At 41.1% G+C, this 143,343-nt stretch overlaps 12 protein-coding genes across 15 annotated transcripts; 10 read left to right on the forward strand and 2 right to left on the reverse strand.

Annotated features, from left to right (window-relative positions):
* The first annotated feature begins 4,350 nt into the window (after positions 1–4,350).
* LOC128728821 (sodium- and chloride-dependent GABA transporter 1-like) lies at positions 4,351–5,522 on the forward strand. Of its 2 annotated transcripts, none has more exons than XM_053822468.1 (3): positions 4,351–4,554; positions 4,624–5,306; positions 5,393–5,522. In XM_053822468.1, the coding sequence occupies exons 2-3, from the start codon at positions 5,088–5,090 to the stop codon at positions 5,480–5,482; spliced, it is 309 nt and encodes a 102-aa protein (XP_053678443.1). In that variant the 5' UTR covers positions 4,351–4,554; positions 4,624–5,087; the 3' UTR covers positions 5,483–5,522. The 2 variants fall into 2 exon arrangements, with proteins under 2 accessions (XP_053678443.1, XP_053678445.1); XM_053822470.1 differs by having other exon boundaries at positions 4,933–5,306.
* Positions 5,523–10,622: 5,100 nt separating this feature from the next.
* LOC128728738 (sodium- and chloride-dependent GABA transporter 1-like) lies at positions 10,623–12,048 on the forward strand. Of its 2 annotated transcripts, XM_053822381.1 has the most exons (3): positions 10,623–10,745; positions 10,815–11,497; positions 11,576–12,048. In XM_053822381.1, the coding sequence occupies exons 2-3, from the start codon at positions 11,279–11,281 to the stop codon at positions 11,663–11,665; spliced, it is 309 nt and encodes a 102-aa protein (XP_053678356.1). In that variant the 5' UTR covers positions 10,623–10,745; positions 10,815–11,278; the 3' UTR covers positions 11,666–12,048. The 2 variants fall into 2 exon arrangements, with proteins under 2 accessions (XP_053678356.1, XP_053678355.1); XM_053822380.1 differs by having other exon boundaries at positions 10,632–11,497.
* An 8,092-nt stretch (positions 12,049–20,140) lies between these two features.
* LOC128728683 (sodium- and chloride-dependent GABA transporter 1-like) lies at positions 20,141–21,753 on the forward strand. Its single transcript, XM_053822318.1, has 3 exons — positions 20,141–20,344; positions 20,734–21,107; positions 21,186–21,753. The coding sequence occupies exons 2-3, from the start codon at positions 20,889–20,891 to the stop codon at positions 21,273–21,275; spliced, it is 309 nt and encodes a 102-aa protein (XP_053678293.1). The 5' UTR covers positions 20,141–20,344; positions 20,734–20,888; the 3' UTR covers positions 21,276–21,753.
* A 4,865-nt stretch (positions 21,754–26,618) lies between these two features.
* Positions 26,619–28,179, forward strand: LOC128728704 (sodium- and chloride-dependent GABA transporter 1-like). 2 transcript variants are annotated; one of them, XM_053822339.1, is made up of 3 exons: positions 26,619–26,979; positions 27,048–27,574; positions 27,653–28,179. In XM_053822339.1, exons 2-3 carry the CDS (start codon positions 27,356–27,358, stop codon positions 27,740–27,742), a joined length of 309 nt encoding a protein of 102 aa, XP_053678314.1. In that variant the 5' UTR covers positions 26,619–26,979; positions 27,048–27,355; the 3' UTR covers positions 27,743–28,179. The 2 variants fall into 2 exon arrangements, with proteins under 2 accessions (XP_053678314.1, XP_053678315.1); XM_053822340.1 differs by having other exon boundaries at positions 26,619–26,822; positions 27,201–27,574.
* A 5,505-nt stretch (positions 28,180–33,684) lies between these two features.
* LOC128728825 (sodium- and chloride-dependent GABA transporter 1-like) lies at positions 33,685–34,632 on the forward strand. The gene is made up of 2 exons (XM_053822474.1): positions 33,685–34,026; positions 34,105–34,632. The coding sequence occupies exons 1-2, from the start codon at positions 33,808–33,810 to the stop codon at positions 34,192–34,194; spliced, it is 309 nt and encodes a 102-aa protein (XP_053678449.1). The 5' UTR covers positions 33,685–33,807; the 3' UTR covers positions 34,195–34,632.
* Positions 34,633–40,122: 5,490 nt separating this feature from the next.
* On the forward strand, positions 40,123–41,068 carry LOC128728729 (sodium- and chloride-dependent GABA transporter 1-like). The gene is made up of 2 exons (XM_053822369.1): positions 40,123–40,464; positions 40,543–41,068. The coding sequence occupies exons 1-2, from the start codon at positions 40,246–40,248 to the stop codon at positions 40,630–40,632; spliced, it is 309 nt and encodes a 102-aa protein (XP_053678344.1). The 5' UTR covers positions 40,123–40,245; the 3' UTR covers positions 40,633–41,068.
* A 4,890-nt stretch (positions 41,069–45,958) lies between these two features.
* Positions 45,959–47,517, forward strand: LOC128728717 (sodium- and chloride-dependent GABA transporter 1-like). The gene is made up of 3 exons (XM_053822355.1): positions 45,959–46,162; positions 46,541–46,914; positions 46,993–47,517. Exons 2-3 carry the CDS (start codon positions 46,696–46,698, stop codon positions 47,080–47,082), a joined length of 309 nt encoding a protein of 102 aa, XP_053678330.1. The 5' UTR covers positions 45,959–46,162; positions 46,541–46,695; the 3' UTR covers positions 47,083–47,517.
* A 5,660-nt stretch (positions 47,518–53,177) lies between these two features.
* Positions 53,178–53,649, forward strand: LOC128729057 (sodium- and chloride-dependent betaine transporter-like). Its single transcript, XM_053822706.1, has 2 exons — positions 53,178–53,384; positions 53,463–53,649. The coding sequence occupies exons 1-2, from the start codon at positions 53,211–53,213 to the stop codon at positions 53,550–53,552; spliced, it is 264 nt and encodes an 87-aa protein (XP_053678681.1). The 5' UTR covers positions 53,178–53,210; the 3' UTR covers positions 53,553–53,649.
* A 3,714-nt stretch (positions 53,650–57,363) lies between these two features.
* On the reverse strand, positions 57,364–62,273 carry LOC128728921 (dual specificity protein phosphatase CDC14B). The gene is made up of 7 exons (XM_053822570.1): positions 62,135–62,273; positions 61,263–62,057; positions 60,561–61,182; positions 60,387–60,461; positions 59,136–59,369; positions 57,698–58,175; positions 57,364–57,465 (listed from the first exon to the last, which is right to left on the reverse strand). Exons 1-7 carry the CDS (start codon positions 62,271–62,273, stop codon positions 57,364–57,366), a joined length of 2,445 nt encoding a protein of 814 aa, XP_053678545.1.
* A 2,376-nt stretch (positions 62,274–64,649) lies between these two features.
* On the forward strand, positions 64,650–65,083 carry LOC128728777 (HIG1 domain family member 2A, mitochondrial). Its single transcript, XM_053822423.1, has one exon. It carries the CDS (start codon positions 64,650–64,652, stop codon positions 64,977–64,979), a length of 330 nt encoding a protein of 109 aa, XP_053678398.1. The 3' UTR covers positions 64,980–65,083.
* LOC128728922 (uncharacterized) lies at positions 65,040–65,821 on the reverse strand. The gene is made up of 2 exons (XM_053822571.1): positions 65,566–65,821; positions 65,040–65,489 (listed from the first exon to the last, which is right to left on the reverse strand). Exons 1-2 carry the CDS (start codon positions 65,819–65,821, stop codon positions 65,095–65,097), a joined length of 651 nt encoding a protein of 216 aa, XP_053678546.1. The 3' UTR covers positions 65,040–65,094.
* Positions 65,822–72,449: 6,628 nt separating this feature from the next.
* LOC128729325 (ephrin type-A receptor 3) lies at positions 72,450–90,803 on the forward strand. Its single transcript, XM_053822998.1, has 11 exons — positions 72,450–72,525; positions 82,199–82,278; positions 84,498–85,822; positions 85,894–86,168; positions 86,244–86,315; positions 86,391–86,495; positions 87,781–87,828; positions 89,168–89,296; positions 89,367–89,833; positions 89,912–90,631; positions 90,699–90,803. Exons 1-11 carry the CDS (start codon positions 72,450–72,452, stop codon positions 90,801–90,803), a joined length of 3,402 nt encoding a protein of 1,133 aa, XP_053678973.1.
* Positions 90,804–143,343: the final 52,540 nt, after the last annotated feature.

Consider the following 143,343-nt stretch of genomic DNA (forward strand, 5'->3'; position numbering starts at 1 on the left):
TGAAAACATCAAACAAATGGAATAATATAAACTCAATAAGAATCAAAGATAATTGTTGATTAATTTAACTACTTTTGTTCGCAGTCAACGAGATAATTGTAATAATAGAACGAAGTTCTAACATGAATATTAATGTTGTCGTGAGCTGTTGTCGTGTAACTAAAAAAAATTGACTTACCTTGTATATTATATCATTAGGACACGAAATACTCATCATCATCACTATCAGTGTTATCCGACTTGTTCCAGAACGCAATCGTTTTCCAAATGTGGCGTCTAGTCGTGAGTAAAGACTGCGAAATGCTTCCTCGTAACCTATTCATAGAGCCGGCGGTAGCATCCGGAACTCTGTACCTTAACGGTCGAATATTCGACATGCGCTGGCGATGTGATGATGGGAAACTCAATGATTCGTTCATAGCCTGACAGGTGGGCACCAATGGTACCGATTCTGAGCGTTGCTGAGCCGTCTTCTTTGATGTAGAATGACGGATGTACGACCCACCCAACGTCCAAGTTCGTCCAGCCAATGTCCACCCAAGTTGTCGATAGCTACGCGATGATAAGGGACGCAATGTTTCATACTGCGCCTGGCTGGTGGACACCAAGGGTAACGGTTCTGAACTTTGCTGTGCGGTCTCCTTTAAGCCAGCTTGCCTAATCTCTAGTGGGGTCAAAATACATTCTCTAATGACGGGATTGTTTTGCATGTCTACGCGAAATTCATCTCGCAACTGGTAATCACACCTGGGACATTTAGTTTGCTTTGATATGGTTCTTAGATTAGGTTTGCTTGACTGTTCATGCCTCATCTGCCGCGGTCTATCGTTGGTTTCCTTGGCTATGGCTCCTGTGCTATATGCAACAGACTGGTCATCATCAGGCTCCCACGGTTTAGTATAGATTTCTCTACACATCTCCGGCTTTAATGTAGAACCTGCCCGAAACGGTTTATCATGTACTACATCATATGATTTGGATAAGGTACCAGACATTGTCGACTTGCAGTTGGCACTAGATATTGTCGACTTGGGAATGGTTCCAGATATAGTCGACTTGGGAATTGCACCAGACATTGTCGATTTGGATATGGCACCTGCCTCACACGGTGCATCATAAATTACATCATACATATTGGGTTTTGATATGGCAATATTGTCAAACACATCATTATATATTAATTCTTGAGGTTTACCATAGATTTTTCTATACATCACCGACTTTGATGAGGGACCTATCTGAAGTGGTGCATCATATACTACATCATTTGACTTGGACATGGCAACAGATATTGTCAACTTAGATTTGGCACGTGATATTGACGACTTGGGAATGGTTCCAGATATAGTCGACTTGGGAATTGCACCAGACATTGTCGATTTGCGTATGGCAACTGCCTCGCACGGTGCATTATAAATCACATCATACATGTTGGGTTTTGATACAGCAGTCCCGTCATCCGCTTTTAAAGCGGATCCAGACAATTTTGTTGTATACTGGCAACCTGAAGCTCTCTTAGCGGAATTTTCATCAGCACCATGTATCTTATCAACAGAGAAATCATTTTCACATCCCGACGACGAAGAAAGTAAAGGTCCTTTTTTTATGTTAATTTTAACACAGCTTTTGTCATTCTCGACATCCTCTGATATTGTTGTCATTGCATATGGTTTGTCTTTTCCAGCGCATAATACAAACGGCCGGACACCGGGGACCTCTTTTTCCTGATGTAATCGGCATGGCAACATCACTGGAATCTTAGAAGATTTTGATGTGCATTCTTGAACGGACGATTCTTCTTCGCGCAGTGTGCTAGGAAACGTTTGGGTTTTGGAAGTTCCTACTGGTGGTAACTTATCATCCACTTTAGATTCGCTGATGTTCGACGATCGTAAATTCAAAAACGTAATTTCGTCGCTGCAATCAAGAGTCGCGTTACTACCCGTCAATTGTTCAGAGTTAGTGGATTTAGACAACTCCTTAGTGGGTTGATAGCCTTTTTTCAGCTTTTGTCTCAAATCCATTTCCTAAAATATACAAATGCGCATTGTGCTTTGGTCATTTCATTGAAAATAGTGATGCGTATGACAATTAAATAATATTTTAAATCCGTTTTTTTTCATTTCGGATTGATATTATTAACATGAAAATCATCATTAACTCATATATCTTTGCTCCGAAGATATCCATATAGTTTGTAAAAAGGATCAAATTTACGAAGATTGAAAATAATGCTCTATATAATGTCTACTCAAAAGTTTCTATGCCCTTATGACACTATCACAGACAATTTACCATTTCGTATGCAGGCGCTTCTGGGTAAAATACACGCACGCAATTCAAAGACCCCTGATTTTTCGATGATCCGGCCACATATAAAACTTTTCTGTTGCCTATCGCGGTAAGGTCTTTTTTGAATAATCTACGCTTGGGCTAGGTAAAGTTTTAATATAGCCACTGTTTGAATGTTTATACAATAATTTGCCCCACTATATAGCTAAATATGGTATAGCGTTACTCAATCCAACGGTCTCAATCCGAACGGTCAAAATCTTTCGCGGAACTAACACAATAACGAGGCATATGGAAACATATGCTCTCTTGAAAAGAAGCTGCTTTAAGTAAAGTATAAGTACACACATCAACAAAAAATAAGTTTTGAGACATTTCTTTCACCGTCTACTCCTTGAAAATCACGAATAAAACCTACTTACCGATAATCATTGCATCGAAATCACTCGTTCAAGCTTGGGAAATCGAACTCCAATGCTTTACAATTACGCATGCTTCTTACTTCTACTTTTAAGGTGCATGGTGTTCGACTTCTTGCAAATAGCGCCAAACAATGGATGGCTCATGCCTAAGCCTATCTGACAATAGCGTATAGAGGATAAAGGGGTTGAATTTTCTTTTTTTGACGTTTGTGCACAACTGCTCGAAATAGGCCGTTACCGGGCTCATTTTGATTAAATAGCAATAGTTGCATGGAAGCCTCCTCAGAATAAGGAAAGAAACAATTGGTGGTTTTCAGAGTCAAGTTTAGATTGTAAACTATTATAATACTGTAAATCATTGTTTAACCATGCTGGCTGAAGAAATAATTCCTGAGTCTTGGCTACTGCAGGATGGTTCATTATCGAGACTGAATTTGGTTTTTGAACCGAACCCGGAAAGGCGGATCTACGAACAAAACCAAACGATACCGATTATGCAGCCACCAAGAATTCGCCGTGGAAGAGCCTCGTACATGATGCCATGGATCATAAGAATGCGAAACATAATTGTCAATGCATGGCGTAAAATACGATGCTGCAGCAATCACCAGTGTGAAAGTGATGGTATGACAGACAGCGTAGGAGTCCTGGCTTATGGCTTTCCAGTTGATGATGCCTTAAGTTCGTTCGTTTGAGCATATTCAATTCTATTCATTTACTGGTTACTTCTGCGTTTTAGGTTTTGTTGAGCTGTTTGAGCAGAATAATGATGTAGGACAAGCTTAAGTATTGCATCGTGTAGTAGATCACGCGTTATTCATGGTTGCAAAGAAAGTGACCAATCGGCTTGAATTCCGGGCACATTTCATGAGTGTGTGCACATGTACTTAGGGACCAGCGATTGACAGAAATATTTTAGGTGACCTGAAAACATTATAATTCTGCATCAAATTGGATCACTTAATTTCATCGAGAGTAGAGTTTTTTCATCGTTCGTAGCAGTTATATTCAACGATTAATATTGAATTTTGTTTATGATAATTCGTGCATTACAGAATAGAACATGTAATTTACATTCGAACCAATTATTGCTGTTGAATAAAAGGAATTAATCTGTTATAATGCAATTTAAAACAAAGTAATGTAAATTTCGTATGACCTTGAATCTGTTTCAAGGCGGGTTTTGGGCAAACGATACTTTCTCATACTGTTTTATGTTCCTCGCTTAAGTCGGCTTCTCCTTCAAATGCGCAAACGATAGTAAACTGCACGGCTTCTATTTGATGTCGAAAAATATTTACTAATAATAACTTTTACAAATCCCTTTGAATTTATTTTTTGCAAACCTTTTGGAATTGCTAGTTCTGGCAGACCATATTTGAATTTGCAATTAACCAGTGAAAGACAATAGTTTTAAATTAACAGTTCATCCGTCCACGTCCCTATAAATACACATACCAATCTAGCTCAATTCGTAACTGAGGAGCAGAAGGGATCGGTGAAAAGCATCGCCACACATGGAAGGGGTTTATATAAAAATTGTCGCAGCGTGCATTACTGATGGTCGGAGTAGAGAGATGGTTTGAAAGTAGAGATGCATATGAACTGCGACCATGCGGCCAGTCGATTGGAGTACGTCCATAATCACGGTTGTGCCGATAACACGAGTAGTACTGGTGCTGGGAATACTAGATAGAACACTACACAAGAAAGACTACTGCAGCAAACAACAGCTGTAAAATGCATCAAACAAGTTTGAATGATCCAATATCAAAAACTTTCCTTTGTTTGATAGCTTCGAGATTATTGTACGATACATTCTAATTCACGATTACGATAAGTACAATTCATTCTAATTCTAATAAAGTGATCCTAAGGAAAATTATTTGTGATATGATAAATTATACAGCATCACCAATCATCTCTATCTAACATCTATAGCGAGCAGGAACGAGAGGAAACCAACCAAATATGCATCACAAATGATTGTTAACAAAGTAGCTCTATTGTGTTAATATATTAATCATAATATAATAGGGCAATGTCGTTTGTTGTTGTTTTACAGTTTTTGCTATTTAACTTGATGAGAGCTAACCCGTCATATAAAAGGGTGTGTAGGGTACACCCCCACGTGTTAGTAGACGAATAGTAATCGATGCATGTTGCATATTTATTGTAGTAGATGATGTGGTTAATATATTTATTTGAGACATTTCAGGATATGGAATAGCGATGAGACCCAAAAGACAATGGAAGCTGTAAAATGAGGTTGTATGAATGGGATAACTGAATGTTGAGTGTTATATCTATTTTACCCCAAGGCCAAGCATCTATTGATGGCGTGTTGCTTCAAATTATCCTGTATATATCACTATGGACTGTCTATGGGCGTGTTCTTCATTTAGTTTGCTTGATTCCATGCAGGGCGTATTTTTCTTCAACATCGTTCAATGGACTCCGATCAAGTACCTGGGCTACTCATATCCATTCTGGGCGCACGCCTTCGGCTGGTTTACTGCACTCTCGTCAATGTTGTGCATTCCCGGCTATATGATCTGGCTGTGGAGAAATACTCCGGGAGATCGCGCCAATGTAAGACGGGATCCTTCTACGTTCCGGTCTTTTGGATCCTTCTTTCTAACATATATGAACCCTTTTCTTCTCTTCTCTTGGTACAGAAAATTCGACTGATCGTTCGAATCGAAGACAGCGTGAGCCAACTCCGGGAGAGAATGCAAGCCGATGCCGCGAAGGGCATGGAACTGTAAAAGTAGACGCTCTGGCATTATCCAGCGGTTCTTTAAATGACTAGTAATCATTCTATCGATTATTCTTTCCTTTCATAGTTCTTTTTATGATAATATATATATATATATATATATATATATATATATATATATATATATATATATATATATATATATATATATATATATATATATATATATATATATATATATATATATTTATATATATATATATATATATATATATACATATATACATATATATATATATATATATATATATATATATATATATATATATATATATATATATATATATATATATATATATATATATATATATATAATGTATGTGGTAAGAAAATTGTCATACCATTTGTTGAATGTAATGTAACTAGCAGATCGATCTTCTTGTGTAAAAGTGTGAATCCTGTTTTTTATATCCGAATGATTTGAATGGTATGCTTTTGGTATGGTATGGTATCATTGATCTTTGTTTAATCTTAACAGTTGTAAAGAAATTATTTGATCTGTGGTTTGAGAAACTATTTTGAGGATTTTCAATCACCGGAATAATTCATGAGGCTGTAAGAAAAGTGAATGAGAGCTGCTGACAACCTTACTAGTCTTTGTTCAGCCTACCAAGATGCTGTGACTTTGATTATGTAGGTGGCCTGGCTTCTGACATCCTTGTTGAACGACCGCCACAAGTTGCTTTACTACATTCTTGTCGATTGTATGTATCCTTGTGCGTTAATACCCCGATTTCTTTGCGGTTATTAGTTGGGCCATTGTTTCACGCGAACAAGAAATGTTATTTTCTATGCCTGTTCGACGAAAAGTGGACATAAAATGCAGAACATAGTAAAGGCACTATAATTAATCACAATGAATTGCAGATCGTGTAGGTGGATGTTATGTTTTATTTTTAATTCCATTTCCATTAAATATATGTTAATTACAATTTTTTCTTTGCTATCGACGTTTACAGGTGTTATTTAAGCCGCTTATTCAAATACGCAACTGGTGTAATTAATGTATTTGAAATCAGATAAGAATTCTAAATTTTTTGCATTCGACGTTCAACTAATGCACGTTCGTGCTGATAATAAGATCACATCAATCAATATGGCAAGTATAATTAAATGCAATGCTCGGTTCTGAAATCGCATCTGGTTTGTTAAAGAAGGAAACATATGTACCTGATGCTTGGCTGTGTTTGAGTTTTAAGTGAAAATATGTATTTAAAGATGTTTGAAAAAAAAACTTTTGTGTCAAATGGTCACCATTTATACACATTCATTCATTTTTTTATTGAAAGAGTACGCAAGAGCCTGGAAGCCCAACAAGTTCGAGTAAAATACCCAAACTGTCAATGATAGGTTAATATTAAAGAACAGGACCACAAGTGATTGTATCACAAAAAATATTTGAAAAAGGCAAAATAGTTGCTTAATACTATCTTAAAATATTGCAAATGAAAAAATAGAACGAATCAAAGCTATTAACGATTAGAAATGAGATTAAGAAATGTTTGAAACACAGGTTGAAACAAAAACAAAGCACAAACCCTGATCGAAACTGATCACACAGATTACGGTAGTGCATAGGTAAAGCATTTGGATCAAATAAACAAATTACGCTAATAAGTCTTGCAAACAAATAAAATTATCTATAAACGTAGCAACCTCTGCGTCGGACATGGAGATCTATATTGAATATATTGTCAAATACTGTCCAGAGCTTAGTCAGAGCGCTCAAAATGCATCACTAATGCTGGTGCAGTAACATCAGCAGGTGGGTTGGATATGGGATATGTTCATTTTGCTGCACTTCAACTGAAAATTATTCTTTTAACTGAACGCGCAATCTTTGACAAACACCAGAAATACAGCATCACCTTCTTACTCACTTGCGTAATATAATCGTGCTAACAGGATATCATCCCTGAGCGTGTAGATTCAAAAAATCATAAGTTTTCATTTGGACACCTGACGAATGAGGAAAAAAGAGGATAGGGATCTCAAATGCCGTGCTATAGCTCGTTCGCAATCCAATACTGAAAGCTAGCTATACGTTGTAAGTAATATTGTGTGCAAGGCGGTTCGTGATTATGGATTATATGAGATAATCCACGCGTTGCAAAATGTTCGGTCTCGAACTCGAGGTTTTCTGTCGATTGCCCACTTTTCGTACGATTTTGATCGGTAAGCAGGAAACTAATTCCTTTGTGGAGAAACTAAATCTTTGTAGAAGAGCTCGGTTTGGGTTTGTTCCGTTGATAGTACTCCGCGATATTTAGTTTTTGAATTACTACTGCCACTGATTTACACATACGAGAGGTCTTGATATCTTTAGCTTTCATTCTAGCGTTCAAACCCAACTTGCGTACTTTTTCCTTACTCTTATAACAATGGATAATATTGCTGCTACGGGTACGTTTGTAGTGTTTGGTGTCATCGTTGTGCTCTAAATTAATAAAATTAAGATTAACATCACCATTGTTATTATTTTCACCATCATTTGCTGCAAGGTTCTGCGGCGGCTGTTGTGGTTGTTGCTGGTAGTGCTGTGACTGCTGACTATGTCCCACACACGAGTTAGCGGCCCCAGAGTAAATGGGAATTTTGCTCGAGAAATTATTCTCGATGGACGGACAGAAACGGTGCATTCGAGCCGGCGTGAGGGCTTTCATGAAAGGCACCGCTTGAGGTTTTTGTTCTTTCGATGATAACGAAGAACAGACGTCATTTTGCTCCTCTTCTGTAATTAATTCCATTGGAAATAGGTCATCTTTTCCCGTAGTAAATGCGGACGGCCGGGACGAAGAACTTGGCGTTAAAAATAACGCGGGCAACTTGATTATTTTTTGCTGCACGTCTGTAGTGCATTTTTGCACGGCTTCTTCATTTTCATCTTCGTAGTTGTCATTATCCGATAGAATTTCGACATTTATTGGCGGAAGGGTAGTAGGAGATGTATTCGCTTTCTCCATTGTATTAATTTGTACTTTCATGTCTTGTGTTAGCTTAACCAAAGCTGCCATATCGTCTTCTACACTATTGTTCTCCAATTGAAGACGCCGACTACTGGCTTCCAACTCCTGTGTGTTATTCATAGCTATAACAGCAATGCTATCAATATACCAATAAAAAAAACAGAAATACGTCTCAAAATTTACTCCAACTACAATTATTCAAACGTAGGGTAGCTTCATACTATAAGATTTTACGTTTTTCTCTGAACTGTCGGCACTTCTTCTATCACTTTCTCCTAAAAAAATCTTGTCTAAGAACTCTTCAATTCGATTATCGTCACACTGAATTCATTCGTTCGAACATTAGAAATGCGCCACCATTTGTAAGCATATCACCATCAAGCATACATACCTGAGCTAGTTTCAAATTGAAGCCCGAAATAAAAGCAACGTAATTTAAGTCACTAAATAGGATCAAAAGCTTTGCGTTTTGGCTTGTGTAAGACAGATTCTACTAAAAGAATGATAACTCTTCTCAAAAGCACGTCGAAACTATTGCACAGGTCGATCTTTTCAGTGCTATTCTTCGAACTCCAATGCTTTACACTTACGCATGCTTCTTACTTCTACTTTTAAGGTGCATGGTGTTCGACTTCTTGCAAATAGCGCCAAACAATGGATGGCTCATGCCTAAGCCTATCTGATAAAGGGGTTGAATTTTCTTTTTTTGACGTTTGTGCACAACTGCTCGAAATAGGCCGTTACCGGGCTCATTTTGATTAAATAGCAATAGTTGCATGGAAGCCTCCTCAGAATAAGGAAAGAAACAATTGGTGGTTTTCAGAGTCAAGTTTAGATTGTAAACTATTATAATACTGTAAATCATTGTTTAACCATGCTGGCTGAAGAAATAATTCCTGAGTCTTGGCTACTGCAGGATGGTTCATTATCGAGACTGAATTTGGTTTTTGAACCGAACCCGGAAAGGCGGATCTACGAACAAAACCAAACGATACCGATTATGCAGCCACCAAGAATTCGCCGTGGAAGAGCCTCGTACATGATGCCATGGATCATAAGAATGCGAAACATAATTGTCAATGCATGGCGTAAAATACGATGCTGCAGCAATCACCAGTGTGAAAGTGATGGTATGACAGACAGCGTAGGAGTCCTGGCTTATGGCTTTCCAGTTGATGATGCCTTAAGTTCGTTCGTTTGAGCATATTCAATTCTATTCATTAACTGGTTACTTCTGCGTTTTAGGTTTTGTTGAGCTGTTTGAGCAGAATAATGATGTAGGACAAGCTTAAGTATTGCATCGTGTAGTAGATCACGCGTTATTCATGGTTGCAAAGAAAGTGACCAATCGGCTTGAATTCCGGGCACATTTCATGAGTGTGTGCACATGTACTTAGGGACCAGCGATTGACAGAAATATTTTAGGTGACCTGAAAACATTATAATTCTGCATCAAATTGGATCACTTAATTTCATCGAGAGTAGAGTTTTTTCATCGTTCGTAGCAGTTATATTCAACGATTAATATTGAATTTTGTTTATGATAATTCGTGCATTACAGAATAGAACTTGTAATTTACATTCGAACCAATTAATGCAGTTGAATAAAAGGAATATAAATAATCTGTTATAATTTAATTTAAAACAAAGTAATGTAAATTTCGTATGACTGCTTTATGTTCCTCGCTTAAGTCGGCTTCTCCTTCAAATGCGCAAACGATAGTAAACTGCACGGTTTCTATTTGATGTCGAAAAATATTTACTAATCCCTTTGAACTTATTTTTTGCAAACCTTTTGGAATTGCTAGTTCTGGCAGACCATATTTGAATTTGCAATTAACCAGTGAAAGACAATAGTTTTAAATTAACAGTTCATCCGTCCACGTCCCTATAAATACACATACCAATCTAGCTCAATTCGTAACTGAGGAGCAGAAGGGATCGGTGAAAAGCATCGCCACACATGGAAGGGGTTTATATAAAAATTGTCGCAGCGTGCATTACTGATGGTCGGAGTAGAGAGATGGTTTGAAAGTAGAGATGCATATGAACTGCGACCATGCGGCCAGTCGATTGGAGTACGTCCATAATCACGGTTGTGCCGATAACACGAGTAGTACTGGTGCTGGGAATACTAGATAGAACACTACACAAGAAGGACTACTGCAGCAAACAACAGCTGTAAAATGCATCAAACAAGTTTGAATGATCCAATATCAAAAACTTTCCTTTGTTTGATAGCTTCGAGATTATTGTACGATACATTCTAATTCACGATTACGATAAGTACGATTCATTCTAATTCTAATAAAGTGATCCTAAGGAAAATTATTTGTGATATGATAAATTATACAGCATCACCAATCATCTCTATCTAACATCTATAGCGAGCAGGAACGAGAGGAAACCAACCAAATATGCATCACAAATGATTTTTAACAAAGTAGCTCTATTGTGTTAATATAATAGTCATAATATAATAGGGCAATGTCGTTTGTTGTTGTTTTACAGTTTTTGTTATTTAACTTGATGAGAGCTAACCCGTCATATAAAAGGGTGTGTAGGGTACACCCCCACGTGTTAGTAGACGAATAGTAATCGATGCATGTTGCATATTTATTGTAGTAGATGATGTGGTTAATATATTTATTTGAGACATTTCAGGATATGGAATAGCGATGAGACCCAAAAGACAATGGAAGCTGTAAAATGAGGTTGTATGAATGGGATAACTGAATGTTGAGTGTTATATCTATTTTACCCCAAGGCCAAGCATCTATTGATGGCGTGTTGCTTCAAATTATCCTGTATATATCACTATGGACTGTCTATGGGCGTGTTCTTCATTTAGTTTGCTTGATTCCATGCAGGGCGTATTTTTCTTCAACATCGTTCAATGGACTCCGATCAAGTACCTGGGCTACTCATATCCATTCTGGGCGCACGCCTTCGGCTGGTTTACTGCACTCTCGTCAATGTTGTGCATTCCCGGCTATATGATCTGGCTGTGGAGAAATACTCCGGGAGATCGCGCCAATGTAAGACGGGATCCTTCTACGTGCCGGTCTTTTGGATCCTTCTTTCTAACATATATGAACCCTTTTCTCTTCGTACAGAAAATTCGACTGATCGTTCGAATCGAAGACAGCGTGAGCCAACTCCGCGAGAGAATGCAAGCCGATGCCGAGAAGGGCATGGAACTGTAGAAAAAGACGCTCTGTCCTCCATTAAACCATTTCCGCTGGCTTTATCCAGCGGATCTTTTGACCACTCGAAATTATTATATATATTATTCTTTCCTTTCACTGTTCTTTTTATGCAATTATCGAATCGACCAACCGATATATATTAAACCAGTTTTTGAATGTAACGTAAGTAGCAGATCCATCTCCCTGGTAAAAATATAGTATGCATTGTATTTCATTCGAACCTAATCAATCATCCGAATCATTAACTTTTGATAGTGAGTGAAACATTCAATAGTTAAGAAGTATACATCGAGATAATAAATTTCTGTCGACATGCCTGATTTATATAGCACTTTCTTTTCTATCAGTAATTATAAACTCATCCTGGGTCTTGCTTTGGATATTTGTTCAGCATCCATAAGTATACAGAATAACGGCCTTTTTTGGGGTATGTTGGTGATCGTTGCTTTTGTACAGATGAATTGATAAATTTTTTCTGGAAATATATTGAGTATTTGACATCGAAATAAAAACTTGAATGAGGTTGTAAGAAAAAAATGAGAACGATATACATTTATTATTGCTTATTATTTATTTTTTTTTCCATGTGTGGCGATTATCATTTATTATTCAGCTGGTCAAGATGCTTTGATTTCGATTTTGTGCATCATCGGATAATTCTCAACTGTTCTTCGAACTAGGCTAGTCCAGAAACGTTACAATTCAATCATGATAGACTACTCACTATTTTTATGAAATATGATTACAAATGTGAATACGTTAGGAAACATGCTAAACTCGACGGGCTGCTGCCATTAATTTCCATGGCCATTTGGAACAATTTTATATTTGCTGATTATTAGGCATTATAGCTCAGTCACTGGAGTCCCTGTGGAAACAAAAGAAATACAAAATTATTAATTAAGTTAATGATATATGGTACATAATTTGAGTTGTATGCATCCACGTTAATCGAAAGTAAAAATATCGGTTAGATGATCAATATAAAAGAATTTATTTTAAATTTTGAGCAGATGAATAACTCATTGATGATATTTCAATGTTGCGAATGTATAAAAGCATTTCGAATCAAACATTACAATCAATTACATGCAACAGGTAAATTATGCAAAACCCAATAAATACAAGTGTATTGATGTAGTATTTAGTCGTTACATCAACACGATAAGCCTAACTTGCGGAATCATTCGCATTTATTGACGTAAACGATTTCGTTGCACAAACGACGAATACTTTTCAATGTCTATTTCAGGGATGAAGGTCACCTCAGTGCCCTTCATCCCGCATATCTAGTTCTTCGAGATCGCAATACCACTTTCTCTGTTGCTCTTCTCTATTCGCATCACTGAACCAGCTCCATTATGTTTTACAATTTTATGATGCATGATGTGATGTGATGCCACGCGCAAGGAGAGAAAAAGAAATATTAATCAATGTAAGATGAACTAGCCATTCAAAATGCCGGATACAATATTAACAGCGGCATATAGCAGCTCCCTCTTTGAATTAGATTATCACACCCATGTTATCTAATAGAACTATCAAACTAATGTTAAGAATACTACGGTTCTATAAAAAAATACTATTTTATTCAAATGTAATAGATGCTTGTGTGTGGATGGCCCAAATGTATTTAATTTACTCAAGTTGTCATGAACTCATTTACTACACGGAACTATGCATTAAAATAGTTTTTGCAACAGTGAGATATTTTCAGAAATCAATTTCAAGCATCTTATAAGTAATCCGCCAAAATTAGTTGATTATCAATTGAATATTTTCTCATTTATATGACATGATCGCCAACTACTAGCACCTTCCTCTAGTTGATTGTAGTATAGTACGAATAGACAAATGAAATATAAAACCTTCTGCAGATCTACCTTGAAATGGAAGAGTCTATAAAATAACAAGAAAATCAACTTTTAACTTTTCACAACCAAACAACGCCGTCTGCTTAATCTTAATCGAGATAATACCCATATATACCCATTTGCTCTTTCTAACTCTGAAGGTTATGTGAAACATTCAAGACGTACATGCACGATTAACGCACGGAAATCAACCAATTGACATTTGTTTGCACGTGCTTAATATGGTATGCTACAACGCTACCAATGCATTTGTTGCTAAAACAACGATCCTCATACATCGCGAGAGCGCCATGATACCTCTACCCGACATAAAATTTACTTGCTGCGTCAATTTATTGGTACGCTGCGTTTAGGACATATACATTATAGATGGACATATCCACACGTAAGTCTTCTGCTCGGTGACTCACCTGTGCAACAGAAAAGTGCAGTATCGACCAGGAGAGTGGGTAATTTTAACAAACCATGCAGTGCACAAGATCTTCTAAGTAACTACTTATACTCGTCGGGTCGGATGGGCGAAATGAAGAAATTTATTACACGAGGCGCTATACGGTTCGATTTTAAGAATCCCGATTGAAACGAAACTACGCTCATCGCTCAAATCATTTTTGATGATTGGGGCCCTACGCAGCTGCTCTGCCTCTTATGGATGTAATTCAGGCATTTATTCCTGTTGGATCACAGACCAAAAAGCACGAATAGAATGCATGCTGGGGAAATATATCATGTTTCATTACCACGCTCAATCTGATCGCTTCCAGTCTCCGCTATGCAAACTACTGGCTACTTTAAACGAAAAAGTGGAACGAAATGCTATACTTTCATGTTTTTGTACAACGCCCAGTTCCTTCTCAACTAAATCACATTGTCGTAACAAGACTTTCAGGAATAATTGTTTTATTTACATACCAAAATTATAGTCATAAGAAAAATAAGTTTTCCTCGGTAATGGAATTAACTTCTTACAATGGTGTGCATTGATTTCATAAACTCCCAAACAAATGTAGCTCCCAAACACCACCGTTATTCCAGCATCCGGAATATTTTTTCGAAAACAAGCTATGCGTCTCTCAAGCACAGCAGTCTTTGTATTAAATATTTCTTTTTCGTTCAATATCTGTGCTGAACCAATTACTTTTAACGCAATCTTTAATGTTTCTAGGACTCCTTTACTTTTAGAGCATCAATGCAGTCACCATTCGATGAGATGTCGTACTACAGGTCATTTTCTGAAAAAGAAGCAAATAATTAATCGAAATTTAATCAAATTTACACATTCCTTCACAATGTCAGCCAAACTATCATAAATAGCAAACAGTTATGCAAGTTATTGAAGTATGCAACATCGAATAAACTCCGCGTTCCAATCAAAGCAATTCGAATGTGTGTTATCTATCATGGTTCTTAACTTATCTATCCGAAAAGACGTAACACACAAAGCGTAATCTCAATCACAAAGTTTAGCCAACGGGTTCATTCACCTCATTTCGGCTAATCAGAAAAATTACGTCTGGCACACGAAGAACACTTTCGCTTGAAGAGCCTAACGTCACGGTCAATGGCAACCTCAATCGTAGCCCTTCACCCAACAAACCTACTGCCTCGAAACCGCAACCTCTCTTTCTCTTTTGCCTTTCTTCTATCTCATCAGAAAAACCGGTCCATTCTGATTTCGTCATAGGCGCGAAACGTTACAGAGTGCAACATGCGCTAATCTATAAAAGTGCTGAATCCTACATTACATAATCTCAACGGTTAATCTCAACAACATACCATGTTATCTGATTTGGCATACTAATTTACATTACTGTGATAAATTACTGGTGATGACGATTGATAATATGATAGTCATCATTACAGAACAAACCGTTTAAAAGAAAACGCAATAGTTAAACTCCATTAGGAAATTGATAATGTGGTTTTTAGCAATAATTAAGCTTCTTGTCATAGCGATTTTGAGCCATTTTTGTGATAAATTATAATAAATTTTTAATGGAGAAAAAAATATAAAAATTAAAGGTTTTGAAAACATCAAACAAATGGAATAATATAAACTCAATAAGAATCAAAGATAATTGTTGATTAATTTAACTACTTTTGTTCGCAGTCAACGAGATAATTGTAATAATAGAACGAAGTTGTAACATGAATATTAATGTTGTCGTGAGATAACTAAAAAAAATTGACTTACCTAGTATATTATATCATTAGGACACATATACTCATCATCATCACTATCAGTGTTATCCGACTTGTTCCAGAACGCAATCGTTTTCCAAATGTGGCGTCTAGTCGTGAGTAAAGACTGCGAAATGCTTCCTCGTAACCTATTCATAGAGACGGCGGTAGCATCCGGAACTCTGCGCCTATACGGTCGAATATTCGACATGCGCTGGCGATGTGATGATGGGAAACTCAATGATTCGTACAAAGCCTTACTGGTGGGCACCAATGGTACCGATTCTGAGCGTTGCTGAGCCGTCTTCTTTGATGTAGAATGACGGATGTACGACCCACCCAACGTCCAAGTTCGTCCAGCCAATGTCCACCCAAGTTGTCCATAGCTACGCGATGATAAGGGACGCAATGTTTCATACTGCGCCTGGCTGGTGGACACCAAGGGTAACGGTTCTGAACTTTGCTGTGCGGTCTCCTTTAAGCCGGCTTGCCAAATCTCTAGTGGGGTCAAAATACGTTCTCTAATGACGGGATTGTTTTGCATGTCTACGCGAAATTCATCTCGAAACTGGTAATCACACCTGGGACATTTAGTTTGCTTTGATATGGTTCTTAGATTAGGTTTGCTTGACTGTTCATGCCTCATCTGCCGCGGTCTATCGTTGGTTTCCTTGGCTATGGCTCCTGTGCTATATGCAACAGACTGGTCATCATCAGGCTCCCACGGTTTAGTATAGATTTCTCTACACATCTCCGGCTTTAATGTAGAACCTGCCCGAAACGGTTTATCATGTACTACATCATATGATTTGGATAAGGTACCAGACATTGTCGACTTGCAGTTGGCACTAGATATTGTCGACTTGGGAATGGTTCCAGATATAGTCGACTTGGGAATTGCACCAGACATTGTCGATTTGGATATGGCACCTGCCTCACACGGTGCATCATAAATTACATCATACATATTGGGTTTTGATATGGCAATATCGTCAAACACATCATTATATATTAATTCTTGAGGTTTACCATAGCTTTTTCTATACATCACCGACTTTGATGAGGGACCTATCTGAAGTGGTGCATCATATACTACATCATTTGACTTGGGCATGGCAACAGATATTGTCAACTTGGATTTGGCACCTGATATTGATGACTTGGGAATGGTTCCAGATATAGTCGACTTGGGAATTGCACCAGACATTGTCGATTTGCGTATGGCAACTGCCTCGCACGGTGCATCATAAATTACATCATACATATTGGGTTTTGATATGGCAATATCGTCAAACACATCATTATATATTAATTCTTGAGGTTTACCATAGCTTTTTCTATACATCACCGACTTTGATGAGGGACCTATCTGAAGTGGTGCATCATATACTACATCATTTGTCTTGGACATGGTAACAGATATTATCAACTTGGATTTGGCACCTGTTATTGTCGACTTGGGAATTGCACCAGACATTGTCGATTTGCGTATGGCAACTGCCTCGCACGGTGCATTATAAATCACATCATACATGTTGGGTTTAAATAGGGCAGTCCCGTCATCCGCTTTTAAAGCAGATCCAGACAATTTTGTTGTATACTGGCAACCTGAGGCTCTCTTAGCGGAATTTTCATCAGCACCATGTATCTTATCAACAGAGAAATCATTTTCATATCCCGACGACGAAGAAAGTAAAGGTCCTTTTTTTATGTTAATTTTAACACAGCTTTTGTCATTCTCGACATCCTCTGATATTGTTGTCATTGCATATGGTTTGTCTTTTCCAGCGCATAATACAAACGGCCGGACACCGGGGACCTCTTTTTCCTGATGTAATCGGCATGGCAACATCACTAGAGTCTTAGAAGACTTAGATGTGCATTCTTGAACGGACGATTCTTCTTCGCGCAGTGTGCTAGGAAGCGTTTGGGTTTTGGAAGTTCCTACTGGTGGTAACTTATCATCCACTTTAGATTCGCTGATGTTCGACGATCGTAAATTCAAAAACGTAATTTCGTCGCTGCAATCAAGAGTCGCGTTACTACCCGTCAATTGTTCAAAGTTAGTTGATTTAGACAGCTTCTTAGTGGCTTGATAGCCTTTTTTCAGCTTTTGTATCAAATCCATTTCCTAAAATATACAAATGCGCATTGTGCTTTGGTCATTTCATTGAAAATAGTGATGCGTATGACAATTAAATAATATTTTAAATCCGTTTTTTTTTTCATTTCGGATTGATATTATTAACATGAAAATCATCATTAACTCATATATCTTTGCTCCGAAGATATCCATTTAGTTTGTAAAAAGGATCAAATTTACGAAGATTGAAAATAATGCTCTATATAATGTCTACTCATAAGTTTCTATGCCCTTATGACACTATCACAGACAATTTACCATTTCGTATGCAGGCGCTTCTGGGTAAAATACACGCACGCAATTCAAAGACCCCTGATTTTTCGATGATCCGGCCACATATAAAACTTTTCTGTTGCCTATCGCGGTAAGGTCTTTTTTGAATAATCTACGCTTGGGCTAGGTAAAGTTTTAATATAGCCACTGTTTGAATGTTTATACAATAATTTGCCCCACTATATAGCTAAATATGGTATAGCGTTACTCAATCCAACGGTCTCAATCCGAACGGTCAAAACCTTTCGCGGAACTAACACAATAACGAGGCATATGGAAACATATGCTCTCTTGAAAAGAAGCTGCTTTAAGTAAAGTATAAGTACACACATCAACAAAAAATAAGTTTTGAGACATTTCTTTCACCGTCTACTCCTTGAAAATCACGAATAAAACCTACTTACCGATAATCATTGCATCGAAATCACTCGTTCAAGCTTGGGAAATCGAACTCCAATGCTTTACAATTACGCATGCTTCTTACTTCTACTTTTAAGGTGCATGGTGTTCAACTTCTTGCAAATAGCGCCAAACAATGGATGGCTCATGCCTAAGCCTATCTGACAATAGCGTATAGAGGATAAAGGGGTTGAATTTTCTTTTTTTGACGTTTGTGCACAACTGCTCGAAATAGGCCGTTACCGGGCTCATTTTGATTAAATAGCAATAGTTGCATGGAAGCCTCCTCAGAATAAGGAAAGAAACAATTGGTGGTTTTCAGAGTCAAGTTTAGATTGTAAACTATTATAATACTGTAAATCATTGTTTAACCATGCTGGCTGAAGAAATAATTCCTGAGTCTTGGCTACTGCAGGATGGTTCATTATCGAGACTGAATTTGGTTTTTGAACCGAACCCGGAAAGGCGGATCTACGAACAAAACCAAACGATACCGATTATACAGCCACCAAGAATTCGCCGTGGAAGAGCCTCGTACATGATGCCATGGATCATAAGAATGCGAAACATAATTGTCAATGCATGGCGTAAAATACGATGCTGCAGCAATCACCAGTGTGAAAGTGATGGTATGACAGACAGCGTAGGAGTCCTGGCTTATGGCTTTCCAGTTGATGATGCCTTAAGTTTGTTCGTTTGAGCATATTCAATTCTATTCATTAACTGGTTACTTCTGCGTTTTAGGTTTTGTTGAGCTGTTTGAGCAGAATAATGATGTAGGCCAAGCTCAAGTATTGCATCGTGTAGTAGATGGCTTTCGTTGCTTGTAATAGCTAACCAGATGACCACATAGGGGGAGCGTGTTATTCATGGTTGGAAAGGAAGTGACCAATTGGCTTGAATTCCGGGCACATTTCATGAGTGTGTGCACATGTACTTAGGAACCAGCGATTGCAGAAATATTTTAGGTGACCTGCATCGTTTTAGGTGGTCCATCGAGAGTAGAGTTTTTTCATCGTTCGTAGCAGTTATATTCAACGATTAATATTGAATTTTGTTTATGATAATTCGTGCATTACAGAATAGAACTTGTAATTAACATTCGAACCAATTAATGCAGTTGAATAAAAGGAATATAAATAATCTGTTATAATTTAATTTAAAACAAAGTAATGTAAATTTCGTATGACTGCTTTATGTTCCTCGCTTAAGTCGGCTTCTCCTTCAAATGCGCAAACGATAGTAAACTGCACGGTTTCTATTTGATGTCGAAAAATATTTACTAATCCCTTTGAACTTATTTTTTGCAAACCTTTTGGAATTGCTAGTTCTGGCAGACCATATTTGAATTTGCAATTAACCAGTGAAAGACAATAGTTTTAAATTAACAGTTCATCCGTCCACGTCCCTATAAATACACATACCAATCTAGCTCAATTCGTAACTGAGGAGCAGAAGGGATCGGTGAAAAGCATCGCCACACATGGAAGGGGTTTATATAAAAATTGTCGCAGCGTGCATTACTGATGGTCGGAGTAGAGAGATGGTTTGAAAGTAGAGATGCATATCAACTGCGACCATGCGGCCAGTCGATTGGAGTACGTCCATAATCACGGTTGTGCCGATAACACGAGTAGTACTGGTGCTGGGAATACTAGATAGAACACTACACAAGAAAGACTACTGCAGCAAACAACAGCTGTAAAATGCATCAAACAAGTTTGAATGATCCAATATCAAAAACTTTCCTTTGTTTGATAGCTTCGAGATTATTGTACGATACATTCTAATTCACGATTACGATAAGTACGATTCATTCTAATTCTAATAAAGTGATCCTAAGGAAAATTATTTGTGATATGATAAATTATACAGCATCACCAATCATCTTTCCATCATCTCTATCTAACATCTATAACGAACAGGAACGAGAGGAAACCAACCAAATATGCATCACAAATGATTTTTAACAAAGTAGCTCTATTGTGTTAATATAATAGTCATAATATAATAGGGCAATGTCGTTTGTTGTTGTTTTACAGTTTTTGTTATTTAACTTGATGAGAGCTAACCCGTCATATAAAAGGGTGTGTAGGGTACACCCCCACGTGTTAGTAGACGAATAGTAATCGATGCATGTTGCATATTTATTGTAGTAGATGATGTGGTTAATATATTTATTTGAGACATTTCAGGATATGGAATAGCGATGAGACCCAAAAGACAATGGAAGCTGTAAAATGAGGTTGTATGAATGGGATAACTGAATGTTGAGTGTTATATCTATTTTACCCCAAGGCCAAGCATCTATTGATGGCGTGTTGCTTCAAATTATCCTGTATATATCACTATGGACTGTCTATGGGCGTGTTCTTCATTTAGTTTGCTTGATTCCATGCAGGGCGTATTTTTCTTCAACATCGTTCAATGGACTCCGATCAAGTACCTGGGCTACTCATATCCATTCTGGGCGCACGCCTTCGGCTGGTTTACTGCACTCTCGTCAATGTTGTGCATTCCCGGCTATATGATCTGGCTGTGGAGAAATACTCCGGGAGATCGCGCCAATGTAAGACGGGATCCTTCTACATTCCGGTCTTTTGGATCTTTCTTTCTAACATATATGAACCCTTTTCTCTTCGTACAGAAAATTCGACTGATCGTTCGAATCGAAGACAGCGTGAGCCAACTCCGCGAGAGAATGCAAGCCGATGCCGAGAAGGGCATGGAACTGTAGAAAAAGACGCTCTGTCCTCCATTAAACCATTTCCGCTGGCTTTATCCAGCGGATCTTTTGACCACTCGAAATCATTATATATATTATTCTTTCCTTTCACTGTTCTTTTTATGCAATTATCGAATCGACCAACCGATATATATTAAACCAGTTTTTAAATGTAACGTAAGTAGCAGATCCATCTCCCTGGTAAAAATATAGTATGCATTGTATTTCATTCGAACCTAATCAATCATCCGAATCATTAACTTTTGATAGTGAGTGAAACATTCAATAGTTAAGAAGTATACATCGAGATAATAAATTTCTGTCGACATGCCTGATTTATATAGCACTTTCTTTTCTATTAGTAATTATAAACTCATCCTGGGACTTACTTCGGATTTTTGCTCAGCATCCATAAGTATACAGAATAACGGACATATTTTGTGGTATGTTGGTGATCGTTGCTCTTGTAGAGATTAATTAATAAATTTTTTCTGGAAATATATTCAGTATTTGACATCGAAATAAAAACTTGAATGAGATTGTAAGAAAAAAATGAGAACGATATACATTTATTATTGCTTATTATTTTTTTTTTCCATGTGTGGCGATTATCATTTATTATTCAGCTGGTCAAGATGCTTTGATTTCGATTTTGTGCATCATCGGATAATTCTCAACTGTTCTTCGAACTAGGCTAGTCCAGAAACGTTACAATTCAATCATGATAGACTACTCACTATTTTTATGAAATATGATTACAAATGTGAATACGTTAGGAAACATGCTAAACTCGACGGGCTGCTGCCATTAATTTCCATGGCCATTTGGAACAATTTTATATTTGCTGATTATTAGGCATTATAGCTCAGTCACTGGAGTCCCTGTGGAAACAAAAGAAATACAAAATTATTAATTAAGTTAATGATATATGGTACATAATTTGAGTTGTATGCATCCACGTTAATCGAAAGTAAAAATATCGGTTAGATGATCAATATAAAAGAATTTATTTTAAATTTTGAGCAGATGAATAACTCATTGATGATATTTCAATGTTGCGAATGTATAAAAGCATTTCGAATCAAACATTACAATCAATTACATGCAACAGGTAAATTATGCAAAACCCAATAAATACAAGTGTATTGATGTAGTATTTAGTCGTTACATCAACACGATAAGCCTAACTTGCGGAATCATTCGCATTTATTGACGTAAACGATTTCGTTGCGCAAACGACGAATACTTTTCAATGTCTATTTCAGGGATGAAGGTCACCTCAGTGCCGTTCATCCCGCATATCTAGTTCTTCGAGATCGCAATACCACTTTCTCTGTTGCTCTTCTCCATTCGCATCACTGAACCAGCTCCATTATGATTTTCAATTTTATGATGCATGATGTGATGTGATGCCACGCGCAAGGAGAGAAAAAGAAATATTAATCAATGTAAGATGAACTAGCCATTCAAAATGCCGGATACAATATTAACAGCGGCATACAGCAGCTCCCTCTTTGAATTAGATTATCACACCCATGTTATCTAATAGAACTATCAAACTAATGTTAAGAATACTACGGTTCTATAAAAAAATACTATTTTATTCAAATGTAATAGAGGCTTGTGTGTGGATGGCCCAAATGTATTTAATTTACTCAAGTTGTCATGAACTCATTTACTACACGGAACTATGCATTAAAATAGTTTTTGCAACAGTGAGATATTTTCAGAAATCAATTTCAAGCACCTTATAAGTAATCCGCCAAAATTAGTTGATTATCAATTGAATATTTTCTCATTTATATGGCATGATCGCCAACTACTAGCACCTTCCTCTAGTTGATTGTAGTATAGTACGAATAGACAAATGAAATATAAAACCTTCTGCAGATCTACCTTGAAATGGAAGAGTCTATAAAATAACAAGAAAATCAACTTTTAACTTTTCACAACCAAACAACGCCGTCTGCTTAATCTTAATCGAGATAATACCCATATATACCCATTTTCTCTTTCTAACTCTGAAGGTTATGTGAAACATTCAAGACGTACATGCACGATTAACGCACGGAATTCAACCAATTGACATTTGTTTGCACGTGCTTAATATGGTATGCTACAACGCTACCAATGCATTTGTTGCTAAAACAACGATCCTCATACATCGCGAGAGCGCCATGATACCTCTACCCGACATAAAATTTACTTACTGCGTCGATGAGTTATGGCAAAATAATAAAATTTTTCATCTTTACTAGCGAAGCTATTCGGGGTTTTCCAAAACGCCATCTTTTCCCAGGTGTGGGAGCATGCCTTGCTTAACGGCTCCCAAATCCTCTTATGCATATATGTTTTATGGGCGGACCCGACATTCGAAACGCTGCGTTTAGGCGTCCGGACGGTTGATCCACCGAAGAGTCGCCTGTAGGAACACGATGGTGTTGAATGGCATGTTTCATGCCATTCTTGCTCGCTTGATAACAGTAGTCGTGTTGCCGATCGTCGGGGTACATATACACTCTTTTCCTTTTCAAACTTCCGCTTATCTGATGGATTGAAAATTAATTCAATGTCAGGAGCTTCACTTCGTATGGCTACAAGAGGGCTATTTTTCAAGTTTTCACGCAACATGTGTTCAGTTTGATCAGGTCCATCATGACTTTCAAACATGAGTGAACATCTATATTCTTTTGAATTGCTTACCAGTGATTCGGTGGATGACTTATCACCCGACGCACTAAGGCTGTCTGCTGCTTTTAATGTAGCATCCGTCTGAAGTGGATGATCATAAATTACATCTTCCGTATTCAGCCGTGATATGGCACCCGCTTGACACAATTCATCATTAGCCAGCTCATGCTCTGTCGTCTTCGGTATGGCTCCAGTCGCATCCAAAGTGGGCTGATCGATATGCACGTCCATTTCACCGGGTCCTTTTGTAGCCTCTAAATCATCCTCATAGAGGTATTCTACCGATGATAATGAAGAACAGACATCATTTTGCTCCTCTTCTGTAATTAATTCCATTGGAAATAGGTCATCTTTTCCCGTAGTAAATGCGGACGGCCGGGACGAAGAACTTGGCGTTAAAAATAACGCGGGCAACTTGATTATTTTTTGCTGCACGTCTGTAGTGCATTTTTGCACGGCTTCTTCATTTTCATCTTCGTAGTTGTCATTATCCGATTGAATTTCGACATTTATTGGCGGAAGGGTAGTAGGAGATGTATTCGCTTTCTCCATTGTATTAATTTGTACTTTCATGTCTTGTGTTAGCTTAACCAAAGCTGGCATATCGTCTCCTACACTATTGTTCTCCAATTGAAGACGCCGACTACTGGCTTCCAACTCCTGTGTGTTATTCATAGCTATAACAGCAATGCTATCAATATACCAATAAAAAAAAACAGAAATACGTCTCAAAATTTACTCCAACTACAATTATTCAAACGTAGGGTAGCTTCATACTATAAGATTTTACGTTTTTCTCTGAACTGTCAGCACTTCTTCTATCACTTTCTCCTAAAAAAATCTTGTCTAAGAACTCTTCAATTCGATTATCGTCACACTGAATTCATTCGTTCGAACATTAGAAATGCGCCACCATTTGTAAGCATATCACCATCAAGCATACATACCTGAGCTAGTTTCAAATTGAAACCCGAAATAAAAGCAACGTAATTTAAGTCACTAAATAGGATCAAAAGCTTTGCGTTTTGGCTTGTGTAAGACAGATTCTACTAAAAGAATGATAACTCTTCTCAAAAGCACGTCGAAACTATTGCACAGGTCGATCTTTTCAGTGCTATTCTTCGAACTCCAATGCTTTACACTTACGCATGCTTCTTACTTCTACTTTTAAGGTGCATGGTGTTCGACTTCTTGCAAATAGCGCCAAACAATGGATGGCTCATGCCTAAGCCTATCTGACAATAGCGTATAGAGGATAAAGGGGTTGAATTTTCTTTTTTTGACGTTTGTGCACAACTGCTCGAAATAGGCCGTTACCGGGCTCATTTTGATTAAATAGCAATAGTTGCATGGAAGCCTCCTCAGAATAAGGAAAGAAACAATTGGTGGTTTTCAGAGTCAAGTTTAGATTGTAAACTATTATAATACTGTAAATCATTGTTTAACCATGCTGGCTGAAGAAATAATTCCTGAGTCTTGGCTACTGCAGGATGGTTCATTATCGAGACTGAATTTGGTTTTTGAACCGAACCCGGAAAGGCGGATCTACGAACAAAACCAAACGATACCGATTATACAGCCACCAAGAATTCGCCGTGGAAGAGCCTCGTACATGATGCCATGGATCATAAGAATGCGAAACATAATTGTCAATGCATGGCGTAAAATACGATGCTGCAGCAATCACCAGTGTGAAAGTGATGGTATGACAGACAGTGTAGGAGTCCTGGCTTATGGCTTTCCAGCTGATGATGCCTTAAGTTCGTTCGTTTGAGCATATTCAATTCTATTCATTAACTGGTTACTTCTGCGTTTTAGGTTTTGTTGAGCTGTTTGAGCAGAATAATGATGTAGGCCAAGCTCAAGTATTGCATCGTGTAGTAGATGGCTTTCGTTGCTTGTAATAGCTAACCAGATGACCACATAGGGGGAGCGTGTTATTCATGGTTGGAAAGGAAGTGACCAATTGGCTTGAATTCCGGGCACATTTCATGAGTGTGTGCACATGTACTTAGGGAGAAATATTTTAGGTGACCTGCATCGTTTTAGGTGGTCCATCGAGAGTAGAGTTTTTTCATCGTTCGTAGCAGTTATATTCAACGATTAATATTGAATTTTGTTTATGATAATTCGTGCATTACAGAATAGAACTTGTAATTTACATTCGAACCAATTAATGCAGTTGAATAAAAGGAATATAAATAATCTGTTATAATTTAATTTAAAACAAAGTAATGTAAATTTCGTATGACTGCTTTATGTTCCTCGCTTAAGTCGGCTTCTCCTTCAAATGCACAAACGATAGTAAACTGCACGGTTTCTATTTGATGTCGAAAAATATTTACTAATCCCTTTGAACTTATTTTTTGCAAACCTTTTGGAATTGCTAGTTCTGGCAGACCATATTTGAATTTGCAATTAACCAGTGAAAGACAATAGTTTTAAATTAACAGTTCATCCGTCCACGTCCCTATAAATACACATACCAATCTAGCTCAATTCGTAACTGAGGAGCAGAAGGGATCGGTGAAAAGCATCGCCACACATGGAAGGGGTTTATATAAAAATTGTCGCAGCGTGCATTACTGATGGTCGGAGTAGAGAGATGGTTTGAAAGTAGAGATGCATATCAACTGCGACCATGCGGCCAGTCGATTGGAGTACGTCCATAATCACGGTTGTGCCGATAACACGAGTAGTACTGGTGCTGGGAATACTAGATAGAACACTACACAAGAAAGACTACTGCAGCAAACAACAGCTGTAAAATGCATCAAACAAGTTTGAATGATCCAATATCAAAAACTTTCCTTTGTTTGATAGCTTCGAGATTATTGTACGATACATTCTAATTCACGATTACGATAAGTACGATTCATTCTAATTCTAATAAAGTGATCCTAAGGAAAATTATTTGTGATATGATAAATTATACAGCATCACCAATCATCTCTATCTAACATCTATAGCGAGCAGGAACGAGAGGAAACCAACCAAATATGCATCACAAATGATTTTTAACAAAGTAGCTCTATTGTGTTAATATAATAGTCATAATATAATAGGGCAATGTCGTTTGTTGTTGTTTTACAGTTTTTGCTATTTAACTTGATGAGAGCTAACCCGTCATATAAAAGGGTGTGTAGGGTACACCCCCACGTGTTAGTAGACGAATAGTAATCGATGCATGTTGCATATTTATTGTAGTAGATGATGTGGTTAATATATTTATTTGAGACATTTCAGGATATGGAATAGCGATGAGACCCAAAAGACAATGGAAGCTGTAAAATGAGGTTGTATGAATGGGATAACTGAATGTTGAGTGTTATATCTATTTTACCCCAAGGCCAAGCATCTATTGATGGCGTGTTGCTTCAAATTATCCTGTATATATCACTATGGACTGTCTATGGGCGTGTTCTTCATTTAGTTTGCTTGATTCCATGCAGGGCGTATTTTTCTTCAACATCGTTCAATGGACTCCGATCAAGTACCTGGGCTACTCATATCCATTCTGGGCGCACGCCTTCGGCTGGTTTACTGCACTCTCGTCAATGTTGTGCATTCCCGGCTATATGATCTGGCTGTGGAGAAATACTCCGGGAGATCGCGCCAATGTAAGACGGGATCCTTCTACGTTCCGGTCTTTTGGATCCTTCTTTCTAACATATATGAACCCTTTTCTCTTCGTACAGAAAATTCGACTGATCGTTCGAATCGAAGACAGCGTGAGCCAACTCCGCGAGAGAATGCAAGCCGATGCCGAGAAGGGCATGGAACTGTAGAAAAAGACGCTCTGTCCTCCATTAAACCACTTCCGCTGGCTTTATCCAGCGGATCTTTTGACCACTCGAAATCATTATATATATTATTCTTTCCTTTCACTGTTCTTTTTATGCAATTATCGAATCGACCAACCGATATATATTAAACCAGTTTTTGAATGTAACGTAAGTAGCAGATCCATCTCCCTGGTAAAAATATAGTATGCATTGTATTTCATTCGAACCAAATCAATCATCCGAACCATTAACTTTTGATAGTGAGTGAAACATTCAATAGTTAAGAAGTATACATCGAGATAATAAATTTCTGTCGACATGCCTGATTTATATAGCACTTTCTTTTCTATTAGTAATTATAAACTCATCCTGGGACTTACTTCGGATTTTTGCTCAGCATCCATAAGTATACAGAATAACGGACATATTTTGTGGTATGTTGGTGATCGTTGCTCTTGTAGAGATTAATTAATAAATTTTTTCTGGAAATATATTCAGTATTTGACATCGAAATAAAAACTTGAATGAGATTGTAAGAAAAAAATGAGAACGATATACATTTATTATTGCTTATTATTTTTTTTTTCCATGTGTGGCGATTATCATTTATTATTCAGCTGGTCAAGATGCTTTGATTTCGATTTTGTGCATCATCGGATAATTCTCAACTGTTCTTCGAACTAGGCTAGTCCAGAAACGTTACAATTCAATCATGATAGACTACTCACTATTTTTATGAAATATGATTACAAATGTGAATACGTTAGGAAACATGCTAAACTCGACGGGCTGCTGCCATTAATTTCCATGGCCATTTGGAACAATTTTATATTTGCTGATTATTAGGCATTATAGCTCAGTCACTGGAGTCCCTGTGGAAACAAAAGAAATACAAAATTATTAATTAAGTTAATGATATATGGTACATAATTTGAGTTGTATGCATCCACGTTAATCGAAAGTAAAAATATCGGTTAGATGATCAATATAAAAGAATTTATTTTAAATTTTGAGCAGATGAATAACTCATTGATGATATTTCAATGTTGCGAATGTATAAAAGCATTTCGAATCAAACATTACAATCAATTACATGCAACAGGTAAATTATGCAAAACCCAATAAATACAAGTGTATTGATGTAGTATTTAGTCGTTACATCAACACGATAAGCCTAACTTGCGGAATCATTCGCATTTATTGACGTAAACGATTTCGTTGCGCAAACGACGAATACTTTTCAATGTCTATTTCAGGGATGAAGGTCACCTCAGTGCCGTTCATCCCGCATATCTAGTTCTTCGAGATCGCAATACCACTTTCTCTGTTGCTCTTCTTCATTCGCATCACTGAACCAGCTCCATTATGTTTTACAATTTTATGATGCATGATGTGATGTGATGCCACGCGCAAGGAGAGAAAAAGAAATATTAATCAATGTAAGATGAACTAGCCATTCAAAATGCCGGATACAATATTAACAGCGACATACAGCAGCTCCCTCTTTGAATTAGATTATCACACCCATGTTATCTAATAGAACTATCAAACTAATGTTAAGAATACTACGGTTCTATAAAAAAATATTATTTTATTCAAATGTAATAGAGGCTTGTGTGTGGATGGCCCAAATGTATTTAATTTACTCAAGTTGTCATGAACTCATTTACTACACGGAACTATGCATTAAAATAGTTTTTGCAACAGTGAGATATTTTCAGAAATCAATTTCAAGCACCTTATAAGTAATCCGCCAAAATTAGTTGATTATCAATTGAATATTTTCTCATTTATATGGCATGATCGCCAACTACTAGCACCTTCCTCTAGTTGATTGTAGTATAGTACGAATAGACAAATGAAATATAAAACCTTCTGCAGATCTACCTTGAAATGGAAGAGTCTATAAAATAACAAGAAAATCAACTTTTAACTTTTCACAACCAAACAACGCCGTCTGCTTAATCTTAATCGAGATAATACCCATATATACCCATTTTCTCTTTCTAACTCTGAAGGTTATGTGAAACATTCAAGACGTACATGCACGATTAACGCACGGAATTCAACCAATTGACGTTTGTTTGCACGTGCTTAATATGGTATGCTACAACGCTACCAATGCATTTGTTGCTAAAACAACGATCCTCATACATTGCGAGAGCGCCATGATACCTCTACCCGACATAAAATTTACTTACTGCGTCGATGAATTATGGCAAAATAATAAAATTTTGTCATCTTTACTAGCGAAGCTATTCGGGGTTTTCCAAAACGCCATCTTTTCCCAGGTGTGGGAGCATGCCTTGCTCAACGGCTCCCAAATCCTCTTATGCATATATGTTTTATGGGCGGACCAGACATTCGAAACGCTGCGTTTAGGCGTCCGGACGGTTGATCCACCGAAGAGTCGCCTGTAGGAACAAGATGGTGATGAATGGCATGTTTCATGCCATTCCTGCTCGCTTGATAACAGTAGTCGTGTTTCCGATCGTCGGCATACATATACACGCTTTTTCTTTTCAAACTTCCGCTTATCTGATGGATTCAAAATTAATTCAATGTCAGGAGCTTTACTTCGTATGGCTACAAGAGGGCTATTTTTCAAGTTTTCACGCAACATGTGTTCAGTTTGATCAGGTCCATCATGACTTTCAAACATGAGTGAACATCTATATTCTTTTGAATTGCTTACCAGTGATTCGGTGGATGACTTATCACCCGACGCACTAAGGCTGTCTGCTGCTTTTAATGTAGCATCCTTCTGAAGTGGATGATCATAAATTACATCTTCCGTATTCAGCCGTGATATGGCACCCGCTTGACAAAATTCATCATTAGCCAGCTCATGCTCTGTCGTCTTCGGTATGGCTCCAGTCGCATCCAAAGTGGGCTGATCGATATGCACGTCCATTTCACCGGGTCCTTTTGTAGCCTCTAAATCATCCTCATAGAGGTATTCTACCGATGATAATGAAGAACAGACGTCATTTTGCTCCTCTTCTGTAATTAATTCCATTGGAAATAGGTCATCTTTTCCCGTAGTAAATGCGGACGGCCGGGACGAAGAACTTGGCGTTAAAAATAACGCGGGCAACTTGATTATTTTTTGCTGCACGTCTGTAGTGCATTTTTGCACGGCTTCTTCATTTTCATCTTCGTAGTTGTCATTATCCGATTGAATTTCGACATTTATTGGCGGAAGGGTAGTAGGAGATGTATTCGCTTTCTCCATTGTATTAATTTGTACTTTCATGTCTTGTGTTAGCTTAACCAAAGCTGGCATATCGTCTCCTACACTATTGTTCTCCAATTGAAGACGCCGACTACTGGCTTCCAACTCCTGTGTGTTATTCATAGCTATAACAGCAATGCTATACCAATATACCAATAAAAAAAACAGAAATACGTCTCAAAATTTACTCCAACTACAATTATTCAAACGTAGGATAGCTTCATACTATAAGATTTTACGTTTTTCTCTGAACTGTCGGCACTTCTTCTATCACTTTCTCCTAAAAAAATCTTGTCTAAGAACTCTTCAATTCGATTATCGTCACACTGAATTCATTCGTTCGAACATTAGAAATGCGCCACCATTTGTAAGCATATCACCATCAAGCATACATACCTGAGCTAGTTTCAAATTGAAGCCCGAAATAAAAGCAACGTAATTTAAGTCACTAAATAGGATCAAAAGCTTTGCGTTTTGGCTTGTGTAAGACAGATTCTACTAAAAGAATGATAACTCTTCTCAAAAGCACGTCGAAACTATTGCACAGGTCGATCTTTTCAGTGCTATTCTTCGAACTCCAATGCTTTACACTTACGCATGCTTCTTACTTCTACTTTTAAGGTGCATGGTGTTCGACTTCTTGCAAATAGCGCCAAACAATGGATGGCTCATGCCTAAGCCTATCTGATAAAGGGGTTGAATTTTCTTTTTTTGACGTTTGTGCACAACTGCTCGAAATAGGCCGTTACCGGGCTCATTTTGATTAAATAGCAATAGTTGCATGGAAGCCCCCTCAGAATAAGGAAAGAAACAATTGGTGGTTTTCAGAGTCAAGTTTAGATTGTAAACTATTATAATACTGTAAATCATTGTTTAACCATGCTGGCTGAAGAAATAATTCCTGAGTCTTGGCTACTGCAGGATGGTTCATTATCGAGACTGAATTTGGTTTTTGAACCGAACCCGGAAAGGTGGATCTACGAACAAAACCAAACGATACCGATTATGCAGCCACCAAGAATTCGCCGTGGAAGAGCCTCGTACATGATGCCATGGATCATAAGAATGCGAAACATAATTGTCAATGCATGGCGTAAAATACGATGCTGCAGCAATCACCAGTGTGAAAGTGATGGTATGACAGACAGCGTAGGAGTCCTGGCTTATGGCTTTCCAGTTGATGATGCCTTAAGTTTGTTCGTTTGAGCATATTCAATTCTATTCATTAACTGGTTACTTCTGCGTTTTAGGTTTTGTTGAGCTGTTTGAGCAGAATAATGATGTAGGCCAAGCTCAAGTATTGCATCGTGTAGTAGATGGCTTTCGTTGCTTGTAATAGCTAACCAGATGACCACATAGGGGGAGCGTGTTATTCATGGTTGGAAAGGAAGTGACCAATTGGCTTGAATTCCGGGCACATTTCATGAGTGTGTGCACATGTACTTAGGGAGAAATATTTTAGGTGACCTGCATCGTTTTAGGTGGTCCATCGAGAGTAGAGTTTTTTCATCGTTCGTAGCAGTTATATTCAACGATTAATATTGAATTTTGTTTATGATAATTCGTACATTACAGAATAGAACTTGTAATTTACATTCGAACCAATTAATGCAGTTGAATAAAAGGAATATAAATAATCTGTTATAATTTAATTTAAAACAAAGTAATGTAAATTTCGTATGACTGCTTTATGTTCCTCGCTTAAGTCGGCTTCTCCTTCAAATGCGCAAACGATAGTAAACTGCACGGTTTCTATTTGATGTCGAAAAATATTTACTAAACCCTTTGAACTTATTTTTTGCAAACCTTTTGGAATTGCTAGTTCTGGCAGACCATATTTGAATTTGCAATTAACCAGTGAAAGACAATAGTTTTAAATTAACAGTTCATCCGTCCACGTCCCTATAAATACACATACCAATCTAGCTCAATTCGTAACTGAGGAGCAGAAGGGATCGGTGAAAAGCATCGCCACACATGGAAGGGGTTTATATAAAAATTGTCGCAGCGTGCATTACTGATGGTCGGAGTAGAGAGATGGTTTGAAAGTAGAGATGCATATGAACTGCGACCATGCGGCCAGTCGATTGGAGTACGTCCATAATCACGGTTGTGCCGATAACACGAGTAGTACTGGTGCTGGGAATACTAGATAGAACACTACACAAGAAGGACTACTGCAGCAAACAACAGCTGTAAAATGCATCAAACAAGTTTGAATGATCCAATATCAAAAACTTTCCTTTGTTTGATAGCTTCGAGATTATTGTACGATACATTCTAATTCACGATTACGATAAGTACGATTCATTCTAATTCTAATAAAGTGATCCTAAGGAAAATTATTTGTGATATGATAAATTATACAGCATCACCAATCATCTCTATCTAACATCTATAGCGAGCAGGAACGAGAGGAAACCAACCAAATATGCATCACAAATGATTTTTAACAAAGTAGCTCTATTGTGTTAATATAATAGTCATAATATAATAGGGCAATGTCGTTTGTTGTTGTTTTACAGTTTTTGTTATTTAACTTGAAGAGAGCTAACCCGTCATATAAAAGGGTGTGTAGGGTACACCCCCACGTGTTAGTAGACGAATAGTAATCGATGCATGTTGCATATTTATTGTAGTAGATGATGTGGTTAATATATTTATTTGAGACATTTCAGGATATGGAATAGCGATGAGACCCTAAAGACAATGGAAGCTGTAAAATGAGGTTGTATGAATGGGATAACTGAATGTTGAGTGTTATATCTATTTTACCCCAAGGCCAAGCATCTATTGATGGCGTGTTGCTTCAAATTATCCTGTATATATCACTATGGACTGTCTATGGGCGTGTTCTTCATTTAGTTTGCTTGATTCCATGCAGGGCGTATTTTTCTTCAACATCGTTCAATGGACTCCGATCAAGTACCTGGGCTACTCATATCCATTCTGGGCGCACGCCTTCGGCTGGTTTACTGCACTCTCGTCAATGTTGTGCATTCCCGGCTATATGATCTGGCTGTGGAGAAATACTCCGGGAGATCGCGCCAATGTAAGACGGGATCCTTCTACGTGCCGGTCTTTTGGATCCTTCTTTCTAACATATATGAACCGTTTTCTCTTCGTACAGAAAATTCGACTGATCGTTCGAATCGAAGACAGCGTGAGCCAACTCCGGGAGAGAATGCAAGCCGATGCCGAGAAGGGCATGGAACTGTAGAAAAAGACGCTCTGTCCTCCATTAAACCATTTCCGCTGGCTTTATCCAGCGGATCTTTTGACCACTCGAAATCATTATATATATTATTCTTTCCTTTCACTGTTCTTTTTATGCAATTATCGAATCGACCAACCGATATATATTAAACCAGTTTTTGAATGTAACGTAAGTAGCAGATCCATCTCCCTGGTAAAAATATAGTATGCATTGTATTTCATTCGAACCTAATCAATCATCCGAATCATTAACTTTTGATAGTGAGTGAAACATTCAATAGTTAAGAAGTATACATCGAGATAATAAATTTCTGTCGACATGCCTGATTTATATAGCACTTTCTTTTCTATTAGTAATTATAAACTCATCCTGGGACTTACTTCGGATTTTTGCTCAGCATCCATAAGTATACAGAATAACGGACATATTTTGTGGTATGTTGGTGATCGTTGCTCTTGTAGAGATTAATTAATAATTTTTTTCTGGAAATATATTGAGTATTTGACATCGAAATAAAAACTTGAATGAGATTGTAAGAAAAAAATGAGAACGATATACATTTATTATTGCTTATTATTTTTTTTTTCCATGTGTGGCGATTATCATTTATTATTCAGCTGGTCAAGATGCTTTGATTTCGATTTTGTGCATCATCGGATAATTCTCAACTGTTCTTCGAACTAGGCTAGTCCAGAAACGTTACAATTCAATCATGATAGACTACTCACTATTTTTATGAAATATGATTACAAATGTGAATACGTTAGGAAACATGCTAAACTCGACGGGCTGCTGCCATTAATTTCCATGGCCATTTGGAACAATTTTATATTTGCTGATTATTAGGCATTATAGCTCAGTCACTGGAGTCCCTGTGGAAACAAAAGAAATACAAAATTATTAATTAAGTTAATGATATATGGTACATAATTTGAGTTGTATGCATCCACGTTAATCGAAAGTAAAAATATCGGTTAGATGATCAATATAAAAGAATTTATTTTAAATTTTGAGCAGATGAATAACTCATTGATGATATTTCAATGTTGCGAATGTATAAAAGCATTTCGAATCAAACATTACAATCAATTACATGCAACAGATAAATTATGCAAAACCCAATAAATACAAGTGTATTGATGTAGTATTTAGTCGTTACATCAACACGATAAGCCTAACTTGCGGAATCATTCGCATTTATTGACGTAAACGATTTCGTTGCGCAAACGACGAATACTTTTCAATGTCTATTTCAGGGATGAAGGTCACCTCAGTGCCGTTCATCCCGCATATCTAGTTCTTCGAGATCGCAATACCACTTTCTCTGTTGCTCTTCTCCATTCGCATCACTGAACCAGCTCCATTATGATTTTCAATTTTATGATGCATGATGTGATGTGATGCCACGCGCAAGGAGAGAAAAAGAAATATTAATCAATGTAAGATGAACTAGCCATTCAAAATGCCGGATACAATATTAACAGCGGCATACAGCAGCTCCCTCTTTAAATTAGATTATCACACCCATGTTATCTAATAGAACTATCAAACTAATGTTAAGAATACTACGGTTCTATAAAAAAATACTATTTTATTCAAATGTAATAGAGGCTTGTGTGTGGATGGCCCAAATGTATTTAATTTACTCAAGTTGTCATGAACTCATTTACTACACGGAACTATGCATTAAAATAGTTTTTGCAACAGTGAGATATTTTCAGAAATCAATTTCAAGCACCTTATAAGTAATCCGCCAAAATTAGTTGATTATCAATTGAATATTTTCTCATTTATATGGCATGATCGCCAACTACTAGCACCTTCCTCTAGTTGATTGTAGTATAGTACGAATAGACAAATGAAATATAAAACCTTCTGCAGATCTACCTTGAAATGGAAGAGTCTATAAAATAACAAGAAAATCAACTTTTAACTTTTCACAACCAAACAACGCCGTCTGCTTAATCTTAATCGAGATAATACCCATATATACCCATTTTCTCTTTCTAACTCTGAAGGTTATGTGAAACATTCAAGACGTACATGCACGATTAACGCACGGAATTCAACCAATTGACATTTGTTTGCACGTGCTTAATATGGTATGCTACAACGCTACCAATGCATTTGTTGCTAAAACAACGATCCTCATACATCGCGAGAGCGCCATGATACCTCTACCCGACATAAAATTTACTTACTGCGTCGATGAGTTACGGCAAAATAATAAAATTTTTCATCTTTACTATACTTTCATCTTTACTTTGCTCAACGGCTCCCAAATCCTCTTATGCATATATGTTTTATGGGCGGACCAGACATTCGAAACGCTGCGTTTAGGCGTCCGGACGGTTGATCCACCGAAGAGTCGCCTGTAGGAACACGATGGTGATGAATGGCATGTTTCATGCCATTCTTGCTCGCTTGATAACAGTAGTCGTGTTGCCGATCGTCGGGGTACATATACACTCTTTTTCTTTTCAAACTTCCGCTTATCTGATGGATTCAAAATTAATTCAATGTCAGGAGCTTTACTTCGTATGGCTACAAGAGGGCTATTTTTCAAGTTTTCACGCAACATGTGTTCAGTTTGATCAGGTCCATCATGACTTTCAAACATGAGTGAACATCTATATTCTTTTGAATTGCTTACCAGTGATTCGGTGGATGACTTATCACCCGACGCACTAAGGCTGTCTGCTGCTTTTAATGTAGCATTCGTCTGAAGTGGATGATCATAAATTACATCTTCCGTATTCAGCCGTGATATGGCACCCGCTTGACACAATTCATCATTAGCCAGCTCATGCTCTGTCGTCTTCGGTATGGCTCCAGTCGCATCCAAAGTGGGCTGATCGATATGCACGTCCATTTCACCGGGTCCTTTTGTAGCCTCTAAATCATCCTCATAGAGGTATTCTACCGATGATAATGAAGAACAGACGTCATTTTGCTCCTCTTCTGTAATTAATTCCATTGGAAATAGGTCATCTTTTCCCGTAGTAAAAGCGGACGGCCGGGACGAAGAACTTGGCGTTAAAAATAACGCGGGCAACTTGATTATTTTTTGCTGCACGTCTGTAGTGCATTTTTGCACGGCTTCTTCATTTTCATCTTCGTAGTTGTCATTATCCGATTGAATTTCGACATTTATTGGCGGAAGGGTAGTAGGAGATGTATTCGCTTTCTCCATTGTATTAATTTGTACTTTCATGTCTTGTGTTAGCTTAACCAAAGCTGGCATATCGTCTCCTACACTATTGTTCTCCAATTGAAGACGCCGACTACTGGCTTCCAACTCCTGTGTGTTATTCATAGCTATAACAGCAATGCTATACCAATATACCAATAAAAAAACAGAAATACGTCTCAAAATTTACTCCAACTACAATTATTCAAACGTAGGATAGCTTCATACTATAAGATTTTACGTTTTTCTCTGAACTGTCGGCACTTCTTCTATCACTTTCTCCTAAAAAAATCTTGTCTAAGAACTCTTCAATTCGATTATCGTCACACTGAATTCATTCGTTCGAACATTAGAAATGCGCCACCATTTGTAAGCATATCACCATCAAGCATACATACCTGAGCTAGTTTCAAATTGAAGCCCGAAATAAAAGCAACGTAATTTAAGTCACTAAATAGGATCAAAAGCTTTGCGTTTTGGCTTGTGTAAGACAGATTCTACTAAAAGAATGATAACTCTTCTCAAAAGCACGTCGAAACTATTGCACAGGTCGATCTTTTCAGTGCTATTCTTCGAACTCCAATGCTTTACACTTACGCATGCTTCTTACTTCTACTTTTAAGGTGCATGGTGTTCGACTTCTTGCAAATAGCGCCAAACAATGGATGGCTCATGCCTAAGCCTATCTGACAATAGCGTATAGAGGATAAAGGGGTTGAATTTTCTTTTTTTGACGTTTGTGCACAACTGCTCGAAATAGGCCGTTACCGGGCTCATTTTGATTAAATAGCAATAGTTGCATGGAAGCCCCCTCAAAATAAGGAAAGAAACAATTGGTGGTTTTCAGAGTCAAGTTTAGATTGTAAACTATTATAATACTGTAAATCATTGTTTAACCATGCTGGCTGAAGAAATAATTCCTGAGTCTTGGCTACTGCAGGATGGTTCATTATCGAGACTGAATTTGGTTTTTGAACCGAACCCGGAAAGGCGGATCTACGAACAAAACCAAACGATACCGATTATGCAGCCACCAAGAATTCGCCGTGGAAGAGCCTCGTACATGATGCCATGGATCATAAGAATGCGAAACATAATTGTCAATGCATGGCGTAAAATACGATGCTGCAGCAATCACCAGTGTGAAAGTGATGGTATGACAGACAGTGTAGGAGTCCTGGCTTATGGCTTTCCAGCTGATGATGCCTTAAGTTCGTTCGTTTGAGCATATTCAATTCTATTCATTTACTGGTTACTTCTGCGTTTTAGGTTTTGTTGAGCTGTTTGAGCAGAATAATGATGTAGGCCAAGCTCAAGTATTGCATCGTGTAGTAGATGGCTTTCGTTGCTTGTAATAGCTAACCAGATAACCACATAGGGGGAGCGTGTTATTCATGGTTGGAAAGGAAGTGACCAATTGGCTTGAATTCCGGGCACATTTCATGAGTGTGTGCACATGTACTTAGGAACCAGCGATTGCAGAAATATTTTAGGTGACCTGCATCGTTTTAGGTGGTCCATCGAGAGTAGAGTTTTTTCATCGTTCGTAGCAGTTATATTCAACGATTAATATTGAATTTTGTTTATGATAATTCGTGCATTACAGAATAGAACTTGTAATTTACATTCGAACCAATTAATGCAGTTGAATAAAAGGAATATAAATAATCTGTTATAATTTAATTTAAAACAAAGTAATGTAAATTTCGTATGACTGCTTTATGTTCCTCGCTTAAGTCGGCTTCTCCTTCAAATGCGCAAACGATAGTAAACTGCACGGTTTCTATTTGATGTCGAAAAATATTTACTAATCCCTTTGAACTTATTTTTTGCAAACCTTTTGGAATTGCTAGTTCTGGCAGACCATATTTGAATTTGCAATTAACCAGTGAAAGACAATAGTTTTAAATTAACAGTTCATCCGTCCACGTCCCTATAAATACACATACCAATCTAGCTCAATTCGTAACTGAGGAGCAGAAGGGATCGGTGAAAAGCATCGCCACACATGGAAGGGGTTTATATAAAAATTGTCGCAGCGTGCATTACTGATGGTCGGAGTAGAGAGATGGTTTGAAAGTAGAGATGCATATCAACTGCGACCATGCGGCCAGTCGATTGGAGTACGTCCATAATCACGGTTGTGCCGATAACACGAGTAGTACTGGTGCTGGGAATACTAGATAGAACACTACACAAGAAAGACTACTGCAGCAAACAACAGCTGTAAAATGCATCAAACAAGTTTGAATGATCCAATATCAAAAACTTTCCTTTGTTTGATAGCTTCGAGATTATTGTACGATACATTCTAATTCACGATTACGATAAGTACGATTCATTCTAATTCTAATAAAGTGATCCTAAGGAAAATTATTTGTGATATGATAAATTATACAGCATCACCAATCATCTCTATCTAACATCTATAGCGAGCAGGAACGAGAGGAAACCAACCAAATATGCATCACAAATGATTTTTAACAAAGTAGCTCTATTGTGTTAATATAATAGTCATAATATAATAGGGCAATGTCGTTTGTTGTTGTTTTACAGTTTTTGTTATTTAACTTGATGAGAGCTAACCCGTCATATAAAAGGGTGTGTAGGGTACACCCCCACGTGTTAGTAGACGAATAGTAATCGATGCATGTTGCATATTTATTGTAGTAGATGATGTGGTTAATATATTTATTTGAGACATTTCAGGATATGGAATAGCGATGAGACCCTAAAGACAATGGAAGCTGTAAAATGAGGTTGTATGAATGGGATAACTGAATGTTGAGTGTTATATCTATTTTACCCCAAGGCCAAGCATCTATTGATGGCGTGTTGCTTCAAATTATCCTGTATATATCACTATGGACTGTCTATGGGCGTGTTCTTCATTTAGTTTGCTTGATTCCATGCAGGGCGTATTTTTCTTCAACATCGTTCAATGGACTCCGATCAAGTACCTGGGCTACTCATATCCATTCTGGGCGCACGCCTTCGGCTGGTTTACTGCACTCTCGTCAATGTTGTGCATTCCCGGCTATATGATCTGGCTGTGGAGAAATACTCCGGGAGATCGCGCCAATGTAAGACGGGATCCTTCTACGTTCCGGTCTTTTGGATCCTTCTTTCTAACATATATGAACCCTTTTCTCTTGGTACAGAAAATTCGACTGATCGTTCGAATCGAAGACAGCGTGAGCCAACTCCGCGAGAGAATGCAAGCCGATGCCGAGAAGGGCATGGAACTGTAGAAAAAGACGCTCTGTCCTCCATTAAACCACTTCCGCTGGCTTTATCCAGCGGATCTTTTGACCACTCGAAATCATTATATATATTATTCTTTCCTTTCACTGTTCTTTTTATGCAATTATCGAATCGACCAACCGATATATATTAAACCAGTTTTTGAATGTAACGTAAGTAGCAGATCCATCTCCCTGGTAAAAATATAGTATGCATTGTATTTCATTCGAACCAAATCAATCATCCGAACCATTAACTTTTGATAGTGAGTGAAACATTCAATAGTTAAGAAGTATACATCGAGATAATAAATTTCTGTCGACATGCCTGATTTATATAGCACTTTCTTTTCTATCAGTAGTTATAAACTCATCCTGGGACTTGCTTTGGATATTTGCTCAGCATCCATAAGTATACAGAATAACGGCCTTTTTTGGGGTATGTTGGTGATCGTTGCTTTTGTACAGATGAATTGATAATTTTTTTCTGGAAATATATTGAGTATTTGACATCGAAATAAAAACTTGAATGAGATTGTAAGAAAAAATGAGAACGATATACATTTATTATTGCTTATTATTTATTTTTTTTTCCATGTGTGGCGATTATCATTTATTATTCAGCTGGTCAAGATGCTTTGATTTCGATTTTGTGCATCATCGGATAATTCTCAACTGTTCTTCGAACTAGGCTAGTCCAGAAACGTTACAATTCAATCATGATAGACTACTCACTATTTTTATGAAATATGATTACAAATGTGAATACGTTAGAGAACATGCTAAACTCGACGGTCTGCTGCCATTAATTTCCATGGCCATTTGGAACAATTTTATATTTGCTGATTATTAGGCATTATAGCTCAGTCACTGGAGTCCCTGTGGAAACAAAAGAAATACAAAATTATTAATTAAGTTAATGATATATGGTACATAATTTGAGTTGTATGCATCCACGTTAATCGAAAGTAAAAATATCGGTTAGATGATCAATATAAAAGAATTTATTTTAAATTTTGAGCAGATGAATAACTCATTGATGATATTTCAATGTTGCGAATGTATAAAAGCATTTCGAATCAAACATTACAATCAATTACATGCAACAGGTAAATTATGCAAAACCCAATAAATACAAGTGTATTGATGTAGTATTTAGTCGTTACATCAACACGATAAGCCTAACTTGCGGAATCATTCGCATGTATTGACGTAAACGATTTCGTTGCGCAAACGACGAATACTTTTCAATGTCTATTTCAGGGATGAAGGTCACCTCAGTGCCGTTCATCCCGCATATCTAGTTCTTCGAGATCGCAATACCACTTTCTCTGTTGCTCTTCTTCATTCGCATCACTGAACCAGCTCCATTATGTTTTACAATTTTATGATGCATGATGTGATGTGATGCCACGCGCAAGGAGAGAAAAAGAAATATTAATCAATGTAAGATGAACTAGCCATTCAAAATGCCGGATACAATATTAACAGCGGCATACAGCAGCTCCCTCTTTGAATTAGATTATCACACCCATGTTATCTAATAGAACTATCAAACTAATGTTAAGAATACTACGGTTCTATAAAAAAATACTATTTTATTCAAATGTAATAGAGGCTTGTGTGTGGATGGCCCAAATGTATTTAATTTACTCAAGTTGTCATGAACTCATTTACTACACGGAACTATGCATTAAAATAGTTTTTGCAACAGTGAGATATTTTCAGAAATCAATTTCAAGCACCTTATAAGTAATCCGCCAAAATTAGTTGATTATCAATTGAATATTTTCTCATTTATATGGCATGATCGCCAACTACTAGCACCTTCCTCTAGTTGATTGTAGTATAGTACGAATAGACAAATGAAATATAAAACCTTCTGCAGATCTACCTTGAAATGGAAGAGTCTATAAAATAACAAGAAAATCAACTTTTAACTTTTCACAACCAAACAACGCCGTCTGCTTAATCTTAATCGAGATAATACCCATATATACCCATTTTCTCTTTCTAACTCTGAAGGTTATGTGAAACATTCAAGACGTACATGCACGATTAACGCACGGAATTCAACCAATTGACATTTGTTTGCACGTGCTTAATATGGTATGCTACAACGCTACCAATGCATTTGTTGCTAAAACAACGATCCTCATACATCGCGAGAGCGCCATGATACCTCTACCCGACATAAAATTTACTTACTGCGTCGATGAGTTATGGCAAAATAATAAAATTTTTCATCTTTACTAGCGAAGCTATTCGGGGTTTTCCAAAACGCCATCTTTTCCCAGGTGTGGGAGCATGCCTTGCTCAACGGCTCCCAAATCCTCTTATGCATATATGTTTTATGGGCGGACCCGACATTCGAAACGCTGCGTTTAGGCGTCCGGACGGTTGATCCACCGAAGAGTCGCCTGTAGGAACACGATGGTGTTGAATGGCATGTTTCATGCCATTCTTGCTCGCTTGATAACAGTAGTCGTGTTGCCGATCGTCGGGGTACATATACACTCTTTTCCTTTTCAAACTTCCGCTTATCTGATGGATTGAAAATTAATTCAATGTCAGGAGCTTCACTTCGTATGGCTACAAGAGGGCTATTTTTCAAGTTTTCACGCAACATGTGTTCAGTTTGATCAGGTCCATCATGACTTTCAAACATGAGTGAACATCTATATTCTTTTGAATTGCTTACCAGTGATTCGGTGGATGACTTATCACCCGACGCACTAAGGCTGTCTGCTGCTTTTAATGTAGCATCCTTCTGAAGTGGATGATCATAAATTACATCTTCCGTATTCAGCCGTGATATGGCACCCGCTTGACACAATTCATCATTAGCCAGCTCATGCTCTGTCGTCTTCGGTATGGCTCCAGTCGCATCCAAAGTGGGCTGATCGATATGCACGTCCATTTCACCGGGTCCTTTTGTAGCCTCTAAATCATCCTCATAGAGGTATTCTACCGATGATAATGAAGAACAGACGTCATTTTGCTCCTCTTCTGTAATTAATTCCATTGGAAATAGGTCATCTTTTCCCGTAGTAAATGCGGACGGCCGGGACGAAGAACTTGGCGTTAAAAATAACGCGGGCAACTTGATTATTTTTTGCTGCACGTCTGTAGTGCATTTTTGCACGGCTTCTTCATTTTCATCTTCGTAGTTGTCATTATCCGATTGAATTTCGACATTTATTGGCGGAAGGGTAGTAGGAGATGTATTCGCTTTCTCCATTGTATTAATTTGTACTTTCATGTCTTGTGTTAGCTTAACCAAAGCTGGCATATCGTCTCCTACACTATTGTTCTCCAATTGAAGACGCCGACTACTGGCTTCCAACTCCTGTGTGTTATTCATAGCTATAACAGCAATGCTATCAATATACCAATAAAAAAAACAGAAATACGTCTCAAAATTTACTCCAACTACAATTATTCAAACGTAGGGTAGCTTCATACTATAAGATTTTACGTTTTTCTCTGAACTGTCGGCACTTCTTCTATCACTTTCTCCTAAAAAAATCTTGTCTAAGAACTCTTCAATTCGATTATCGTCACACTGAATTCATTCGTTCGAACATTAGAAATGCGCCACCATTTGTAAGCATATCACCATCAAGCATACATACCTGAGCTAGTTTCAAATTGAAGCCCGAAATAAAAGCAACGTAATTTAAGTCACTAAATAGGATCAAAAGCTTTGCGTTTTGGCTTGTGTAAGACAGATTCTACTAAAAGAATGATAACTCTTCTCAAAAGCACGTCGAAACTATTGCACAGCTCGATCTTTTCAGTGCTATTCTTCGAACTCCAATGCTTTACACTTACGCATGCTTCTTACTTCTACTTTTAAGGTGCATGGTGTTCGACTTCTTGCAAATAGCGCCAAACAATGGATGGCTCATGCCTAAGCCTATCTGATAAAGGGGTTGAATTTTCTTTTTTTGACGTTTGTGCACAACTGCTCGAAATAGGCCGTTACCGGGCTCATTTTGATTAAATAGCAATAGTTGCATGGAAGCCTCCTCAGAATAAGGAAAGAAACAATTGGTGGTTTTCAGAGTCAAGTTTAGATTGTAAACTATTATAATACTGTAAATCATTGTTTAACCATGCTGGCTGAAGAAATAATTCCTGAGTCTTGGCTACTGCAGGATGGTTCATTATCGAGACTGAATTTGGTTTTTGAACCGAACCCGGAAAGGCGGATCTACGAACAAAACCAAACGATACCGATTATACAGCCACCAAGAATTCGCCGTGGAAGAGCCTCGTACATGATGCCATGGATCATAAGAATGCGAAACATAATTGTCAATGCATGGCGTAAAATACGATGCTGCAGCAATCACCAGTGTGAAAGTGATGGTATGACAGACAGTGTAGGAGTCCTGGCTTATGGCTTTCCAGCTGATGATGCCTTAAGTTCGTTCGTTTGAGCATATTCAATTCTATTCATTAACTGGTTACTTCTGCGTTTTAGGTTTTGTTGAGCTGTTTGAGCAGAATAATGATGTAGGCCAAGCTCAAGTATTGCATCGTGTAGTAGATGGCTTTCGTTGCTTGTAATAGCTAACCAGATGACCACATAGGGGGAGCGTGTTATTCATGGTTGGAAAGGAAGTGACCAATTGGCTTGAATTCCGGGCACATTTCATGAGTGTGTGCACATGTACTTAGGGAGAAATATTTTAGGTGACCTGCATCGTTTTAGGTGGTCCATCGAGAGTAGAGTTTTTTCATCGTTCGTAGCAGTTATATTCAACGATTAATATTGAATTTTGTTTATGATAATTCGTGCATTACAGAATAGAACTTGTAATTTACATTCGAACCAATTAATGCAGTTGAATAAAAGGAATATAAATAATCTGTTATAATTTAATTTAAAACAAAGTAATGTAAATTTCGTATGACTGCTTTATGTTCCTCGCTTAAGTCGGCTTCTCCTTCAAATGCGCAAACGATAGTAAACTGCACGGTTTCTATTTGATGTCGAAAAATATTTACTAATCCCTTTGAACTTATTTTTTGCAAACCTTTTGGAATTGCTAGTTCTGGCAGACCATATTTGAATTTGCAATTAACCAGTGAAAGACAATAGTTTTAAATTAACAGTTCATCCGTCCACGTCCCTATAAATACACATACCAATCTAGCTCAATTCGTAACTGAGGAGCAGAAGGGATCGGTGAAAAGCATCGCCACACATGGAAGGGGTTTATATAAAAATTGTCGCAGCGTGCATTACTGATGGTCGGAGTAGAGAGATGGTTTGAAAGTAGAGATGCATATCAACTGCGACCATGCGGCCAGTCGATTGGAGTACGTCCATAATCACGGTTGTGCCGATAACACGAGTAGTACTGGTGCTGGGAATACTAGATAGAACACTACACAAGAAAGACTACTGCAGCAAACAACAGCTGTAAAATGCATCAAACAAGTTTGAATGATCCAATATCAAAAACTTTCCTTTGTTTGATAGCTTCGAGATTATTGTACGATACATTCTAATTCACGATTACGATAAGTACGATTCATTCTAATTCTAATAAAGTGATCCTAAGGAAAATTATTTGTGATATGATAAATTATACAGCATCACCAATCATCTCTATCTAACATCTATAGCGAGCAGGAACGAGAGGAAACCAACCAAATATGCATCACAAATGATTTTTAACAAAGTAGCTCTATTGTGTTAATATAATAGTCATAATATAATAGGGCAATGTCGTTTGTTGTTGTTTTACAGTTTTTGTTATTTAACTTGAAGAGAGCTAACCCGTCATATAAAAGGGTGTGTAGGGTACACCCCCACGTGTTAGTAGACGAATAGTAATCGATGCATGTTGCATATTTATTGTAGTAGATGATGTGGTTAATATATTTATTTGAGACATTTCAGGATATGGAATAGCGATGAGACCCAAAAGACAATGGAAGCTGTAAAATGAGGTTGTATGAATGGGATAACTGAATGTTGAGTGTTATATCTATTTTACCCCAAGGCCAAGCATCTATTGATGGCGTGTTGCTTCAAATTATCCTGTATATATCACTATGGACTGTCTATGGGCGTGTTCTTCATTTAGTTTGCTTGATTCCATGCAGGGCGTATTTTTCTTCAACATCGTTCAATGGACTCCGATCAAGTACCTGGGCTACTCATATCCATTCTGGGCGCACGCCTTCGGCTGGTTTACTGCACTCTCGTCAATGTTGTGCATTCCCGGCTATATGATCTGGCTGTGGAGAAATACTCCGGGAGATCGCGCCAATGTAAGACGGGATCCTTCTACGTTCCGGTCTTTTGGATCCTTCTTTCTAACATATATGAACCCTTTTCTCTTGGTACAGAAAATTCGACTGATCGTTCGAATCGAAGACAGCGTGAGCCAACTCCGCGAGAGAATGCAAGCCGATGCCGAGAAGGGCATGGAACTGTAGAAAAAGACGCTCTGTCCTCCATTAAACCACTTCCGCTGGCTTTATCCAGCGGATCTTTTGACCACTCGAAATCATTATATATATTATTCTTTCCTTTCACTGTTCTTTTTATGCAATTATCGAATCGACCAACCGATATATATTAAACCAGTTTTTGAATGTAACGTAAGTAGCAGATCCATCTCCCTGGTAAAAATATAGTATGCATTGTATTTCATTCGAACCAAATCAATCATCCGAACCATTAACTTTTGATAGTGAGTGAAACATTCAATAGTTAAGAAGTATACATCGAGATAATAAATTTCTGTCGACATGCCTGATTTATATAGCACTTTCTTTTCTATCAGTAGTTATAAACTCATCCTGGGACTTGCTTTGGATATTTGCTCAGCATCCATAAGTATACAGAATAACGGCCTTTTTTGGGGTATGTTGGTGATCGTTGCTTTTGTACAGATGAATTGATAATTTTTTTCTGGAAATATATTGAGTATTTGACATCGAAATAAAAACTTGAATGAGATTGTAAGAAAAAATGAGAACGATATACATTTATTATTGCTTATTATTTATTTTTTTTTTTTCCATGTGTGGCGATTATCATTTATTATTCAGCTGGTCAAGATGCTTTGATTTCGATTTTGTGCATCATCGGATAATTCTCAACTGTTCTTCGAACTAGGCTAGTCCAGAAACGTTACAATTCAATCATGATAGACTACTCACTATTTTTATGAAATATGATTACAAATGTGAATACGTTAGAGAACATGCTAAACTCGACGGTCTGCTGCCATTAATTTCCATGGCCATTTGGAACAATTTTATATTTGCTGATTATTAGGCATTATAGCTCAGTCACTGGAGTCCCTGTGGAAACAAAAGAAATACAAAATTATTAATTAAGTTAATGATATATGGTACATAATTTGAGTTGTATGCATCCACGTTAATCGAAAGTAAAAATATCGGTTAGATGATCAATATAAAAGAATTTATTTTAAATTTTGAGCAGATGAATAACTCATTGATGATATTTCAATGTTGCGAATGTATAAAAGCATTTCGAATCAAACATTACAATCAATTACATGCAACAGGTAAATTATGCAAAACCCAATAAATACAAGTGTATTGATGTAGTATTTAGTCGTTACATCAACACGATAAGCCTAACTTGCGGAATCATTCGCATTTATTGACGTAAACGATTTCGTTGCGCAAACGACGAATACTTTTCAATGTCTATTTCAGGGATGAAGGTCACCTCAGTGCCGTTCATCCCGCATATCTAGTTCTTCGAGATCGCAATACCACTTTCTCTGTTGCTCTTCTCCATTCGCATCACTGAACCAGCTCCATTATGATTTTCAATTTTATGATGCATGATGTGATGTGATGCCACGCGCAAGGAGAGAAAAAGAAATATTAATCAATGTAAGATGAACTAGCCATTCAAAATGCCGGATACAATATTAACAGCGGCATACAGCAGCTCCCTCTTTGAATTAGATTATCACACCCATGTTATCTAATAGAACTATCAAACTAATGTTAAGAATACTACGGTTCTATAAAAAAATACTATTTTATTCAAATGTAATAGAGGCTTGTGTGTGGATGGCCCAAATGTATTTAATTTACTCAAGTTGTCATGAACTCATTTACTACACGGAACTATGCATTAAAATAGTTTTTGCAACAGTGAGATATTTTCAGAAATCAATTTCAAGCACCTTATAAGTAATCCGCCAATATTAGTTGATTATCAATTGAATATTTTCTCATTTATATGACATGATCGCCAACTACTAGCACCTCCCTCTAGTTGATTGTAGTATAGTACGAATAGACAAATGAAATATAAAACCTTCTGCAGATCTACCTTGAAATGGAAGAGTCTATAAAATAACAAGAAAATCAACTTTTAACTTTTCACAACCAAACAACGCCGTCTGCTTAATCTTAATCGAGATAATACCCATATATACCCATTTTCTCTTTCTAACTCTGAAGGTTATGTGAAACATTCAAGACGTACATGCACGATTAACGCACGGAATTCAACCAATTGACATTTGTTTGCACGTGCTTAATATGGTATGCTACAACGCTACCAATGCATTTGTTGCTAAAACAACGATCCTCATACATCGCGAGAGCGCCATGATACCTCTACCCGACATAAAATTTACTTACTGCGTCGATGAGTTATGGCAAAATAATAAAATTTTTCATCTTTACTAGCGAAGCTATTCGGGGTTTTCCAAAACGCCATCTTTTCCCAGGTGTGGGAGCATGCCTTGCTCAACGGCTCCCAAATCCTCTTATGCATATATGTTTTATGGGCGGACCCGACATTCGAAACGCTGCGTTTAGGCGTCCGGACGGTTGATCCACCGAAGAGTCGCCTGTAGGAACACGATGGTGATGAATGGCATGTTTCATGCCATTCTTGCTCGCTTGATAACAGTAGTCGTGTTGCCGATCGTCGGGGTACATATACACTCTTTTCCTTTTCAAACTTCCGCTTATCTGATGGATTGAAAATTAATTCAATGTCAGGAGCTTCACTTCGTATGGCTACAAGAGGGCTATTTTTCAAGTTTTCACGCAACATGTGTTCAGTTTGATCAGGTCCATCATGACTTTCAAACATGAGTGAACATCTATATTCTTTTGAATTGCTTACCAGTGATTCGGTGGATGACTTATCACCCGACGCACTAAGGCTGTCTGCTGCTTTTAATGTAGCATCCTTCTGAAGTGGATGATCATAAATTACATCTTCCGTATTCAGCCGTGATATGGCACCCGCTTGACACAATTCATCATTAGCCAGCTCATGCTCTGTCGTCTTCGGTATGGCTCCAGTCGCATCCAAAGTGGGCTGATCGATATGCACGTCCATTTCACCGGGTCCTTTTGTAGCCTCTAAATCATCCTCATAGAGGTATTCTACCGATGATAATGAAGAACAGACGTCATTTTGCTCCTCTTCTGTAATTAATTCCATTGGAAATAGGTCATCTTTTCCCGTAGTAAAAGCGGACGGCCGGGACGAAGAACTTGGCGTTAAAAATAACGCGGGCAACTTGATTATTTTTTGCTGCACGTCTGTAGTGCATTTTTGCACGGCTTCTTCATTTTCATCTTCGTAGTTGTCATTATCCGATTGAATTTCGACATTTATTGGCGGAAGGGTAGTAGGAGATGTATTCGCTTTCTCCATTGTATTAATTTGTACTTTCATGTCTTGTGTTAGCTTAACCAAAGCTGGCATATCGTCTCCTACACTATTGTTCTCCAATTGAAGACGCTGACTACTGGCTTCCAACTCCTGTGAGTTATTCATAGCTATAACAGCAATGCTATCAATATACCAATAAAAAAAACAGAAATACGTCTCAAAATTTACTCCAACTACAATTATTCAAACGTAGGGTAGCTTCATACTATAAGATTTTACGTTTTTCTCTGAACTGTCGGCACTTCTTCTATCACTTTCTCCTAAAAAAATCTTGTCTAAGAACTCTTCAATTCGATTATCGTCACACTGAATTCATTCGTTCGAACATTAGAAATGCGCCACCATTTGTAAGCATATCACCATCAAGCATACATACCTGAGCTAGTTTCAAATTGAAGCCCGAAATAAAAGCAACGTAATTTAAGTCACTAAATAGGATCAAAAGCTTTGCGTTTTGGCTTGTGTAAGACAGATTCTACTAAAAGAATGATAACTCTTCTCAAAAGCACGTCGAAACTATTGCACAGGTCGATCTTTTCAGTGCTATTCTTCGAACTCCAATGCTTTACACTTACGCATGCTTCTTACTTCTACTTTTAAGGTGCATGGTGTTCGACTTCTTGCAAATAGCGCCAAACAATGGATGGCTCATGCCTAAGCCTATCTGACAATAGCGTATAGAGGATAAAGGGGTTGAATTTTCTTTTTTTGACGTTTGTGCACAACTGCTCGAAATAGGCCGTTACCGGGCTCATTTTGATTAAATAGCAATAGTTGCATGGAAGCCTCATCAGAATAAGGAAAGAAACAATTGGTGGTTTTCAGAGTCAAGTTTAGATTGTAAACTATTATAATACTGTAAATCATTGTTTAACCATGCTGGCTGAAGAAATAATTCCTGAGTCTTGGCTACTGCAGGATGGTTCATTATCGAGACTGAATTTGGTTTTTGAACCGAACCCGGAAAGGCGGATCTACGAACAAAACCAAACGATACCGATTATACAGCCACCAAGAATTCGCCGTGGAAGAGCCTCGTACATGATGCCATGGATCATAAGAATGCGAAACATAATTGTCAATGCATGGCGTAAAATACGATGCTGCAGCAATCACCAGTGTGAAAGTGATGGTATGACAGACAGTGTAGGAGTCCTGGCTTATGGCTTTCCAGTTGATGATGCCTTAAGTTTGTTCGTTTGAGCATATTCAATTCTATTCATTAACTGGTTACTTCTGCGTTTTAGGTTTTGTTGAGCTGTTTGAGCAGAATAATGATGTAGGCCAAGCTCAAGTATTGCATCGTGTAGTAGATGGCTTTCGTTGCTTGTAATAGCTAACCAGATGACCACATAGGGGGAGCGTGTTATTCATGGTTCGAAAGGAAGTGACCAATTGGCTTGAATTCCGGGCACATTTCATGAGTGTGTGCACATGTACTTAGGGAGAAATATTTTAGGTGACCTGCATCGTTTTAGGTGGTCCATCGAGAGTAGAGTTTTTTCATCGTTCGTAGCAGTTATATTCAACGATTAATATTGAATTTTGTTTATGATAATTCGTGCATTACAGAATAGAACTTGTAATTTACATTCGAACCAATTAATGCAGTTGAATAAAAGGAATATAAATAATCTGTTATAATTTAATTTAAAACAAAGTAATGTAAATTTCGTATGATTGCTTTATGTTCCTCGCTTAAGTCGGCTTCTCCTTCAAATGCGCAAACGATAGTAAACTGCACGGTTTCTATTTGATGTCGAAAAATATTTACTAATCCCTTTGAACTTATTTTTTGCAAACCTTTTGGAATTGCTAGTTCTGGCAGACCATATTTGAATTTGCAATTAACCAGTGAAAGACAATAGTTTTAAATTAACAGTTCATCCGTCCACGTCCCTATAAATACACATACCAATCTAGCTCAATTCGTAACTGAGGAGCAGAAGGGATCGGTGAAAAGCATCGCCACACATGGAAGGGGTTTATATAAAAATTGTCGCAGCGTGCATTACTGATGGTCGGAGTAGAGAGATGGTTTGAAAGTAGAGATGCATATCAACTGCGACCATGCGGCCAGTCGATTGGAGTACGTCCATAATCACGGTTGTGCCGATAACACGAGTAGTACTGGTGCTGGGAATACTAGATAGAACACTACACAAGAAAGACTACTGCAGCAAACAACAGCTGTAAAATGCATCAAACAAGTTTGAATGATCCAATATCAAAAACTTTCCTTTGTTTGATAGCTTCGAGATTATTGTACGATACATTCTAATTCACGATTACGATAAGTACGATTCATTCTAATTCTAATAAAGTGATCCTAAGGAAAATTATTTGTGATATGATAAATTATACAGCATCACCAATCATCTCTATCTAACATCTATAGCGAGCAGGAACGAGAGGAAACCAACCAAATATGCATCACAAATGATTTTTAACAAAGTAGCTCTATTGTGTTAATATAATAGTCATAATATAATAGGGCAATGTCGTTTGTTGTTGTTTTACAGTTTTTGTTATTTAACTTGAAGAGAGCTAACCCGTCATATAAAAGGGTGTGTAGGGTACACCCCCACGTGTTAGTAGACGAATAGTAATCGATGCATGTTGCATATTTATTGTAGTAGATGATGTGGTTAATATATTTATTTGAGACATTTCAGGATATGGAATAGCGATGAGACCCAAAAGACAATGGAAGCTGTAAAATGAGGTTGTATGAATGGGATAACTGAATGTTGAGTGTTATATCTATTTTACCCCAAGGCCAAGCATCTATTGATGGCGTGTTGCTTCAAATTATCCTGTATATATCGCTATGGACTGTCTATGGGCGTGTTCTTCATTTAGTTTGCTTGATTCCATGCAGGGCGTATTTTTCTTCAACATCGTTCAATGGACTCCGATCAAGTACCTGGGCTACTCATATCCATTCTGGGCGCACGCCTTCGGCTGGTTTACTGCACTCTCGTCAATGTTGTGCATTCCCGGCTATATGATCTGGCTGTGGAGAAATACTCCGGGAGATCGCGCCAATGTAAGACGGGATCCTTCTACGTGCCGGTCTTTTGGATCCTTCTTTCTAACATATATGAACCGTTTTCTCTTCGTACAGAAAATTCGACTGATCGTTCGAATCGAAGACAGCGTGAGCCAACTCCGGGAGAGAATGCAAGCCGATGCCGAGAAGGGCATGGAACTGTAAAAGTAGATGCTCTAGCATTATCCAGTGGTTCTTTTAATGACTAGAAATCATTCTATCGATTATTCTTTCCTTTCACTGTTCTTTTTATGATAATATCGACGAGTTGATATATATATATATATATATATATATATATATATATATATATATATATATATATATATATATATACATATATATATATATATATATATATATATATATATATATATATATATATATATATATATATATATATATACATATATACATATATATATATATATATATATATATATATATATATATATATATATATATATATATAATGTATGTGGTAAGAAAATTGTCATACCATTTGTTGAATGTAATGTAACTAGCAGATCGATCTTCTTGTGTAAAAGTGTGAATCCTGTTTTTTATATCCGAATGATTTGAATGGTATGCTTTTGGTATGGTATGGTATCATTGATCTTTGTTTAATCTTAACAGTTGTAAAGAGATTATTTGATCTGTGGTTTGAGAAACTATTTTGAGGATTTTCAATCACCGGAATAATTCATGAGGCTGTAAGAAAAGTGAATGAGAGCTGCTGACAACCTTACTAGTCTTTGTTCAGCCTACCAAGATGCTGTGACTTTGATTATGTAGGTGGGCTGGCTTCTGACATCCTTGTTGAACGACCGCCACAAGTTGCTTTACTACATTCTTGTCGATTGTATGTATCCTTGTGCGTTAATACCCCGATTTCTTTGCGGTTATTAGTTGGGCCATTGTTTCACGCGAACCAGAAACGTTATTTTCTATGCCTGTTCGACGAAAAGTGGACATAAAATGCAGAACATAGTAAAGGCACTATAATTAATCACAATGAATTGCAGATCGTGTAGGTGGATGTTATGTTTTATTTTTAATTCCATTTCCATTAAATATATGTTAATTACAGTTTTTTCTTTGCTATCGACGTTTACAGGTGTTATTTAAGCCGCTTATTCAAATACGCAACTGGTGTAATTAATGTATTTGAAATCAGATAAGAATTCTAATTTTTTTGCATTCGACGTTCAACTAATGCACGGTCGTGCTGATAATAAGATCACATCAATCAATATGGCAAGTATAATTAAATGCAATGCTCGGTCCTGAAATCGCATCTGGTTTGTTAAAGAAGGAAACATATGTACCTGATGCTTGGTTGTGTTTGAGTTTTATGTGAAAATATGTATTTAAAGATGTTTGAAAAAAAAAACTTTTGTGTCAAATGGTCACCATTTATACACATTCATTGACAAATTTAATAACTTATTGATAGTGGTATATTGTCATATAAATTCCTTGAAAATCTTTTATATTAAATATTTTCCCTTAACGCATGGCCGTCGTATTGTGTCTTTGTTGTGTCATTTGAAACCAGTTTAAAGATATTAAAAATTTATTTTGCCAATAAAAAGTGTATTAAATTGAATGAACTTGACAAACGACAAGACTAACAATTCTTGCAACAAAATGCGTACGCTGAACTCATATGAAAATAAATTTTTAGAAACAACGGCCATGCAAAAAATGCAAAAAAAAACTACATCTGTTCGCGCTTCTCATTCGATTTGTAATCGTGACCAACCTTTTTTATATCTATATCTGTTTCAATACGTTTGTACATATTCCACAGGTCCTATTGCCGGTTCCATGGCATTGTATTACAGTAGGGAAAACTAAAATTCGTCAAAAACGTTAAACGTTAATTTCAAATGTTAATCAACAAATTCTTGCGCTTTGTATTTTTTGTTACTCTACATAACAAACTAACATAAACTACTCAAGTCGATGTTTATGTCTTATATGTCGTAAAAAGTTAAACGCAAATCGTATTATAAAACCAATAACTCAATAGATACATTTTTCATATTAATTATTCATAAGCAAGTGATATTTCGAAACAAAACCACATCCTCAACATATCGTGTAATTACATCCTAGAGATTTCGACCCATTAGAGGCCATGTGATGTAACGATCAATTTTTCAGTTCGACAAATAGTCCAGCTTGCATCGACAAGGCTCGACAAGAGGTCTACTGAAATTCCCAGAGAGGGCACATACATAATTGGAAGTAAAATGATTTTTTTTATTGAAAGCGTACGCAAGAGCCTGGAAGCCCAACAAGTTCGAGTAAAATACCCAAACTGTCAATGATAGGTTAATATTAAAGAACAGGACCACAAGTGATTGTATCACAAAAAATATTTGAAAAAGGCAAAATAGTTGCTTAATACTATCTTAAAATATTGCAGATGAAAAAATAGAACGAATCAAAGCTATTAACGATTAGAAATGAGATTAAGAAATGTTTGAAACACAGGTTGAAACAAAAACAAAGCACAAACCCTGATCGAAACTGATCACACAGATTACGGTAGTGCATAGGTAAAGCATTTGGATCAAATAAACAAATTACGCTAATAAGTCTTGCAAACAAATAAAATTATCTATAAACGTAGCAACCTCTGCGCCGGACATGGAGATCTATATTGAATATATTGTCAAATACTGTCCAGAGCTTAGTCAGAGCGCTCAAAATGCATCACTAATGCTGGTGCAGTAACATCAGCAGGTGGGTTGGATATGGGATATGTTCATCTTGCTGCACTTCAACTGAAAATTATTCTTTTAACTGAACGCGCAATCTTTGACAAACACCAGAAATACAGCATCACCTTCTTACTCACTTGCGTAATATAATCGTGCTAACAGGATATCATCGCTGAGCGAGTAGATTAAAAAAATCATAAGTTTTTATTTGGACACCTGACGCATGAAGAAAAAAGAGGATAGGGACCTCAAATGCGGTGCTATAGCTCGTCCGCAATCCAATACTGAAGGCTAGCTATTACATTGTTAGTAATATTGTGTGCAAGGCGGTTCGTGACTATGGATTATATGAGATAATCCACGCGTTGCAAGATGTTTGCGACTAGATGAATCACTCAACATGGTTGAATTAATTGTCTCTGGTAAGAAGCAAGCTCTCGAACTCGAGGTTTTCTGTCGATTGCCCACTTTTCGTACGATTTTGATCGGTAAGCAAGAAGCTAATTTCTTTGTGGAGAAACTAAATTTTTGTAGAAGAGCTCGGTTTGGGTTTGTTCCGTTCATCGTATTCCGCGATATTTAGTTTTTGAACTACTACTGCCACTGGTTTACAAATACCAGAGGTCTTGATATCTTTAGCTTCCTTTCTAGAGGTCAAACCCAACTTGCGTACTTTTTCCTTGCTCTTTTGATAATCGATAATATTGCTGCTACGGGTTCGTTTGTAGCGCTTGGTATCATCGTTGTGCTCTAAATTAATAAAATTAAGATTAACATCACCATTGTTATTATTTTCACCATCATTTGCTGCAAGCTTCTGCGGCGGCTGTTGTGGTTGTTGCTGGTGGTGCTGTGGTTGCTGTTGCTGTTGCTGTGGCTGCTGACTATGTCCCACACACGAGTTAGCGGCCCCAGAGTAAATGGGAATTTTGCTCGAGACATTACTCTCGATGGACGGCCAGAAACGGTGCATTCGAGCCGGCGTGAGGGCTTTTATGAAAGGCACCGCTTGGGGTGCGTGGGTGCGTGTCGTATGGCATGACTTGTTAGCTTCTTTACCAGGCAGTAATGCTCCTTCGGGAGAACTTTTTGTTGCTTTTTGATCCAAAGTTGGTGCAGATGTTATGTATTTCGGCACATTGCCCATCTTATGAAACCCGGCACGATAGGCCATTGCGCTGCAAAAAAGCATATCATATTAGTTAAAGTGCTCGGATTAAAGTATGATTGCCAAAGGTAGACGTTTACCGTTTATAGAACATGCGAGGTGCGGGCTGCAACGGAGGGGGCATTTGACGGTAAATCCCCGTAGGTTTGGTGAGGTATGCCATCTGCAGGACAGGCATCTAAGGTAGCGAAAAAATCAAGGCAAAAATTAGCACATAGTGAAGTGGATTGGCACGTGCGTACTACCTCTCTGCGCAGGATAACAGTTTTTTTGGCTACCGGAACTACCACCTTCTGATGGTTCCTCTCCAGGGGTAAGCTCGTTTGCGTCTCCGCAACGGTTGTTTTTGCTGTTGACAATCCGGAGGACAGGTTGGTCACGCACTGTTCCTTTCCGTTTAGTGGACTTACGCTATTGCTGGCTACACTCTCACCTATATTAAACCCTACGTCCTGAATGCCATCCTCTTCGCTACGCTTCCAGCGATAGGACTCTAGGGAAGAGGATGAGCTGAGGTTATGCGATACGTCCAGATCGTAATCAATGCCTTTGCAAGGATTGCCGACACTGGGCGATGTCGCCGTTGCCGATCCGGAGGACGGGTTTATCTCGTCCGGGTCCTCCGGTTCTAGAGCTTTGGTGCTAGCGTTGTTGGTTACACTTTGGCATTTATTAGACCCATCACCCTTAACGTCATCCTCATCGCTATTGCTCCAGCGTAAGGATTCTAGCGACGACGATGACGGGACGTGGTATGATACATCAAAATTGCAATTGTATTCAATGTTGTTGCAGGCATCATTTGTCTCTACGATGGTGTTACTCTTGTCGGGTGAGTTCGGCTGGAGGTTAGTGTTTGAAAGATGATTGTTGATGGGATCCTCGAAACTTTTCAGGTTGCAAATTAGGAGAGATTATGTCGCGTCGAATAAGCGTCAACGAGTGAGTAGCATGAAGACAGAAATGTTTTTTTATCGTGGAAAGAAGAGAAAGTAACACATAAGTGTCATTAGATGTCAAAAGCTAATATAACAAAGCACCAAGAGAAAAAAAGGACACGCTATCATCAAGTCGGAAAACAATGTGTCAAACAAATAAATAGACTGCAAAAATCTGCAATATACGGATTAGCAAATTCTTCCTTAATGTTAGCACGAGCATGTACCAGACTGATTTTCGCCATGTTTTGCACATTGATTTACTTCTAGCTGTTCATTGGTTCAACAACAGTTGTGCGATCAAGACCTGCCTTGTTAAGGCTTTCTTTGCCTTGAAATTTTTTCCATAGCCGAATAGTCAGTCAATGCGTTGAATTAAGTTTGATTATTTGCACTGTTCACATTAGTACACACATGACATACAGAGAACACACATTAAATCATACCCCAAAAAATATAACCAAACACTCAAAATGCAAATGGTCGACTATATGGCTAATTGTTTACTTTAGCCATTATGCAATTTAGTTTCAATCTGTATAGAAAGATATGAAGTTGTATAAATGAGCTCCCTTCTTATAGAATAAAAAAAAATATCAGTGATATTTGATATATGTATCACTCTCAAGATATGCGATTAACGAATGCAACGAAAGTCTGATCGAAGAGTGCAGACAATTTTTAACTTATTTCCAAATCTCAATATATTTTGAAGTAGTCCCTATGGGTAATATCATCAACGATTAAAAAAATAACCACATGGTAGTGATTTACAAGCCCCGTTAAAGAAATTAAATAGAAGAAACTCGCCGATGGAATATAAAATTTAAAAAAACATCCCTGAACCGCAGTTCTGGCATTCTTTTCGTTACTTGATAAAGTTTGTCCACAATGTATGTTTTATACCTACATTGATTCTTCAACGGTAGACATCCGACGCCCATGGCTGGTTGCAGAATTATTTGCACCAGTTTTATTTACCGCCATTTTGCCAGGACAATCCATAAACAAAACTTTGGTAGCATCGTTGAACCAAGCATTGTCAGAGACAGCATCGGTACTGGAGCTGGTACCATGACACTCAGCGTTTGAGGTGGCAGTAGTTTGATCGAGCCGTATATGACACGATTGGTTGATTTTTGGGCTTCCGATGGAATTGAGAATACGAAAAGGGGTTAGTAATACTATCTTGATAGCGGATACAGGCTTTTTAATACTATTGACAAGGCGAAAGTGAAAAAAGGATATACTCATGAAAACGTAAGGAAAACCCAAAAATATAACACTGCGTCGCTCGTTACTACAAAATCATAACTACAAAAAAGATAAGCAACTCAATCGCAAGATCTAACAACGGAGCAAGTAAGAAGACAAGCAATGAAAACCACTAAACGCAACCGACGTACAGAGTCGAGTGCACAAAAAACCAATGGCGATCAATAACAAACGAAATTAAAATCTATTTTAACATGACCGCTCAAAACAACATGACAAGTCACAAAACATTAAAAGCTACAGAAACAAAACTGCATTCATTTTTATATGCATTACTTATCCTCTGAAACGCTCGGGAACGAGCTCCCGGAGCAAGTTTCTGTTTGGTTCACGACACTGGTGCCATTCGTTGTCGGTTTCATCGGAACATTCTCATCAGTGGCAGCTTTGTCGGATTCAGCATCACCATCGATAATATCCCTGACTATATTACCGTCAGATACAACAGTATTGTTGTTGGGACGGTCATCTGACGGTAATGAGTTGTTGGGTGTAACAACACCTGCATCGAAGCGTGTTTGAGGGTGCTGTATGGGTTTATTGCTTTCGAGCCATAACATGCGTTTCGAAGAGAAATGAATGAACATTTTTGTTAGTATATTAAGCCGTTAGGAGAGCCAAGCATTATATATATATATATATATATATATATATATATATATATATATATATATATATATATATATATATATATATATATATATATATATATAATTTGAGATGCACGTGTTGAGATGAAACATATGAATTGATGACTAAAGAGAGTGCGGGTGTAGGCGATTTCACTGTCAAGATGCAATGAGTTGTTTACGCGGATGCTATGAAGCGGTTCTAAATAATGTACCAAGGGTTAGAGGTATAGAAGATGTGTAATACTAATTCTTACCCGCCATGGTCCGGAACATTGTAGTTGCGTGGAGGTCGGTATGCCTTTATCAAGTTAAGTTGATCGCCCTGTGAGCTACGGATAGGGAGCGTGAATACAAAATGAAATAAATAGACAAGTTCATGAAGACGTTCCGTTTAGAAAGCTGCTTCGAGTGTTAGCCAGGAAACTAACCTTTGCTGCGTGACCACGGCAGTGGACGTGCGGCGCCTAGATATCATGCGCGTGGGTATCGGCTCCCCTTCTATGGTTGGACCACTCGGAGTGGCGCTCGCAGCAGGATTCGACCGGCCACGATTAGCCGGTGTACGACTCGTTGAGGTAGACGACTGATGAGCCGAACGGCCTTTAATGGCGATCTGTCGCGATAGGCTTGAGCGCAAGCTCCATTTCGTGGATTGACACGTGCGTGCCGCAGGAACGCTCTTTAATTGAAGGGTATTATTGTTCATCTGGTTAGCTGCTTGCATACGATCGAGATACTCGTCGTCATCGTTAAGCCGCATGGTGTCTACCTTGTGCGATATTCCCTGCACGATTCCCGCCGCATTACACTCCTCACGCTGACTGTAGATACCGTACTGGTGTTGGACGTTGGCAGCGTTCGGGTGGTGTCTTCGAAACACGGCACCTTCGTTTATCAACGCGGGCTGTTTCCGTTTCAGCCACAGCTGCTGCGGTCCGATCACAGAACCGGGTCGGCAGATGCGCAACCAACCGATGGCTTCCATTGCGCTAAATCCATAGTGTTTGATTAGGTACGCCCCGATCAGCGTTCCGGTTCGTCCCAAACCAGCTATGCATGAAGCATTGAGAGAACAGCACGTGTTAAAGACTACCCACTACAGTTCGTCCCAGCAACCCCCTTGTGCTTACCTTTGCAGTGCACCGCAATGGCGCCCTTTTCTTCCTCGCATATTATGAGAAACTTTTGCAGAATATCCTCCTCCGGGTTGCTACCGTCTGGGAAGATCAAATCGTAATGCTTGAATCCTTGCGCCGTAAAGCTTTTAGCGTCGTACTTGCGCATGTTCAGCCGTATGACGGCAGTCACGTTGTGTTGCCGGAAATAGTTGATGTACAGGTACGGGCTGTGCTGTACCATGCCGCTTTCGCATCGTGTCTCGTTATGCGGACCACAGAATGCCAAAAATTTGCCCGGGACGATCCAGTTAAGGTCGCCGTTCTCGACCCGCTCGTAATACTCATACGCCACGTGGTTGAAATCGGTCAGATCAAAAAAATTAAGTTTGTGCGCCTTGATAATTGCCCCCAGGCAATCCTTAAGCGATAGATACCGCAGCTCGCTTTGGGACGCATCGCAGTACTTCAATCCGCTGATTTTTTTCAGGATCGGTGCTAGCACTTTCATAATGCTTTGCAGATTGTGATGCAAATATATGATTCCGTAGCACCCTACTAGAAAAGCGGCGTTCAGGATTTTTTTCGGATCGTTGCTCGTGAGATGGAAGATCTTTTTCTTCGCCATTTCAGCATCGTCCATTAAATGGTTAACCTTGAGACAGTAATGGTAAACCATTGCTATGTTGAGAGGTCCGAAGTCACTAAAAAAATTCTCGTACTTTAAAGTTTCTTCAATATTGAAAAAATGCACAGTATCGCGTGGAGCCGGGTTTAACTCTTTACGCACAATAGCCAAATATAGGCGATCTGCAAAACAAATTGAACAATAAAATTCACATCGGTCTAGTTTTCTGGACCGTTACCCAAGCTCTAGGTTTACTTACGGTTTAATATTGTTGTTAAGGAATCTTGTCTAATATATTCCACCAAGTCTGCATCATCCTCGTCACCATCATCTTCGCTACTACTATTTATTACCAGCATCGGAGCTGATTTCGAGTTCGCATCTCGATGGCGATACATCGTGAGGCTTATGAATTGTTGTCGAGCATGTATTTCTGACACGTAGAAAATTGTTTGATTGTAGTAATGTTTGATTTGATTTTAATTAGAAGAGTAAGTTCTGAAATAACAAAATAAAGATATATAATCACAATGCATGGTTCATAAATAGAATATACCATGAATGAATAAATAAATGCTCAAGAAACATGAACGCTCAGAATATTTGAAGCATAGCTTGCTTTTGAGCACATTACTTCATGCTTAGTCTACGAGAAGTAGGCGGCACATTACACTTCTAACAGACAGCGACAATTTTGGAAATTGAAGTCAGCCATTTTTGCCTGATCTCACCAGCTCATTTCAGGGAATTCCAGTTTACAACGCCGGATCGTAGGAAGGTTGGTTGGGCTTCCTACGCAGAACATTCAACTTTGGCGAGAAATAGAAAACGTGCAAGCTTCCACTGCGCTACGCAATCGCTACCCACGGGCCACAGTTAACTTACTCGCGTTGATAGTTAACACTGAAAAAACCGAAAAAAGACGCCATGACGGTACACTAGCTCGAAGTTAAAACTATTACGGCAAGCCCATGAAAACGTATCAATAACATATTTTTAATTTTATAAGAAATATTGGGCACTGTTGTGAGCTGCACAGCTTGTTCCCGTACGTCATATTGAAATCTAACTATTTTTGGATAAGCAAATTTGAACAGCAGCCAAAAGATTGTTTATTTCAAAAGCAAGACTTTTGCATCCAAAACTCACGTATATGTAACGCAATTTAGAAGTTTATACATTCGCGAAGGAAGCTTAATTTAAAGGCATAAAAAAAATGAAATTAAAACGTTGCTTATGAAAAAACAGTAGATTTTGCCGTCTGCGTGTCATTGGTTTGATTTTACTACATTGGAAAACGAAGCTTAACTGAAGATTGCACCCACCAATAATGAACAATAATTAGAGAAAATTTAACGTGATTGCATACGGAATGCCTTACATAGTCATTTAACTTAAAAACAAGTTGAAACATGCTCGCGCTACGGTCGACGGCGTCACCGAAATCGAACATATATCTTCTTCTTCTTAACATTGTAAGTCAAAAACCTCCCATGAAACAAATGAAGGAAAAACCACAAGCGAATATTGCATACATACCTTATATGAAGCTAGAACCAGGTATTTATTGAATTTGTACAACGAGAAACTTTCTTAGTTAGATACTGGATGGAAAATGCTGAAAATTTATCTTTGCACAGCGTGCAGTTCGTTTGCATCCATTCTATACACTTGCTATACCTACACTGTCAAACGCACATGTATGTGGCAAGGTTGTACACCAATACTCACGATCAATGCAGTTTTCCCAAACCACAATTCCACCTACTTTTGTATTTTGGATTTTGTTTCCTAATCAAAAAATTGTCAAATTTTGCAATATTGGTAGAACGTAAAATATGTTAAATATTAGTAGAATGGTACATGGTCGCATCGTCGGTCTATGAATTAATATCGTGACATTTTCTATTTTAATTTTAGTTGGCAACACTTTTACATTGACGAATCTCCATAATGATAAGTAGTTACAACAATCTAATTGCTCGGAAGCGCTGTTGCAAACTGTAAGAATCCATCATAATTATGGTAAACCAAATAAAAATTATTTTTTACAAAAAAGCTCAAGACTATAGAGATGCAGAAAATTTGGTTTTGAAGTGGTCGTCAAAAAGAAAAATTTACACAATTTTTTAAGAGATAGGATCTGTAAAAGTTTAACGCGACCTAAGCTGTTTGATGCATCAATGAAATAGAAAATAGTTTTGAAGTTGTGTGTGTGTTTGTAATCGTTATGTCAATGCTGTAGATTCAAATTAAACGTCTTACCACATTTGAAATAATGAATAAAATAAAAAAAAATTGCCTTAAATTATCAAGAAAAAATTATAGCATGATCATTGATGTTTATTGCAATCAAAACGAAGTTTTATTATAAAGAATTCTCTGTGCAACGTATATGTTCTATTGATACTTCAATACATGTAAAATAATTAGTTTTAAAAAGATATTATTTTTCACGTTATAATCAAATCAAAAATAATATCTGAAATAAAACAAATATGGTGCCTATTTTACTACCAAATGACATCAAATGTTGAAGATAAGAGTAAATAAAATTTAATATTCGGTCAAAAACACATGGTGTAGCCGCGTGTAATCAGCATGTGTCAAATGTTAGTTTGGTGTCAAAATAATAAATTTCATTATAATGCGAAATTAGTTAAATATTTATGTAAGTTCGTAGCGGTCGATCAACGCTATTAAATTTAAAAATCATCATTACTTTGACGATTGGTATTGGTTATTGCTTTATCCTTAGATAACTGACAACAACAATGCCGCAAGTATCTTCCGCATCCTCTCCGGCGAACGTTCCGCCGGAAGAGCTAGATTGGATACAAATGCGCAAAGATTTTTCTGGTGTGCACGCGGAAACAACCAAAGAAAAGATGGTTCGAAAGATAAATGAAAATCCTCTGGTACCAATCGGATGCGCTGCCACATTAACAGCCCTAGGCTTAGGACTTTGGAATTTCCGAAAAGGCCGTTCTCAGATGTCACAATACATGATGCGAGCCCGTATTTTGGCGCAAGGATTTACAGTCGTTGCACTGATAGTAGGAGTGGGAATTACCTACAAAAACAAGGAATCGGCCAAGAAATAATCGAATACATGTGCAACCCAATCAATAGTTTGCTGGCCGTAAGAATACGTAAGAAGCATTGTTTATTAAGATTGGAATAGAACGAAATCGCATGCATTTGCGTTGTTACTTGTAACTAAGCTGAGTCGTATCTTTCTTCTGTAACTTCGTCGTAAGGATCAGTCGTTTCTTCCGGCGCGAGTGGTTCAAATCCGTCGCCTTGCGATGGTTTCAGCCATAATAGTCCATCTGCCCCCATACGCATGCATTCGAAATGAAGTATCAACAATGGATTTGTCCAGACACGGGCCTCGACATCGAGGCACATGTGCAGGTTTTGCCTGGGAGTGTAGATATCGAACAACCTTAGACAAAGATTAGCGTTGAGAGGTATATACGGTATTGGTACCGGTAAGCATAATGGTGGGGGGTTTTTGGCTGATAAAGAATTTTCGTAGATCAAAGAGTCGTCCATCAAAACTTCCATATCGATTGCAAAATCATACGGCACATATGTAAAAGCGGAACAAACTTGAAGAAGAATAGGGAAATATGTTAAAGATGAGCATAATTCTTAGCACCATCACATATAACAAACAATACTCACATTTGCGACTAAAATTTAGTTGCTCCATACGCATTCCCATGCAACACGAACATCTCAGTTCCGCACACTCGCAGTGGTTGTCTCGAAAAACAAACTTTGGGAGGTTTGGTGTTAATGGTAGTAATGAAATGGTTGGATATTTGAACGTAATGTTTGTTCGAATATCATAAAATTCAACATCAATTCTGCGGCATTCATTGCCGATACACCCAAATATTGCGCTGGCAACAGCTAAGATCAAACCGCCCCGTTTCATTCCAAAGCAAGCAATAAGCTCTGTTGAACAAAACACGCTGAATCGCTGCATCGGAAAACGAATGATGGTGTACGATAAATATAGTAATTTTTTTTATAATATATTCATAAAGCTGATGAATAATTGAATTTCATATTAGGTGGAGACGAGCAAGATGCTCAGCTGACGGAATAAACCGGTATTTTTTATATCCTTATGGTTTGGGATGAATAAAAAAGAGAAAGAAAAATACATACTCCCTAAATCATTATGAGGCAATAAGATGATATTCATAATAGCCACATAAAAACTCTTATTCGGTTCTGTAAAAGATAGCCACCGCTCAACACATGCTGAGTAGAAGAACGGTATCTTATATATAGTCATTTTGAATACGAGGCTGCTTGCAAAACAGATTTTTTAAATTATATTTAGCTTTGTATATAAAGCAATAGATATATAAAGAATACTTGGTTGCAGAATGTGTAACACAAATTAAATTGAAATTCATTGATGATATGCTGAGGTATTAAGATATAATGTGATCGTTTATAGATACAGAGTACATCATTGAAATAAAATAAAGGTAAAGAGAATTTTGATAATAATAATTTAATTTCTGAACAACTGCGTTGCATTACTCATAAGCTACAGACCATACAGCTCTTACATTTTAAATGGTGTTTGGAAATAAAGTAGCTATTTAAAAAAATAAATAACCAAAATTTTACTACTACATGTTTCTCAACTCATGCAAGATTAATGAGTATAAGGTACAAGATTCGTTATTTTATCGTAAAGATTCATACCCGTTACAGAATGTGTCTCGGATAAGTTCAATGGTAACGCTTGTGCTGTGAATGTATTTACCTATATATTGAGCTCCAGTGAGTCTTAGTATAACAATATTCTAATCAGTAAATATATCATATTATTCAAGAGTTTATTCATTAAATTTTATTAATTGATATATTTTGAAATAAATTATATAATTTTCTAATGATAAATTTTTTTTAAATTTTACTTTGTTTGATTCAATTTTTCTATTAGAAAATAAAACAATCTAGACGCAAGCCACTTGAAGGCACGAATTACGATTAAAATGACCAGATATTCAATATGAAAAGAAAATTCCTTGAAAAAGAGGCATTATTGACAGAAAACGTAGTATTTTAGGTAAAAAGTCTATTATATTTATAAAGAAACCATAAATGTGTTGCCAAATCTCCAAAAGGTTTACTGAAACTAAATGCTACAGGTGAAGCTATTTAAAATCACTTTTCATAGCTGAAGTTTGTACCAAAAGAATAAATCAATGAAATATAAAAATTTAAAGTGTGGCAGAGGAACATTTTACGATATTAACTTTTCAATCCATGAAAACTGGCATACATGAGTGTTGAAGCTTAGAATATAAACAAAAGACCTGAGAGTAACGGTTGTCAGTGCATAGCTGTGACAATGGTTGGATTTGCTCGCTGAAAAAGAAGAAGAAGCAGCTGAAGTAGAATCTTAAGATGGCGATCTGTCGTGACGGGTAACAAACGGTGTAGCTGCTCGCTGTGCTCCGACGTGCCAGCTTTTTTTTATCTACCATTGGACAGACTCGGGCAACGAAAGTGCGATTTCGTGATTCACAGTGGTGTTAGAAGGGTTTGCAAAACATAAAAAAGTTCACTGGAGGTCTGTGGTACTCGTGTGCGCGTTCCAAAGCTAGTGCCGTTGTTCCTCCCCCCGTCTTTCCCGTTCCTTCTCTGCTGCTGGTGAGTGGTTTTGCTATTGGCGCTGGCGTATCTTTGTAACCATAACCGTATTGGCCGGGAGTTAGAACCGACCGGGAGTGTACTAGGCAAATTGGATCGCGCGGGCCGTGCAAGAAAAAAAAACGGCGTAGCCAGCCACCAAAGAAAAAAAAAGACACTCACCCACCCGATCAACCGAAGAATTCCAGCGGTGCAGCGCGGGGTAGCATTCCCAAATGAGTTTGTTTCCATCTTTTTCTCGCTCCCGCCGTGCTGGCTTGCGCTTGTTCCGTTGCGTGTTTTTTTTCATCTTCCCGTTTGCTTCCCGAGTGCCGCGCTGGGCAGAAAAAGATGGCGTACCTAATGCACAAGTGTGCCGCGAACGGCCAGCGCTAAGCTCGGCCGATTTGCGGCGGATGCTGCGAGCGCGGGTTTTGTGGGGTTTTTGAGCATTCGATTTCAGCTTTTTTTTTGCAATCGCAGAAGCTCCAACGCCAATCCTTTTCACTCTACATCGCCACCGTTGCGAACGTGCCTGAACGCGCATGAAATGGCTAGAACGAGATGGATCAAGCGGCGGGAGAGGAAGAGAAAGAGAGAATTAGAGCTGTAGAGTAAAAGTTAGGTGTATGTGGGAGGGAGCCCCCAAAGCAGCCAGGGTACAAACCCGAACGTGAGAGAGTGAGACAGAGTATACGGTGCGAGTATACGGTGTCCAAAATACAATAAAAAAACAAGTCCTCTAGTGGGTGGGTGGGTTGGGTGTAACGGAAAGCGGGGTTAGGTTTCAATTTGCGTTGTGCAGCATTTCGTTTGCGTGCGTGTGTGTATGTATGTTTTTTACCAAACTGCATACATTATTTGACACATGCATGCGAAACGCTATTAAACGTGAACGTGGAAACGGATAGCGCGATTCGAATTCACACCCCCAGAAAAGGGTGTTGTAGAAAAAGAGAGAAAGAGAGAGTGAACATTTTTGGCCCTTTTTATTTTTTTTATTAAGTTCCTGACGATCATCACAACAGTTTCATGATCGCTCCTTCCTTGTCTCTCGCACGGCATTCATTGGCTAATTGTTTGCAAGGAGAAAGAAACGTACATCGATGCTAATTCATCGCCCATTTCTGTCTCTCTCTCTCTCTCTCTCACACACTCTTTTTGCTGTGGCTGCTTCTGCGTGCACCCATTCCATCTCGCTCACAAGCGCACTCAGACGCGCGCGCGTGCACTCGTGAGCATCCCATCTCGCTTCGTCACGTGTGTTAGAACCCCAGCAGGTGGAGGGCATTGTCAAGGGTCGCGAGAGAAAGAGAGAGAGAGAGAGGGGAGGCGAAAAACGCATTGATCGATCGGGTACTGGAAAATTGTTTGGTTAACCGCCGTACTATCGCGTGTTCCTGTGTGCCTGCCCTTATATACGTCACCCATTCTCTCTTTCTCGCTCTTACCGATATAACATTCGCTGTCGCTGGCGAGCGGCTTTCACCCGCAGCCAAAGTGCATCGGAAAACTCCCACTGCACACGCGACATATCCCGTCCTGCATCTTGCTTTGCTTCATTCTTCCCTCATCTCGCGCTCTTCAAACGCTCCCACACACTTCGGAATTTATCGACATCAGCAGCTCTCCCACGTTTTTCTTGCTCTCTATTTCTCTCACTCGCTTGATTGTGTGTGTGTGTTTTTTTTTGGTTTGTGAAACTATCCACCCGAGTGTTCGAATTGACTCGAAATGAGATCTGTCTGGGTGCTGTCATTTTTTTTTTCTAATTCGAGCTCGAGTTCAAATCACCACTCGAATCCATTTCGTGGTCAGTTATTTAGCTGACCAAAACGGCCATAATGATGTCGCCTCATCGAAGGCTCTCTCGCTCTCTCTCTCGCAGTAGCCCACGTGCCAAAAAAGGACAGCATGAGCTCGCAGGTCTGTGTGCGCATAAGTGTGCGCGGGTTTTCGTCCTTTCTTATCTTTATTGAAACCCAAGACGACGGGCTCGACTTTTTGGCCAATCTAGCTAAAGATGCTGACCGTCGGCGTTATGTTCCGCGCTCGCGTGTGTATGTGTGTGTGTGTCTATTCCCAGGGGTGCGTTTATGTTCCTGCGGTGGTATTTGGGAACGTACCCGCGAAGCACGGCCCCTCTCGCTATCATATGTTGAAGTTTTCCGTCTTCTCATGTCTGCCGCCACCCCCTTTTGCGGTTTCGTCATTTTGCCAACGCACACACACACACAGGGATGAAAGGGGGCAACGATGAGGGGCTGGGTCGTTTTGGATATTTTTTTCCAGTTTTCCTGTCTCCATCCAGATTCGCTTCCATGCCGTTTGGGCTTACCACGCACGCACACAAAGAAGCGCCCGAGAGATGCTGTGTGCGCGTGCGTCCGTCCACCTGCCACCTCGTCTTTACTCAGTCCCTCCTCCTCCCGCCACCTTGCCCTGTACCGCGGGCGTGGGTCAAGCTTTCGTGGCTCACCTTTTCTTTTTGTCTCGTCCCGTGTGCAGCCACGGAGCCCAACAAAGCCTCACCATAGGCCGTCTGGTTGTGGTAAAGCGAAAGAGAGAGAGAGAGAGAGAGAGAGAGAGAGAGAGAGAGAGAGAGAGAGAGAGTGCGAAAGAGAAAGGGAAAGAGGGCCTGAAGAGAGCAAAACGGGTCAGCTACGGCCTTCTGGCATCATGTTGGTGGGATGCTGCCTCGGCATGACGGCGAGATTCAATTTCCATTAAAGTGGGCATCTCCGCAGGTATGCTTGTATAGGAGCGGGTTTCGCGCGGTCGCCCTGTGTCAGTGTGTGCGGTTGCGTTCCGTTCGCGTGCCCCCGGTGCAAAAGGGCAAGAACAGTGAGGGAATTCTGTTGGGCTGGCTCACGTACGAAACCGCGCAGAATGCTTGGGTTGTGGCATTTTTGTTCTCAACTTTTTCCCAATCCTCCCACCCCTTGCGAGCTGTTTTTCTTTTTCTTTTACCCACCGTTCGAATTGTGGCCACTGGATTTTAGCTTCCTGAGAAGCAGGAGTAGCCATCTCACGTCGCAATTCGAGTTATTCGACCGAGAGACCAGCGTGGTTTACATTGGGGGGGTATACGTCTTCAACACCTGTGTTTTTTTGTTGTGGATACTCTGGATGGGGTGGAGGGTGAACAAAATTGGGCGGTTGGAATGCGCATTCGAATTGCATTTTTATGTTGTACAAATGCATCAAACGCGGGGCCATATACATCGCGATAATAAATTCGTGCACATTGCACCCGGGGCCCTCAGCTCAATTACGCCTGTCAAACGACAATTGTATCGAATATGTCAATCACAATCGCTCGATAAAACTCGTCCTCAAAACAATAACAACTGTCACCCGTCGGTTGTTGTCCTCCGCATATGCGCTAATTATGTTTGCCATTTTTCCATCAACTCCCATCTTTCAGCAGAGTTTTGATCGCGGCCACTCCAAGGGGATCAAGTGCAATCAACCGATCAGCGAAGAAGGCGCCATAACACAAAGAAGAGGCGAACTCCCAGTCCAACATTGTCCGTGTTTGCTTCAACCCGTGGGCTCACTCACCCCCTGAAGCAGCGGTGCTAAACGCGGAGGCGCGTGCGCTCATCTACGTTCATCAGCGTTCTCGCTCGCTCGCTCGCTCGCTCACTCTCACTGTCACGGCATCCTGTCACTGGCCACCGCACAATCAAATTCACCAACGCCACGATCAATCACATTCCGCCAGCCGATCAAACTCGAGGCGTGCTGTTGCTGTTGCTGTTGTTGTCACACTCACCAGGATGCAGACGGTGCGGGGTCACCCCGGTTGCTGATCACCACATCCTTCCTCCACGGTCGGTGTCCGGTTTCGAGTAGGCGCGCGTTTGTGACACTTCCTATTTCCGGCCGTCTGGGTGATGGGTGAAGGGGACGCACTGCTGTAACCATCTCCGCGCCCATTCCCCTTCCTCTCACCAGCCCGACACACGCCTGGTGGGGCCACCGGAAGCAGCTACGGTGCGTGCGTGTGTGTGTGTGTGTGTGCCCGTGTTTGTGTGTTATGTGCGTGTACCGTGTGGTGTCGTGTGTCGTGTGTGTGCAATCTCTCGCAGCCAGTAGACGCACGTGTTGATTGGCCCCGTTGGGCTCGGCCAGGCAAGGAAGCGGCCTCTGGGGAGCGGCAAGCGGCAAACGGCACCTGCCGCCGTCCCCACCCTCCTCCTCCAAACCCATTACCCCAATTCGTTGCACCATTGCAACGTGATCGTGGTCGAGAACGTGCGCAAGGAACGATGGCAGCGGGGTCGATCCTCGAGCAGCAGCAGCAGCAGCCACTAACACAACCATCGTTGCCCCGCTGGGCGAGGAACCGCACCGCCACCCGGTCAACCACCCGCGGCACCCGCAACGGCACCCCACAGCTGGCGGAGTGAGTCGGCGGCAGGCCAGCGGCGTGGTGTACGGGTGGGGGTGGGAGGAGGAAAAGCGCACCAAACCGGTGGGGGCGAAAAGGATTACGAGGCTCGTCCTGCCATCCGCACACAACCCCACCGCGATCGCGATCGCCCAAACACAGACTCATCAGCGTGAGTGAGTGTGTGTGTGAAAGAGAGAGAGAAAAAAAAGGAAAAGTGTGTGATAAGGCGAAGAAGGCTGCTAGCAAGGATATTAGCGAACGTTTGCAGGCACATCCCCGTGTGTGTGCGCGCGTGTGTGTCAAAAAAAAGCAAAAAGAAGAAGAAAAAAACCCCTCACTTTTGGGGTTTGAAGGAGTTGGAGTATTTGCTTTTTTTTGTTTCTCGCTCTCTCTCGCCCTCTCTCTCTCTCGCTTCTTCAATCGACTCCGGTTGTTTGGGATCCTCCGCGCGTTCCGAAACGCTCGGAACACCCGATCCAGGACCAATCCCGTGCGATCGGTTTGAATAATGGAGAGATTTCTGTCGCTGCTGTTGCTGTGCTACGCTCTACACCAGCGATTCGATGGCGTCGTTAGCGATCAGGGTAAGTCACCAACATGAAGGACATTTACGAACATTGCCAGGTACCCTTCGAAACCTGATGCAGCTGGATGGGGGATGCTTTCCGTTCGGTTTAGGGTAAATTCCGCACCACCACCGTGGCGCGTAAGTTGATCTTCATTTTCCATCCATCCATCCATCCATCCATCCATCCATCCATCCATCCATCCATTCTGTCCCTCACCGAGGGCACTCCCGAAAGAAGCCAACAACACCTGGTTGTGGGCATTTTCCACGCTTCAGTTGCCCTCCTCCTCAGCTTTCACACGCGCACGATGCGCCGGTGTCGGATCACAGGCCAGTTTCCTAAAACCTCCATTTGAAATTGATCGCCGAAGCGTTAAATGTGCGTTTCAGTTGGCAAAATCGCATTGTTTGCGTGGCCTCGGATCCCGTGGCGCCCCTTTTTTTTCGGGCAAGTAGGATCCTCTTTCGCTGGTGGTGGGTGGTGGGTGGTGTAGGGGGACTGTGCAGTAAGTTAAACAAGAAAAAAGGAAGAAAACAAAATGCACATGCAAATGTGATCCCTTCGGGGGAGCAGAAAGGGGCACACGCTCTCGAAGCATGACCAATCTTTGAGGCCAATGGGCATTATTTTCTTCTGGTTTTAGGTGCACAAAGATGCTAGCAGCAGAAGGGCATCTCTCTGCCGGTGAAAGGGAGCACATTCATAACCCCACTTTTGAGCTGCCGATCGTTTCAGTTCGCAGTGCCATAATTCCGCGCCAATGTGCTTTGGGTTGTGAGATTTATGGCATTCAGCACCGATGCTGTTGCAAAGAAACAAAAAAAAAAGCCCTCCCAGTAGAGGGAGTATTCGTCCCTTGGTATTCCCTTTGTGCGATGATGTCCCCTTTTGCTGTGTCCTTTTTGTTCACCTGAGGGAAGGACGTTCACTGGTTGCTTTTGTGTCTGGGAATGTCCCAGGTCACCAGAGGTGGTCTGTCGCGTCGGTGAACAATCACGATCGGTCCCTTCGATGGTCCGAATGTTGCAAAGAACGAATCAATGAAATGGAACGTTGGGTTTTTGTGCCGATTCATGAGCGAAGAACACCTCCAGAGCCATTGATGAGCGTTCAGACACACATCTGCCAACGCAAGTTTAAGTTGAAAAGCACGTTCCATCATTCGACGATCGCTCGAAAAAGGTCGCTTTGTTGGGTAAATGGGAGGGTGACGAATTTTTCGGATATGTGCTAATGCAATTTTCTAAACCACGAATGTTGGTTTTACCCGGCATTAGACGGACAATTTGTGTCAATTGGAAACGGCCCATACAAAGCTTTACTTCGTGAAGGGTAATTTTACAGGTAACATTGCGTGTAGAGAAAGAATGAGAGCGAGATGGAATATCTTTTTTTGAATTTAAAATGTCTTCATCAGCTGGCGAGTAGGATATGAATTCTTTCGAAGATTGGAGACAATATTCCTTTGAAGGATTTCAATTATACAAATGGTATAGTCTTCTGTCTCTTTATTATAATGCATTACGGTTAATTTATAGTATTCAGTTATATCAAACCTTGTGTGATTGTTAAGCGACTGATCTATCCAAAAAATAATTTATGGAAATGTTATTGTTTAGAGATTTATGACCACGTTTATGTTTCTTTTTTCAACACTAATAATAATAATTTAGAGTTAGGTTGGAATTGTTCGTCGCTGAAATTTTCCACTTAGTAAATAATTGTATGCTTTTGCTTCCAGTGTAAACGAAGAGTTGTCAAGCTTCATGCATTTATTGCAATTCTTGCTAAAAAATTAACGGATAATTTTTTGTAAAATAAAATAACTCACTTCACTGCCGAGTTGTTCGTGCGTTCATTATAAACTCATTAACCTTAACCGCGGTTAGGACGCGTAAATAATACAAATCTAATTACACAATCTTAAAAGGACAATGCACGGGCCACAAATTCCCAGAAGGTGTTGGCATCAAAGGGACCACGGGCTTCCGATTGTACGTCATCACATCAAAAGAGGCGTGACGGTGACTCGAAATCGGCCACGAAATTTCATCGTTAAGGAATTAAACCGTCACCGTTGGAGTGAAGATCGAAAAAGATCAAAAAAAAACTGAAGCCAAAATAAAAAAAAACTCCAGACTCGAATTAGAGAGACTTCGCGCCGTGAAGATGCTTTCGGTCTTCTTTGTTAGTGTTTGTTTTCTTCACTGCTTCTCCACCTTCCACATGCTCCTCGCGCTTCTCCGTTTGTACGAGCGCTGGAGAGAAGAAAAATCAAAGATAAAGGATTTATTTCTCGGCCTGTGCCTGATCGTGGGCGCATTTTATTTGCTCCCTCCCGAGCGTCAGAGAATGTGTGTGGGCGGAAGGGGAGTATTATCTTTCTACCCCCCCCTCCTCCCCCAAAAAAAAACGAAAAATAAAAACAAAAACGTAAACACTCACGGGAAGTTGGCCCTATTTCAGAACCTTTCCCTGGATCGTAATTAACGACCGAATGCGAGCGCCTTTTTTGTTATTGTTAGTTTTTTCGTCTCTTTTGTCCTTCTATTCTTCGGCCTTTTCTTTTTTTTTTGTGCCGCCCACACTCGCCTGGGTCCCTTTTTTGTGTGTCACGTGAGCGGAAGGGTGGGCAAAAGGTGGTGGTGGTGGTGGTGGTGGGGGAGGTGGTCCAGGAAAGGAAAACGAAAAACCCCAAGGTGCATTTGCGCCCGGACGTGCAGGAATGGTTATTTTTGGGATTTTCCAGTCCCAAAAACGCACGTACTTTGATTCTTTTCTCTCCCTCTCTCCCTCTCTCTCTCTCGCTCTCTCGCTCTCTCAATGGTTGTCTCTTGTGTCATTTCGCTCGTTTGCTTTTCCGTTGAATGAAAATGGAAAATATAATATTCCCTGGTCCCATTGTGGCGTGTTTGCCGAGTCGAGAGATTCAGGAAAATGTTCAGATTCGAACTGCTGGGGTCGGGGGTGAGATATAAATGTAATGAAATATTCAAAACCCCTCCCTGGGAACTAGCCAGAGCACCGGCACGAGGGGCAGGGGTAAGCGAAGAAGCGGTGGGGGAGAGTATTAAAATTTACAAAAATCTATATTTCAAACTCTGGCACACAAAAAAGGGCCGCATATTTGCACACACCGGCGCTATATTTAGTTTCCGATGGTTGGCGTTTTTCCTTCGAAATTTCCCGGCTTCGAAATTGCTGCCAGCATTGCACATGAAAATCAATTTCCCCCATCAGCTTTGGAACAATTTTTTGTGTGTGAAAAAAGCAGGAAAAAAAACAGAAGAAAAAACACAAACCTGCACTTGAGTCCACCTGGCGAATATCCTTGCGCTTTTCCGATCCCCCTCTAGCGCTTTTCGCAATCTCCTCCCCCCCCCAAGCACCAAAGGGGCTCAATTACGGGGTGCATTATTTCGATACTCGCGTCGAAACCAAACGAAACCCTTTCACTCGTGTCCTGATGGAGGGCAATTTTGAGAACGACATTTCTCGAGCCCCAGGACCTCGTTGAGTGGTCACTGACCTCTTTGCTCATTAGCACTCCAAGCGAGCATACCCCCCCCCACACACACACACACACACACATGCACATGCACTCGAGGTTCCTCTTAGATCCTTGACTCCACTCGAGTGCGGTATGCCCTTGTGTGGGGATTTATTTTCGGTAGCTCCTGCAAAGGACACTCGCCCCGCAAAGGACGAGCCACAAGACAACAAACCCAACTCACACACACACACACACACGCACACACCCGAAGCTCTCGTCGGTCTCTGCTTCAGATGGGTGGGTGTAAAGTCAAAAATGGGGGAGAGAGAAAAAAATAGGAAAAACCCAAAACCCCCGAAACACTCCGTGTGTGTTTGAGCATGTCCTTTTTTGTGTTTTTTATTTATTTCGCCCACTTTACATTCTGCACGCGTGTGTATGTGTGAAAGGGGGGGGGGGAAGGGGGTTGTTTAAGGGAGTGAGGGAGAGGGAGGGGGGGGGGTGCTATTAAATCAAAGGACAATGCCATCATGCTTTCGCGCTGTGTGTGTGTGGAAAATTCGTGTCGCCCAAAAGGGGAGGTGTGGGGGGGGAGGGGGTTAAGAATCAGAAAAAAAGGAAAATCATCCCCCCCCCTCTCCCTTCCTCTATTTCTGCACGTAGAGTGCAGGCTAATCAACGTTTGCAGCCCTCTCGTGGGGAAAACTCGCCGGAAAAGTGGGTGGGTGGAAAATGCGCTGGGAAATTGTGCATGTGGCAAAGTGTGTGTGTGTGTGCCTGTGTGTGGGTGTGGATTGCTTTTCTTTATTCCTCTAATCTCCTACCACCAGCCCCCCCCCTCCTCATCTCCCCCTCCGTCGCACTACTCCTTCCACTCGTCTGTTCTGCTTTTGCCTCCTTTTTGACAACGCGTGGCAGTGAAAGTGACGCACGGTGATGGTGTGCCGTTTTTCGGTCCTTTCCACACACACACACACACATACAGCTTACCCCAACCTAACCCACACCTCCGTGGGGCGCCTTGAAGGGGCTCAATTGCTGCTGCTCCAGCTTGTTGCATTATGCTCTGCGATGCACGAAAGAAGGACAGCCCTCTTCTGTGTATGAGTGTGTGCGTGTGTGTGTGTGTGTGCGTGGTGGAATTGGAGCCTCCCCAAAAATACCCGGGTCGTCGAACAGGGTGAATAACTGGCGCTGAAATGCTCCAACTCCCCGCTCTCTCTCCGAACGAGAAGAGGAGGCGATGAATTTTGATCCCGTTTTGCTTAAGAGGTGGAAGGGTTTTTTTTTCTTTTCATTTTTTCGATTCTCTTTCTTCAACTCTCGTCTCTTTTTTTTTTGGCGCACCACCTCCCTCACTGCCATTTTGGGTCAATGATTCAGTGGAGCCTTTTTTTAAGGCGTTTTCCGAGACGCAACAAAGGCACGGATGTTGGGGAGTTACAGCCAAAACGGCAGTAAAAATAAAAGTGCAACGAAAGGAGGGGCAGATCTGGGGACCAAAACTAAAAAAAAAAAAAATAAATAAAAATAAAAACCAAAAGAAAAGAAGCTCTTTCTCGAGTGCTTGCATAGCGAAGGTTTCCTTTTTTCCCTGCATCATTTCAGTCGCATGCGTCTCGATGTCGTCTTCTCTCTCTCTCTCTCTCACACAGTCTTTCTCGCTTGGAGGGTTGTTTCGGGTTTTTTTTCTTCTTTTCTCCTCTTTGGTTTGTTTCATGCGCTTTTCCATGTGCCCGGTTTTTTTTTCGTTTTGTGTCTTATCAACCCACCTTCTGCCGAACGTTCGTAGGATATGGGCCCTTGCTGGTGGAACGGTCCCCCCTTCCCCTCGTTGTGTTCTCCTCAGTAGGATGGTCATTGGGGCTCGTGTCGCATGTTGCATTTTCTTGTGTGTGTTGTGTTTGGTTGCTTACTTTTTTGATTATTGATCGCTACGATGCCCCACACGCCCGACCGATGTTTAGTAATGTTGCGTTTAAAAGCATGCAGCAAAAATTATGCATTTGGGCTATAGTAATGCATTGGGCCCAGCCTGCTGCCTGGGGGGATGTGAGCGGTGCCCTTTTTGCGTTTTGTGTTACGTAACCAAAGGGAATCTTTGTGTGTGTGTAGCCATACAATGTGTAACGTTTACTAACGCGTACAAGTGTGGTAATTATGTTTCTTGGTTTTTTTCTTCTTCTTTGAATGATGAATTTTTGATCGAAATTTTTATTCAAAATTATGCACCTTCGAATTGATGTTTCGTTTCGCAACTTCGTCCTGGGAAAACCCATCCCAAAGAGAGCTTTGCACCATGCAGCTTACACAAAGCAAAAAAAAAGAAGAAGAAAAGCTCACCAATCGTGTCTTTTTGCGAGACACAGGATCTGATGGTGTTTTATTTTTTATTTTATTTTTTTTTCCTCAAACCAGCGACGGTTTGAGAACAAACTCGCTCTCTCTTTCAGGGTGCGCGGAGTGTCACATTTTCTCGTCACCAATTGCTGACCGTCGAGTGGGTGGGTGGGGTAGGGCGGGAGGAGGCCAGCAGAGCCCCTCTTCTCTCGATTTTTCCGCTCCCTTTTTCCCATTCATTCATCAGGTCTGAAAGACGCCGCTCGAGTCTTGGGACGCGAACGAAAGCAAAACCACTTCAAACTGCGCCCAGGAGGTCCTTCTTCCCTGCCCTCCCGTTCCTTCACATCTCACCCCCCCCCATCCCCCCTCTTTGCCATCACTCCATTGCATCGTCTGGGGCTCATTTAATCATCCGGTATACACTCGCACAGGCTCCCGAAGGCGATTACACTCTCGACGGAGCAGACGGCAAAAGAAGGAAAAAAAAGGATTCCTAGCAAAAGAAAAAGAGCGAGCACGCGTGTGTGTGTGTGTGAAAGAGAGATAGAGAGAGAGAGGGAGAGTGAAGGTACGTCTCGTCGGTTTTCCAGGGCGAGATTGAGAGAGAAAAAGGGCAGAAAAACCTCCCCGTCAATGTCTCATAATCGCGCCCCAACGAATTTCCCTGCCTGGGGGTGGCGTGCCTGGGGGGGGGGGGGGGAACCACCTTTTCACTGCCCTTCACCATGCCCCCGAGTGAAGCGTCCGGTTCGTGTGCACCGAGAGTAGGATCAACCGTTGATTCATCGAAATTTTGTCGCATTTTTTTTTTTTTTTTGGAGTTTTTCTTCGGTGGTGTTGTTTTCTTTTTTTTTGTGTGTTCAGTTATTTTCCACACGGTCGTGCGGGGGGGGGGGGTTTCCTTGCCATCCCAAAACCCGCGCGCGCGCGCGCTTTTTCCTTCTCTTGTTGGTGAAAAGTCGTTATAATTATTTTCTGAGGATTTCTTTTTTTCTTTCCTCCGATTTTCTTTTTCCCAAGCTCAGCGCCGCCCTCCCTGATCGAAGGGAGGGGTGTCACATTTTACCGGCATCCTGACGTGTGTCTGGATGTGTGGGAAAATAATGCTCTCGCTTGTCGCGCCCTTCACGTCTCAAGCACGTCTCCCTTGCCTTTGGGAAAGCGACATTGTGTGTGTGTGTGTGTGTGTGTGTGTGTGTGTTGATTTTCACATTATTTTTCTTCCGTGCCCCGTCACAAGACTCGCGCGTGTCCGTTTGGCGAAAGGACATGAAGCTGCAGAACGCCAGGGCGCCTGATGCGTCCTCGAATCCTTTTTTTTTTTTCCTCCTCTTTTTTTGTGTGTGCCGCTTTTCCCTTTTCCACCCGCCACCACCACGCCCGCCCTCTCGCGCCTTTCTGGCTCCACTAAAAGCAATGAATAAAGGAATAAGGTGCAAATGTGGTGCTCCTCGGGGGAGCTTTGCTTCACACGTGAGCCCAGTGAAGAGGGGGAGAAGGGGGGACGACGACGACGACGACGAGGTGTCTGAAAATTGAGGTGGAAAATGTACACCCTCCCCTCGGGCGCCCTTCCTCATCCCGTCTGATGAGCTCCACGAGTGGGGGAGGTGAATGAGAAAAGTAGAAGCTGGGAAAAAAATCAAATCAAAAAGGATACACAAATGAGTGGTGTGTGTGTGTGTGTGTGTGTCGCCCGGCGGCGTGACGGTGGTGGATGGAAAATATGAAAAGGATTTTCCTCCGTAGAGAGCGCGGGAGCGTTTCGTTTTTCGTGATTTCTTTTTTTTGTCGCCTCCCCCCCCCCCCCCCCGCATCATGTGAATTTCCCGAAACTGGAGCTTGTGACCGCGTTCGTCCTTTTTTTTGTGTGTGTTGCTGTTGTTGCTGCTTCCACTTGCAGACTGTTTCGCTCGTCCTGGCGCGTTGCGGGTTGATGTGAGGTCAACGAACGAACGCAGTGACGTCGCAGTGAAAGAGTGGGTGGACATGCGATGCGTGGGGATTTGGGGGAGGGCTGAATTTTTCACGCCATCGGTTGGTGAAAATGGTGTGACACATATTTTGCGCTCTTTTTCAGCTGCGTCGTTCGTTTGCCACCCTGAGGCGCGGCTTAATGTGTCGTATAAATATCATCACCCAATTAAAAGAAAGTTAACTACCCTTTACGTGCCCTTGTAAGGGTTGATGTGGTTGGTATTAGATGTCCTTTAGCGGACGCTGCTCGACCAACTTGGTTTTTGCAAGGTGTACTGGTTGCTAAAACTTTTGTGTGTAAAATGCACTGCTGCGTATTATATCGCAAGAAGAAACAATAATTTTTGTCCTAAAATTACGACAAATTTCCATCAAACATTTATTTTACAATTTCTCAAATGTTTTAGAATATTAAACAAACCATTTATCATGTAATAAGCAATATTTCAAAAACGCTTGTGCAACTGTCCAATAGTTTGTCGTTTGTCTAATAGAAACGTTATACATTTCTTGTAAAAGAATTTAATCTATCTAAAAGCCCACAACCAACCTGTTTCCCAATCATTGCGGTTGAGCAAATCCTAAACTATTTCACACAATCCTCGTCGAAGGTGTGTTATCCTTCTGTGTATGAGTGTGTGTGCGTGTGCGTTTTATTCTCTATTCTAACTGGAAGCACGCATCCTGGAGCAAGGAACCATCATCATCATCATCATCATCGAACGGATGATTCCTTGTCTCTAGGTTCACGAGAAGAAAAAAACCATCCAGTTTATTCAACCACGCAACGCTAATGAGCACGGGTTTAAAGTTTCTCTTTATATATATATATATATATATATATATATATATATATATATATATATATATATATATATATATATATATATATATATATATATATATATATATATATATATATATATATATATATATACACATATATATATATATATATATATATATATATATATATATTTTTTTTTTTTTTCCCTCCGTTCGACCACGAGTACCCATCCGCTCGAGCTATGGAGTACAAAATTAAAAAGATAATAAAATAGCACCATCCGACCGGCATTTACCACGCGGAAATTAAAATAACGCATCATCGACTGTCGCATCGGCATCATTAGCGGGCAAAAGCGCACTACCTACTGGCGTTATTGTAGACAAAGAAAGAGTTGGAAGGGGAAACAAAATTAATGCAGGAAAATTTCCAACAAAAGACGCCCCCAGATCCCGGCTCGTCGTGGCGTACGTAGTCTTCTCCCCCTATTCAGAGCAAGAGCATATCCCTGAGCCTGATGTAAAGCAAAGTTACATTCGTTCGATGAAGCTGGAGCCAGCTAAGAGGCACACGCGGGCTTTTAATAAATTCTCTAAATGACCCGCATGGGCTAAAGGGCACATGCACATGCATCCTGGATGTGCGATTCGTCATCATACGCAGGATGCAAACCTTTAAAAAAAATAAAGAAGGCCGATTTTAAAGCTTCTTTAAAAAGAGGAACAGCTTGTCGTGCATTTTCGAGCACGTGAAACGGTGCGCTGTAATAAAACCCTCCTTTCCGGTTGCACGTGTTTGGTTAACAATTGGTTCGTAAAAATCACACCACACCTCACGCGGGAAAGGGTCTCGTTTCCTTTTTTGATGACTTCCGATGCGGAAAATAACAAAAACAAAAATAATTCCTAACATTTCGCAGGCGCGCGCGGCATCGCATATTCGTGCCGTGTCTGCTTTCGATACGCATCAAAATTCAAAATTGTCCCCGTTACACGCGCGCGCGCGTGATTCGTTTGCGCGAGCCATGCACATTGTTCGGTGTTTTAATGTTGCGTGTTTTTTTTTCTCTCTCTTTTTTTCTTTCACAGTCGTATTGCTGGACACCACGAAGGAGGCGACGCTGGAGTGGACCCGATACCCTTATGGACCGCAGGCGCAAACGCCCGGCGTGAGTATTTAGCTTTCTTTCGTTTTTGGGCCGTTTTTTCGACATCCGAGGCATTTTTGGGACGTCCGGCAAGCTGTACACGAAGCGTCGGAGGTGTTGCTCGAGCCGCAAAACCGATCACGGCTTTCCGAGCGGCATTCCTTCAGATGCTTGGCGATTAAAAATGCCAACCGCCACAGGGTCTTATGGAAATGTGGCGTTTTTTTTTATATGCGTGCAAAAAGAGGTTTGCGAATCATAAAAGCTTGAAAGTGGTTGAGGGGGTAGGGGATAATAATAAAGATTCCATTCCGGCATGCTCCACCCGCTGGCCGGATCGTCGTTAGTCATCGCGGTCGCGGTTATGGTAAATTTCTAAATTAGCTTCTTAATTTGGATTCGCGTCCCCTCGCACGCCATGGTCGAGGATATGCAAATTTTCATCACTAAAAACCTTACAAATGGCGAGTCAAAATGTCTCTTTTTGCGACGGTCGGTGTGTCCCTCGGATCAAGCAGCCAGGAAAAAAAAAAGGCTTATATATATCAAATTAACGTCACCACGGTGAAACGCTCAATGCGTGCGATTATGCGAGGATTTTCGCTTCGTTGTATGTGTGTTTGTGTGGCCCACATACACCGGCTTCCAACTGGAGGCTTCGGTCACGCGCACCATTGCTGCTGCTAGCGCGAGATGCAATAGAGGTGCAATAAACGATACCAAGTGGAACGAAAAGCCTCTCAAAAAGGAACCTGGCAGGTTTTTAAGGTCGCTTCTCATACATCGGACTACCAAGACGCGGACCCACACCAAAGCCGATCATCCGGATGATGAGACGACGGACCGGCGAGCGCGTGTCCATAAAAACTCAAATTAGAAGCAATAAAATATTCGAATAAAGTCCACAACCACCGAAGAACTGGAGAAACCCTGGACCTCCCAAAATGTTCCAGCTTTGCCCGCGGAAGATGCGAAGCCACAAAACAGGCGAACCGCGAGGAGGATGTCTGTCGCACGCAGGCATCATTAGCTCACCCGGAGGCGGCTTTAATTTGAGCGTCCGACGCCAGCGGCAACTTTCGAGTGTGCCTTCGTTTGAGGAACTGTCGTCCCGGAGCGCGTCCGCTTGGGGAGTCTGCAGAGGTTTCCCAGGCGCGCAGACAACAGCGGGTTCCTGGAGTCCAACAGGTGCAGTGGGGTTTGTCTCGAGCCACAAACCAACCCACTCGCCGCGCACACACAATCCTCGCGTTTGGTTGCTCTCGGTTCGATTAATAGCTTTAGCCCCGGAGTTAGGCATCCGTATAGATGGATGATACCGCGAGACTGCTTCTACCGAACGCGCAGGAAAATGAGAAGAAGTACCGGTCGGCTTTTATTGGTACGCGGACGGAATGGTACACATCTTCCACAAACCTGTTTGCTCTCGCTCGTGGTACGAATCAAGAAGTAGTGTCTCGTTTGGAGGTCGAGATCTTGGTGTGCGCGCATCGCGTCCGTTCGTGGTGAGAGCTTCATCACTAAAAAACCCGGCTGGAATCTAATTCTGGAGGCTCTCTGGAGGACGTATAGATGACAAATGTCTTAATTTATGCCTCGGTTGAATGCCGACAAAGGCACGCTTCGGATTGCTGCGGGTTTTCCGAACCGGCGCTGTGAATGGGTGACCTCAAAATCGAAAATATGTTGCTATTTGGAGATAATTCGTAAAGACGTCCATAGCGCTTCGGTTGATCCGGTGTTTTAAGCAATAGATGCCGATGAGGGTTATTTATCATGTGCTTTATTGCTCCTAGTGCAACTTCTAGCATCCCCGCTATAGTCGGCACATGAAGCGAAGAATTGCAGGCATTAAATTGATAAGACAAAACCATCGCTCGGCGGTGGGCTGGTTTAAAGTGAGCCATTAATTCATCACCAACGAAGTCATTAATGGGCTTGCTTGGTGCTTGGGACATCTCGGAATCGGATATTAAGTAGATCCAATTAGAACAGAACACCCCTACAATGGAGGTGGAATGTGAATCTTGCGAGAATAATCAATAGAAGAACTGAATTATCCCCAGCTGGTTAAGTAGAAGGAAGTAATGAAAAACTAACCCCATCTTTTCAGATGCGTAGGGTGTTAATTTAGTGTTTGTTAATTTGGCAGCAGCTCGTGCAGGCGAGAGCCCTCTTGAAGATCTTTATAACTATTGTCTAATGAATGTTCGTTTTTCTTCCGTTTTCTCTCGCCACAGTGGGTAGAGGAGTCATTCACCAACTTCGTGAAGGGCATCAACTGGCGCAGCTACGTGGTGTGTGATGTCGCATACAACAACGTTAACAACTGGCTGTGGTCACCGTTCATCGACCGCGGTCCCGCAAATCGCCTTTACATCGAGATCCACTTCACGATCCGTGACTGTTCGCTGTTCCCGGGCAATGCGCTCTCGTGTAAGGAAACGTTCAGCCTGCTGTTCTACGAGTTCGATGCGGCTACTCGCGAGCCACCACCGTGGCAACCTGAGAGCTACAAGCTGATCGGGCGTATCGCGGCCGGCGAGGGTCGCTTCAACCAGAACTCGGACGTGGACATTAACGTCGAGGTTAAGAGCATCGCCGTTACGAAGAAGGGCGTGTATTTCGCGTTCCGTGATCAGGGCGCCTGCATCAGCGTGCTGGCGGTGAAGGTGTACTACATCACCTGCCCGGCAGTTACTGTCAACTTCGCGCACTTTAACGAAACACCGACTGGGCGCGAGGTGACCATCATCGAGCAGCAGATGGGCGTGTGTGTGGAGAACGCTGAGGCGTATGAACCTCCGACTTACCTCTGCAAGGGTGACGGCAAGTGGACGATCCTAACGGGTGGATGTCGGTGTAAGGTCGGGTACGAACCGGATGCGGAGAAGCAGACATGTAACGTCTGCCCAGTGGGCAAGTTCCGGTCGGTTGAAGTACGCACCTGCACGATCTGTCCGCTTAATTCTAAGACCAACAAGGTCGGATCGCCATTCTGTCCGTGCCTGAGCGGACACTATCGACATCCGCGTGATGGCAAACACATGCCGTGTTATAAGCCGCCAGGACCACCGACGAATCTGACGTTGCTGTTCATCGACCAGACAAGCGCGATCCTTTCGTGGAACGCACCCCAGCGAGCCGCAGATGAGCAGCTCGATAGCAAGTACCGCAGTGACATCGTGTTCCGTGTGCGGTGTGCTGCCTGCACGTCAAACGTTGTGTTTAACCCGTCCAGTGAGACGTTTAACGACACCAAGCTTACACTGACAAATCTCGAACCGGTCACCACGTACACGGTGCAGGTACACTCGCAACACGGTGTTTCGTATCCCATCGTAGGACCGGATGGTGCGGGACCTCTTGGGGCGGCCGGTTACGAAAATGGTAGTACGGCAGTGAGCGGTGGCTATCACCCTACCGAACCACCGATGGTGGTGGTGAATGTGCGGTCTGGATCCGCGGCTGGATCATCATCCGATCTGGACGACATTAAGACGGAGTTTGCTGAGATCACGTTCACCACCGAGTCGGCCATCTTGAGCACGGTGTTTAACGTGAAGTAAGTCACGGCAGACACGTCCTCTGGCAGGCACACTGTACAGTCATCCTTTCGTTGCTTTCACCTTCCAGAGTGGTGCAGATCACGAACAAGGAAGTCGATCTGGTGTGGGATAAGCCGATCCACAGCGACTCACCGATCGAGTACTACGAGGTGCGGTGGTTCCCGAAATCTGAGGTGGACGCCATGAACAAGTCCGTGCTGAGCACGAAGGAATCGAAGGTACACATCGGTGAGCTGCTGGAGAACACTGAGTACGGCTTCCAGGTGCGCTGCAAGACGCTCAATGGCTGGGGCACCTTCAGCAACATCGTCTACGCTCAGACGCATCAAAGTGTCAGTCCAGGTACGTGTATCTAGCGGTAGAGTTAGCTATCAGGGCTAAAAACCGAGTCACCAATCGCTTTCTCTCTTGCCACAGTGTACGACGACTCCTTCCAGATGCGCATCGTAGCCGGTACTACTGTTACCGTCGTGTTCATCCTGGTACTGGGTAGGTATCGCCTTTGCGCCCTAAACCACTTCAATCACACCAAGACTTTACGCTTCATTTTGTGTGCCTTTTTAGTGATTGTCATCACAGTGGTGTTCCTGCGATCGAAAAATCATGACGAGATTGATAAGAAAACGAACAACCATTTACCACTGCCGCTGGATTACGCCAGCAACGAAGGTATTGTACCGTTTGCGTCGGATGTTGGTGGATTCACAACTCTTTCCATCGCTTCCTTCGAACACCTTTTCGAATCCCATGTCCTACCCAGCTTCCTCTGTTACTGCACGACGACAACACACCACATTTCGGCGTCCCATTCTTTTGCCATATGCGGATCGAATGTGTGGGAGTGTGTCTTTGCATGAATCGTGACCCTTTAATGGTCCAAAAGGTGGTACTTCGAATGATCCTAAATCTCTCGAAGTAAGTAAGGATGGTAAATCCTTTCCTACAACACCACTGGAAAAGGGGGCTTGTATCATGTGCCCGTGACTAGTGCAAAAGACCATGCCTCTCCTCTTGCTCCTTCCTGCTTTCTGCTCCCACCGAACCGTTGTCCTTCATGTGTGTGTGTTTCCTTGGATTGCTAGCTCACCATCGGCGGAGTCGCATATTAGCTCACTCCTTCACGGAGAGAGTAACTTTATACACTTACTCAACGAACGATACGCAACCTGAACTCGATATACAATCATCTTGTCTCTCGCTCTTTCTCTTTCTCTCTTTTTTCTCTTATCGTTGCAATTTGGCATTACAATATTGAACGAAAAATTTCGAACACAAAATTATTCATCAACCCCCCCTACAACCAAATCACAAAAGGACTCGTAGTCACCTATAGTAAGTGTTAAAGTTTGCGCTCAATATTTGCGCCACCTTGCCCAGTTCTCGTATCCTTACGTTCAGATAGTTTTCTCTCTATTTTCTTGTTTTTGTTGTCGCGCGTGCTCGAACGTAATGCTTTCATTGTCTAGCTGATAGGTAGAGCAATAGGCGTCTTAAACTTTTGTTTCAATAGATCACTCTTTGTAGGGTAGTCCTCTTGGTTGGTTTAATTTCAGGACATTTCAGCAATGTTTGTCGAAAGTTTCTTACTGGAAAGCATCCATAAGACGTCCTTTATTGTCTTGTTTGTCTCGTTTTTATTTGCTCTAGCAGATTCTCTCTCTTTCTCTCTCTCTCTATTTCTCTTTACTTGATCAATCTTTCTTGTACATTAGCGTTTATGTACTCACTTTAGCGTTCTTCTCAAAGCATATGTTTGCAATTGTCATCTTTTATCTAGATTTACATTCGTATGTGTGTGTTTGTTATCTTGCTCGCTCTGCTCTTATCTAGTATTCAATATCGATACATGTTTTGTTGTGAATTGATTTTTATCCACATTCTTCCCTCGTCCCTGCTGTACACGTTTTAATTATGCTATTTATGTTTTTATACGTGCGCTTTTCAACACTCTTAGTTCACGCAATGGACACGACCCCGATAGTCAAAACGATGAAAAGCAATGGTAATATTCGATTTAATAACTTTTTTATCTAAGTTATTTGTATTCTCATATCCTATCTACCTTTCCGTGGCGTTGGGTCTTTTCATTCGATTTATAAACACTTTTTTTTTCGCAAAAGCAGCTCAAGACCAACCTTAATCTTAAACCTTCCCAAATCACAGCAGGCTCTGCTGTGTGCTACGGGTCTCTGGTGTTCTGTTTCGAACGTTGCAATGGTAGTTGGTTAACATCTTTTGCGCTTCAATGGAAAACTGAATTCGAAAACTCGAGGTTTTAAAACGCACAGTAACTTGCATATCGGGTCAGCGGTAGTTTAGCTTGGTTGTCAGTAAAAGACGTGTATCTTCTTTTCCGTTGTTGCCTGTGTTTGCCGCTAGTATGCTCATGCTCTTTCGCTTTTCTGGGGCGCGCGTGTAATATGCAATTTTGCGCGTTAAAAAGTCACCTTTCTAACGTTCCTCCTTTTCCTTCCAAAGCCCATCTATGCTCACTCCTTTTGCCCATCTACCACTATTTCCTAGTGTTTGATTGACTGTATAATCCTCCAATTGTGGCTCCTTCTAAAGTCCTATAGCAAAGAAACAATAGAAAATTACGAAACGCTTTGTAACTAATTTGCTTTCTTTATTTTTCTTTTTTTTCTTTTCACCTATATTTTCTGGCTGCCCTCGTATGATTTTGCTACATATATTACACCTGCTACGTTCTTTTAAAACAAAACTCGCTCACAATTGCTCTTTGCTGGGGTGCTGTTTCTTGCTCGCTTTTTTTTCTACGCCCGTTACAAAACGTTATACTAATTCAAATTCAAACACCTTGTGCAAATCAATGCATGCTGTTACCGTTTTCCATTTGTGTCGTAACGCAATCGATTAAATTGTATCCTTCACGTGCGTGCGAATTGGATTCTCCATCGTAATCAACGTCTAATCCTCGTGACAAAATTAATATGTACGTTAAAACCGACACTCAAATGGTAAAATGCCTAACGTATGCATCCGTCGTGCTGATTCGTATTTGATTTGCGGAATTTCGTATGCTTTTATTCATCTGCTCTTTTCCTAAACATCGTTGCTCCTTACTTGCGTGGTGCGACCGATTCCGGTCTGGCACTGGACATCACAATACTTTATGTTGCACTGCTTTGCTGTGGCTTACGGTTTTGGCTTTTGTGTTTTGTGTAAATGGTACTCTTGGTGCTTTTTTTGTTGTTGGGTGTGGTGGTGTTACTTTGCCTATGAATACCGGCAAATGGGTTCGGGCTTTGATTTTGCGTTAAATGCGCCTAAAAAAGGTGGTTCTTACGGGTATTACCGACCACGTCGTAATAATTTTGCAGTGACCACGCCGCTGTTTGGCACCAGCCGGAGCTACGTCGATCCGCACACGTACGAGGATCCGAATCAAGCGATCCGTGAGTTCGCCCGGGAGATCGACGCCAGTTACATCACGATCGAGGCCATTATTGGTAGGTGTTGTGAGGCGCTCTTCCCGTACCTCTTTTTCTACAACTTCTACAACTCCACCGTCGATTGCAGGTGGCGGTGAGTTCGGGGACGTTTGCCGCGGCCGGTTGAAAGTACCCCCGAACTTCGTGCAGGAGATAGATGTCGCGATCAAGACGCTCAAGCCGGGTTCGTCCGAGAAAGCCCGGTGTGACTTTCTCACGGAAGCCTCCATCATGGGACAGTTCGAGCACCCGAACGTCATCTTCCTGCAGGGTGTGGTGACACGCTCGAACCCAGTCATGATCATCACCGAGTACATGGAGAACGGCAGTCTCGACACGTTCCTGCGTGCGAACGACGGCAAGTTCCAGACGATTCAGCTGATTGGGATGCTGCGGGGAATCGCCGCCGGCATGACCTATCTGAGCGACATGAACTACGTCCATCGGGATCTTGCAGCCCGCAACGTGCTGGTCAACTCGCTGCTGGTGTGCAAAATCGCCGACTTTGGGTTATCGCGTGAGATCGAGAACGCAAGCGATGCTTACACGACGCGGGTAAGCAAACGTCAGGATGCACTGGAAGGAATCACACACCAGGACAACACTTTCATATAAACGATATATATATTTTAGGGAGGAAAGATCCCGGTGCGCTGGACCGCTCCGGAAGCGATCGCGTTCCGTAAGTTCACGTCCGCCTCGGACGTGTGGTCGTACGGAGTGGTGCTGTGGGAAGTGATGTCGTTCGGCGAGCGACCGTACTGGAACTGGTCCAACCAGGATGTGATCAAGAGCATCGAGAAGGGTTACCGGCTGCCGGCACCAATGGATTGTCCGGAAGCGCTGTACCAGCTGATGCTCGACTGTTGGCAAAAGCAGCGCACGCACCGGCCAACGTTCGCCAGCATCACGCAAACGCTCGATAACTTGGCGCGGCAACCGCAGGTTTTGCTAACCACACGCAACTCACCCGACAATCCGGTGGCCCGTATGGGCTCTGCCGGTATCAACGATGACCTCACGCAGGATATGCTTGCGGCGACCGGTGGTGGTGTCGTTGGCGTTGTTGGTGGCAGCTCCCAGCAGCAGCAGCAGCAACAGCGAGCCGCGATGATGATGGGAGGTGGCAGCGGAACGAGCGAACGTGTCCTGAACAACGCTAGCAGTATGGCGAACGTACCGGGAGCGATGGGAACTCTCGGTTCGACTGTGGGCGGGTTAAGCAACACCGGCACGATGTCTGGAACGGGTAATCCCGGTATCTTCATCAGCACCGATCTGTGGTTGGAGGCTATCAAGATGTCACGCTACTCACAGCACTTCAAGGAGGCTGGTCTCGTGACGGCACAACAGGTTAGTACCTCTCGTGATGCTCCGTGGCATTATGTCACCATCTGATGAATTCTCTCTTCTCGGACAGCTCTCGCGGCTAACTGCTCAACAGCTCTCGGACATGGGCATCACCCTGGTAGGCCACCAGAAGAAGATACTTCACCAGGCCCGACAGATCGATACCATCATCTAAACGCGAGCGATGCCGCGTTCCGCGCTTCCACTAGACCATTTCATTCCGTACGGCATGTGAGAACACACGCGAACACATCCACACCCTGGCTAATAATCGATCCGAAGGATTCACCTGTCGGATCAACACTAGGTCCGGAGAGAGCCGGACCCTCCAGATCAGCTTCTACACCGTCTATCCTGAACCAGATTGTAAACGCCATCGAGCGACCATCGAGGGCTGGAAGAATGCAGCGGGCATTTCTTCGGCCAAATAGAGATTTAATTTTTGCATCCGTATGTTGAGATATTCGCTCAACATCCCCAGCACATTTCCAGTACGCATTTATTTTACTCATATTTACTTGCTGCACTCGCGCTGATGTGTGGCCGGTTTCGTCCAACTCGCAAACAGGAAGAGATTTTATCTACATGATCATTATCATCATCCTCATCATCATCATTATCCATAATACGTAGAGTTACGCAATATCTCGTTACGGTTAAGTTCTGTTTAAGATTCGAAAAGCTCTCCTCGTACGTTCTCAGTGAACTTATGTTACTTAAGCGTTGGTATTTTCTTTTAAAAATCAATTTTAGCTGGTACCTATGTCCTGCGGACAGACTGATTCACTGACTGAAGGAAAAGCTTAATGTGTACTATATTTTAGGGAGTTGTTTAGTGACACCGACAAAACATGATAGAGGGGCGTGCAAATGGAAGCATTTAGCTGTCGAATGGTCTATGAAAGGTTTGAATGAGGTGCGAATGCGATAGAGAAAAATGGGTACACGCAGGCAGAAGGGTGGTTACATCAACAATGTGATTTTTATACTCTGTAGTAATTAGGTAGCCGGTTTTTAAGTTGAAATATTATTTTATTTTAACTGTTAGAGTATCTCGAAAGCTTCTTCTTCGGTTGTAAACCAGCGAGATTTTACAGTTACATTTAAGGCAACTTTTACTTTTCAGCTCCTACATAACCCCTTCGTGCGGGGATTGGCCTAGGAGTCCTTGTATAGTAGTCATATTTTTGTTTTATTTTTGTGTGTTAATACTGCAGCCCCAGAATAGCGCTGGTTAACCAGGTAGTTCACGTCTGCATGATATTTAACTCACTCAATGATTATAAAGGTCAAAACATAATCGAGATTAAGCAGGAAAAGTTTCATATAATTGTGTACCGCTCTAATAAGACTTGCTCTCGAATCACGATTTTAGTTATATCATTTTAATTTTAATACGTTGTTTTTTTTTTTCAACAAAAGAATAGGCTACGTAGGGTTTTGCTAGACAGTTCATGCAGCAAGATGGACAACAAACACTCACTGCAAAAAGGTCCAAAATAAGCTAGGAATGATTCACAAAACTGTGGCACATTCCAATTAAGCTTACACTCGAATCATTGTGGTAGTCATGATATTATTTTATTTTAATGCGTTGACTCTTCTGCAACAGTATATCGTTGGTTAACCATGTAGTACACGTCTGCATGATACTCAACTCACTCAAAATTGCAAAAAGGTCCAAACATAATCGAAATCAAGCAGGACAGGTTTCACATAATTGTACACTGCTCCGATAAGACTTGCACTCGAATCATTGTAGTAGTCATAATATCGATCTATTTCTATGTGATGATTTTTTAGCGGAAAAGGGCTGGTTTTGCCAGACATTTTTCAGTGCAAGATCAAAGTCATCAACAAATCAATGCAAAAAGACCCAGAACATGTTGGAAACCTAGCAGAAAAATGTTTGTATAACTGTGGTACACTTTTACTTAACTTACACCCAAATTATAATAGTAGACGTAATATTGTTTAAATTTTTTATATGTTGATTCTACAGTAACGGAAAGCGATCGTTTTGCTATACGGTTTACACTGCATGATAGTCAACGATACTTTATTGCAAACATTTCCCAGCATGATCGAAATCAAGCAGGATAGGGCTCACAAATCTGTGGCACGTTTCCATTAAGCTTATACTCGACTAGTTAAGTTCATTTTAATTTTCCGCGCACTCTGTAAACATCGCGGATAAGGCAGATCAAAAATGCACCTTGTTGTGTATTGAACATATTATATATATACATATTTTATTTTTATTTGTTCTTTACTTTTTAAAAGTTTTTTCCACGAACCGGATGCTTGCGAGCGTATCGATACATTCACACTACCAGAACCGATAAGTGAGACGATCAGAGAAGGGGAACGAAGTGGGCTTTTAGTATAAGAACATTTTATTTTTCATTTTAAGGACTTAGTGTTATTTAACGCCGTGTCACTGCAAACCGGTGGCTCAACTAGCTGGTGTAAACTCGAAGTGAATATGTTTCGTAGCAAAATTTGATACCAACTAACATAACCAACGTTGAATCGTAGAAAGAGAGAGAGAGAGAGAGAAACAGATCGACAGAAGAATCCAATTGAACCGATTTGCGCAGGTGGGATGCAGGCTTTCGTAACTGTCCAGTGATTTCTGTGTTTAATTTTTTGTTATTTTAATTTTCTATACCTGACACATATCTCAGATACACTGCAATTATTTTAAAACCCATTTTAGTTGCCTCGCACACGTTACGCTTGGAACGGAAGTGTTTTCAGAACAAGACACATGCAAAATGTACTGACAACGACACACAGGCACACACACACACACTTACCGGGATAAAATGTATGCATACGGGTGTCGATCACCCGGAAGGACGACTGAAGGATACGTTGCGCATCCCGCAGGATATGTTACACAGTGCGATTGTTTTGCGTGGATTCGGGCGCGACCCTGACATGGAATCAGATTTATGCGAAGGGCCGACAGGTGAGGGCGAAAAGATAACAAAATTTACACAAACGAACTGCAATAGTGTAAAATAACAATCATAATAGTGGTTTCGTTAATAACATAAAAAAGAAGGTTGAATATTAGCAAAAATGAGGAAACAAAGACAGACAAATTTGGACTAAATGCAATTCTTGATATAGAGCAAACGAAAAAGTAAGGCAAACACAAATCCAACAAATACGAATGTGCGAAAAATTACTAAGCCAGAATGAATCACTAGCATGTAAATACGGATAATAATGAATAGTATTTGCAAAATGTATTTGAATTAGTGTTTAACATGATAAATTAAAATTTAAAAAAATACAGACACACAAACACACACATGGAAACAGAAATCGTACAAATAAGAAGGCCATGGGTACTGGGAGCTACTTCCGCTACCCCGGAATGGCGCGTGCTGCGGCAAAAAGGATGTGTTAGGAATTCGCAAAAGGACGTGGAAATAAGCCCCTCCGTGAACCAGCTCTTCCGTTGTACGCGCGCTAGGCGGTGGAAATGCGAAAGGCAGAAATGGAAATACGAAAGCGAACGAGCGAGAGGATGCAATTAAAGAACAATAATTTTTTCGTCCATAGTGAAGTTTCATATCGTACTAGAAATTAAAACCCCGGATGTGAAAGAAACCTAGACATCGATAAGGCCAAGGAACGAGCGTTACATTCGAGGATAAGAAGTCGGTGGTTACTTTGCACGCATACGTGGTGAAGTTTTTACGACGAACAGGGCAGATAAAGAGTAAGAGAGAGAGAAAGAGAGAGCATGTGTGTGTGTATGTGCACACGTGGATCGAGCTTGGCAGCAATTGCAAAATTGTTATTTTAGAACATCGCGTTTTTAAGACATACTAGCGCACTGGGCTTTGCTTTGCATCGCTTCCGCACGGTGTCGAGGGTGAAATCGCGTAATAATGGTACGTTGAATATGCAACGAATTCGCTCTCTAGCTTGTAGGGCTCACGTGGATGATCCTTATTTTCTCTTCTGGCCCCACCGATGGGTCGTCGACCGACGATACGCAATCCAGTGAGGACGACCCCAGCAGCCGAAGGAAAACGGGGTGTGGAATCGATCTTACAAGCACGTACTTACGCTAGGCTCCGGTGTTCTGATTTTGTTTTTTTTTTTCCTCAAACCTACCGCTCAGGGGAGTGCGTCAGGTTAGGTTACGTTATCTTGTTCTCACGATTCCATCATCCCTTCCGTGTGAGGGAATCGATCGTCCGTCGCGTGGTGGTTGCGCAAATTAAGCGTGCAAGCATACATTTACACATTAATGTCGAATTTCATCGGAACCAGGCGCCCAAGGTGTAACGCAAATGAAAACGAGACAAAATGAAAGATACGCCAATATATGATAAGACTGTAATTTAGAGCAATACCGAATGTAGCTGGGCTAACCGTTGAGGTTTAAAGGTTATGGCAAACGAAACAAAATAAGTAAGCACACTTTTATTTCAAACATACTCCGCTAGCTAGCTGGTCCGCGAATGAAGGGGAGAAGATTAATAGAACAAATGAAGCAACAAAAAAATGCATAATTATGTCGGTGAATTCGAATGAACGTAGATACACGCCACGGCAGCATTTGATAGGGTAACTTCTTCCGCAATGATTGTGCAAACAGGACAAGCAGGCAGGATAGAATAGTAAATGGGCTTTATTCTGGCAGCAGGAACACGTACGCTTTCAGGGATGCTTATGTCGTAATCGTGCACATTTTCACGCTTTTCCACGTACGCTCAGGAGGCTTCGTGTTCCGTTCGTCCTGGCGTGTGGGACATTCGGCACACGCCGAGAGCTTATCCATTTCGCATGCCTGGTATCGTTTCTCATTCACCAAGCCGTCGCTAAGGAAGTTTAATTTTTAGGACGGCAACGGACCGTTTCGAACCGCAGGAACATCGAAACAACCACCGGAAGGAGACATTCATTAGCCGAGCAGGAGCATTATCGTTTGAAGAAAAAAAAGAGAAGAAATACGCCCTTTTGCTGCCAAAATGGCAGTGGAAATTTTCCAGTTGGTATTGAACGAGAATTTTTGAGTGACACGGAAAAGCGGAAGCAAAACAAAACGAAAAAGGTTATACACTTACAGACACGCGTATATAGCAAAGAAAAAAAAGATGGAGAGTAAAGAGTAATTCTACATTAAATTAATAGGAAATTAACGATTGATGAAAAACCCCCTCACAAGAGGTCAATGAATAACATAAAAATTCTATCTTCGATTGTAAATGGATTGCAGAGCATAAAGAGGCGCAAAAATGCAGAGATGAAGTAAATGTAAAACAGAAAAGAACCCAGGCAATCTCCCCGTGAGCACCCATAACGAAGGGCAGGATGTAAACCATGCAAACAGGCGCTCCTCTCGGAGGATATTTTTGTTCTTGTTTTTCTCGTTTATTCCGTGTGTGTTTGACTAACGTATAGAAAGCGCTCAGGATGTTGGTGTGCTCAAGAAGACGATACTTTTTTTGTTCTCAATCATAAGGGAAACTGTAGAAGAAGAATAAATCGAAATGCAAACATGCAGACGTTAAGTACAACCGATGGGAGGACGTATGTTTGCAGCAGAACTTGCAGAACGAAACAAATAGAAAATGGTAAATTTTTGTGGTATATGGAAACACAATCATCGTTTTAACAACAGAGTTAGTAAAGAACTTATTACGGGACAGAAGCGTGTTGAGAAGCAGTTTTTTTGCACGCAGTAGAATAACAGAAGGATAAATAACAGAGCCGTAGTTGATGTGGAGGCAGCACGAGAAGGCAGGGCACATGACAAAAGCGATTTTTCTTCGCAAGGATCATCTGGAAAAAAATAAACAAATCCATATAGAGCCACACAGCCAGAACCAACAGCAGTTAACAGCCAAGACAGACATTTTCCACATGCAATAGTCACATTCCTTCCGGGATAAAGGTTCACTAATGGCAGGACGCGGACGTCGGTTTTTCCTTTTTCCACGCGTCCAAGCTCAATCGCTCTGCTGGTGGGTTAAGCGCTTTAACCACATCAAACAGAACGGATCACAATCTCACAGAAAATCAACAAAATATGCAAACGAACGCTTTCCCCTAAACACGTACAGACAGCCGGAAAATCAGACGCATGAGGGGAGGCCCATGACTTGGGCTAGAAGATGAAGGTGTCGAGAAAACGAAGGAAAATGAGAGGATACCATTTATGTGTAAATATATGTATAAACAAGCTAAATGACACACAGACGATGCGATAGGACCTGCGCATGTGGGGAAGCGGAGATGTAAAGAATACAAAAAAGTAACAAAAAAAGAATATTAACAATGAAAAACGCTCTTAAATTGCGTATAAGGATATGGGAAGGTTTACGCAGAGGAAGAAGAAAAACTAATGCGCCGGTCACGCTCTTGGGTGATGTGAGGTGAAGGATGCGCAGGTAAAAAAAGGAACACTCGTTTGACACAATTACGGATGGACAAAGGTTAAGACAAAAATAGTATTTATATAAATAAAATCATGAAGCAAAATTGGCTGACGTTCGTTGTTTTTGTTGTAGCATTTTACATCGTTCCGAAATAAATCTGTGATAGGTCCCGGTAAGTCCCGTTCTCTAGTTTTCTCGGACAATCGTTGCCGAGAATCGTTCTGCTGCTGGAGATTGAACCGCTATTTATACGTTTTCCACGGCATTAGCCATTTTGCATTTGTCGAGTAGCCATTGATGGTTGATTTGGAGCTGACGAAGTTTGCGGTGGAATGAAGAAGGAAATATGAATGGCGGTGCGCGCTAAAAAGACGATTCTAAGGAATGTTTGAGCAGTAGTATATCCTTTACTGAAACGGACCAGCAAACGCCCGCCCTTTAAGTAGTTGTCGACGATCCAATGATATTTCGCTAATGGAAGCTGAATTCTTTGATCGCTGGTGCGTTTCCTGTCAGCCTGTGCAGCAATGTTTGATGATACATGCGGGTTTCACTTATGGAAGCTGTCCTAGCTTGTGGAGGAATGAAGAGAAGCAAGAAACAAATGAATGCCCAAACACCCCCAAAGGGTTGGAATTCTTCTACCATTCTGCTCAGCCTGTGCCGTCCATCTAAAGAGTCTTAGGCCATTCGAAACCAGCCAGAAAACAGTTGTAAACATAGCATTGTTCCAGGTTCGCAAAAGCACGCTGTCAAAAGGACAAAGGCACACCAGCGACGAAGCAAACGTTTGACAGAAGAAGTCTGCTGGCTTGATCAAGAAGAAGCGCTCTCGTTTCGCAACCGCGGTTGCTAAGCATAGCACAAAGCAGTTCATTATCGCGACAACACTTCGTTCTTCATGCAAGCGCGATGCGTGAGTTTTTTAGTAAGCGACTACGGTACAGAGAGAGAGAGAGAGCCACAACACGCTGCGAGCATCATCACGCGCCATTTCTCTCAGTCGCGCTCACCTTACGCCTGCGTTCTGGAGCGAATGCCTTGGAGAGTGGGAATCGCACGACTTAGGTACAGCTGTACCGGATTGGAGAGAATCGGAGAGAGTGGGGATTTTGCACGACAAGAGAAATTAGTTGGAGCAGACTTTGGGGGCTCACCGTTCGCTCGGCGTGAGTCATTTCGCAATAAAACGTTGAGTAGAACGAACGTACCCAAAAATTGCTGTCTGTCTGGGCGCAGCTATATCCCGGATTCAGAAGTCGCGATTTTTTCCGTGTGTTGTGCCACCGTGTGTGGGTGTGTGTGGTTTTGCGCACAAAACCGATCATCGGGGCAAGTGTGTGATCGTTTGTGGAAAGTGAAAATTACCACTATCGGGGAACAATGGCCGATGCAATAGTGGCGTGCGTTTTTTGACGACGTACGATTGCAAAGTGGGAACAAAATCGCAAGGATCCGTGTGTGTAACGTATGGATCTTCCGAAAATCTTCCTGATTAAGAACCGGCTCCACCAGCAGCAGAAGAACAGCTATAATGGCGGTTCGGTTGATGATACCAACATCGTGGATGGGGCGGTTGGTGCGTGTGAGGGCAGTGAGGTTGGAACGAGTGAGCCCTTGTCCCTGGTGTCCCGGAAACGTGAACATGACGATGCGGCCGGTAAGTACACGAATTTTTCATTCTTTTTTGTGTTTATTCCTTTTTTATTCCCAATTTTTCCTCCATTTTCTGTCTCCACACGCAAGTGGCTTCCATTTTGTATGATGGAATTTTTCCGACGCCGACAAATGTCGTTACATAATCAATACATTGCGAAAAGACACTACTCGGTGCCGGGTTTGGAAAATTCAAGCAATTTTAGCCGCCATCTTGTGAACAACTAGTTTCCATGTCTCTTGACAGCACGTTGTAGGTGGCAGCACTGATATAGCTGTTTTGCGAATTTCGGGAATTAGCTGGTGTAGGGGTTTTGAAGCCGCCATCTTGGAGCCTGCGTTATCTGTCAAAAAATGATGTTTGTGGATTTGTGCAAAGAGAGGAATGAGCTAAGATTTTTTCTTCTATTGAGGAATAATTTTATGAGCCCTTCCAAGAAATCATTTTTTGTTGGTTTACTAATTATTCAAATCGGTATCTTGCGTTGCTCTTAATCAACACTACTGAGAGTTTCAATGCAATTTTTAATAGCTCGAATGCTTTCTTAACTCACACTAACGTGAACTTTTCGTAATTTGCGTTCTTCTTTCCAGAGCGTGGTACATTCAGTGAGGAAAACTGCCTTTGTCCACCCTGCCGGAAGCAAGCGACATCATCCTCACTCTAGACATTTGACAAACGTGACGAAGCAATCATTATCCTGCGACCAGCCAAAGAATCCTTCGACGTCGGCGATTGTTGCAAGTCCTTGCCGGCGGGTCATCCGTGAGGAACCGCAGGTGCCGGGAAGTGAGCAGCACCGCCGATTGCGACTCCCCTCACCAAGCCCACCACCGGCGAAGGATCGTATCCCTTCACCGATGGTACCATTTGGAGCCGCCGTCCGTTGTTCCGTCATCCAGCGAACACCGATGGTGCGTAAACCTGCACCAGAGGATGCGTCGTCGACGCATCAACCAGCACAACAGCATCAACATCTGGATGCGAACCCGCGTGCGGTCGATCTGAAGGTACGCCCAGTCGTAGTGCTGGCTGTAGAACCTGAGCAGGAACAACCGATTGACTATCACATCCCGAAACGTCCGGCGGCAGCGACGGCGAATGGTGAGGATCAGGAGCCTAACCAGCTAGAAGAGCGCATGGTATGCAAGGGACGAGAGGCCAATTATTTCATATAAAATTGATTTGAAAGGTTTTGTTGATACTTTGTAATACATAATTATAAAACAAAAGATTCTGAAAATCATATGGTAAGTACGTGTTTTGTGATCATATGTGACTCTTATTTTGTGACTCGTGAAGGTGAAGAATTAAATTTAAATTTTTTTCTCTTTTCTAGGTTTTTTACAACAAAACGTGAGTTGTTCACATCTTTTGTCGTCGTTTTCATACGCCATGATAATTTTCAATTTGTTAACGTGATGCTAAGTTCTTGAAGAAGCTAAATTTATGTTGTTTTCTCTTTTCTAGTTTTTTTTTACAACAAAACGTGAGTTATTCTCATCTTTTCCGTAACAACAAGGTTTTTTGATTGATCAACAAACATATTTACCAAACCTAACAAAAACCCAGCAGTATGTTACGTGAATTAAGCCGGCATAAGCGCCGCCACTCAAGTCTTCTAACACCACGTCGTCTCGTTGCATCGCTGGGCCTACTATCCATAAGTAGAATATTGTTACAAAAATGTCGTTACGCCGCATAATACGAACGGAGGCTTACGGAGGAACGATAACTTTCCTTCGCTCACTACACCACTATCAACAGTACAGGGAAAATCGATAGGAGGTAATTTTTCAAACATGAGTAAGTACCCATTACGAAGTACGAAATATAGGTATAGTTACAATTAAATTGAATAATTCCAACTTCTTTCAATGGCTCAACAACAACAATCGATATCATTGCCTCTTAACACTTTGACTGCCGCGTCAGCTACTTGTAATTTCTCTAAATTCTCTCCGTTAATTTGGTCCGTATAATCAATCCCACTTTTTCGTTTGTTATGGTCTACTACAGCTAGTAGCTTTAGTTGTGTAGAAGACTGAATATAGGAATATGTTTTAATAGTTTTTATCATATATGGAGCATGCTTCGTTGATAATATTCTTACGTCGCGAGAGTCTTTCCATTTCAAAACCACAATACCGTTTTCGCCTTCTTTGGCGATTTCACCTTTTTTTAATTTACAATCCTGAACAGCTCTCGGCTTGGATTTTTTGACATCCCGTAAGGTTCCTACTACATGAGTTTTTCGGTCCAAGCATGTTACAGCCAGCTCATAGCTTGTGTAGAAATTTTGAACATATAATGTTCACCCTTTATTGAAAAGTTTTTCAGCAAGTTTTATACAAACATTATGAGCCAATCCGGTATCTGATATTTTCCGAAGACTTGCCATAATAAATTTTAGAAGCCCACGTGAATCCTTCGCTTTAGCATTATTTAAACATTTTAATTCCTTATTTGTGCACTTTGCTTGGAGTTTATTGTTTAAAGATGAGTCTGTCACGCCACGGAATCGATGTTTCGTCAATGACTACGTTTTCTCCAGGTGTACACTTTCTGATACTTTTCTTGTAGTTGAATCATCAATTTTATTATGTTTTCTTATCGATCGTTAGAGAATATGGACATCTTTTTGACGAAATGGAGATTACTGAGTAATATCTCAAATCTGTTCCGCGACATAACGATAGATGTAAGCTCAAAGTTGTATAATTTATGTTTTGACCAATAATTTGCCACTGGATTAACTTGAACCAATCACATCCATAACAATAATTCAAGACACTTTAACATTTCTCCCGAATTAGTTGGTTTCCATTTTTTCATTCGTGCTCCTTGTGATAATGTGACATTATCCAACACTTGTAATGCATATTTGTTTGTTTCGGCTACCAACATTTCAATAATTTCCTCATCAACGAATAATCGAAACACGTTTTAATGAATTATATCTAATTTCGGCAAATTTAGCCGATTATCTTCAACAAAAGCAAATAATTTTTGTCGATCGGCAAATTTACTCCATTCAGTTGATTGGATTGCGTTTTTTTGTTGAGTTAAGCCCTCGGGATTACCCTCTTCTAATACTAATTCTCTGAATATATCTGGAAGAGCAGATTCGTCACAATAACTTTCACTAACATCGTAATTATTATACTCAGAATCCGAGAATACTATTCTGTTTATAGCATTCTTTTTTGGCAATATTATTTTTTCCTCATCGCTGCTCTGTGCTTCGATTTAATTTGGTATAGTTATGGAGAACGACTGCTCGGTCCAGATAAAAAATAATTTTATTAAGTTTTTACGACTTACTTGGACACCACGTCCGTCCTAGCTGCCCCTCGCGATCAAACTCAACTTAGTGTGCTACTGATCTTCTATATGGATATTGTTCAAGGTTAGATCGTGTTTGATAGCCCTAACATAAACTAAACATTCCTTTGTGATTGCCCTAGCATAAACTAAACATCCGTTCGTACAGCTTATCGAAGGGTTGCCTTGATGGTGCTCCGGATCATTCCACGTCGGAGTGCGAGTTATGGGAAACAATAGCTCGATTCAGATAAAAAATAATTTTATTTATTTTTCTCGGTTTGCACAACACATCCGTCCTAGTTGAACCTCACTATCGAACTCAACTTGGTGTGTCTCTGATCTTCGTTTATATGGAAGTCTGTTTTGATAAGGTTTGATCGCGTTCAATCCTGTCTGTTCTTAGAACTTCCGCTCGCGATAGCCCTAACATACGTGGGGTGCGTACGTTGCTGATGAAACAGTCTCGTCGTCTTCCGTTGGGGTGCACACGATATTGACTCTCTCATGGCTTCCGTTTCCGTTCATCATGACTCTCTTGAATTCAATATTGCTGAAGGGAAACTGTCTAGTCTGAAGTGTCTTGTACCGGTCTCGATATAGATCAGTTCACGATCTCGGTGTTGCTAACTTGCGTATGTTGATGATGTGACAATTTCGTCATCTGCTGTTTCCAACCTTCGCGACTCACTTGAATTCGATATTGCTGATCGGACGACCTCGATGTTGGTAACTTGACGATCTCGATGTTGATGATATGACGATCTTGATGTTGCTAACTGTATGTGTGCTTCAAACCTTTCTTGGAGTGATCAGTCACCCTTGTGCTAAATGATACATACATTCATGGATTCATAATAAATACATTCGTGGATGTAAAAAACTTCTGAAGCCACAACGGTCTATCCAGGTATATCCAGGTCTTTTAACAATATTTGTAACAAACTCGGTTGATTGACACGAGCTAGGGTATGCTTTGTTTCTAATAGTGCCTTGTCGTTTTTATAGATTCCAATAGTGGAATTGACATTGCTTTAATCGAAACCACTCGAGCCTTTCCTGCAATTAGACGTACGATATATTGATTCTGATATTGGCTTCTGGCGCTCGCGCAGGCTGTAAATGCTTCTTCTGATGCGTCAACAAATGTATGCAATTCCAAACTTTCCGATTCAAAATTTACTATTTGTCTGATAAAAGCTAGGTCGTTAGCTTTAGCTACGAGTTAATTAGCCGCATGGCATTATCATATAGCATAGCATGTTTTAAAATAATGTAATAATGTTGTCTGGGCCAGCCTAGCTCTTATAGCTACCCTGGGTACCGAGGCTAATGATGTTAGTGCTGTTAGTGCTCTGAGAAAGTATTTATTCAACTGTAATTTGTGTTATAAATGAAATGAAATAATACAATGTACAGAGATTATATTGAGTTTTAAGATGTCGCCATGGGCCAAGTATCTATAATGAGAGTAAAGTATGTTTCAGCCTTTCTCCAACGAGGAATAAGCTGGTCTAGTTTCTCCACAATTGAACATTCATCTGGACCACCGTATAGGTCTACCACATCGCACAACGTGCTTGTCGACGATAAAATTGGTCGCGTTCATGTTGATTTTTCTCTGGAGGATCCTTTCTTAGTTTCCGTGTTGGAACGCCTTTCTTAAGTTTCCTTTGCATTGGGAAATATCCCAGTTCCAAGCATCTGTTAAAAATGCTGGCTTAAAAGCACATCTCTCCACGGCCAACATGTTTTAATACAATTTAAAAAATGTTGTCTGGGCCAGCCTAGCTCTCTTAGCTACCCTGGGTACCGAGGCTAATGATGTTAGTGCTGTTAGTGCTCTGAGAAAGTATTTATTCAACTGTAATTTGTGTTATAAATGAAATGAAATAATACAATGTACAGAGATTATATTGAGTTTTAAGATGTCGCCATGGGCCAAGTATCTATAATGAGAGTAAAGTATGTTTCAGCCTTTCTCCAACGAGGAATAAGCTGGTCTAGTTTCTCCACAATTGAACATTCATCTGGACCACCGTATAGGTCTACCACATCGCACAACGTGCTTGTCGACGATAAAATTGGTCGCGTTCATGTTGATTTTTCTCTGGAAGATCCTTTCTTAGTTTCCGTGTTGGAACGCCTTTCTTAAGTTTCCTTTGCATTGGGAAACCATAAAGCTACTTACGAGACCCATAAGCCACTTACGAGGCTAATGATGTTAGTGCTGTTAGTGCTCTGAGAAAGTATTTATTCAACTGTAATTTGTGTTATAAATGAAATGAAATAATACAATGTACAGAGATTATATTGAGTTTTAAGTTGTCGCCATGGGCCAAGTATCTATAATGAGTGTAAAGTATGTTTCAGCCTTTCTCCAACGAGGAATAAGCTGGTCTAGTTTCTCCACAATTGAACATTCATCTGGACCACCGTATAGGTCTACCACATCGCACAACGTGCTTGTCGACGATAAAATTGGTCGCGTTCATGTTGATTTTTCTCTGGAGGATCCTTTTTTAGTTTCCGTGTTGGAACGCCTTTCTTAAGTTTCCTTTGCATTGGGAAATATCCCCGTTCCAAGCATCTGTTAAAAATGCTGGCTTAAAAGCACATCTCTCCACGGCCAACATGTTTTAATACAATTTAAAAAATGTTGTCTGAGCCAGCCTAGCTCTCTTAGCTACCCTGGGTACCGAGGCTAATGATGTTAGTGCTGTTAGTGCTCTGAGAAAGTATTTATTCAACTGTAATTTGTGTTATAAATGAAATGAAATAATACAATGTACAGAGATTATATTGAGTTTTAAGTTGTCGCCATGGGCCAAGTATCTATAACGAGTGTAAAGTATGTTTCAGCCTTTCTCCAACGAGGCATAAGCTGGTCTAGTTTCTCCACAATTGAACATTCATCTGGACCACCGTATAGGTCTACCACATCGCACAACGTGCTTGTCGACGATAAAATTGGTCGCGTTCATGTTGATTTTTCTCTGGAGGATCCTTTTTTAGTTTCCGTGTTGGAACGCCTTTCTTAAGTTTCCTTTGCATTGGGAAATATCCCCGTTCCAAGCATCTGTTAAAAATGCTGGCTTAAAAGCACATCTCTCCACGGCCAACATGTTTTAATACAATTTAAAAAATGTTGTCTGAGCCAGCCTAGCTCTCTTAGCTACCCTGGGTACCGAGGCTAATGATGTTAGTGCTGTTAGTGCTCTGAGAAAGTATTTATTCAACTGTAATTTGTGTTATAAATGAAATGAAATAATACAATGTACAGAGATTATATTGAGTTTTAAGTTGTCGCCATGGGCCAAGTATCTATAATGAGTGTAAAGTATGTTTCAGCCTTTCTCCAACGAGGAATAAGCTGGTCTAGTTTCTCCACAATTGAACATTCATCTGGACCACCGTATAGGTCTACCACATCGCACAACGTGCTTGTCGACGATAAAATCGGTCGCGTACATGTTGATTTTTCTCTGGAGGATCCTTTCTTAGTTTCCGTGTTGGAACGCCTTTCTTAAGTTTCCTTTGCATTGGGAAATATCCCAGTTCCAAGCATCTGTTAAAAATGCTGACTTAAAAGCACATCTTCTCTCCACGGCCAACATGTTTTAATACAATTTAAAAAATGTTGTCTGGGCCAGCCTAGCTCTCTTAGCTACCCTGGGTACCGAGGCTAATGATGTTAGTGCTGTTAGTGCTCTGAGAAAGTATTTATTCAACTGTAATTTGTGTTATAAATGAAATGAAATAATACAATGTACAGAGATTATATTGAGTTTTAAGATGTCGCCATGGGCCAAGTATCTATAATGAGAGTAAAGTATGTTTCAGCCTTTCTCCAACGAGGAATAAGCTGGTCTAGTTTCTCCACAATTGAACATTCATCTGGACCACCGTATAGGTCTACCACATCGCACAACGTGCTTGTCGACGATAAAATTGGTCGCGTTCATGTTGATTTTTCTCTGGAGGATTCTTTCTTAGTTTCCGTGTTGGAACGCCTTTCTTAAGTTTCCTTTGCATTGGGAAATATCCCAGTTCCAAGCATCTGTTAAAAATGCTGACTTAAAAGCACATCTTCTCTCCACGGCCAACATGTTTTAATACAATTTAAAAAATGTTGTCTGGGCCAGCCTAGCTCTCTTAGCTACCCTGGGTACCGAGGCTAATGATGTTAGTGCTGTTAGTGCTCTGAGAAAGTATTTATTCAACTGTAATTTGTGTTATAAATGAAATGAAATAATACAATGTACAGAGATTATATTGAGTTTTAAGATGTCGCCATGGGCCAAGTATCTATAATGAGAGTAAAGTATGTTTCAGCCTTTCTCCAACGAGGAATAAGCTGGTCTAGTTTCTCCACAATTGAACATTCATCTGGACCACCGTATAGGTCTACCACATCGCACAACGTGCTTGTCGACGATAAAATCGGTCGCGTTCATGTTGATTTTTCTCTGGAGGATCCTTTCTTAGTTTCCGTGTTGGAACGCCTTTCTTAAGTTTCCTTTGCATTGGGAAATATCCCAGTTCCAAGCATCTGTTAAAAATGCTGGCTTAAAAGCACATCTTCTCTCCACGGCCAACATGTTTTAATACAATTTAAAAAATGTTGTCTGGGCCAGCCTAGCTCTCTTAGCTACCCTGGGTACCGAGGCTAATGATGTTAGTGCTGTTAGTGCTCTGAGAAAGTATTTATTCAACTGTAATTTGTGTTATAAATGAAATGAAATAATACAATGTACAGAGATTATATTGAGTTTTAAGATGTCGCCATGGGCCAAGTATCTATAATGAGAGTAAAGTATGTTTCAGCCTTTCTCCAACGAGGAATAAGCTGGTCTAGTTTCTCCACAATTGAACATTCATCTGGACCACCGTATAGGTCTACCACATCGCACAACGTGCTTGTCGACGATAAAATTGGTCGCGTTCATGTTGATTTTTCTCTGGAGGATCCTTTCTTAGTTTCCGTGTTGGAACGCCTTTCTTAAGTTTCCTTTGCATTGGGAAATATCCCAGTTCCAAGCATCTGTTAAAAATGCTGGCTTAAAAGCACATCTTCTTTCCACGGCCAACATGTTTTAATACAATTTAAAAAATGTTGTCTGGGCCAGCCTAGCTCTCTTAGCTACCCTGGGTACCGAGGCTAATGATGTTAGTGCTGTTAGTGCTCTGAGAAAGTATTTATTCAACTGTAATTTGTGTTATAAATGAAATGAAATAATACAATGTACAGAGATTATATTGAGTTTTAAGTTGTCGCCATGGGCCAAGTATCTATAATGAGTGTAAAGTATGTTTCAGCCTTTCTCCAACGAGGAATAAGCTGGTCTAGTTTCTCCACAATTGAACATTCATCTGGACCACCGTATAGGTCTACCACATCGCACAACGTGCTTGTCGACGATAAAATCGGTCGCGTTCATGTTGATTTTTCTCTGGAGGATCCTTTCTTAGTTTCCGTGTTGGAACGCCTTTCTTAAGTTTCCTTTGCATTGGGAAATATCCCAGTTCCAAGCATCTGTTAAAAATGCTGACTTAAAAGCACATCTTCTCTCCACGGCCAACATGTTTTAATACAATTTAAAAAATGTTGTCTGGGCCAGCCTAGCTCTCTTAGCTACCCTGGGTACCGAGGTTAATGATGTTAGTGCTGTTAGTGCTCTGAGAAAGTATTTATTCAACTGTAATTTGTGTTATAAATGAAATGAAATAATACAATGTACAGAGATTATATTGAGTTTTAAGTTGTCGCCATGGGCCAAGTATCTATAATGAGAGTAAAGTATGTTTCAGCCTTTCTCCAACGAGGAATAAGCTGGTCTAGTTTCTCCACAATTGAACATTCATCTGGACCACCGTATAGGTCTACCACATCGCACAACGTGCTTGTCGACGATAAAATTGGTCGCGTTCATGTTGATTTTTCTCTGGAGGATCCTTTCTTAGTTTCCATGTTGGAACGCCTTTCTTAAGCTTCCTTTACATTGGGAAATATCCCCGTTCCAAGCATCTGTTAAAAATGCTGGCTTAAAAGCACATCTCTCCACGGCCAACATGTTTTAATACAATTTAAAAAATGTTGTCTGGACCAGCCTAGCTCTCTTAAAAAGCTGTTGGCCTGGGTACCGAGGCTAATGATGTTAGTGCTGTTAGTGCTCTGAGAAAGTATTTATTCAACTGTAATTTGTGTTATAAATGAAATGAAATAATACAATGTACAGAGATTATATTGAGTTTTAAGTTGTCGCCATGGGCCAAGTATCTATAATGAGAGTAAAGTATGTTTCAGCCTTTCTCCAACGAGGAATAAGCTGGTCTAGTTTCTCCACAATTGAACATTCATCTGGACCACCGTATAGGTCTACCACATCGCACAACGTGCTTGTCGACGATAAAATTGGTCGCGTTCATGTTGATTTTTCTCTGGAGGATCCTTTCTTAGTTTCCGTGTTGGAACGCCTTTCTTAAGTTTCCTTTGCATTGGGAAATATCCCAGTTCCAAGCATCTGTTAAAAATGCTGGCTTAAAAGCACATCTCTCCACGGCCAACATGTTTTAATACAATTTAAAAAATGTTGTCTGGGCCAGCCTAGCTCTCTTAGCTACCCTGGGTACCGAGGTTAATGATGTTAGTGCTGTTAGTGCTCTGAGAAAGTATTTATTCAACTGTAATTTGTGTTATAAATGAAATGAAATAATACAATGTACAGAGATTATATTGAGTTTTAAGTTGTCGCCATGGGCCAAGTATCTATAATGAGAGTAAAGTATGTTTCAGCCTTTCTCCAACGAGGAATAAGCTGGTCTAGTTTCTCCACAATTGAACATTCATCTGGACCACCGTATAGGTCTACCACATCGCACAACGTGCTTGTCGACGATAAAATTGGTCGCGTTCATGTTGATTTTTCTCTGGAGGATCCTTTCTTAGTTTCCGTGTTGGAACGCCTTTCTTAAGTTTCCTTTGCATTGGGAAATATCCCAGTTCCAAGCATCTGTTAAAAATGCTGGCTTAAAAGCACATCTCTCCACGGCCAACATGTTTTAATACAATTTAAAAAATGTTGTCTGGGCCAGTCTAGCTCTCTTAGCTACCCTGGGTACCGAGGCTAATGATGTTAGTGCTGTTAGTGCTCTGAGAAAGTATTTATTCAACTGTAATTTGTGTTATAAATGAAATGAAATAATACAATGTACAGAGATTATATTGAGTTTTAAGTTGTCGCCATGGGCCAAGTATCTATAATGAGAGTAAAGTATGTTTCAGCCTTTCTCCAACGAGGAATAAGCTGGTCTAGTTTCTCCACAATTGAACATTCATCTGGACCACCGTATAGGTCTACCACATCGCACAACGTGCTTGTCGACGATAAAATTGGTCGCGTTCATGTTGTTTATTCTCTGGAGGATCCTTTCTTAGTTTCCATGTTGGAACGCCTTTCTTAAGCTTCCTTTACATTGGGAAATATCCCCGTTCCAAGCATCTGTTAAAAATGCTGGCTTAAAAGCACATCTCTCCACGGCCAACATGTTTTAATACAATTAAAAAATGTTGTCTGGGCCAGTCTAGCTCTCTTAGCTACCCTGGGTACCGAGGCTAATGATGTTAGTGCTGTTAGTGCTCTGAGAAAGTATTTATTCAACTGTAATTTGTGTTATAAATGAAATGAAATAATACAATGTACAGAGATTATATTGAGTTTTAAGTTGTCGCCATGGGCCAAGTATCTATAATGAGAGTAAAGTATGTTTCAGCCTTTCTCCAACGAGGAATAAGCTGGTCTAGTTTCTCCACAATTGAACATTCATCTGGACCACCGTATAGGTCTACCACATCGCACAACGTGCTTGTCGACGATAAAATTGGTCGCGTTCATGTTGATTTTTCTCTGGAGGATCCTTTCTTAGTTTCCGTGTTGGAACGCCTTTCTTAAGTTTCCTTTGCATTGGGAAATATCCCAGTTCCAAGCATCTGTTAAAAATGCTGGCTTAAAAGCACATCTCTCCACGGCCAACATGTTTTAATACAATTTAAAAAATGTTGTCTGGGCCAGTCTAGCTCTCTTAGCTACCCTGGGTACCGAGGCTAATGATGTTAGTGCTGTTAGTGCTCTGAGAAAGTATTTATTCAACTGTAATTTGTGTTATAAATGAAATGAAATAATACAATGTACAGAGATTATATTGAGTTTTAAGTTGTCGCCATGGGCCAAGTATCTATAATGAGAGTAAAGTATGTTTCAGCCTTTCTCCAACGAGGCATAAGCTGGTCTAGTTTCTCCACAATTGAACATTCATCTGGACCACCGTATAGGTCTACCACATCGCACAACGTGCTTGTCGACGATAAAATTGGTCGCGTTCATGTTGATTTTTCTCTAGAGGATCCTTTCTTAGTTTCCGTGTTGGAACGCCTTTCTTAAGCTTCCTTTGCATTGGGAAATATCCCAGTTCCAAGCATCTGTTAAAAATGCTGGCTTAAAAGCACATCTCTCCACGGCCAACATGTTTTAATACAATTTAAAAAATGTTGTCTGGGCCAGTCTAGCTCTCTTAGCTACCCTGGGTACCGAGGCTAATGATGTTAGTGCTGTTAGTGCTCTGAGAAAGTATTTATTCAACTGTAATTTGTGTTATAAATGAAATGAAATAATACAATGTACAGAGATTATATTGAGTTTTAAGATGTCGCCATGGGCCAAGTATCTATAATGAGAGTAAAGTATGTTTCAGCCTTTCTCCAACGAGGAATAAGCTGGTCTAGTTTCTCCACAATTGAACATTCATCTGGACCACCGTATAGGTCTACCACATCGCACACCGTGCTTGTCGACGATAAAATTGGTCGCGTTCATGTTGATTTTTCTCTGGAGGATCCTTTTTTAGTTTCCGTGTTGGAACGCCTTTCTTAAGTTTCCTTTGCATTGGGAAATATCCCAGTTCCAAGCATCTGTTAAAAATGCTGGCTTAAAAGCACATCTCTCCACGGCCAACATGTTTTAATACAATTTAAAAAATGTTGTCTGGGCCAGTCTAGCTCTCTTAGCTACCCTGGGTACCGAGGCTAATGATGTTAGTGCTGTTAGTGCTCTGAGAAAGTATTTATTCAACTGTAATTTGTGTTATAAATGAAATGAAATAATACAATGTACAGAGATTATATTGAGTTTTAAGATGTCGCCATGGGCCAAGTATCTATAATGAGAGTAAAGTATGTTTCAGCCTTTCTCCAACGAGGAATAAGCTGGTCTAGTTTCTCCACAATTGAACATTCATCTGGACCACCGTATAGGTCTACCACATCGCACAACGTGCTTGTCGACGATAAAATTGGTCGCGTTCATGTTGATTTTTCTCTGGAGGATCCTTTCTTAGTTTCCGTGTTGGAACGCCTTTCTTAAGCTTCCTTTACATTGGGAAATATCCCAGTTCCAAGCATCTGGTAAAAATGCTGGCTTAAAAGCACATCTCTCCACGGCCAACATGTTTTAATACAATTTAAAAAATGTTGTCTGGGCCAGTCTAGCTCTCTTAGCTACCCTGGGTACCGAGGCTAATGATGTTAGTGCTGTTAGTGCTCTGAGAAAGTATTTATTCAACTGTAATTTGTGTTATAAATGAAATGAAATAATACAATGTACAGAGATTATATTGAGTTTTAAGATGTCGCCATGGGCCAAGTATCTATAATGAGAGTAAAGTATGTTTCAGCCTTTCTCCAACGAGGAATAAGCTGGTCTAGTTTCTCCACAATTGAACATTCATCTGGACCACCGTATAGGTCTACCACATCGCACAACGTGCTTGTCGACGATAAAATTGGTCGCGTTCATGTTGATTTTTCTCTGGAGGATCCTTTCTTAGTTTCCGTGTTGGAACGCCTTTCTTAAGCTTCCTTTACATTGGGAAATATCCCAGTTCCAAGCATCTGGTAAAAATGCTGGCTTAAAAGCACATCTCTCCACGGCCAACATGTTTTAATACAATTTAAAAAATGTTGTCTGGGCCAGTCTAGCTCTCTTAGCTACCCTGGGTACCGAGGCTAATGATGTTAGTGCTGTTAGTGCTCTGAGAAAGTATTTATTCAACTGTAATTTGTGTTATAAATGAAATGAAATAATACAATGTACAGAGATTATATTGAGTTTTAAGTTGTCGCCATGGGCCAAGTATCTATAATGAGAGTAAAGTATGTTTCAGCCTTTCTCCAACGAGGAATAAGCTGGTCTAGTTTCTCCACAATTGAACATTCATCTGGACCACCGTATAGGTCTACCACATCGCACAACGTGCTTGTCGACGATAAAATTGGTCGCGTTCATGTTGATTTTTCTCTGGAAGATCCTTTCTTAGTTTCCGTGTTGGAACGCCTTTCTTAAGTTTCCTTTGCATTGGGAAACCATAAAGCTACTTACGAGACCCATAAGCCACTTACGAGGCTAATGATGTTAGTGCTGTTAGTGCTCTGAGAAAGTATTTATTCAACTGTAATTTGTGTTATAAATGAAATGAAATAATACAATGTACAGAGATTATATTGAGTTTTAAGTTGTCGCCATGGGCCAAGTATCTATAATGAGTGTAAAGTATGTTTCAGCCTTTCTCCAACGAGGCATAAGCTGGTCTAGTTTCTCCACAATTGAACATTCATCTGGACCACCGTATAGGTCTACCACATCGCACAACGTGCTTGTCGACGATAAAATTGGTCGCGTTCATGTTGATTTTTCTCTGGAGGATCCTTTCTTAGTTTCCGTGTTGGAACGCCTTTCTTAAGTTTCCTTTGCATTGGGAAATATCCCAGTTCCAAGCATCTGTTAAAAATGCTGGCTTAAAAGCACATCTCTCCACGGCCAACATGTTTTAATACAATTTAAAAAATGTTGTCTGGGCCAGTCTAGCTCTCTTAGCTACCCTGGGTACCGAGGCTAATGATGTTAGTGCTGTTAGTGCTCTGAGAAAGTATTTATTCAACTGTAATTTGTGTTATAAATGAAATGAAATAATACAATGTACAGAGATTATATTGAGTTTTAAGATGTCGCCATGGGCCAAGTATCTATAATGAGAGTAAAGTATGTTTCAGCCTTTCTCCAACGAGGAATAAGCTGGTCTAGTTTCTCCACAATTGAACATTCATCTGGACCACCGTATAGGTCTACCACATCGCACAACGTGCTTGTCGACGATAAAATTGGTCGCGTTCATGTTGATTTTTCTCTGGAGGATCCTTTCTTAGTTTCCGTGTTGGAACGCCTTTCTTAAGCTTCCTTTGCATTGGGAAATATCCCAGTTCCAAGCATCTGTTAAAAATGCTGGCTTAAAAGCACATCTCTCCACGGCCAACATGTTTTAATACAATTTAAAAAATGTTGTCTGGGCCAGTCTAGCTCTCTTAGCTACCCTGGGTACCGAGGCTAATGATGTTAGTGCTGTTAGTGCTCTGAGAAAGTATTTATTCAATTGTAATTTGTGTTATAAATGAAATGAAATAATACAATGTACAGAGATTATATTGAGTTTTAAGATGTCGCCATGGGCCAAGTATCTATAATGAGAGTAAAGTATGTTTCAGCCTTTCTCCAACGAGGAATAAGCTGGTCTAGTTTCTCCACAATTGAACATTCATCTGGACCACCGTATAGGTCTACCACATCGCACAACGTGCTTGTCGACGATAAAATTGGTCGCGTTCATGTTGATTTTTCTCTGGAGGATCCTTTCTTAGTTTCCGTGTTGGAACGCCTTTCTTAAGCTTCCTTTGCATTGGGAAATATCCCAGTTCCAAGCATCTGTTAAAAATGCTGGCTTAAAAGCACATCTCTCCACGGCCAACATGTTTTAATACAATTTAAAAAATGTTGTCTGGGCCAGCCTAGCTCTCTTAGCTACCCTGGGTACCGAGGCTAATGATGTTAGTGCTGTTAGTGCTCTGAGAAAGTATTTATTCAACTGTAATTTGTGTTATAAATGAAATGAAATAATACAATGTACAGAGATTATATTGAGTTTTAAGATGTCGCCATGGGCCAAGTATCTATAATGAGAGTAAAGTATGTTTCAGCCTTTCTCCAACGAGGAATAAGCTGGTCTAGTTTCTCCACAATTGAACATTCATCTGGACCACCGTATAGGTCTACCACATCGCACAACGTGCTTGTCGACGATAAAATTGGTCGCGTTCATGTTGATTTTTCTCTGGAGGATCCTTTCTTAGTTTCCGTGTTGGAACGCCTTTCTTAAGCTTCCTTTGCATTGGGAAATATCCCAGTTCCAAGCATCTGTTAAAAATGCTGGCTTAAAAGCACATCTCTCCACGGCCAACATGTTTTAATACAATTTAAAAAATGTTGTCTGGGCCAGTCTAGCTCTCTTAGCTACCCTGGGTACCGAGGCTAATGATGTTAGTGCTGTTAGTGCTCTGAGAAAGTATTTATTCAACTGTAATTTGTGTTATAAATGAAATGAAATAATACAATGTACAGAGATTATATTGAGTTTTAAGTTGTCACCATGGGCCAAGTATCTATAATGAGAGTAAAGTATGTTTCAGCCTTTCTCCAACGAGGAATAAGCTGGTCTAGTTTCTCCACAATTGAACATTCATCTGGACCACTGTATAGGTCTACCACATCGCACAACGTGCTTGTCGACGATAAAATTGGTCGCGTTCATGTTGATTTTTCTCTGGAGGATCCTTTCTTAGTTTCCGTGTTGGAACGACTTTCTTAAGTTTCCTTTGCATTGGGAAATATCCCAGTTCCAAGCATCTGTTAAAAATGCTGGCTTAAAAGCACATCTCTCCACGGCCAACATGTTTTAATACAATTAAAAAAATGTTGTCTGGGCCAGTCTAGCTCTCTTAGCTACCCTGGGTACCGAGGCTAATGATGTTAGTGCTGTTAGTGCTCTGAGAAAGTATTTATTCAACTGTAATTTGTGTTATAAATGAAATGAAATAATACAATGTACAGAGATTATATTGAGTTTTAAGATGTCGCCATGGGCCAAGTATCTATAACGAGTGTAAAGTATGTTTCAGCCTTTCTCCAACGAGGAATAAGCTGGTCTAGTTTCTCCACAATTGAACATTCATCTGGACCACCGTATAGGTCTACCACATCGCACAACGTGCTTGTCGACGATAAAATTGGTCGCGTTCATGTTGATTTTTCTCTGGAGGATCCTTTCTTAGTTTCCGTGTTGGAACGCCTTTCTTAAGTTTCCTTTGCATTGGGAAACCATAAAGCTACTTACGAGACCCATAAGCCACTTACGAGGCTAATGATGTTAGTGCTGTTAGTGCTCTGAGAAAGTATTTATTCAATTGTAATTTGTGTTATAAATGAAATGAAATAATACAATGTACAGAGATTATATTGAGTTTTAAGTTGTCACCATGGGCCAAGTATCTATAATGAGAGTAAAGTATGTTTCAGCCTTTCTCCAACGAGGAATAAGCTGGTCTAGTTTCTCCACAATTGAACATTCATCTGGACCACCGTATAGGTCTACCACATCGCACAACGTGCTTGTCGACGATAAAATTGGTCGCGTTCATGTTGATTTTTCTCTGGAGGATCCTTTCTTAGTTTCCGTGTTGGAACGCCTTTCTTAAGTTTCCTTTGCATTGGGAAATATCCCAGTTCCAAGCATCTGTTAAAAATGCTGGCTTAAAAGCACATCTCTCCACGGCCAACATGTTTTAATACAATTTAAAAAATGTTGTCTGGGCCAGTCTAGCTCTCTTAGCTACCCTGGGTACCGAGGCTAATGATGTTAGTGCTGTTAGTGCTCTGAGAAAGTATTTATTCAACTGTAATTTGTGTTATAAATGAAATGAAATAATACAATGTACAGAGATTATATTGAGTTTTAAGATGTCGCCATGGGCCAAGTATCTATAATGAGAGTAAAGTATGTTTCAGCCTTTCTCCAACGAGGAATAAGCTGGTCTAGTTTCTCCACAATTGAACATTCATCTGGACCACCGTATAGGTCTACCACATCGCACAACGTGCTTGTCGACGATAAAATTGGTCGCGTTCATGTTGATTTTTCTCTGGAGGATCCTTTCTTAGTTTCCGTGTTGGAACGCCTTTCTTAAGTTTCCTTTGCATTGGGAAACCATAAAGCTACTTACGAGACCCATAAGCCACTTACGAGGCTAATGATGTTAGTGCTGTTAGTGCTCTGAGAAAGTATTTATTCAACTGTAATTTGTGTTATAAATGAAATGAAATAATACAATGTACAGAGATTATATTGAGTTTTAAGATGTCGCCATGGGCCAAGTATCTATAATGAGAGTAAAGTATGTTTCAGCCTTTCTCCAACGAGGAATAAGCTGGTCTAGTTTCTCCACAATTGAACATTCATCTGGACCACCGTATAGGTCTACCACATCGCACAACGTGCTTGTCGACGATAAAATTGGTCGCGTTCATGTTGATTTTTCTCTGGAGGATCCTTTCTTAGTTTCCGTGTTGGAACGCCTTTCTTAAGTTTCCTTTGCATTGGGAAACCATAAAGCTACTTACGAGACCCATAAGCCACTTACGAGGCTAATGATGTTAGTGCTGTTAGTGCTCTGAGAAAGTATTTATTCAATTGTAATTTGTGTTATAAATGAAATGAAATAATACAATGTACAGAGATTATATTGAGTTTTAAGATGTCGCCATGGGCCAAGTATCTATAACGAGTGTAAAGTATGTTTCAGCCTTTCTCCAATGAGGCATAAGCTGGTCTAGTTTCTCCACAATTGAACATTCATCTGGACCACCGTATAGGTCTACCACATCGCACAACGTGCTTGTCGACGATAAAATTGGTCGCGTTCATGTTGATTTTTCTCTGGAGGATCCTTTCTTAGTTTCCGTGTTGGAACGCCTTTCTTAAGTTTCCTTTGCATTGGGAAACCATAAAGCTACTTACGAGACCCATAAGCCACTTACGAGGCTAATGATGTTAGTGCTGTTAGTGTTCTGAGAAAGTATTTATTCAATTGTAATTTGTGTTATAAATGAAATGAAATAATACAATGTACAGAGATTATATTGAGTTTTAAGATGTCGCCATGGGCCAAGTATCTATAACGAGTGTAAAGTATGTTTCAGCCTTTCTCCAATGAGGCATAAGCTGGTCTAGTTTCTCCACAATTGAACATTCATCTGGACCACCGTATAGGTCTACCACATCGCACAACGTGCTTGTCGACGATAAAATTGGTCGCGTTCATGTTGATTTTTCTCTGGAGGATCCTTTCTTAGTTTCCGTGTTGGAACGCCTTTCTTAAGTTTCCTTTGCATTGGGAAACCATAAAGCTACTTACGAGACCCATAAGCCACTTACGAGGCTAATGATGTTAGTGCTGTTAGTGCTCTGAGAAAGTATTTATTCAATTGTAATTTGTGTTATAAATGAAATGAAATAATACAATGTACAGAGATTATATTGAGTTTTAAGTTGTCGCCATGGGCCAAGTATCTATAACGAGTGTAAAGTATGTTTCAGCCTTTCTCCAATGAGGCATAAGCTGGTCTAGTTTCTCCACAATTGAACATTCATCTGGACCACCGTATAGGTCTACCACATCGCACAACGTGCTTGTCGACGATAAAATTGGTCGCGTTCATGTTGATTTTTCTCTGGAGGATCCTTTCTTAGTTTCCGTGTTGGAACGCCTTTCTTAAGCTTCCTATGCATTGGGAAATATCCCAGTTCCAAGCATCTGTTAAAAATGCTGGCTTAAAAGCACATCTCTCCACGGCCAACATGTTTTAATACAATTTAAAAAATGTTGTCTGGGCCAGCCTAGCTCTCTTAGCTACCCTGGGTACCGAGGCTAATGATGTTAGTGCTGTTAGTGCTCTGAGAAAGTATTTATTCAACTGTAATTTGTGTTATAAATGAAATGAAATAATACAATGTACAGAGATTATATTGAGTTTTAAGATGTCGCCATGGGCCAAGTATCTATAATGAGAGTAAAGTATGTTTCAGCCTTTCTCCAACGAGGAATAAGCTGGTCTAGTTTCTCCACAATTGAACATTCATCTGGACCACCGTATAGGTCTACCACATCGCACAACGTGCTTGTCGACGATAAAATTGGTCGCGTTCATGTTGATTTTTCTCTGGAGGATCCTTTCTTAGTTTCCGTGTTGGAACGCCTTTCTTAAGTTTCCTTTGCATTGGGAAATATCCCAGTTCCAAGCATCTGTTAAAAATGCTGGCTTAAAAGCACATCTCTCCACGGCCAACATGTTTTAATACAATTTAAAAAATGTTGTCTGGGCCAGTCTAGCTCTCTTAGCTACCCTGGGTACCGAGGCTAATGATGTTAGTGCTGTTAGTGCTCTGAGAAAGTATTTATTCAACTGTAATTTGTGTTATAAATGAAATGAAATAATACAATGTACAGAGATTATATTGAGTTTTAAGATGTCGCCATGGGCCAAGTATCTATAATGAGTGTAAAGTATGTTTCAGCCTTTCTCCAACGAGGTGTGAGCTACTCTAGCTTTTCGACAATCAAACGTTGATGATAAGTTGATGCAACATACCTACCTTTGCAACAGCAAAAGAATATCACCGATCTTTCTGGGATGGATGGATGGAAAAGTGTGTTGAAACATGAGCTACTGGCATATCCGTTTCGTATTGAGCTCTCTACGTTTGCGACTTAAAAGTTAGCTGCTTTTGTTTTGATACTCCTGTGGCAATTCGCACTAGTAAAGATAAAAAGTTTCCTTCTTCTACGCGAGTCGGTCTTCTCATTCCACTGGCCGAATTACCGCTGAAATGCCGTTTGAAAATTTAAAATTTTCTTTCGTGAAGCCTAGTTTTCTTTTATTTGGTTCTGTTGCTGGTTCATAATTAAGTTTCTTTTATGTTGTTTACAAATTAAAATTTTCAAATTTTACTTATTCTGATGCATTTCAACTGCTTTGTTGTTGTAAAGAAACATGTATAACAGAGCAAAACATTAAGTAAAGCGCACATGAAAGTATCGGAGAGTACGTCCATTATTCCGAATAAATTAGTGTATGGAAAAGTTTGGAGGGTTCAATAGTTAGCGTTAGCGTGCGGCACAAACACACGATAGTATAGGGTTCAAATCTCTACTGAGTCGCCTCCGTACGCAGGACTGGCTATTCAGCTACGTGAAAAGTTTAAGTCATAGAAGCCTTAGCAAGGCCAGACCTTGATTGTACACCGGTTGTTGAACCATCAATAAAGAGAAGATGGAAAAGTTTGCAAACATAAATATGTAAAGGTATAAAAGAGTAAAGAGCTGAATTTATTCCATAACCTACAAAATGCGTCTTCGAAGAAAACAATTATAGCTTTTGTACTATGAAAACATAAAAAAATATTCAGAAAGATAGAACTTGTACGTTTATGTATAGTGCTCGGATTACGTTACATAATGTGATCCTTTTAGGGAAATTTGATAGTACTTAGGTAACAAAAACATTGTCAAACGGGCAGCGTTAAACTAAGTTTTATCGTATGTATAATAAAAGAATATTTTTAATTTTTAATTTCGTTCACATCGTTAATGTTCATTTCTAAAGCATCCGAAATTTTGGAAACTTGAAAACAAAAAAAATACGAATATACGTCCATATATTTTGGGAAAAGTATTGAGGGGTCAATCCAATCTTGCTGTGTCATTATTTATTTTCACCTATTATGGTAGTTACAGAAACATTCCATATAGGCCTAATGAAACTTCGTTGATGAATTAATAATCATTTCCTTCAAAAGATTAGACCCATAACCGGCTTTAACTACAAATATTATAAATATGGAATGTTGTATAACTAGCTGTTTTCGAGAAGCTCAGACAGTAGTGAACCCTCGGCAATAGCTAATTATACAACAGCAAGTAGCAGCAGATCTGTTTTAGCAAAATTGGGGAGCTCAACGCCACCCTACCCTAATGCACAGAACAACGCGGGTCCTCGGAATTAATCCTAATTGGGAAGGTGACATAATCGGGATCCTAATCCTTCCCAGAAGCTGCTGATCAAAGAGAAGAGTAATTCTGACCGTTTGTGGGGTAGACAGATGAGGTTGCACGCCATCAAACAGTTACTGGGAAATTGAAAAGATCCGCAACAAAAAATAGCAATTTAAAAGAACTGTAGATCAACGAATCGACGTACCACCGATCGTTGAATACAAATTGAGTTCAATCGTTTGTGGTATCATCGTACTGTTTAAGAAATTTATACTGGATAACGGCGGAAATAGTATAAAAAAATAACATATACACTGGTGTTGATGGTTTACTTTACGAGTTGAAATGTTACTTACGAGGAGCGAAACCAGTGACGCAAGAAAAAGTAAAAGTGTTGAGACATTCGTTTCCCCACGAAATCAAAATCGAGGCAATATAGAAAATTTTTTCGCAAAAGTAACAAGAGAACATACCAGCTGGGAGGGAACAATTTTTCCGATGCTAGGAGAGAAGAAAACTGTGGTTCAAATAATGTTTCATGTAACACATTTAGTTCGATAGCTTTGAAAAATGTAGTTAAAATTTACTCATAAATGTGAATGTGAAATTCGAAATGTGGCTAGGGTTTGTACATTGCCATAAGTTAGCATATAGCTACACTATATTTTCTTTTCAACTCAGTTCGAGTCACCTTTAGGTGAGTTTTCGAAATGGGCTAAGGATTTGTACAGCGCTAGCTGTTAGCATGTAGCTGCACTATATTTTCTTTTCAATGCAGTTAGAGTCATCTGTTTGTGAGTTCTTGAACAAGCTTAGAGCTTTTACAGCGCCATCTGTTAGCATGTAGCTGCACTATATTTTCTTTTCAACGCCATCTGTTGGCATGTAGTTACACTATATTTTCTCTTCAACGCCATCTGTTAGCATGTAGCTACACTATTTTTCTCTTCAACGCCATCTGTTGGCATGTAGCTACACTATATTTTCTCTTCAACGCAGCTAGAGTCACCTGTTGGTCAGTTTTCGAAATATGGATAGAGTTTTACTGCGCTATCTATTTGCATGTAGCTACACTATATTTTCTTTGCGACGCAGTTAGAGCTACCTGTTTTATAGTTTTGATACCAATTCAAAAAATTTTAAACGTTTGATGGGCATAAACGTTCGACAAATTCCATGCATTTGCATTTTTGAAAATTGATAGTTCTTAGCTGGTATACTCTTTCGTTTCTTTCGTGAAAAATTTTTGTGTTTTGCACGGAAAGTGCCCGAAAAGTTTTAACTTTCTTTTTTTTTGCGATAGCTGTTCACATTGTATCGCATGTATGTTCAGTTCGAACAAGCTGATTGACCCGATTTGATTCAGTCACATTTTTACGAATACTTTTATAATTCAAACTTTGATGTGGCTATTTGTTTTCCTTTTTTCTGTATTGATTCTTTTACCTAAATTCCTAGCTTCTTCTTTGAAGGTATACTATTTTGTTAAGTTCATCCTTTTATTTCACTACTTATAAAATTTCTACTACCTTGCTTTTTGAAATTATCTTGAGCTCTTTATTCAACAAATCTACTCTTTCAACCATCTTAGCTATCTCACTTCTTTTCCTGACCACTGTATCATATCCACGAAAGTTATTAATATCAAAACCTCTCTTCTCTAGTTGTTTACGGCCACTGTTAATTCTCTACCTGTTCTTGTAAAAATCTTTCTACCTTATTTTTCGCTTCTTTAGAGTCATAAAATAAGGAAATCCTATTATTTATGCATTATATTATGCACATCCACCCTTCCGAAAACCTATTTGGATCCTCTATCATTTTTCTTGGATCCGTCGTATCAATGCCAATGTACAAAGCAATTAGAAAAACTAACACGTTGTTTCATCCTTAGCATGCATGACGTTCAAAATTATTCTATTTTTCCCTCTGGAAACAATTTTTCCTTTATTTTTCACCTGCACTGCTGTTCCCTTTCAAAACGCCATTCCGTGTTCGTAATCATTACTCTCCGTAATCTAAATTTATATTTTTATACCATCCACATTTCCAACGCAACTTAACACGATAATTAAAAAATGGAATATTACTGACTAAGTGCATAACGTTTTTATTCCGGAAACGGCCATTCTTTTGCTCCCCGTAATGTTAAAGTCAACCGTTTAAAAGATCAAATCGTTAAGCGATTTTCGATCATTCCAGGGAATTAGGATGGTAAGGGGTTCTTCATGCTCCCATTTCCACATTAGAGAAACTGATATATTACTACTTCTTGAATAGACTAGGTTGATGCGTAAATGCCATGTTTTAGTAAAATCAAACAACACATGTTATTTAGAGCTTCTTTTTGCCAATATTCCGAAATGGAATTGTATGCCCTCCGACCCATTTCATCCCCACCGGCAGAGTTTCTTTTGGTTATACAGTAAGTTAAATAGTAAGTTTAAGTATGTATATATGTATATAGTAGTATATAGGGTATATAGTAAGACAAATTTGTATCTCGTTTCATTCAAATTCTAAGCCATATGTATTTTACAAAACATTTTTTGTATTTGTGGATAAGCAACCATTTGATCCCCGCTTGTAGAACTGAAATTTTGCCACTCGTTGTATGTGGTGATAAAGCTAGAGATGATTACGGCAACATTTATACACCTGATTGAATATTTCGTGATGTCGGAATTGAATTTGCCAAATGTCGGAAAAATTCAGTCATCGTTTGTATTTGGATGCGAATATTAAAGACATTTTCGGCGGGTGATTTGACGCATATAGTATTCGACTTCCGGGCTACTATTTAACTTTTCGTTTCTCCGCGCACCCTGAAGGACCTTCTGGTCGTCCCCGAATACCGCTGCATTTGCCGAAACGGTTCCTAGTGTGCGCTCACCAGCTTGTAAGTCCTTGGGTTAGCTTTCCAATCGAAATTCTGCAGCTTTCCCGATCGCGATTGCGTGCTCCTCTAAAAACGTGCTGTCTTGGGAAAAGCTCTGGAACCTTCCACGCTCGTTCCTTTTCCTCGTTCGTTTTTGATGAAGTAAATGTAAAACAGAAAAGAACTCAGGCAATCTCCCCGTGAGCACCCATAACGAAGGGCAGGATGTAAACCATGCAAACAGGCGCTCCTCTATAACTAGCTGATTTCGAGAAGCTCAGACAGTAGTGAACTCTCTGCAATAGTTAATTATACAGCAGCAAGTAGCAGCAGATCTGTTTTAGCAAAATTGGAGAGCTCAACGCCACCCTACCCTAATGCACAGAACAACGCGGGTCCTCGGAATTAATCCTAATTGGGAAGGTGACATAATCCGGATCCTAATCCTTCCCAGAAGCTGCTGATCAAAGAGAAGAGTAATTCTGACCGTTTGTGGGGTAGACAGATGAGGTTGCACGCCATCAAACAGTTACTGGGAAATTGAAAAGATCCGCAACAAAAAATAGCAATTTAAAAGAACTGTAGATCAACGAATCGACGTACCACCGATCGTTGAATACAAATTGAGTTCAATCGTTTGTGGTATCATCGTACTGTTTAAGAAATTTATACTGGATAACGGCGGAAATAGTATAAAAAAATAACATATACACTGGTGTTGATGGTTTACTTTACGAGTTGAAATGTTACTTACGAGGAGCGAAACCAGTGACGCAAGAAAAAGTTAAAAGTGTTGAGACATTCGTTTCCCCACGAAATCAAAATCGAGGCAATATAGACAATTTTTTCGCAAAAGTAACAAGAGAACATACCAGCTGGGAGGGAACAATTTTTCCGATGCTAGGAGAGAAGCAAACTGTGGTTCAAATAATGTTTCATGTAACACATTTAGTTCGATAACTTTGAAAAATGTCGTTAAAATTTACTCATAAATGTGAATGTGAAATTCGAAATGTGGCTAGGGTTTGTACATTGCCATTTGTCAGCATATAGCTACACTATATTTTCTTTTCAACTCAGTTCGAGTCACCTTTAGGTGAGTTTTCGAAATGGGCTAAGGATTTGTACAGCGCTAGCTGTTAGCATGTAGCTGCACTATATTTTCTTTTTAACGCAGTTAGAGTCATCTATTTGTGAGTTTTCGAACAAGCTTAGAGCTTTTACAGCGCCATCTGTTAGTATGTAGCTGCACTATATTTTCTTTTCAACGCCATCTATTGGCATGTAGTTACACTACATTTTCTCTTCAACGCAGCTAGAGTCACCTGTTGGTCAGTATTCGAAATATGGATAGAGTTTTACTGCGCTATCTATTTGCATGTAGCTACACTAAATTTTCTTTGCGACGCAGTTAGAGCTACCTGTTTTATAGTTTTGATACCAATTCAAAAAATTTTAAACGTTTGATGGGCATAAACGTTCGACAAATTTCATGCATTTGCATTTTTGAAAATTGATAGTTCTTAGCTGGTATACTCTTTCGTTTCTTTCGTGAAAAATTTTCGGTTTTGCACGGAAAGTGCCCGGAAAGTTTTAACTTTCTTTTTTTTTGCGATAGCTGTTCACATTGTATCGCATGTATGTTCAGTTCGAACAAGCTGATTGACCCGATTTGATTCAGTCACATTTTTACGAATACTTTTATAATTCAAACTTTGATGTGGCTATTTGTTTTCCTTTTTTTCTGTATTGATTCTTTTACCTAAATTCCTAGCTTCTTCTTTGAAGGTATACTATTTTGTTAAGTTCATCCTTTGATGTCACTACTTATAAAATTTCTACTACCTTGCTTTTTGAAATTATCTTGAGCTCTTTATTCAACAAATCTACTCTTTCAACCATCTTAGCTTTCTCACTTCTTTTTCCTGACCACTGTATCATATCCACGAAAGTTATTAATATCAAAACCTCTCTTCTCTAGTTGTTTACGGCCACTGTTAATTCTCTACCTGTTCTTGTAAAAATCTTTCTACCTTATATTTCGCCTCTTTAGAGTCATAAAATAAGGAAATCCTATTATTTATGCATTATATTATGCACATCCACCCTTCCGAAAACCTCTTTGGATCCTCTATCATTTTTCTTGGATCCATCGTATCAATGCCAATGTACAAAGCAATTAGAAAAACTAACACGTTGTTTCATCCTTAGCATACATGACGTTCAAAATTATTCTATTTTTCCCTCTGGAAACAATTTTCAATTCCCTTTCAAAACGCCATTCCGTGTTCGTAATCATTACTCTCCGTAATCTAAATTTATATTTTTATACCATCCACATTTCCAACGCAACTTAACACGATAATTAAAAAATGGAATATTACTGACTAAGTGCATAACGTTTTTATTCCGGTAACGGCCATTCTTTTGCTCCCCGTAATGTTAAAGTCAACCGTTTAAAAGATCAAATCGTTAAGCGATTTTCGATCATTCCAGGGAATTAGGATGGTAAGGGGTTCTTCAGGCTCCCATTACCACATTAGAGAAACTGATATATTACTACTTCTTGAATAGACTAGGTTGATGCGTAAATGCCATGTTTTAGTAAAATCAAACAACACATGTTATTTAGAGCTTCTTTTTGCCAATATTCCGAAATGGAATTGTATGCCCTCCGACCCATTTCATCCCCACCGGCAGAGTTTCTTTTGGTTATACAGTAAGTTAAATAGTAAGTTTAAGTATGTATATATGTATATAGTAGTATATAGGGTATATAGTGAGACAAATTTGTATCTCGTTTCATTCAAATTCTAAGCCATATGTATTTTACAAAACATTGTTTGTATTTGTGGATAAGCAACCATTTGATCCCCGCTTGTAGAACTGAAATTTTGCCACTCGTTGTATGTGGTGATAAAGCTAGAGATGATTACGGCAACATTTATACACCTGATTGAATATTTCGTGATGTCGGAATAGAATATGCCAAATGTCGGAAAAATTCAGTCATCGTTTGTATTTGGATGCGAATATTAAAGACATTTTCGACGGGTGATTTGACGCATATAGTATTCGATTTCCGGGCTACTATTTAACTCTTCGTTTCTCCGCGCACCCTGAAGGACCTTCTGGTCGTCCCCGAATACCACTGCATTTGCCGAAACGGTTCCTAGTGTGCGCTCACCGGCTTGTAAGTCCTTGGGTTAGCTTTCCAATCGAAATTTTGCAGCTTTCCCGATCGCGATTGCGTGCTCCGCTAAAAACGTGCTGTCTCGGGAAAAGCTCTGGAACCTTCCGCGTCCGTTCCTTTTACTAGTGCCCTCCCTTTCCTTGGTTCGTAGACTTATCAAACGTGCGTGCGTAGGTCTTGTTTTCTCTTAACCTTAGCCTTATCGACCTTAGTTTAATTGCTTCAATATCTTACAGATATTTGTATCGTTTTTACTTTCGTTCGCTTTCACTAGCGTGCTGCTTGTGTATGTGTGTATATATGTGGGTGTGTGTTTTGTCTTTTTTACACATTTTTGACTTATTCCTCCGATGTCCGACGAATTATTTAAAGTTAAGCTACCGCTCAGAGGAGTGCGTCAGATTAGGTTACGTTATCTTGTTCTCACGATTCCATCATCCCTTCCGTGTGATGGAATCGATCGTCCGTTGCGTGGTGGTTGCGCAAATTAACATTCACTAGCCGAGCAGGAGCATTATCGTTTGAAGAAAAATAAAAGCGAAGAAATACGCCCTTTTGCTGCCAAAATGGCAGTGGAAATTTTCCCGTTGGTATTGAACGAGAATTTTCTGAGTGACACGGAAAAGCAGAAGCAAAACAAAACGAAAAAGGTTATACACTTACACACACGCGTATATAGCAAAGAAAAAAAAGATGGAGAGTAAAGAGTAATTCTACATTAAATTAATAGGAAATTAACGATTGATGAAAAACCCCCTCACAAGAGGTCAATGAATAACATAAAAATTCTATCTTCGATTGTAAATGGATTGCAGAGCATAAAGAGGCGCAAAAATGCAGAGATGAAGTAAATGTAAAACAGAAAAGAACCCAGGCAATCTCCCCGTGAGCACCCATAACGAAGGGCAGGATGTAAACCATGCAAACAGGCGCTCCTCTATAACTAGCTGTTTTCGAGAAGCTCAGACAGTAGTGAACTCTCTGCAATAGTTTATTATACAGCTGCAAGTAGCAGCAGATCTGTTTTAGCAAAAGTGGGGAGCTCAACGCCACCCTACCCTAATGCACAGAACAACGCGGGTCTCCGAAATAATCCTAATTGGGAAGGTGATATAATCCGGATCCTAATCCTTCCCAAAAGCTGCTGATCAAAGAGAAGAGTAATTGAAAAGATCCGCAACAAAAAATAGCAATTTAAAATAACTGTAGATCAACGAATCGACGTACCACCGATCGTTGAATACAAATTGAGTTCAATCGTTTGTGGTATCATCGTACTGTTTAAAAAATTTATACTGGATAACGGCGGAAATAGCATAAAAAATAACATATACACTGGTGTTGATGGTTTACTTTACGAGTTGAAATGTTACTTACGAGGAGCGAAACCAGTGACGCAAGAAAAAGTTAAAAGTGTTGAGACATTCGTTTCCCCACGAAATCAAAATCGAAGCAATATAGACAATTTTTTCGCAAAAGTAACAAGAGAACATACCAGCTGGGAGGGAACAATTTTTCCGATGCTAGGAGAGAAGCAAACTGTGGCTCAAATAATGTTTCATGTAACACATTTAGTTCGATAACTTTGAAAAATGTAGTTAAAATTTACTCATAAATGTGAATGTGAAATTCGAAATGTGGCTAGGGTTTGTACATTGCCATTTGTCAGCATATAGCTACACTATATTTTCTTTTCAACTCAGTTCGAGTCACCTTTAGGTGAGTTTTCGAAATGGGCTAAGGATTTGTACAGCGCTAGCTGTTAGCATGTAGCTGCACTATATTTTCTTTTTAACGCAGTTAGAGTCATCTATTTGTGAGTTTTCGAACAAGCTTAGAGCTTTTACAGCGCCATCTGTATGGCATGTAGCTGCACTATATTTTCTTTTCAACGCCATCTATTGGCATGTAGTTACACTACATTTTCTCTTCAACGCCATCTGTTGGCATGTAGCTACACTATATTTTCTCTTCAACGCAGCTAGAGTCACCTGTTGGTCAGTTTTCGAAATATGGATAGAGTTTTACTGCGCTATCTATTTGCATGTAGCTACACTATATTTTCTTTGCGACGCAGTTAGAGCTACCTGTTTTATAGTTTTGATACCAATTCAAAAAATTTTAAACGTTTGATGGGCATAAACGTTCGACAAATTTCATGCATTTGCATTTTTGAAAATTGATAGTTCTTAGCTGGTATACTCTCTCGTTTCTTTCGTGAAAAATTTTCGGTTTTGCACGGAAAGTGCCCGGAAAGTTTTAACTTTCTTTTTTTTGCGATAGCTGTTCACATTGTATCGCATGTATGCTTAGTTCTAACGAGCTGATTGACCCGATTTGATTAAGTCACATTTTTACGAATACTTTTATAATTCAAACTTTGATGTGGCTATTTGTTTTCCTTTTTATTTTTTGTATTGATTCTTTTACCTAAATTCCTAGCTTCTTCTTTGAAGGTATACTATTTTGTTAAGTTCATCTTTTTATGTCGCTATTTATAAAATTTCTACTACCTTGCTTTTTGAAATTATCTTGAGCTCTTTATTCAACAAATCTACTCTTTCAACCATCTTAGCTATCTCACTTCTTTTCCTGACCTGATTTCCTGATTTGCCGAAACGGTTCCTAGTGTGCGTTCACCAGCTTGTAAGTCCTTGGGTTAGCTTTCCAATCGAAATTCTGCAGCTTTCCCGATCGCGATTGCGTGCTCCTCTAAAAACGTGCTGTCTCGGGAAAAGCTCTGGAAACTTCCGCGACCGTTCCTTTTCCTCGTTCGTTTTTGATGAAGTAAATGTAAAACAGAAAAGAACCCAGGCAATCTCCCCGTGAGCACCCATAACGAAGGGCAGGATGTAAACCATGCAAACAGGCGCTCCTCTCGGAGGATATTTTTGTTCTTGTTTTTCTCGTTTATTCCGTGTGTGTTTGACTAACGTATAGAAAGCGCTCAGGATGTTGGTGTGCTCAAGAAGACGATACTTTTTTTGTTCTCAATCATAAGGGAAACTGTAGAAGAAGAATAAATCGAAATGCAAACATGCAGACGTTAAGTACAACCGATGGGAGGACGTATGTTTGCAGCAGAACTTGCAGAACGAAACAAATAGAAAATGGTAAATTTTTGTGGTATATGGAAACACAATCATCGTTTTAACAACAGAGTTAGTAAAGAACTTATTACGGGACAGAAGCGTGTTGAGAAGCAGTTTTTTTGCACGCAGTAGAATAACAGAAGGATAAATAACAGAGCCGTAGTTGATGTGGAGACAGCACGAGAAGGCAGGGCACATGACAAAAGCGATTTTTCTTCGCAAGGATCATCTGGAAAAAAATAAACAAATCCATATAAAGCCACACAGCCAGAACCAACAGCAGTTAACAGCCAAGACAGACATTTTCCACATGCAATAGTCACATTCCTTCCGGGATAAAGGTTCACTAATGGCAGGACGCGGACGTCGGTTTTTCCTTTTTCCACGCGTCCAAGCTCAATCGCTCTGCTGGTGGGTTAAGCGCTTTAACCACATCAAACAGAACGGATCACAATCTCACAGAAAATCAACAAAATATGCAAACGAACGCTTTCCCCTAATTCCCCTAATCGGAAAATCAGACTCATGAATTGGGCCAGAAGGCGGAGGTGTTGAAAAAACGAAGGAAAATGAGAGAAGGGATACCATTTATGAGTAAAAAAGAGGAAAGAACACTCGTTTGACACAATCACGGATTGACAAGGGCTAAGGCAACAATAATATTTATATAAATAAAACCATGAAGCAAAATTGGCTGACGTTTGTTGATTGTATTGTAGCGTTTTGCATTGTTCCGAAATAAAGCTGTAATATGTCTCGGCAGGTCCTGTTTGCTTGTTTTCCGCCCTTTTTCACTTGTTTTGTGTTTTTTCGCCCGTTTTCGCTTGTTTTTGGAGATGGTATAATTAAGGGATTAGAGTCTGATAAACTGAACAGGTTAATGGAGATAAATTTCATTGACAAATTGGGCATTTTGATTTTTGTTGTAAATAGTTAAAACAGTCTTGTTCACTAAATGTGATCTTTTGAAGTAGGTCAAAATATTGGCTGACGGATCTCTAATTAAATCCATAAAATGAAGAGTTCCTCTCAAATCTTCATGACAACACACTAGCGATGAATTTGGCTTTAAATAACGGTTGAAGTTTCGAGAACGTGTTACAAATAAGCGTAAGTGAATCCAACGAAACCCTTATCGATCTCTCACTGCATGAGTAATTTTCCCCACCAACAGCCACCGGGTTTCACAGGCTTTCGGGAACTTTAAACCTCATGTTCTCTCTCGTTCCATCCCGCACGCAACTGAAGGTGGTAATTAGAAACCGAAACGATAGCCGGCATACCAACACCGAGAATCGTTCTGCTGCCAGGAGATTGAACCGATCGGAAGGTGTTATTTAAAGAGCCAGCTCACAACCGTTTGAAGCGCTAACTTCTTGTCATCGATTTAATGCAAAACGGCGAACCGCGAATTGCGTTTATTTTTGGGGCCTGAAAACCGATCAACGCACACATGCGCAACATGCGAACAAAAGGCTCATTGAAGGGTGTTGTCATTTGACTCTCTGCAGGGCAGTACAATGACCGAACAGGCTGCTTGCCTCGTATGGTTGCGAGAAAGTAATTCAAATGAACATCTTATTGAGCTAGCCTTCGTATTGAAGGTGTTATTGGTTACCTTCGAATAATTAGACAGATCGTACACGCTGTCTATTCCATGGTGGAGAAGTTTTACTTGCAATTTTTAGATGCATTTTCATGTATTCTGACACTTCCACCACTTCCGTTCGCTGAGAGAGTGTCATTCTACTCAGGTATCTTGCTCTCCTCTCACTCTCTCACTCTCTTCCTCTCTCTGTCTCTCTTCAGAATGACACTTTGAGGAGTGAAGCTCGTGAATCCACGCGGACATCGCCATTAGCACGCTAACGATCAATAACAACTGTGCGATTTGCCACCTACCTATCCCTCCACATAAGTACAACAACTGACCGGCTAACGGTACATCGTAGTTGCCCCAAACCCCCCCCTCCTCCTCCTCCTCCTCCTCCCCACAAAACCTCGTAGCTCCCCTCAGCCCCAGAAATATGCTGCGCAAAAAATCTCACCACGCGCCACGAATCTTTTTCTCTCTCTCTCTCTCTCTCTCGGTACGATCACGGGAGGGGTCCGCGGGTCTGTTCTGTCCCTTCCGGACTTCCCTTTCCTATACCCACCCAACCACCACCCCACCCCACCCGCGTTGAGGTCATTCATACGTGCCGCAGCCACTGCAGAGTGTGTGACATCAGACCGTTTCATCCGGTTTTTGAGGGGTGATTCGCAGGGTTGAGGATTGCGGGTGGATTATAGGGGGGAGGGAGTGGACGGGAATGAGATCATACGGGGTAGGAATTTCATAACTTTCCTCGGTGGGTGAGAGGGAAAGAACAAAACAAACTGGCAACATAAAAACAGCTACCCTGGGGACGCTGGGACAAATAGGGGATGATTTTTTTTGTTTCCAGTTTTCATTTTTGTCGCTCCTTGGCGAGATTGTTTTTCCCGCTCCCCCTTGCCGAAGGGCAAGCTTGGGAAAAACAAAAACAAGGCATGCAAAAGGCCACCCTTGGCCCTTCGGGGAGGCAATGTTGGCCCTTTCTGGAGTGCACTTGCACCTGCATCCCGATGAGTGCGGAACGGTTTGCGTAAGGGTTGCGCGAGGGCTGAGGGTTGGTTCCCATGACGCAATCGAGAAGCGGAATTGCGTTTTTCGAGCGAACGAATGAAAACAAAACTAAAAAAATCTAGCTCCCTTCCCGGGGTTTCGGTTTGCGTTTGATTGATCCGATCGAAGTGAACATATTCACCCCAAATTGGGGTTGCCCCCCCTTTCCGCCCATCTTTCCCTACCCAACTCACCCCAAATTCCAGCTTCTTCTTTCTCGCATGACGACGCCACTGCGCCACATGGTTCATTCACCCCCCGGGAGAGGGGCGAAGAAGCACACCAGTGGCGGCGGCATTCGCGCGTTAATGCTGTTTTTCGTTCTCGTGCGAGGTTTCCCCGCAACTTCGTGGGCCTTTTGCCCCAAAATCCCCGACGGGTTTGCCAAGCAAGTGTTACTTTTGGGAACCATCGCCAAGCAAAGTGAGAAAGTAATACGCAGAATCCAAAGATGCAGTTGTTTTTGAGCTTGATTTTATTTTGGCTTTAGTTTTTGTTTTGCTCCACCAGATCAGTGGAAGCCCCCCCCCCCCATGGATGGGGGATGGTTCCAAGGGGATGAAGAACTGTTTTCGTCCCCAAAAACAGCGGGGGTTCCCCCGGTGTGCGTCCCCTAAGAAGCCCTTCACGTGGGTTAGCGCCTTCGTCTGCGCAAAATGCGCAAAAGCACTCGCTTGCGTGTGTGAGGAAAAGCAAAGGAAGAAGACGGGTGAGAAGGAAGCGTGGAAGGAAACGAACCGGGACGAGATCCCGTGGGGTCTGCTATGGGTCTGTCCCACATACCCGCGGCCATATAACAGTGACGTTTGTAAAACGCTGTCAAGAAATGGGGCCGGCGAGTAGGCCACGGGGGGGGGGGGAAAGGGATGAGTGAGAGGAATGGGATAGGGGGAGGAGGATTTAAGGATGATGGGATGAAGTGAAGAAGCGAGGGAAGGGAAGCAGCCGAAAATAAAATAATCAAAATATACAACAAAAGCAAAACGACCTAGACGGGAAGCTCTTGGGAGAGGCTTGAAGAAGGGGAGCAGCCGACTCCACACGAAAATAACAACACCGCACTCGCGCCCCTTCCCCTTCCTCGATGCCACGAAGAAATCCCGAGCGGAATTCTTTCGTAAGCAAACTATAAAATCTCCCTTCAAGCGCCTCCCAGCCTCTTCACGTTTTTGGGGATCGAAATGTAAACAAATTTAAGTTCAAAAAAGAGAAAAAGAAAACGAAAGAGATAGAACGAGGCAAATGGAAGAGGGAGCGAGAAAAGGTATCAAAAAAACACACGGAAAAAGTGAGGAAAAAGGTGAAAGAAAGAAAAAAGCACACAATCAAGAAACAGCATTGAAAGAAGAAAGAGAATCAAATGAGCAACCGCGGTGAGCTTTGGGCTTTGTGGCGGGGAATCGAGCGCTTTTGGGCCAGAAAGGATGGCGAAGATGGGAAACGGAGCGAAAAAGGAAGACAATCAAACCCGCGACCGATCGCTGCGCGGACGCGTGCAGAGAGAGTGACAGAGAGAGTGAGAGAGAGAGCGGGAGAGGGAAGGAAAAAAACAACAGTAACACAGAACGGAAGTTCGAAGCTCGACAAAGAAGTAGAAAGAAAGAGAAAAAGAGAGCGAGAGAGAGAGAGAAAGAAAGAGAGAAAGAGAGCTAGAGAAAAAGAAAAAAACAGAGAGAAAGAGGAGAAAGAGAGATAGCATGTAGAAGAGGATAAAACAACACTCACAAAGAAACTGGAAATAAACCAGAATTGTGTGGCCGAACCGGACGGGAGAGAATCTTTGCGGCATCTTGTGATGGTAGGGTGGGGAAAGGGGACGGGCGAGGGGAGAAGAAGGCATCTAAAAACCGGCTGTTGTTGGGCAGGAGAGGGTGGTAAAATGGGGGGAACGATGGGGGGGGAGAACGAACCAAAATGAGGCACGTCGAAGCTGGTCGAACCTGGCCAACACCGCATGTAGTGCGTTTAGAACCGTTGCCAAACGAGAGTAGAGGGGGGAGGGAGCGGATTGGAGTGGAGGGGGGGAGGAGGGGTAGCAAAACCTGGATACCAGATCCCCTCCCCCTCAAGACCAACAACTCCACCTGAAGAATGGTGCAATAAACATGGTAAATAAATAATTAATTTGAAAAGAAGCAACCAAAGTACAGCAGAAGTAAGAAACCGCAGGGTGAATGATGGCGCAGAGGAACACTGGGCCGTATAAGCGCAAAATGGACTGACATGTCGAACAGAGCCCGAACACGAGCGCAGCTCGGGGTGGCAGTGGAGCAGAGGAATCTTGATTGACAAGTTGGACTTCTTCGATTGTAACGGTATACGATTTCATTTTCAAACGTACCCGGTGAACTGGTTGGAGCGTTCTTGACTGCCGCGAGCGGCTCTTCTGGGGTTTTGAAAATGTTCAGCAGATGCAGGAGGCGGACGATGGACGATGTGCCTGCAGGAGATGAGTTGTGTGAGGTGAAGATGGGGCCTCAGGTAGAACCGGATTCGGTTTCTTGCTATTCTTGACCATCGCCTGGGAGCTTCCGGACTTATTTGAGTTATTCTTATCATGTCGCGGCGTGCTGGTCTCATAGCTCTGTACTTCTGCTGCCGCTCTGCTGCAAATAACGCGCTGGAACGAGTTTTCGGGGCGCACTCTGGCAGAAACGTCCCACGAGCAGGTGTTTGATGAGCGTTCGAGGTGTCCATCTAGCAAGCGTTGCAACCTAGAGGTGGACGTTGTTGAGTACGGAAAGCGCATTTGGTTGTTACGTTTCGTTTTCTACACGTATAAGGCAGTCCTGGATGGAGCCTCTTCTTCGCGAACTCCAAACTATTCCAAAGAAGAACGTCATGGAATGAGGAGAAGTTGCTCTGTCGTTCTCTCGCGCAGACTCTCAGAGAGTGATCATGCGTGAGTTCCCGCTGTGAGTTCGCTGCAGCTGATGGCGCATATGAGGTCTTGATGTTCGCACATCTCCAGGCATCCTTGAAGCATGTCCTTCCAATGTTCGAAGCTGTACAATGTCTAGAATGATTGTAACAAAGTCTGGAAACATATGCTATTCTGCATTACTCTCCCTGTCAACTGTTGAACACTTCAGTTTGAGTGTTCGTCAAGATGAACCCAAGGTTCGTTTGTGCCTCAGTGTGCGTGGGTAGCGCTGCACGATCGTAGAAGATGATCTTTTCAAGAAACGCAGCCCCAACCGAAACACTAAATATTCAAATTGATTTCGCATCTCGTGCCATGGTCCTTGGAAGTTTGGCGAAGCGTGTCTTGTTGAGGTTAGCAAGTTCCCCTGTCATCGTTGAAAGACGACAGGAAGATGTCTACTTTTTTTTGGAACGAAACCAAAACACTGATGATCTGCTGCAATCGTGAACTAGATAGTCAGACTGACAGACGTGCTACTGTTTTTAGGGTTAACTCAAGCTCCATTGCAGGACAATGCCTGACGGTTCTCAGAAGCCAGTCCGGGACATTCCAGTGGGACGGGAATCGTGAGCCCCAAATTCTCAACCCGTCTTCTACACTCCCGAAGTTGTAGCTCTTCTGGACGTACCTCAAGATGCTTTCTAAACACACGAGAACTTCTAAAAGTTTGCCCAAAAATAAAAACCACACGGCCCTATTCCCGTGGCTCGCTAGAATGTTCCACCGGCACCGGATAGTCTCTTCCCGTCTCGCTCTAGCTACCGTACCATGGTTCCGTTGCAGCCATCGGGAGCCTCGAGTACTTCTGGCCCGATTCTTCCACATTCTCCACAGTCTCCACGGCAGAGGCTCGTACGCACACAGCCACGCGCGATCCGGTCTCATTCTTTGAGCTTCCAAATTCCGTCTTCTTCTCTCTCGTACGCATGCGCGGACCATCTCCCTCTCTCTCTTTCTCTCTCTGGGGATGTGACGTGACAGGTTCTGGGCAGGTTCTTGGTTGGGTTCGCGAGCGCATCGCTTAAGAAAGGCGTCGAAACGCTTGAAGAGACGGATCACGGTGAGGGAGCGGGGCGGGGGGTTATAAATGTAAAACATCACCTTCTCCCTTCCCCCCCTCCCCCTACCACCCTCCCGCCTCCTGCCCTGTGGACCGTTCCGCCGCTATTCCCGCGATTGCTGTTACTATATAACTGTAGTCGCCTCGATGCACACCAACCCTGAGCTTCTTCATCCCCATCGCTTCTCTTCCTCCCTTAGGCCGCTGGATCCCCCCCTCCCACCTCCCACCATCCACTCAGAGAATGGCTTCCCTGCCTTCCTCCCCCCTCTTTCCTAACTCTGCGTGTGCGTTCTCGCGAGCAAGATCCCATTTTCGTTCTTTGCGCGCTGTTCCTTCGGCCTGCTTCGGCGGAGCGGTAAAGTGGAAAAGTCTCTGCCCCCTGCCTTCGTCCTTCCCACTTCCTTCGCACCTCCCCCCCCCGCCTCCCCGCCACCCCCTCACTCGTTGCCCCTCACCCCATTAGCGAGAACGAGGAACGTTCTCCTTATTTTCCTCGTTCCTGTTCTTTTGTCTTTCATTTCTTTTCCACTCCTGCGCGGTTTGGTGGCTCTTCCCGTTCGCTCTCGCGCTTAATTTGGCCGTGTTGCTTCACTCACTTGGCCCACGGCCACGTAGGCCCCAGTTTTTGGGGTGGTTGGTTTGGGAGGGAAATCCCAGCAGCCCTGTCGCCGCGACGCTGGTGAGCGAGAAAACCGGTCGCTGGAGCCGATGGGGATAGCATCGAGAGGAAACCTAAACTGGTGAGCATGGGGCTGGGGAGGGGTGGGGCACAAAAACCAGAACGACCAAGAAAAACAAATCAGGTAAAACTTCTTGCTCAGGATGATCCCATCGGAGGTGGGCTGCGCCAGAAATGCTAGATTTTCCTTCCGCCCGAGCCACCGAATCGTCCTCTGGGCGGTCGTTTCCGGTTTTTAAGGGTGCTTAAGGCGCATCTCTCCCCCTCCCCCGTGTGTTGTTCGTCACGCGAGCAACCTACTTTTAGGAGAGACCTCCAAAGCCTCCCAACTCGCCCCTGTGGCAGCCCGAGAACGTAACCAAACCGGCTGTTGAGGTCAGATTTGGTGTAGAAAAGCCATTTTTGGGGCTTTCAGAAGAAGCCGCGGACAAACGCACGCGTTCAGGTTTAGACGAACCACCAGAACATCGAAAAGGAACGTTTACGGGTCGTGGTTGTTTGGCGCTGTAACGGACCGAGATGTTGCGAGCTAAATATGTGCTTTCAGCAGCAAAAGTTGCATTTTTGATGAAGCAATCCACGGGCCGAAAAACAACTCATTTTCTGCCCAAAAGCGATCGTAAAAGACATGGTTTCTTTCGCGTGGGGGCAATAAAAATTCTTTCTCTCTCTCCCATTCCCTCTCTCTCTCTCTCTCTTTCCTGGTCAGTTGGAATTGCGCATCATATTTTTTTTCTCTCCACAACCCGCGCAAACCAATTCGTGTGGTCAAAATCAATTCGACCACCCTCCGAGGATCGTCACCTTTCCTCCCTTCGCGTCATTGCGTTCTGGCCACGTTGCATTAGGGGTTCTTCCCTTGCGCTGCACGATTCTAGCCGGCCCTTCTGGGCGTTGGTGCAGTTGCGTATGCTTCTGGTCAGAAATTAGAAAGTTGCATCGATGGATGGCAACGGGCCAGAGGTGGGGAGGAACATTCTCTGCCTTCTTCACAGTCCGCTCACCCCTTCGCAGCAACCAACACCTCCAACCCCCTGCGGGCCATCACCTCATGCGACCCACTCACGCGGGCGGTTCGTCGCTTGCGGACGCATTCAAGTCTTTCGGTTTTCGGTTTCCAGCGGACGCAGTGTCCCACATTTTCACTCGCCGCCTCGCGTGCGGGCGTATGCATGGCGGGGGGGGGGGGGGAGGGAGGGTGGAGAGGTGTCGGGGAAGGTGAAGGAGGGGTTGATTAAAATTCTAAAAATAACGTCCCCCGGATGGTCACCATTCGGGAAAGGGATAAAAAAAAAAGCCTGCCACATCCACAAGAGAGAAAAAGAGAGAATGGATGCGTAAGAACCTTTCTTTTATTTTTTCGACCGAGAGCCGAACGAATTTCAGTGAAAGGTGATGGGGGGTTTCGAAAAGGGGAGGGATGGTGGGGGGTGGGGGGGTCCTGAAATTCTTTCTTCCCGTCGCGTACGCGTGGAGGCGGTGAACCAACCACACGTTCCCGAGGTGTTTGGGAGTGCGCCGTATTTGCGATTCGCGGCACGTCGCGACCGTCGAGGAGGCCCAAAAAGGGCACCCTATTTCGGTGGCGGTGGAAGAGTGGGAGAAGCAAGGGAGGGGGAGGGGGAGTTTTAGGGGGGGGGGGGTGGCTCAGATTGCGCAACGCGCAACTGCGCAAATGCGCTGGCCGCGTATGTCTCAAGCAAGCGGGCTCGTGCCCGTTGGTTGGCCAAGCTGAACAGCATAATTGCCGCTAAGGGTAGCCGACCGTGGAGTAAGAAGCTTCCTGGTGTGGGAGGGAGTAAGGACGAACCTGCTCCCCCGGTGGTGGGATGGTTCTAAGCTTCTTCGGTTGGCAGGTTGACAGAGTTGTGGTGTTTTGGGGCGGAAGAAAAGACAGCCTGTGTTTGAGTTTAAAAAAAGGCGCTGTTGATTTTTGGCATTCCTTTGAAAGGCATGCAACGATTGTTCGTTCGAAAGGGCTTTTTTGCTTTTTTTGTTGCTTAAAACTTTCATTACATTGAAATCAAATATCAATTCAGTTATCTTTTGTAAATTGCTTTAAAACAAAATCGGAATAAATTAACCTAAATATGATAGATTTAGGAGAATCGACTATACTAGCAAAAGCTAAATTTATTAGATAATTAGATTTAGGAGATACTGGCAAAAGCTAAATTAAAAAGGAAAATACTAAATCTCAACATATGTCAGTGATAAATCATACATAAATTCCTCAACAGCTTCGATTGTTCGTTTGCAGATTTTTTTGTCATTTAGAATATTCCCCGTGCTTGAGTAAGTCTTCAGCTTTCATCAGTTCAAAACTGCTAGATTATGGGTACTTCCTTCCCATTGCCAAAGCAACAGTCTGCACACCATTGAATGGCCGTCAAATTCACCCGTTTTGGGTAAATGTCTAAAAGAAAAAAAACCCACCAGAAAGCAAGCCGGGTAGGGCTTAAATTAGAGAAAAGCCCTCCGAGATCTCACCAACGATGTAATAAAAAAAAAGAAAAACATTCCACTCCGGCGACCAGGCCTGATTCACCGCTTCATTGCGGAAAACCGTGACCGGGACCGTATTCGTTCTTAAATGCGCGTCATTTTACGACGGGTCCTTTTTTTAACGGCGTACCATTTTTGCCACCTAACCAGCTAAAAAGACTGCTACCTCATTCGGTCCTTTATTTATGCTCTTTCTTATTCACCCGAGCTTTGTGCCCAGTTATCCCTTTGAGCGGTCGCTAGAGCTCCCACGGGTAAACGAGCATCCTTTTCGGGTTTTATCTGCAGCAAATGCTGAAACACACGGCTCAATCGTGTTCATTTTATAGCACCGCTGGTTTTACCTGTTGCTTTTGTCACTGTAAAATTCGCAAGCTTTCTTAATGAGACGCTGCACCCTTCCAGCGTGAGGTGCTACCCCTTCGGGGTACTGGACCGAAGGGTAACGGCGAACGGAAAACCAGGCACAGGATAACGTGCGCAGGATAACGGATCAATGGTAAGCGAAGCCCAACCGATTCGGTGGGCGGTTTGTTTTGGGAAAACTGTCCTTAAAGCCGATTGGCGCCCATTAGCACGGGGCCCGTTATCGATTTACGGCCCTTTGGTGTTGTTTTACCGCTCGAAAAAATTAAAGGATGCGAGCCTTTGAACGCGTAAGGATATTCAACGAGGATGGGTTGTTTTTTTGCCTGATTTGTGTTTTTCCTTTGATAGCTTTTAGAGCCAGCCTTTGGTCTTTTGAAACGGATCCGCGCGAGTGGGGAACGCTCACTTTAGGGAGGTTAATTCCACACGAAGGTTTTTCACCAACCCACAGAGCCTCGAGCTACCCTTAGAACAAGAGACTTGCGTAGTACATTCTCTAACTTCTAGCGACGAACCCGAGGCCGGTGCTCACGCCGGAACGAATCTCCGTTCAACCGGGCGTCATCCGCAACCAGTGCCATCATCATCAACCCCGCTCGTAGCCCGCTCTTTCCGGGTGGTTGTCGGGGAAGGAAGAAAGGGTGCTTCGATGGAAAAAGAGGAAAAATCAATCAACCATCCCCAATCCCGCGGCTCCGTCGGTTTCTTCGTTGGGGGATTGTTATTTTTTTTTCGTTACGTTGTTCGCCTCTCTGCCCATTCTGGTGTTGTTATTGGGGATGTAAGAATTTTCTTTCGCCTCCCAACACAACCCCTCCCATCCTTCCCCTCCCACTCAACCCCTCCCACTCTAGAGCCCTCTCTCCGGTGGCTCTCGAGCGTGGAACGACCACCGAGAAAGCTGCCGAGTCACACGAATGGATTAAAGGTGCAAATTAATTTTTCAAGCCTAACGGCGACCGTAATGTCTGCACCCTCCCACCCACCCTGGAGTGGCTTCTCCCCGGCCACACACACACGCACAATGGAGGATGCGCCAAGCGAAAGGTTAGATAATTGTTGCACAATGTTTATCATATTTTCCCAGCTTGCGGCTTCCTTCGATGGCTCACGCGACTGGCGATGGCCCTTAGGAGCGAAGAAAGGGTGCTCGTGTGTGTGTGTGTGTGTGTGTGTGTGTGGGTTCGTGTGCGTTTTCTTGTTCTTGCCTCATCCCCCCCGGTCCGTGTTTTCCCCCCATTCCAGCTCTTGCCCGCCGCGAGTGAAGAAAAACATGACGAACGCCAGCCACAGCCAGCGGAAAGGTGGATGAAACGGGTGAATGGAGAGCGAGAAAGGGCCGCGGGGATGTAGAAAATTCTTTCCAGCTTTCGTCCGTTCGAGCGGCAACAATCGATGCGATGGGGGGCCTGAAGTGAGTGGACGGTAGAAAAGCCGAGGTTTATGGCCAGAACGGCAGGCAATGCAAAAAGTAAATGAAGAAGGAATGAAGGTGTGATGGGTGGCGGGGGGGGGGGGATGGGGGGTCAGAAACGAAGCGAAGCTGAAAGAGGGAAAGGTCTAGAGCGAGAGCGCGCGATTTCACACAAGCACGGGCGTAATAAAAGCGCGACGGTACCGTTAGAAGGGAAAGAAACACGAGATTGCGAGAGAACCGAGCGATGATGCAAAGGGAAGCGGGAAAATGGGAAAGCCTCCTTGGGGGTGAAGAGATTGGGAGTACAGGAGACGGTGAGGGCATGGGCGGGGGAGAGAGAGAGAGGAAGGTAAAGCTAACGACCGGACCGAGGGTGATCGAATCGGCAAACCAGCGGGACCAAGAGAAGGCGCAAGGTGAAAGGATTGAAAAGTTTCCCCCCTAACTCGGTTTCACGTTTTCCCAAAGAGCAGCGGTTTGTCTTCAACGCACAGGTGCATTTGTGACGTGCAGCATGCGCGACCACCTCGATAAAAGCTTCTAATGCGAGCGTTGCAGCGATTGGAAACAACTGTCAAATTTCGCCAAATGTAAACAAGCGGTAAATGAACGTAAACAACGCCACTGTCAGTGGTGAAAGAATCGCGAGTAAAGTTGAGGATCTGGACACCGGTAAAGCTCCTCATTTCCTCACCGCTTACGGTTTCCTGTCGCGACCATTATTACAGCTTCTTCCGTGACATGGCTGTGGAACATGGCGGTTTCGTGTTTCTGAGGAAAATAACCGCCAAAGTGACGAACGCTCGTTGGTCTTTCGATCATCCCTTGAACCACTCTCCCTTTGGTCTTCCTACGATCTCTTCCCTATCCCTCCAATCTACTAGAAGCCCCTATGGCCAAGCGAGCGGGCAAGCCGAAAAGGCTGTTGCTCTTGATTTCCGCTATGTTCTCGCGAGTGCGACCGCAACCGCGACAAATGGCGCACCGGCGGAACAGTAATGGTTTTGCACGCATCCATTAAATGCCACGAGGTAGCCGCTGATGGGTGGAAGGATGCAAGGGAAAGAAGTGGAGGGGAAAAACAGCAAAAGAGAGGCCGCTGTTGTAAGAGATTTTGGCAAAACTGAAACGCTGGACGCGCAAAAGTTCAACAAACTAAGCCTTTTTTGCCGGGCGGTTGCGAATGGATGGGGTGGTGCTGGAGGCGGAGAGGAGAGATAAAAACAACAAAAACATGAACCCCCTCCCCCCACCCATACAAACACACACACACGCGCGCGCATTAACACAGACGGTTACTAGCTTTGATTGCTTGTTTGCACGCTGATTGCACGCGCCTGGCCTGGCGGTGGGGTTTTTCCATCCATTTGTGGCCCTCCCCCTCCCCCCCCCCTCAAGGGGGAGGGGTGAAAAAGAATGAACGAAAAATTCTAGTGCCACCCGCCGTGTGCACGCGTGTGTGTGTGAGTGCTTTTTTTTTGTTCAAACGAATTAATTTCATTAATTTTGTGTTTCGCGCTGATTTGTGGTTTCTTTCCTTTCGCTTCGCCGCTGGGTGGGTAGAGAGGTGGTGGGGGGGCATTTTCCGCTGGCCATGACCTCTGCATGTTGAGCCGTGCAAACTCCTCGATAATATCCGAGGCAGAGGCGGATCGCCAAATCTCGCATAATGCCCGAATCACCTCACGCTCGTGTGAGGAAAAACCGCCGTTATGAAATAATCGCCACCTCAGGAGCAGGAGCCCGGATTTCCGCCCCAGGTCGCCGGGGGTAGGTTAGCATTTCCCAAAGACACCACTCGGTCGGGAGGCTGCAGGAAGCCGAGAAAATTTTCCACCCCCACCGGATGCGACCCCGAACGGACCGTTTATCTGAGCCGAAAAATTCGCGTTCTATTCTGGCGCACGCTTAACTGTTTTTTTTTCTCTCTTGCCCTCTGTTCGATATGTGCCTGGCAGCTTCCCGGCCGGAACCAATTTCCCGGCTGCGCCATCGCCCACCGACCCCATCCCCTACTAATCGACAGCCCTTTAAAGTAAGCCAGCTGGAGAAGCGAACGTCGTCGCTTTCCGCTTCATTTCTTTTTCACCGCACCGGGGGGATGTACTCGGGCGCGCTCACAGGAAGTCCCAAGGAAGTGAGGGAGTGTGTGTGTGTGTGTGCGTGCTTGTCTACCATGCTGAACGGACGCGACGTGGCGTGAGACGTCGATCTTCCTCGATGGAAAGAACGCGCGCGCCGGAAAGAAAAGCGATCGTCGAACGCGCGCGCGCGCGCACACATACGCGCGCGGAACTTAACCGTAACAGATGGTGGCCTAGGAGCAGGCAGATGGGGGAAGAAGACATGCGAGAACCTTATGGAAGGTGAGTCAACGAACTCGGCCGCGTGTTTCGCTGGATTCGGGCCTGGCCGGTCGAGAAACCGGAACCGCTTCGCCGCTCTGCTGGCTGTAGCGAAACAGATGTGGTGTCTTGCACCGACCCATGGGGTGGAGGGGGGGTGTGGTTAAGGGGGAGAAGTTACTTCCGCTGGGTCGCGATCGATGGTGCACCGTGCGCACATGTGC

The sequence above is a fragment of the Anopheles nili genome, chromosome X (genome assembly GCF_943737925.1).
Source record: "Anopheles nili chromosome X, idAnoNiliSN_F5_01, whole genome shotgun sequence".
Taxonomy (NCBI): Eukaryota; Metazoa; Arthropoda; class Insecta; order Diptera; family Culicidae; genus Anopheles; species Anopheles nili.

Coding starts and splice junctions, on each gene's coding strand:
- LOC128728922 (XM_053822571.1), bottom strand. CDS start 65,821: ATGAAACGGGGCGGTTTGATCTTAGCTGTTGCCAGCGCAATATTTGGG. Junction 65,490..65,565: donor ACTAAATTTTAGTCGCAAAT/GTGAGTATTGTT, acceptor TTCTTCTTCAAG/TTTGTTCCGCTTTTACATAT.
- LOC128729325 (XM_053822998.1), top strand. CDS start 72,450: ATGGAGAGATTTCTGTCGCTGCTGTTGCTGTGCTACGCTCTACACCAG. Junction 86,316..86,390: donor CGTGTTCATCCTGGTACTGG/GTAGGTATCGCC, acceptor GTGCCTTTTTAG/TGATTGTCATCACAGTGGTG. Junction 89,297..89,366: donor CACGATCGAGGCCATTATTG/GTAGGTGTTGTG, acceptor CGTCGATTGCAG/GTGGCGGTGAGTTCGGGGAC.
- LOC128728777 (XM_053822423.1), top strand. CDS start 64,650: ATGCCGCAAGTATCTTCCGCATCCTCTCCGGCGAACGTTCCGCCGGAA.
- LOC128728717 (XM_053822355.1), top strand. CDS start 46,696: ATGGACTGTCTATGGGCGTGTTCTTCATTTAGTTTGCTTGATTCCATG. Junction 46,915..46,992: donor CTCCGGGAGATCGCGCCAAT/GTAAGACGGGAT, acceptor CTCTTGGTACAG/AAAATTCGACTGATCGTTCG.
- LOC128728821 (XM_053822468.1), top strand. CDS start 5,088: ATGGACTGTCTATGGGCGTGTTCTTCATTTAGTTTGCTTGATTCCATG. Junction 5,307..5,392: donor CTCCGGGAGATCGCGCCAAT/GTAAGACGGGAT, acceptor CTCTTGGTACAG/AAAATTCGACTGATCGTTCG.
- LOC128728825 (XM_053822474.1), top strand. CDS start 33,808: ATGGACTGTCTATGGGCGTGTTCTTCATTTAGTTTGCTTGATTCCATG. Junction 34,027..34,104: donor CTCCGGGAGATCGCGCCAAT/GTAAGACGGGAT, acceptor CTCTTCGTACAG/AAAATTCGACTGATCGTTCG.
- LOC128728738 (XM_053822381.1), top strand. CDS start 11,279: ATGGACTGTCTATGGGCGTGTTCTTCATTTAGTTTGCTTGATTCCATG. Junction 11,498..11,575: donor CTCCGGGAGATCGCGCCAAT/GTAAGACGGGAT, acceptor CTCTTCGTACAG/AAAATTCGACTGATCGTTCG.
- LOC128728704 (XM_053822339.1), top strand. CDS start 27,356: ATGGACTGTCTATGGGCGTGTTCTTCATTTAGTTTGCTTGATTCCATG. Junction 27,575..27,652: donor CTCCGGGAGATCGCGCCAAT/GTAAGACGGGAT, acceptor CTCTTCGTACAG/AAAATTCGACTGATCGTTCG.
- LOC128728921 (XM_053822570.1), bottom strand. CDS start 62,273: ATGTATCGCCATCGAGATGCGAACTCGAAATCAGCTCCGATGCTGGTA. Junction 61,183..61,262: donor CATTGCGGTGCACTGCAAAG/GTAAGCACAAGG, acceptor CTTCATGCATAG/CTGGTTTGGGACGAACCGGA. Junction 57,466..57,697: donor AGAGTGTAGCCAGCAATAGC/GTAAGTCCACTA, acceptor TCGCTACCTTAG/ATGCCTGTCCTGCAGATGGC.
- LOC128728729 (XM_053822369.1), top strand. CDS start 40,246: ATGGACTGTCTATGGGCGTGTTCTTCATTTAGTTTGCTTGATTCCATG. Junction 40,465..40,542: donor CTCCGGGAGATCGCGCCAAT/GTAAGACGGGAT, acceptor CTCTTGGTACAG/AAAATTCGACTGATCGTTCG.
- LOC128728683 (XM_053822318.1), top strand. CDS start 20,889: ATGGACTGTCTATGGGCGTGTTCTTCATTTAGTTTGCTTGATTCCATG. Junction 21,108..21,185: donor CTCCGGGAGATCGCGCCAAT/GTAAGACGGGAT, acceptor CTCTTCGTACAG/AAAATTCGACTGATCGTTCG.
- LOC128729057 (XM_053822706.1), top strand. CDS start 53,211: ATGCAGGGCGTATTTTTCTTCAACATCGTTCAATGGACTCCGATCAAG. Junction 53,385..53,462: donor CTCCGGGAGATCGCGCCAAT/GTAAGACGGGAT, acceptor CTCTTCGTACAG/AAAATTCGACTGATCGTTCG.